Source organism: Diadema antillarum, unplaced genomic scaffold, assembly GCF_040938485.1.
Source record: "Diadema antillarum isolate AM-2024a unplaced genomic scaffold, OU_Dant_1.0 seq00001413_RagTag, whole genome shotgun sequence".
In the NCBI taxonomy this organism is placed as follows: domain Eukaryota; kingdom Metazoa; phylum Echinodermata; class Echinoidea; order Diadematoida; family Diadematidae; genus Diadema; species Diadema antillarum.
This window is the reverse complement of record NW_027272167.1, coordinates 642,903-774,353: the sequence shown is the minus strand read 5'-3', so window position 1 is coordinate 774,353 and position 131,451 is coordinate 642,903. Positions and strand designations below refer to the sequence as shown.

General features: G+C 39.0%; 1 protein-coding gene across 1 annotated transcript; it reads left to right on the top strand.

Moving 5' to 3' along the window:
- The first annotated feature begins 10,297 nt into the window (after positions 1 to 10,297).
- Positions 10,298 to 71,647, top strand: LOC139709218 (kelch-like protein 38). Its single transcript, XM_071621171.1, has 5 exons — positions 10,298 to 10,366; positions 65,556 to 66,668; positions 67,440 to 67,607; positions 69,415 to 70,422; positions 71,060 to 71,647. Exons 2-5 carry the CDS (start codon positions 65,595 to 65,597, stop codon positions 71,387 to 71,389), a joined length of 2,580 nt encoding a protein of 859 aa, XP_071477272.1. The 5' UTR covers positions 10,298 to 10,366; positions 65,556 to 65,594; the 3' UTR covers positions 71,390 to 71,647.
- The last annotated feature ends 59,804 nt before the right edge of the window (positions 71,648 to 131,451 follow it).

Genomic DNA, 131,451 nt, shown 5'->3' with positions numbered 1-131,451 from the left:
CACTTCATTAATAAACGATATAGTCCTATGCAAGTAGATGTGCTTTTATATGGTGTTTGCGTAACAGATAAACTGAGAACAAATTTAACATAAAGAAGTAAATTGTTCCAAAGCTTAGGACCAGAATATTGATAGGCCTGTATAAGTGTTTTGTGCAAGAGTATAGTGTTATGCTGTTATGGCGAGTGGTATATCGTAGGGACCTAATTCTATTCATTCATTATTATGATGTATTGAAACATGAAGGCTCTCAGTTGGAGAAGATGGAGGTCATATATATTTTCGATTTGTTAAAAAAAAAACAACTTAGAAGTGTGTGAACTGAAGTCCGGATGAAAAACAGATCGTATATAGAGCCCTCTTTGTATCTTCAAGATTCTATAGATAGTATTATAATACCGGAGCTGATCCTCAAGTTGCTACCAACCAATACTATTAACCATGAATCTCATCAAATGGTCTTACTTAAAGGGACATTCCAGACGATTATCAAAATTTCACATCATGTAGTACATAAATTGACAGCTCCATGTATAGATTCGTGGAATTTATTTTGGTCCTTGAGCAGAGAAACCAATAAACTGAAAATCTTAACAAATTACACTGAACAGTGTTGATGACATCAGAACCCCGCACATTTCAGAAATGTAGCAGTGTTATTCCATTAACAATACCACCTGCTTGACAATTTCACCTGTGAAGAATCTATGCGTGCCTTATTCGTGCATAATGGCGAGGCTGCCATGCCATCATCCTTGTTCATTGCAATTTGTTATAAATTTGAAAACATTCTTCTTCCTCATCCCAATCACTATTGATTCTGAAACTCTGTACTCAGTATAAATAATTTATAGTTGTTCTTAATGAAAAAGTCTGGAAATCATCCGGAGATCCCCTTTAAAACAGGTCAGGGTAAGTTGGTGCTGCAATGTTTTACTGTTCAAACTGATGTGTAATATTATAGTACATTGTTTACACCTAGAACTATTTTATAACATTTTGTTTACGTTTACCAATTGAAGACCATTTGTCAATTCATGAAGAATTCAAATCAGGTAGGGCCCTTAATTGCAGTGTAGTAGCGTACGTTCGGGTGAGAATAACTTGCACTAATTAGCTTGTGTCATCACCAAATAAAGGGTGAATGAGAATAAACCAACATTGACCAAAAATCAAAACCTTAACTTCCACATCATAAAAGAGTACCCAAAACAGTTTTTACAGTTCAGGGGCGCGGATCCAGGCATTCCATAAATTGTGGGGGGGGGGGGGGGGGGGGGGGGGGGCTTTACAAAATCATAGGGGGCTAAGTGCACGCTCCACCCCCTTTTTTTTTCTTTTATTCAACAAAACTAAATGGGACGCCCGGTGCACCGGCCCCACCTGGATCTGCCGCTGTAATGAGGATATTTTCTTTTTTTTAGACATTGAAATATAGTTTCTATAAATTGCGCATCCTAGACAGTTGGAAAACTGTCTGACAGAGCAAGTTTTTGGAACCTTTTTAACTATAGTGGACAATGTGCGTACGATGCGCAATTTCTCAATGGAACTGGATCGCATTTTTGTATTCGCGGCAATTTCAAACCACGTTATCACCAGTTATGCACGGTATAGGCCTACTCATTGTTACTATGAAAATACTGCACCAAAGATTGCGTGTGTTTGTACATTTATAAAACTACGTTCAGCTGTATTTTATCATGCAGGGGAGGTGCATCTCCCTGATTTTATCCTGCTCTTACTTCTGTATCCCCCCCCCACCCCCTTCCCCGGTTGTGTTGTACTGTTAGCCTACAGTAACATGCAATTCAAATAGCCAAACCGGGGTACGGTTCTTCCACCACCCTGGCCAAACCAAAGATGATCAGAGCGCCGCGCGCGCAGTGCTAGTGCCGCATAGCCGCAGCGCTGCGCTATGACATCTTTGGCCAATTGTTTTTAAAGGACAAGTCCACCTTCATATACATAAGAATTGAGAGAATGCAGCAATATTAGCAGGACATATCAGTGAAAGTTTGAAGAAAATTGGACAATCCGTTCAAAAGTTACGAATATTTTAAGTATCTGCGCAGTCACTGCTGGAAGAGAAGACTACTAACTACAGTGTATGATGTCACATGCCTACAACTATATAGACCGATTCTGTGACGCGCTATGTGTATAATTGCGAACCTTTGTTACATGTGCGCGATAAACATGTTGCCCGGGGGGTGGGGGAGAGGAGGGGGGGGGGGGTCGGCTAAGACACCTCAACATGAGCTCATGGCTGCGCCCAGTGCCACAAATTGTCTGCTGCCCTCAACGAACCCGAATCGGTCTATAAGGAAAATAAAAGAGAATTTCACAAAACTTTACTTTTTGAATAAAGTGCACATTTCTTCGACTTAATACTGACGTATGTTAAGGGTAATATTATTCCCCCTGCCTTCTGAAAGAGAGAAGTCGAGTTTTCTTTTGTTATGCGAGAAAAATGGAAATATGCTGAATTTTCTTTATTCTTTGTTTATATCGTTGTACTCATGTGACATCACAAGCTATAGTAGTCTTTCAATCCAGCAGTGACTGAGCAGAAAACTTCAATAATTCACAACTTACGGATAGTCCGCTTTTGCCCAAACTCTCACTGATGTGTTCTATCACTAATATTGCTGCATTCACTCAACCCACATGTCTATGAATTAAGGTGAACTTGTCCATTAATTTCTCGTTCAGTGATCGTTATGGTCAGTGAACGCACGTCTATGGCAAGCCGTTTGTGTAAAAAGTCGATAAACTCTGTTTTTCACTGATAAACACAGTGTTTATGAACTGAGTTTTTCTTTGATAAACTGTGTTTACCAGCGATAAACTCTGTTTATCAATTGATAAACAGAGTTTATCAATCTGATAAACTGAGTTTATCAGAAAAACAGTGTTAATCAGTTGATAAACATAGTTTATCAGAGAAAAAAATCTGTTTATCAGTTGATAAACTCTGTTTTTCTGATAAACTCAGTTATCAGTTGATAAACAATAGTTGATAAACAGAGTTTTTCACTTTTGATAAGCAGAGTTATTTATCTCTCCACAAGAGAGGGCGTTTTCACTGTTTGATATGTTCTGCTCGTTGATAATAATTGCAGCGCTAGCGCTTGCAACGTATCGCTGCGCTAGTTAGCTAGCTAACCCGGGCCGGGCGCGCGTGGCTGCGGGCGTGTGTTGTGTCTGTAATTCTGGCAACGTTTTCGGTAAGCGGTATCTGGTATATGTCGTATGTAATCTCTACACATATCACAAAGTACAGCTTACAAGTGTTTTTTCTTTTTGTTGTGATCAAGACATACATGTGTGATAAGTTAGCCTGCGTCGTAAGGCCATCAGGCATCACACTCGCGTCATATAGGCCTACCTGTCCACTTCCCAGCCACTGCTTGCTTCCTGGCTGCCCCCGTGTACATATACAGTCACAGTGCCGTGTATATATATCACTAGCTGTAGATCTACGTACATGTACGTATTAACAGAGCAGACGGCTCTGCGTATTAAATGCTGCTAGCGCCCACTACCGAGAAGGTTTGAATAACTCTGCTTTTCTCTGATAAACTGAGTTTATCAAGTGATAAACAGAGTTTATCAGAAAAACTGTGTTTATCACTTGATAAACTCAGTTTATCAAGTGATAAACAGAGTTTGTCAGAAAAACTGTGTTTATCAGTTGATAAACAGATTTTTTTCCGATATGAAAACTCTGTTTTTCTCTGATAAACAGAGTTTTTCTTGAAAAACAATGTTCATCAGTTGATAAACGCAGTTTTTCTGATAAACTGCGTTTATCACTTGATAAACTCAGTTTATCAAGTGAAGAGTTTGTTCGCAAAAACCGATAAGTCCATATTTGACAAATGGAGATATTTGCGAGTAAAGGTCAAGAAAAATAAAGAGAATGATAAGAAAATTTTTGCTTCTTTGACCATAATTTCAAAAATGTACCTTTATATGTAGTGACCAATATATCATTTAAAAGGTATCATTTTGTACTTTATGACAGAGACCGTACTTCAAAATCTTCAAAATGGACTAATCGGGTTTTGCGAACAAACTCTTCAAGTGATAAACATAGTTTATCGACTTTTTACACAAACGGCTTGCCATACACGTCGAGCGAGTTTAATTGATGCTCCTCTTTGGCCCAATGTACAAATTGTAACTGAGCTGTGGATGACTACTCTAGTAGGACTAGACTAGTAAGTATTTGAACTAGATCTATGCTGTTGGGTGCTTGTAAACCTAGCGACTTTTAGGTATTGTTATCAAACGGGAACGTGTTTATGGTTGCTCAATATGTCATTCGCGCTTCGTCTGACGTTTGTTCTGTGCAGACCATTGGACCCATACATGCGTATTGCTGTTAGTGATAGTGTTTGTGAGTTCAATAAGCTGTGCTGTGTGACTGTGAGTGAGCAGGGGGTCAGCTCAAGATGGTGGATCCACCTCCCTGCTGTATCATGGTACGCTGTGCTGTACGTGAGTGATCTATTCCGTTGCTTCCCTCGCTATGGTGTGTTATGCTCTCGTACTTTTCATGTTAGACACCCTACATTTAAGTTTTAACTAATTATACACCACAGTTCATTTCATTTTCATTTCATTTATTTCCAAATTCTCATTAAAATACATGTGACAAAGAACAAGGTGAAGATAATAACATTACATTCGGTAATAGTATACATGTACAAGAAAAACAAGCACAATAAAGAGAAAAACAAAATTAAACAAAGAGGAAATTCTAAGAGAGAAAATGGAGGAGCCAGCAGAGGCCATTGGCCTTTCTACGGCTGGACTCCCACTTGAGATTTTTTTTTGTGTACATTATAAGATACACTTAATGGAGGGAAAAAAAGACGATTAAAAAACAGGAAAAATAAAAACAGGCAAACTACGTGTGAAAATATGTAGAAAAAAAAATACACATTGCAGGACATCATATGTACGTTGTCAGATTGGATTTCTGCAGAAACTTCAATTATAACTATTCAACAAATATATTTTATATCTACGTTTAAAAGAGGCAAGGGAAGTCGCTGTCGCTGTAGCTTACGGAGCGTAACGGTGTTTAAGTTACTGTTAGGTAGCGACAGGGCTGTACAGACGCAGGGATGCCAAGTTCAAAAAATTTTATGAGTGAGATTTTCATGACTCGGCATCTCGGCACACGAATGTGCGCGCGAGCGAGGGTGTGGGGGGGGGGGTTTCCCCCTGTGGCCTCCCATGGTAGGGAGCTTTTTCAATTTTTAGCTCTTAATGGTGCAAATCAGGTACGTGTTTTAAGTGACTATTTTTTACTTATTTTGAAAGACAAAAGGGAAATGAAGAGTTTGTTCGTAAAACCGACAAGTCCATTTTGAAGATTTTGAAGTATGGTCACTGTCATAAAGTACAAAATAATACCTTTTCAGTGATATATTGGTCACTACATATAAAGGTACATTTTTGAAGTTATGGTCAAAAGAAGCAAACATTTTCTTATTATTCTCCTTATTTTTCTTGACCTTTAATCGCAAATATCTCCATTTGGCAAATATGGACTTATCGGTTTTTGCGAACAAACTATCTTCAAATATACCTTCAATTGCAACTACTAGTATCACTTTAATCTTTGAGCTATGCTCATTATTATAGGCCCAAAGTTGCAGACTTTGCCCGATGCGTGAGAAAAATGGGTGCCATGCGTGAGATCGTGAGATGGCCCCTATGAATGCTGGAGTCTCACGCAGAATGGTGAGACTTGGTAGCTCTGGATTTATCTGAATCTTGATGAAGTATACAGCAGTTACAGTGCCATGGGGCTCACAGAGAGTTTTGCTATGCAGAACACAGTTTGCATCCACTGTAGTGGTTGTTACATGTATGGAAGGCAAGCGAGTGAGCCAGTTAATAGGAATTGGCAAAGAGACCCACATTCTTGTGATAGTCACAGGAAAGTAATGTTGCCATTTTAAAAGTGTAAAATGATATAATGTGGTAGGGTTTTGTTGAGAAAGCCTGACTACCAGTACCTTCTCACCAGCACTATTTGTACTGCAGCATATAATTGTATACAAGTTATATTTTACTGCATGAACCTGGCATGGGAATTCTCTTGAAGTTGATCAAGTTGTAGCTGATTATTTTCTTACTTCTTCATTTTTTAAATTCAATTATCTTCTTTGTTTTTATTTACAGTTTTAGCTATTTATTTATCTACTTTTAGCTGTCATTCTTTCATTTATTGATATTTCATTTCTTCAATATCCCTACTTTAATCTTTTATATCAGATTGTTCATTTATTTATGTTTTATCATTTATCTCTCTCTCTCTCTCTCTGTAGATGTATATATGTTTATTCCTTTATTGATTCATATTTATCATTGATTGATACTATGTCCAAGGTAGAATTTTTAGGGACATTTGGAGAGGGGGCATGGTTAGGACACTGGAAGAGGCATAAATTTTAGGCAAGAGGGCCTGTCTGAAAGCATTCAGTTGAATGCACGTAGTTAAAGATGATATAAAGTTTTGGTACCTCAAAAGTTTCCCTGAGTTTCCTTGTCTTAGTTTGTGTTTCAGGTTAAAGTACCTTTCATATAACTAACACTGTGAGACTTACTCGCCCCAAAGTGCTCTCATGTCTTAGTAATCATGCAATAATGGTTTCATACAATACGTGTATATTGATTGTCGCAGTACCGCGTCGAGTCAAACTAACGGCTCGTTCGAATTTTTCAGAGCCCGCTCTGCTCTGGTACGAAACCATTATTGCATGATTACTATGACATGAGAGCACTTTGGGGTGAGTAAGTCTCACAGTGTTAGTTATATGAAAGGAACTTGAACCTGAAACACAAACTAAGACAAGGAAACTCAGGGAAACTTTTGAGGTACCAAAACTTTATATTATCTTTAAAACCGCAACTCCACACCACAATCAATTTGGCTTTTGAGAATCTGAGTAAGATCAGAACAGAATTGTAGAAGTCTCATCAAAATGGGCTGACCCCCCTCCCCCCCCCCAAAAAACCAAAAAAACAACAACAATAACCAACAAACAAACTGAATTATGATGACTTTCAAATTTCCCATATTAATGTTTAAATACTGTACAAGAAAGATGTTAGGAGCCACCACTATGTGAACAAGAAAAGGCGATGACATTACCTCTGAGGTACAAGTATTCTCTACTAACCTTAACTCAGCTTTTTACTCTAGATAGTTAATTCTTTTTTGTTGTTGTTAAATGTGAAATTGGTGAGGACCAGTTCTATCCCTCACATCACATTGAATTATGGTAGTCCCGTAATAATTTTGAAATGATTACTTTTAGAGGGGAAGAGCATGTAGTTGCTCAATTATTAACCTGTTGTATATTTTTTTAATGATCTTGTCATGTACTAGAGTAGATAATAAGAGAGCTGTGAGGTGATAGCTCCATTGCTTCTTCACTATTCCCCGTTGGTTGCTCCTAAAAATCATGATTTCATGAAAGCGTGGGAAACTTCTAAATGTTATCCGTAACTTCTAAATTGTTAGTTCTAACTTTGGAGAAACCGCTTCCATTCTGTTCAATAAAGATAGCATGTCATTCAGCCATGAGAGGTGCCCTGGAATCTACAGTGTAGGACTTAATTGTTGTAACTGCTTTAACCTGGCACTTGTATCATTTTACTCAGTCAAACCACTTCTGTGAAAATATTGATTAACACATGATGCCATTTTCAGGCTAATATTATATATATATTTTTTAGTGAAGACGTGAGAAACTTTGAAATTCCATGATACATAACTTTTTAGTTGTGACTGATATTGATTTTAGAGAAATCTCGTTCTGTTATGTATTTTTGATTGTATGTTTATGAAAGCCTACTTGGGCGTGACATGGAATTATAGTTTCAAGTTGAGGATGCAGTGTTTGTATCAGTTTTGTTTCCTTTCTCATGTAGGAAAATTCTGTTGTTCATTCTGAATGTGATTCCCTGAATGGTTTCTAGTGGAGAATGGCCATCTACATACAGTGTGCAATGACAAATGTGGTGAGGCCAGTAAAAAGAGCTATACAGTGTGCAACTTGTACCCTCTCTTTGCAGAGCCAATCTGGTTTTCATCGTGCATGAGTGAAGCCTGGAGCATTCTGGTTAAGTTGCCGTGGAAACGATGGCAGAACATGGAACACGGGAGTGCATCGGAAAGTGGGTCTCTTCGATGTTTGACCAAAAGAACATGCAGCCCTGTATTCTGAGAAGGAGAAGAAGAAGAAAAAAAAAAACACCCCAGTACTCACCTTTAGGGATTGTGTGGCTTGTGCACTAGGGATGCTATCGATTTTCACACCCGCCCTTTGATTCTATGTTAATGGACTTGTTTGCTATTTCAGTCCATGCCACATACGTAATGTGCTTGGGAGGAGAATAGAGCCTGCCGAAGTGGGCTGTTATCCACATCTTATGCCAGGTTGAGCAGACATGTTCAGGGGGCCAGGCCATAGGAGGGGCACAGGTATTTGAGCCTGAGCCTCCTTCAGACAAGGAAAAAGTAAAGAAAGAAATGAGCTTTCCATTCAAAGAGCATTATCGATCTGAGTTATAATGTTTACCCAAGAAGCATTCCTTTGTACAAGATGTACATTGTATTTTGATGACATGCATCAGCACCCAGAGGATGAATTCTTTTGTGTGTGTACAATTGTATGTGTGTGTGTGTGTGTGTGTGTGTGTGTGTGTGTGTGTACATGCTTACATTACGTATCCTTACATAAATGTTGAACTTGACAATTCAAATGTCAACTCTGCTAGAGATACATGTACAGTAAGAAGGATAGTGAATATCAAGGGAAAAATATTATCTGGGAATCTTCCTTCTGTTGATCGTTCAAAGGTAAAGTGTAAAATCATCCAACAACTTATGGGCGTATTCCCGACAGCCCTTAGAAGGGCAGAGGTTCTTGTATGCATTAAAGGAGAGCATGGGGTATTTGTTAGAAGGTGTTCAATGACCAAGTTTCCAGTAGACTTTTGTTTACAAGTGCCAGAGAATCTGTAAAAAAACCCAAACAAACAAAGAAATCTCTTTCTATAAAACTATATGCTCTACAAAGTAATAAAAATACTGATTGGTGAGTGTACTTTTGAGTTTGTTTGTGGCAGATCTACAGGGGTGGCCCCCTTGGGTCCAGGAACAAATTTGATGATGTTTGGTCAGATTTTCTACAAACTTGGCTGGTATTATCACCAGTGCGTATAGAACACAGTGTATACATGGATGCTATTCCCATTTGTGATGTTTTTCCTAGGTGCATGTATACATTGTAATACTCATAGTCTGCAATGTTGTGTAGAAAGTAAATTTGCATTACTTAGAGTAGGTGAGTTCTAGACCCACTGGTTCTCTTGTTTTTGATGTATTTATTTGAGGAAAAAAAGAGAGAAAGTAATTAATGTTGTCCACTCATAATCAAGGAATATGGGGTGGGATTTTTTTTTTTTCATGTAGATTTTACTGGCCAGTATTCTTCAGTGGGAGATTGTATTGAAATGAATTATTTCAACACCTGTACAGCGATAGGTGCGAGATGCACGCAGAGTACTATTTGAAGGTGCCAAGCTGTGTTTACCCTGAAAACATTTCAGACAGGTTTGGGTCAAGGAATTTTAGATGCAGGCGCATGAGATTGACAGGGTCTGGTTGCCAGGGCAACAAAGCAAACTCACCAAAAAGTGCAAACAGTATTTATTGAGTCAATGATATTTGTGCATACCAGGGCAGGGTTACACACAATCAGAAAAAGAGTGCTGATCCTTCGCTCAGGCACGGTCATATTGCTTGTATTAGGCATGCGACAGCAAAGATTTTATTATTTTGATTATATTATTATGATTGGCAACTAGGATGACAGTTTAATGTGCTAGAATTTTCACTTCAATATGTCTGAATAGAATTTTTTTTAAATGTGATTTTTAGAATGGCTAGATATTCATAGAACTTTGTGACATTTGTTCGGTATGGATTAACCTCTCTTTTAAATGCCACTGGAAATATGTGCAGCGATATTACCGGTGGATGTTACAGTTGTTTGAAACTCCAAATATACATGTAGGCCCTACTTATCCCGGCGCTTGGGTTAGGGACTAGCATGTGGAAATGAGACAAGTAAAGGGTTAATATTCCGTGGTGTGGCAATTGCGAGATGATGAGTTCTCAAAATTGGTTAATGCACTTTTCCAAATCAACCGCGGTATGGAGGAGATTTTTGATGAATGGTTGTTTTTCTCGTTTGTTGATTTCAGATCTCCCCAAGATGTGAGGATGAAGAGATTTATTCTGCAGCTCTAAATCGCCACGCAGCCTACTTCTGTAAGTACCCCGACTAATCAAAATTCTTCCCTCGCCTTCCCTGTATCTTCCGTTAAAGGGATGATATAGCTTTGATTGAGATGGGAATTCAGGTTATAACTTTTTGCAAGGTATTTGGAAACTTCTTATATGAAATGTCAAATAGCATACAATTCTAAGAGGAATTTAAAGTTTATTTGCTGAAAATGGGTTTTGAAATGGCTGAGATACCCCGAAACAAAGAGGTAATGATAAAAGGTTACTTCTACCTTTTATTAGGGCCACTGTGTTTTACTTTGTTTTTTGATATCTCAGTCATTTCAAAACCAATTTTCATCAAATTTATAATTCCTCTTTAATAGAATTGTATACTCTTTCATATTTCATATAAGCAGTTTCTAATTATCTCATAACGGTTTGAAAACCTGTATCCCCGTCTCAACCAAAACTATACCATCCCTTTAACGTTTCTACCATTAGCCAATCTTATGGGGCCTGTCTTAGATCCAGAATACTGGGATTAGGTGGTGGATCCAGTACCTAAAATTCAGTAGGGTCGGGAAAAACCCACCAAATCCCGTGTAGCACTTGATGACGTGCAGCTAACAAAAAGCAGAAATAGACGTCGGATTATCTCTAACTGCTCAGAGAGGTTTGACGACATGGAGCCGAGGGAGATTTGTGTTGGCACACTGAAATCTCGGTCAGCAACCTTTAAACATTAGACAAAAATGTACCTGTCTCTTTTATAATAATAATGCATGTCAGAGTGGCACATGTAGTATATAAAAAAGAACAACAAAAAAAAAAAATGGGGGAAAAAGAGTAAAAAAACCCACCAAAATAAATATTTTAAGTGGGAACTCCACACCTCCCTCTACATGCTGGACTATTACGGATGAAAACTGTTTTTTTTTTTTTTTTCATTTTGAAAAGTTTACACTTGTTTGATAAAAGATTAGAAATCTACTTCGTCTCAGTAAAATGATAAAATTCTGTCAACAGTCATGGGTCAATCCATGTCAAATCATCCAGTGCTTGTCACCCGACCCCCTCCGATTTTCTTTAAAATCGCACCAAATGTTCCCCAAAGTGTCTCACGGAAAATCCTAAAATATTTTGCCCCAAGGTCAATTGGTTGCTAAGATACAGCCTCACATAGCAACCAATGCGCATTCCAAAATATTAGTTAAAAGAAAATTATGCATTTTTGATCGATTGTGGTAGCACAGATATTTATGCAAAAGTGTTCATTATCTGGAAATTGAGAGAACTTTATAGTCTTTGCAAGAAAAAGTGACTGTGACGCGAAATTGACTTTTCGTTAACGTGCACGAGGTCACCGAAAATGGTGTTAAATGTTAATTTTGAAAATTTCAATGCATATTTAGAGGCTAATATCTTCCACATTTCATCACCTCAGGTTCTAAGATATTATGCTGTTGAAGGCTTTGACTTGCTCAGTAATTTTGAAAAAAATCAGCGGATTCGTGCTCACCGTTTTTACGGAGAGCGCCCTCAAAGTTGACAAAAATGAAAAATGTGTCAAATTCAAGGTCACGGATCACCCTTCGTCCCACCTAGGAATGGCATCAATTTTTGTGTATTGATAGACATTTACCTATATTATCTTGGGTTACCAAAGAAATTTTGCTACCGAAATGTTAAATGGTAAATTTACCCCACTGAAAATGGTCGTAAACGGCCAAATTTCCATGTAATATCACATATTGGGTTTAGAGGACATTTTAAATGTCCATGCTTTCAAGATGAAAAGCCGTAGCCCTGTGATATTTGCTGTAGATGTAGTCTGTAATACATATTTTAGTAATATATACCACAAAACACTTTTATGACATAATAATGACCTTGAAATTTAATCCAAAATTTGATAAAAACAATAAGTCGCTCTATTTTCCTCATTGCACTGCATGTAATATGTGTTTAGAATGACTTTTCACAGAGCAATATTTCAAGAATTATGAAAGCTGACAGCCTACCATATTAAGGCTCTAAACTATTTGTGTTCTTCTTTCAGATTTAGTGTCAATTTGATCATGAATGTTATACCCTTGACCTTGAAGTGCTTCTAAAAATAGCTGTAAATTTGTTAACTACAAATTACACGCACAACAGGTGTTTTATGGCATAACATACTAGTGATTCTTTCACAAACACAAAAGCTTTTTATAGTGTAAATGTTATATACTGGAATTAATCAATACGTGCTTGCAAGATATGTTACAATTAATTACTTTGTTCTGACAATGACCCTCAATTTCAATCACAAAAGGGGACAGTAATATTGAGTGATTTCATGTGCATTTCCTATGGAAAACAGTACTTGTGGTAAAAGTCATAAAAACTTGACCATTTTTACTATCTATCACTTTGATTGATTAATTCTATTCAAATTATGGTAGAAAAAGTGGGCTGTGACAATTTCCAATTAAAAAAAAATGTTGTAGAAAATAAAAAAACAAAGAAATACATAACAAATTTACCAAAAACAAGAAAATACATAGGAATGGAAATGATTTTTGAATTGTCATAAGTTACAGAACAAATCCCCCCAAAAAGAAGACTCTCAGTGCTTTTAATTTGCTTTTCACAGGCTAGAATGGGCGCAATGTCCATAATTTCAACTATTATTATGTACTTACAGTGTAAATACAGGTCTTTATGGACAGGAATAGACATTTCTCCTGATTTTGAAGGTCATAAATTCAGGGTCATTGTCAGAACAAAGTAATTAGTTGAACATATCTTGCAAGAACCTATAGATCTATTCCAGTATATAACATTTACACCATAGAAACTTTTGTGTTTGTGAAAGAATCACTAGTATGTTATGCCATAAAACACCTGTTGTGTGTGTAATTTGTAGTTAACAAATTTACAGCTATTTTTAGAAGCACTTCAAGGTCAAGGGTATAACATTCATGATCAAATTGACACTAAATCTGAAAGAAGAGCACAAATAGTTTGGAACCTTAATATGGTAGGCTGTCAGCTTTCATAATTCTTGAAATATTGCTCTGTGAAAAGTCATTCTAAACACATATTACATGCAGTGCAATGAGGAAAATAGAGCGACTTATTGTTTTTATCAAATTTTGGATTAAATTTCAAGGTCATTATTATGTAATAAAAGTGTTTTGTGGTATATATTACTAAAACATGTATTACAGACTACCCCTACAGCAAATATCACAGGGCTACGGCTTTTCATCTTGAAAGCATAGACATTTAAAATGTCCTCTAAACCCAATATGTGATATTACATGGAAATTTGGCCGTTTACGACCATTTTCAGTGGGGTAAATTTACCATTTAACATTTCGGTAGCAAAATTTCTTTGGTAACCCAAGATAATATAGGTATATGTCTATCAATACACAAAAATTGATGCCATTCCTAGGTGGGACGAAGGGTGATCCGTGACCTTGAATTTGACACATTTTTCATTTTTGTCAACTTTGAGGGCGCTCTCCGTAAAAACGGTGAGCACGAATCCGCTGATTTTTTTCAAAATTACTGAGCAAGTCAAAGCCTTCAACAGCATAATATCTTAGAACCTGAGGTGATGAAATGTGGAAGATATTAGCCTCTAAATATGCATTGAAATTTTCAAAATTAACATTTAACACCATTTTCGGTGACCTCGTGCACGTTAACGAAAAGTCAATTTCGCGTCACAGTCACTTTTTCTTGCAAAGACTATAAGGTTCTCTCAATTTCCAGATAATGAACACTTTTGCATAAATATCTATGCTACCACAATCGATCAAAAATGCATAATTTTCTTTTAACTAATATTTTGGAATGCGCATTGGTTGCTATGTGAGGCTGTATCTTAGCAACCAATTGACCTTGGGGCAAAATATTTTGGGATTTTCCGTGAGACACTTTGGGGAACATTTGGTGCGATTTTAAAGAAAATCGGAGGGGGTCGGGTGACAACTTTTCTGAAAATTGGATGATTTGACGTGGATTGACCCATATGTTAGTTCATGTTGAGCCAGTGACATCAGCGCAGCACTCCAATCGAGAAAGCCATATTTTTTTTTTCTCTCTCTAAACACCATGATTTTCAAATTTGCAGTATTGTTGCAGCATTATGACTCATTCTGACATCAGGCATAGTTTGCCATCTCATCCTTAGCTTTGCAATCAATTCTTGAGCAAAAAATGTTCTTGAGCCCTGGGCTAGCGGACACGTTATGTTCTAAGCAATTCTGGATGTTGTTCGCATGTGGACCATATCTAAGCAATCTTTTTGCTGTTTGCTATCAAAATGAAATCTGATCGTTGGATTTATGTAGACGTGCATTACGGTACTCAGTGCTGTGAGTGTGGAATTTTTTGGTGTGGAAATTTTTGCACCAGTTGACATGATGGTAGTGCAAAAATAAAAGCACACATCTTTTTATTGTTATTTATATGATTTAAATGCGGAATTTAAAGCACACGAACTTCATCCTACTTGGCTGACCGCAAAAAGTTACTCTCAGGAAATTTCCACTTTAATATACAACCTACAAAAAATGGAAGAAGAGCATGTATAAAAGATTGCCATCTTTACATACGTATGTACATGTAGTCCTGCTTGTCAATGTGTGTGTTTGTATTTAAGTGTGTGTGTGTGTGTGTTTTGTTTGTGTGTATCTGTGTAAGGATATACAGTGTATACTGTGTATATGAATCCACCCTCCATGAAAGGATGAGGTTTGAAGGAATTGCAACAATTCATATCATGAGTATTGGACCCAATGATAGTGATTCTGAAAGCCATCAAAGTGATTCTGCTTATAAATGTGTACATGTCGAGCCCTGAAAACAATATTACAAAGAAGCAAAGTACTAGCTGCAACTACTCAGTACACGGAACATTAAATATGATTGTTTACAATAACTGGCTCTAAAAATGGAAGCTCTTTATCTTGCCAGAGGATACAAAGAAGACAAGAAAAAAGAAGAAGAAGAAGAAGAGAGAAATGGCTACATGTATGTTCTTAAAGGTGCCCTAGATACATAGTACATCCTGACTTGTGGGGAGCGGACATTCAATCCCAGGATGCATTGGGTGGTGATGAGGGATGGTTGGATAATCTTCCAAATTAGATCACATGACGCTGATAGCTGCCGACAAAGATGGAACACCCCTCCCACCCACCCCCCCTCCCATCCCAACGCTGAAAGGATCTGCACTTTTAATGGAGTAGATTGAAACTGTAGCAATGTTTATTCAGCCCGGAGGTAGGTTTGAAAAGTTGTGTAGGGATCGACAGATACTGCATCTATCTGTGCGCCCTGCTGTAAATCATCAAGGTGTAATCACAGTATCTAATAGCAAAACTTAGTATGGCACAACTGCTTGCCTGTACAGTGTGTGTTCTGCCCTGGCAGTGGAAGGCATGTGTACCAGAATCGCTGAAAGCCAGTCAAATACTGAGTTTCCCATTTTGATTAAATGTGAAGGATAGCTTCTTATTTATGGAAATTATAACAGTCTCAGAGTGAAATGGATGTACAGTGATAGGGATTCTCTTCAAGAAATTAGGGGAAAGATCATGAAGTGCACAGCAAGCAGGGAAACATTGATAATCTATAAGGCAATAAAGAAGGAATGGAAATTGGGAAAGCTGTTAGTAGATGTCTGCATAAAGTTGTCGTTGTGGTATAAGAAGGGGTTTTCAAGTATTGTGAGTTATGATAATGAATTTTTCTATGGTAGTAGCCTGAAAACAATGAATCATTTGTGAGTGTTTGAAATATTGCTACATGAAAAAACAACAACAACAAATGAATTATTGTAATTTGAAATGATCATGATCTTCTTTGGGACACTTGGCTCGTGTATGTCAAACTTACCATCGGAAAGAGAGGGAATTATAGCGATATAAAGCAAGATATAACTGGACTAGAGAGAGATTAGAGAGAGAAATGCAGAGAAAGAGATAGATAAAGAGATAGATAGATAGTTAGATAAAAGTATAGATATAGTGCTGGGAGGTTATCACTCATTACCCAGTATATTGCATGCAGGGCTTCTAATCCTACTAATTGGCTTGACATACGTACATAACAAGCATGCCCAGGGTATATCGCCCTCACTCCTGGACGGCTATGGAAGGCAGGGCATACCCAATGCCCCAAGGTATAGTATACAGTGCCTGCATACAATCCATTATTCATTAGCTTTAGTTCAAGGCAACCAGAGACTTTTTTTGCATGCCACGATACATGTATATTGTACACGTGGAAGGCAGTTGGTGATTTTTGCCTGCTTGAATTGGGTTCTAAAATTGCATCTGTCACTGTTGGAAATTCCAAATCTGAAGTGGTCATAGTGAGGGAAACACAAGTGTTAAAAAAAAAATGAAGAAGAAAGTACATATTGTAATGTGAAGGAAGCAAGTTTTAGAGGGAAAATCTGAGGGTCTTGGCAGAGAAGTGTACCGGCTGAAAGTGACTGTGATTGTGATGGAAAGTGCTCTTTGTAATGATACCAAGTGTTTTGTCACAATGGTTTCAAGTGTAAGCCTTTATACATGTAGACCTGATATACAATCTTGTATAGCAAAGTACACACACACACACACATACATACATATGTGCAGACACAAAGCTCATGTAGTAATGCCTTACCGTTTGCATGCGGTTAAATGCAGTTGACTCAGACTGTGTTCTTCTAAGATCTTGTATGAGAAATGAGTATGAGGAAAAAAATTCCTGATGGGGTCTTGAGCCAAAGTCAACTAATTCATCTCCGCCTGGGCCATTCACTTGAGTGTGTATACAATACCATCTGCTGGCACATTGGGTCTATCAATGGAGGTGCTCCTCTCCACCATCCAAGCAGGGAGGTGGGAAGAGAAGCGTCCTGTAACTGCATCTCTTGCATCAGCTCTACACGATTTTAGGACATGATGTTGAATCTACCCACCATAATATATCACCATGCTTCCAGCAACTTTTAATCAAGTCCATGCCACTTCAGATTCTGTATTTTATATCGTAATTTCGTGAGAGATTACGTCATATATGAGATCCCGCTAGTGCGCGCGCCACTCAATTCGTTAGTCGCCGCCATCTTGCTAACACGCGAATTTCTGTGCTCGGAAAATTCGCCGGAATTGCACTTGAATATTCAAGTTTTCGTTCGAGTTGGATCGACGTAATAGCGAAAGTTACCTCAACGGGAGGTTTTGCCAGGTTTTTTCTGGTTTTTACGATCACTAAATACCCCATTCCCAGCAACTGTGAGCTGGTGGATGTGCCGAAAGTCAACCAAAGAATCTGGAATGGGCTACCTGCCTTTTCAAAGACACGAGACCTCAAATTTCAGAGACTCCAAAAGAATCTCACGAGAGGCATCAATGCCTACATACATACAGTGTCGGCACAGGATATCACTGAACAGCAACAAGATGCACTAGCACTTCTGTGCAGTGCGAATTTCGAGCTAAATTCCTTGCGTAAGGAATTCATGAAACCAGACATTGGTTATCAATTCCAGCATCTCTGCAAGCCCTCTACCCCGGTCTCCAAATTCCTTTTTGGTGACGACCTGGGAAGGCAAATGAAAGACATAAGAGATGAACAAAAAGCAACTGAGGGTGTCCTCAGGAGTGAGCATAGCAGACAATACAAAAAGCAGCGTTTCAGCCCATATGACTATGGCAGGAGTGCATATGGCAAGGGCAGGAGCAAGATTACATCAGGAAGCTCAAATTTGCCCCAACAGTACCGCGACGCGGGCTGGACTACTTCTCGTGCAAGTACAAGTGATGTCACTAGGCCTACAGGTGCAAAAGGACCGTGGACTGGAGCTACCAGCCATGCTTTTTTAGGCCAGCGCCCCAAGGGGAGGGGGAAGCCGTCGGCTCCCCACACCTTCACACATCCCAGCCAGCACCAACCGCACTGCGGCAGCAAGCAGGGCTCAGGGATGAAGAGAGCACGATAACCTCCAGTTCAACTGACGAGGTAAACATGACATCTGATTCTAGTGATTATGCAAAGCTATGTCATAATAATGTAGAACCTATGGTAGGAGGTCGACTGAAGCAATTCCTCCCAAAGTGGCGCAAAATTACTTCAGACCCACATGTGCTAAATGCTGTAAGTGGTTACAGGCTTGAATTCAGTAAAGAGATGGGTGCACCATCTAGAACTAAACCCCCTTACCTTTTTCGGTGTGATAAAGCCGAAGAGGCTGATATTGATCTTGAAATTTCTAAACTCCATGACAAGGGAGTAATCGAACCGTGCCAGATGGAAACTGGAGAATTCGTGTCTAATATTTTTACACGGCCTAAAAAAGACGGGGGTACACGCGTTATTCTAGACCTGTCTGATCTCAACAAATATCTCCAGTACCAGCATTTTAAGATGGAAAATATCCATACTGCTATTGAACTCATTTCAGAAAATAGCTTCTTAGCTTCAGTCGACCTTCGGGACGCGTACTATACAGTACCTGTGCACCCAACACACAGGAAGTTCTTAAAGTTCTCCTGGAAAAATCAACTTTGGCAATTCAAAGTACTGCCTAATGGCCTGAGCACGGCGCCAAGGTTATTCACTAAACTACTGAAACCTGTATTCACATTACTGAGAGAGCAAGGGCATGTAGTAATTGGATACCTTGACGATGTACTCATTATTGGAGAAAGTGAGAATCAAACATTGCAAACGGTTTTTGAAACCACTAGCATCCTTGCACAACTTGGGTTCTTGGTACACCCAGAAAAATCAGTACTATGCCCCACTCAAGAAGTACAATTTCTTGGTTTCATTCTCAATACTCAGGCCATGACAATTCGACTGCCTGATAACAAATCAGAGGAAATACAGTCCTTGTGCACTGAACTTATGCAAATGGCAAACCCCAGTATCAGGCAGGGGGCTAGAATTATCGGGAAAATGGTAGCATCATTTCCCGCAGTCCAGTATGGACAGCTCTATTACAGGGCTTTAGAAAGGGACAAAATCAAAGCACTCAAAATGAATAAGGGGCATTTTGACAGAAAAATGAGCCTATCTTTGGAAGCAAAACAAGAGCTGCAATGGTGGACAGACAATGTGCAGTCTACTTTCTCACCCTTACGACACCCTAAACCTATGCTCGAATTGTGCACGGATGCCAGTGGCAAAGGCTGGGGGGCATCTGATCATACCACCCATACAGGGGGTAGATGGAATGAAGACGAGCTGCAAAAAGCCAGGGAGAATAAGATTAATTATCTGGAGACCCTGGCTGCTGGCATGGGACTCAAGTCCTTCTGTTCTAATTCACAAAACATTCATGTTTTGTTACGGCTAGATAACAGTACTGCTGTTGCGTACATTAACAACATGGGAGGCATTAAATCCCTTGACTGTGATCGGGCAGCCCGAGAGATTTGGCAGTGGTGCGAAACTCGTAAAATTTGGGTCACTGCAGCACACTTGCCAGGAAAGCTGAATGTGGAGGCAGACCGCATGTCTAGAATTTTCAATGACCGCACAGAATGGATGCTTGACCGCACAGTTTTCCAAGAAATAACTTCACGTTTTGGGACACCAGAAATAGACCTATTTGCCTCCAGACTTAACAAGCAGGTAGAGAACTATGTCACATGGTTGCCCGACCCACATGCCAAGGCTGTTGATGCCTTTACTCTCGATTGGGGAAAGTGGTACTTTTACGCATTTCCTCCTTTCTGCTTAGTTGCTAAGTGCATTCAAAAAATCAAATCTGATAATGCAACTGGGATACTAGTAGTCCCAAAATGGCCAAGCCAGCCATGGTTTCCTCTCCTAAACAGGATGATGAATGAGGAACCACTTGTTATTCATAGGAGTGAATCCTTACTAACATTGCCAGTTTCTAACACTCCTCACCCACTAAACACTCAGATTGATCTTCTTGCTTGCAGGTTCTGTGCAAGCCCTTCAGAGATGCGGGATTGAATGCACGGATAACTGCTGTAATGGCCTCCTCTTGGAGAAAAGGGACTAAAAAACAGTATGCAGTGTACATAAACAAATGGAAAGCATTTTGTGACAAAAAATGCAGCAACTACTTGTACTCGGATGTTCAAGCTATCCTGGAATTCCTGAGTGACATTTTCTTCGATAAAGGGGCAGGTTACAGTGTCATAAACTTAGCACGGAGTGCTCTATCTTCATTTGTGATTCTTCGAGATACTATGTTTACAGTTGGAAACCATCCCTTTATCCAGAGGTTTATGAAGGGAGTCTTTCAGCTACGCCCACCCAAGCCTAGATACATGGAAATGTGGGACGTTAACCTTGTTTTCAATTTTCTTCGTTCTTGGTCCCCAGCGCACATTTTGGACCTGAAAAAATTGACGCTTAAATTGTGTGTGATTATTGCATTAATCTCAGCACAAAGGATTCAATCATTACACTATCTAAGCTTGGATGGTATGGTGTTAAGAGATAATGCAGTCACCTTTCACCTTCATGATCTCCTAAAACAGAGCAAGCCTGGAAATTACTCACACAGTGTCAAGCTCCAGGCATACCCGCCAGACAGGAGACTTTGTGTAGTCAGGTACTTGCAGGAATACATCAGCAGGACCCGCAGAATCAGAGCTAGTGAACGGTACCTTTTTATTAGCTACAAGAAACCGTATCACAGGGTATCATCTCAAACAATCGCTCGCTGGATTAAGGAGGTTTTGGAGGCTGCGGGTATTGATACAGAGATCTACAAGGCGCACTCTACTCGGGCAGCGTCTACCTCCGCAGCCAATAAGGGAAATTTCCCAGTATCCAAAATACTTGCGCAAGCCGGTTGGGCCAACGAAAGAACCTTTCGCAAGTACTACAACAAGCCCTGTCCTGCTGAGAAAACCTTTGTAGAAACAATTATCAAAAAATAGACTGTGAAGCCCTAAGATTTGGGCAGACATGTCTTGAACTGCCTGAACTTGTGAACTCTTGGAGACACAATATCTCTGCAGCATTCAACCTGAATGAGATTTGCAATGGAACCTCTTGTAAGGTATGCTTCCTACCCCTTTTCGGGGGGGTTGCCTCGAGAATGTAACCACTGGCTTTGAAATCTCATATATGACGTAATCTCTCACGAAATTACGATATAAAATGGAAGATTAAACGAGAACTTACCGTTTGAAGTTTAATATTAATTTTATGAGTAATTGGAGGGTGAGATTACGTCCCACCTCACCCTCCCCCAAATTTCAAACGGTAACTTAATCTCTCGTTATCTTCCTACATCAGTGGTCACATTCTTGCTTCTAATATTGAGTGGCGCGCGCACTAGCGGGATCTCATATATGACGTAATCTCACCCTCCAATTACTCATAAAATTAATATTAAACTTCAAACGGTAAGTTCTCGTTTAATCTTCCATTTTCTTTAATACTGAAAACAGGGTCCTCCTTGGTCTTCATACAGTTTTAGTGGTTATAAATGGATGAGAGCATCACCATATTAAAAGAAGATATACAACGTATTGTAGCTGATGAAAATGAATTGCATGTAACTCTGTACCCTTTACAGCTCACCATCCATACATGTAGTAGTGGTACATTTGTAGCATCAGGGGCATGTATGAGGTTGGGCTCTTCTTTTTTTTCCCATGTAAAAGGAACATTCATATCAGTATGTACCATGTTGATGCAGAGATATAATCTTGAATACAGAAAATGTAGTAGCTGCAGATGAACTCTCGTTGTTGTTTTTTTAAAACAAAATCAGAGAGAGGGTCTGATGAACTTGTTTAATTCTATAACTTTGATAGAAAGATACAGTCTTACTCATCTCATTACAAGTATGATTAACCCTGCTCTTTTCCTACTGATACTTTACTTATGTACAGGTACATGTATACAGGGGGTTAACTTTAGAGGGTTATCCTTCACTGTATTGTGTTTAACATTTGGTGAAACTGAATACATGGTATCACACATACAATGAACTATGATAAATCACTTCACTGCATGCTCTACCTGAATGCCATGCAAGAGTAGTGGTAAGTTGGTGTGTGTGGGAGACTGCCTCCCTGTGTGCTATTGCCTACACCCAGGTGATTGCATGCAGAGGTCCATGACTGATCATAAATTACATACGTGTCATCTGTACAGTATATCACTACTACCTTGTGCTGGGTATGTAGTATTTATAGCTGTCCAAGAAGTAGCCCTCAACAAATCATCTCTCACGACATTCCATGATGCCAAGCCCTTCCAAGGAGGTACTAGATGGTGTTCCCACTCAACTGGGTCTTCAGTGTTTGCAAGGGACAGTTTGAGCACCAAGAAATGCAGCCTGACTTCAGTGCAAGGAATATTCTTTTTATACTTATGATTCTCAAAATATCCGCATTTGTCCATATCATTTTCATCCCAAATCAGTGCATTTGACCTTTGATGTCACTCATGTAGGGACTATAGGGAGACTTGTAATGGTTGTGGCACATATATAGGATACAGTTTGCATCTTTGATTTCAACTGCAGTGAGCAAATGAGAGTACAATAATAAACTTGATTGGCTCTTGATTGTACTCTAGCTAGTGCATTTGAAATCATAGATCTTTCAGAATAGGTAACCCAGCTCTGCATTAGGCCATGCAGAGTATCTGTATGGTTAGCATTATACTCTTGTTGAAGTCGCATTGATACAGAGAATGGGCTGAATATCTCACTTGTAAAATAAGATCTTTGGCCAATATTTACAGACATTATGCAGGACAAAAAAAAAAATGGCAACATTTGGTCAATTTATTCTTGACAACATGAAACATACAAGATTTAAGACACTGAGGTGTGTGAATTTGATCTCATAAAGTAGTGTTGCGCTGACTCATGGCATTTAAGACTTGGAGATATCAAATGCCAGTCCAGATATTGGCATTTCAGTGGCACATCGCCGCTTGGAAGTCTTTGGCAAGAGGTTCTTGACATCAGCAATAGCAATATGTCTCTCTTGGAAATGATGTCATCCTATTTCTAGCCTGCACGGGTTCTGTCTTCTGTCTAAAGTAGATGGTTACATAGCAGTTTGTGCCATCAAGATGTACATGAAATCTGGGACATTTAGTACTACAAGTAGTATGCTGTGAATATTGTCTTATGTGACATCATCACAATAAGAAGATACAAAAGGGTATGTTACCTCGCTTTCATTACATACACGTATGAGACTTACAGTATATTTGCAAAGAGTCTCAGGCTCGGATGCAACAAGATGAACTGGAATACATTTTGGTACCTCATAAGAAAAGGGTCACATTTAAAGCAAGTTTATACCTGATATAACAAGGTAATTTTTCAGGTCCCATTCCGATATGATATTCTTTTGCTTTTATCCCTGATATAATGAGATTCTCAGATATAATGAGTAAATTTCAGTGACCCCAAGCAGCTTTAGTTTCCCCAGTATTAGTGTGAGTTTGTGCAGTGTATATAAGTCACATATAATGTTTATTAGCAATAATAATCATAATGATAATATTGAATTAGTAATACATTTATACAACACATTTTCCATGTACCTACATGTTCAAATGGACTTTACTATTTGATCATTAATGAAAGAAGTGAGTTTTTAGATGTTTCTTGAGGATGTCCTATGATGAGAGATTGTTGGTTGTGGAGTGTTTGAAGTAGTTGATTGCACAGTCTGGGAGCAGCAAATAAAATGATTTATCACAAAGTGTGGCCAGCATCCAGGAAGTTGGATGGTTCATTGTGATACTGTAATGAAATGAGGTTAGAGCACTGAAGTTGCTGTCTCTGGTACGTCTGGTTAGGACGTAGGGGGCGTGCGGTGACCCCATGACCGTATGAGTTTCGATGGGGGTCACGGGTCGCACGTGGTTATACTCTCGCTCGGGTAGAAGGAGCGAGGAGTGGTGAGCTGACGCTCGTCGGGGGCGGACGTGTCCGCGGAGTCCCCCCGTGGTTTTGTAGTGTATTGTACACTAAAGTCTTGTAACGCTGTATGTATCGGCCATTCGTGCGGCGATACAGTGGTGCATCGTGTCAGGCGACTGGTCCTGACGGGTAGCCGGATTGGCGAGTACGGTAATAAAGTTCTTCTTCGCACGCACTTCGATTGTCATCTCGGTGAATTATTGGTGCTTTCTCTACATGGTGATGCGATATGATGTGATCCTTGTGAGTCTGAGTGAGGTGTCCGCGAACTTACCCAAAAAAGATCCCACACAATAACTGGAGAAATCCGGTTATATTACATTGGTGGCAGCGGTGGGATGGGTTTCGTGGACCAGGTGACTGCTAAATCATGTTAATGTAAAATTGTTTTGCATTAATAAATTAGAGGAGAGAGGATTTATCCTGCAGTGCTATAGTAGTGCCCTCGTTACGAATGCCTACTATACTTTTCATTGCCTGCAGGGTGAGGCTGGATCAGTAAATACATTTTGCGTATATTTCGTCCTGCAGTGAAGGGCGCCTGCAGGGAAGGGCGCCTGCAAGGAAGGGCGCCTGCAGGGAAGGGCGCCTGCAAGGAAGGGCGCCTGCCTGCAGTTGAAAGGCGCCTGCAGGTGAAGGGCGCTTGCAGGTGAAAGGCGCCTGCTTATTAAACTGTGTTAGACTCTACGCCTGAAGAAGATAGAGAGAGAACAGCGCCTGTCAAGAGGACCCTATATAGCGCCTGCAGTGCCAGCGGTGCCTTATGGTTGAATGCCCGCTATGCCTGCACGTTCATCTGTCAATTCCGACGTCACGATGTCGAAGTTGTTGTTTGAGAGGCAGAAGTCTGCGCCGGAAGAAAAAACAATAGGACCCCACTTGTGGAGAAGAAAGAGCGCCTGCAGTGCCAGTAGTGCCATCACATTGAATGCCTGCTATGCCTGCAGTGTTGTTAGTAGTGCCTTCAAATCGAATGCCTGCTATGCGTGCACATGCATGTTTTCACGATCAGACCGAAACTCTGTTCCTGGTGCATTTTAACGCAATTCTGCGTTGCTACACATCATGACAACGACCGTTCCTGGTTGTAGGAAGGTTGTCGGACGTGACCTGCTGAACACAAGAGAAAACATCGGAAAGAAAAGCGTTATGCACGTGGATCGAATGAAACAGTGCTTTGGCGAGCCGTTGTTGCAGTCGTGGATCGAGGTTGGTGGAGGTATTGATGCTCCTTTACAGGAGCCGGATCGTCATGTCCTCGTGGCACCATTCACCTCGGAAGTTCCTCAACGAAGCTGCAGACGTTCGACCAGAGTCTGACCCTATCGATTTGCACACCGGCAAAGATGAATCCATTTCTCCGACGTTTTCCATACTGATCTCCGACGCAATCAACCAAGGAAGCGAAACTCTCCTCAGCGATACGATGACTCGTATCAGGGATGCTGGGTAGAGCGCCAGGTGATTGTAGTGACTGTGTACAGCCGCAACTTAATGTATATAATGTAGGAAACTGCGGGATCCCTGCAATAGGTGCACCATACCTGCAACGCCATGTGCTACTTCGACAGGTTGAACCAGCAGTGACGTATTGTCATATCTGTCATGTGGTCTGCGAGAAGACTTACGATAAGGGTATCTGCTACAACAAGTGGGACGGCGCAAGGAATTCTCTGGAGACGCTATGGTTGGAGTGCAGGACGGGAACCCCTAGCGGAAGGCGCAACGACTTATGACGCTATTACAATGTTTTATTTGTCTTTAAAATGTGGACTGCTATTAAGAGAGCTTTGTTTATTTTGTGTGTGTGTGTGTAAATACGTGTAAATACAATGTAAACTATCGGACAAGCTATACTTAAGGAGTTCGTTGTTTAAGCAAGGCGGGAGACAATGATGCGTAGTGATGAATGCCTCGCTTGTTTAGTAATGATGCGGTTTTCACATCTTTTTTGTGTGTGTTTATTAAGTTATGTAAATACATGTAAATGCAAAGTTGCGAGACAGTGTTTCGCGTATGTACGTCATACACTTGGTTGTTTTAGCGTGTAAGAATAGGTAAATGTGTTCACGCTAATCTGTGAAGATTATGTAAAAATGTTGTTCTAGCGTTTATTGTTTATGTTTCTGTTTGTGTGGGATACGGGATTGTAGTATCCGGTTTCGGTCATTTCATTATTTATGTAAAGCCCGAGTTGCCCTAGTCAAGGGACTGACTAGTCTTAGGGAGGGGCTGTGTAATGAAATGAGGTTAGAGCACTGAAGTTGCTGTCTCTGGTACGTCTGGTTAGGACGTAGGGGGCGTGCGGTGACCCCATGACCGTATGAGTTTCGATGGGGGTCACGGGTCGCACGTGGTTATACTCTCGCTCGGGTAGAAGGAGCGAGGAGTGGTGAGCTGACGCTCGTCGGGGGCGGACGTGTCCGCGGAGTCCCCCCGTGGTTTTGTAGTGTATTGTACACTAAAGTCTTGTAACGCTGTATGTATCGGCCATTCGTGCGGCGATACAGTGGTGCATCGTGTCAGGCGACTGGTCCTGACGGGTAGCCGGATTGGCGAGTACGGTAATAAAGTTCTTCTTCGCACGCACTTCGATTGTCATCTCGGTGAATTATTGGTGCTTTCTCTACATGGTGATGCGATATGATGTGATCCTTGTGAGTCTGAGTGAGGTGTCCGCGAACTTACCCAAAAAAGATCCCACACAATAACTGGAGAAATCCGGTTATACATGTATTACAATACGATGTGAGGAGCGGAGGGTGTACCAAAATGGATGATGGATAGTTAAATGAGTTCAGATAAGAAAGGAAGATTGAGGACGAAGTGAAGTTACAATCACTTCACCAAGAGATTTGTTAGATCTATCTGTGATTTGGTTGATCAAGTATACTTTAGCGTGTCATGAGAATTTTAAAAAAATATCAGAAAATGTAATTTCAAAGAAGTCGCAAAGAGCTGTCTTTTAACTCCCATGAAAAATGTGTCCCTCATGAGTTTAAATTCAGCATACATTATACATGTATTTTCTGCACTATTGCATGTAAAAGAGGGGAAAAAAGGGGCTCTACTTTACCTTTTAACAAACTTTCATCAAAAGAATAAGCTGCGGTTGTGCAAAGTTATCCAATTATACTTTGGAGGAAGAAGCATGTAAGAAGAGCATGATGCGCTTTGCTGCTTAAAAGGATAGTGAACCTGCATTTGAGGTAAATGTCTTGCAAATTAAAAACTTCTTCAAAATCTGAGAGCGACGGCTAATCCAATGATGGAAGGGATCTGGCGTCAGATAAGAGGTGCAGCCTGGAAACTACAAATGTATGTCACTTGCTTGAACCTCGTTGAAAGTTCTTGGATGGGTTTTGATACAAATGTATGAAGGAATGAATGCTTAGTGAAGGAAGTGTGTTTGTGTGTGTGTGTGTGGGGGGGGGGGGGCGGTGCTGACTTTAATTATTTGCGGAATCCCTGTGTATCCCATTAATTCTGGCATGTTTTCGAACAAACTAAAATACAGTACTCTCTGTTTAATTGAGTAGTGTCAAGCAGAGCATTTTTTACCCAATTAAGCGGAGAGTACTGTATTCACTTCCAAAGCAGAAAGACATGAAACCAGATGCAACATTAATTTATTTTATATGTGTGTGTGTGTGTGTGTGTCAATCTTGTGAAGAAGCAGAATTATATGTGGTTGCACTGGAATTTAAGGGTTAGAACATAGATCTCACACCTTTAGCCCTGTACAATACAATACTGTGAAAACTTGTAATGCAGAATCTAGAATCTGGCAGGGATTGTATGTATAAAGAGCTACATTTTGTCAATTGATGTGGAATACCATTTCTAAAGTTTGCTGTCACTCTGTAATAGTCATCATCTGGTATCATTGAAAGTTTTGAAATGAAGAAGAAAAAAAGCGAGAGGGGAAAAAAACTGACTTTGATGCATACACAGGGCCAATATTCTACAAAACAGTGAATGAAAATGAATTACTTTGGTGAGCTCAACTGCATCTTCTGAGGGGGATGACAGCGCAACAAAGCCAAGCATTTGCAGTTGTCAAAATAAACCAGTGTATTCTTCCGGATCTGTTTTCGTGTGAATTGCTGGTTTATGGCAGAGTGATATGAATTCCTTCGTGAGCACCGTCATTAAAACTGCAAAGGGACTCCTTTCTGTCTGCCTGCTTACGAGCTATTGCCGCCAAGATCCAGCATGTTCCCCCTCTGCAGTGCAGACAGAGGTAAACAAATGGGGCAATCCTCTGGCAGTAGCTGGGGGAAATGGAGATTTCCAAATAAGGACTTCCTTGTCAGAATACCGAGGATGAATGCCAAGACGAGGTTGACAATGAAGAAAGGAGGAGACAGTTGAATGTAAGGATTCCTTCTCTTTTGTAATCACAGTGTAGTGAGAGACGTGAGATTTGTAAAACATGAAAAATGACAGGAAGTTTTATTGGCAGGAAGAAATGACTGATTTGATTAATACCTTTGTCATAATGGCTTTGCTTTTTGATGGATCTTGCAAGCATGCATGAAATTATTAGTTAATTTTGTGCATTGATCCATTTCTTTTCATCTACAATGTACCAGGTGCATTCAAAGAAACTTGTCCAACCAAGGAGATACTAGGCAAGATTGCCTTGTACCTCCGTAATCTAAGGAGCTAGTTCTTGGGGATGTAAAGATGAATTTCGTGTCGACAGATTATTCATGAATTGTTTTGGCAAGCCCTTAGTAACCTCGAATGCATGTTGATTTTTCACAAATTAGTTTGAACTTGTACATTTGCTAATATTTGTAGAGAGGTTTCCAATTTCATTATTAATCTTTTTTTTTTTTGTAATTACGTGAATCTAAACTCACGATTTTCATCACCTAGGAGTTTGTGTATTTGAAATAGGTTGCCCCAAGTGCTTTTTATAGTGATCATGAATATGCACCCCTCATCAAACAGGAGTCTCTTTGTGGCTTGAAACATACCAACATCAACAACAACAACAAAAGTACAAGCAAATTACAGCACAGATTTTCAATCCATTTATGGTAGGATCGAAGGAGAAAAATAGAGAAACTCGTACATTTCACTTTGTATATTGGTTTGTAGCATTTTGGGAATGGAACCGTCATAGCACTGTAGTAATCAGGAAATTGGTCAGGTTGGTCATTTGTGCTATTAAAGGGTCACTAAACGATCAATCTATTGGTAGCATTGTTGGGACAAGAACTTAAAGGGATCGTATAGTTTTGGTTGAGACCTTATTTCAGGTTTCTAACATTTTTTTTTTTTGGTGAGATACTAGTAATGAGAAACCTCTTATGAAATATGAAAGAGCATGTAATTCTGTGAGGAATTCAACATTTATTTGATAAAAATTGGTTTTGAAATGGCTGAGATATCCAAAAAAGAGCGATTCTAATAAAGTGTGGGACATACACTTTATTACGATCGCTTTGTTTTACCTTCTATTTTTGGATGTTTCAGTCATTCCAAACCTGATTTTCATCAAATACTTAGAATTCCTCTTAAAATGGTACAAGTATGCTCTGTACTATATCAGAAGTGTTCTCTTGGTAACTCACAAAAAGTTAAAAGCCCAAAAATACTGTACCATTCCTTTAACCATCACAGCACTGGCGGTTCAGTCATCCTCAACAACATCAAGTGACCAGTCAACTGATTGAGAGACATGAAATCCATTGTGAGGTCGTCAGTGACCTTTCCATGGAATGCTACAATATTTTTATCATCGTTTAATATTATCATAATTATAATATTTATTATTATTATTATTGATATTAATATTATTATTATTATTGTTATTATTATTATTATTGATATTAATATTATTATTATTATTGTTATTATTATTATTTTTAATATTATTATTATTAGTATTATTGTTATTATTATTATTATTATCTTGGTCTTTTCTAACTATCTCTAGGCATGTAGTTAACTGACCGAGAGACATAAAATCCATTGAGAGGTCATCAGCGACCTTTTCATGGAACGCTACATTTTTTTTTTTGTATTTTCTATTTATTTATTATTATCATTATTTTGGTCTCCTCTAACTATCTGGGCATGTACTTAACTCCCAAAGGTCATTGGTACTCCCTGTACTGATTGCACTCAAAAGAATAAAGGGCAGAGGTCACATCTGGATTATGCATGTAGGCCAGCTGACATGGCTGTTTGTTTCCATGGCAATATTAAAGGCATTCCTCCTTGAAGTTATTATTATTTTTTTTTACATGCATGTCTGTGAAGTTTGAGGAAAGTCATAGAATATAAGATATATATATATTTTTAATTTATTGAAAGAAAGGAAATTATCAGGATTTGCAACCATGGTTATCATCCGTTATTTATCAACCATCTATTGCCTCATTTAAAACTTTCTGTCTCTAACTATTATGTGAGGAATAGTTTTAAAAATTAAAAAATCGATTTGTATTGGTGTGTTAATCTTTAAGTTCTGTAACCTGTGTTTGTGCGTTTGTTTATATGTAGCTGTAATTTCTTGTGTAATTTGTTAAAGTTCTGCAGTTCTGTAATCATTGTTTGTGTTTTTGTTTTTATGTAGCTCTAATTTCTTGTATGATTTGTTAAATTTCCGCTTGCAGTATACACGTGCCCCTTAAGGCAATCGTGCCATATGCTTGTGTGCCTAAGGTATTGCCCTTATTGTTGGTATTTTTCAGGTCCTATATTTGATACATGTACTCTAGGCAATAGCAATACCAGTAATCTGGCTGATTGATTTTATCATCATTTCACAATACCATGTGCTACAGATGGAAATTGTTTTTGTGGAGATGGAGACATGGAAATTTTGTTGGATTGAAGCGGAGCCAGCTTGACTCCAGCTTATTTTGTTCACCTCACCTTTTGAAACATGAGAAGAGGAAGAAGATGATGAAGAAAGAAAAGGAGGATAAGAAGGAAAGAAATATATATGTAGAGATAGATAGAGAGAGAACGAATAAATATAATTTCAGCAAACTAGGCATTTGAAACTATATACAGGTATAACATATCTTTTTGTTTCCTTTCCTGCGTGATGCCAGTTTTTAGTGATAAACATATTTCCGCAAACAGAATTGTTTGTGCAGAGTAGTTAGGCGAGGAAACAATGTTCAAAAAAAAAAAATCATCAGTTGCCTTGTTTGCTGACATTATGTGTTTTCGCGCGCTCTCTCTTTCTTAGGCTGCTTGGAAGTGCAGGCTTAAAGGGACTGTACAGTACTGGTTGAGGTGAGGATTCAACTTGAAACGTTTTGCGAGATATTTAGAAATCACTCTATGAAATGTTGAAGAGCATACAATTCTATTAAAGGGGAATCAAAAGTTTACTTGATAAAAATCGTTTTTTTTTTTAAATGTCAGAGATGTCTAAAAACAACGAAAAACAAAGAGATCCTAATATTTTTTTTTTTCCATCAGGATCGATTTTTTGGATATCTCAGCCATTTCAAGGCCAAGTTTCATCAAGTAAACATTGAATCTTTCTTGAAATTACATGCTCTTTCATATTTCACAAGAGGTTTCTCATTATCTCACCAAAAAATATGTTACAACCAGAATCCTCACTTCAGCCAGTACTGTCCAGTACCTTTAAATGAAAGCAACAGAAAGAAAAACAGGAGAGGGAAGAGGTTGATATGTGACGTGGAATGATTATTGTCTGTCTTTGAAATAGAGACGTGCCGAGTTGTCCCGACTTTATGCCGAAGTTTCTTTCGAGAAGTGCAGAGAGAACTCGCTCATACTCCAGTTGGGCACGTTGATGTAGCGCTCTTCTGTATGACCGTGGATAACCACGTGTCATTCTTAGGAACAGACCGACAGACAGACAGGTACATACACACACACACACGCACACACACACGCACACACACACACACACACCCACAGACGCCAACGTGAACTTGCACAAAGACAAGAGAAAGACATAAAAAGGAAGAAAGACTACACTGAGGTCATTTGTATTCAGCGCATCGGAGGTGATTAGGGTTAAAGAGCAAACAGTATAAATACATTGTATGTATTATATATTGTATGTATTATATAATATACACACGTATGTGGTTATGATGTATCTTAAAACTATAGTTTTATTTTATTTCTTTTTGGGAGGGGGGGGGGTGATTGGGGTGGGGGACTAGCAGGCTTATCATTATCATCATCATGGTTATTTTGTCTTGTTTATAATTATTTGTATGGCTTTAGAAGATGATTAGCCAGGAGAAGTCATTACCATCATCTCAGATAATTGTTTCCATATAAGTCATTACGCCATTGGATTACCGGCGTATATTTATTTTTTTTTTCTGTGCTTTCATGTCGGCAAGCCTCGATGTGAAAGCTGGCTATCGCTCGTCTGCAAACATGAGGCGCCTTTGGAGGTGAGCGATATTCAGATAAGAGAGTACTTCCAGTCAGAACAATACAGAGAATCTATGGTTATCTTTGTTAAAGGAGTGCACACAGACGATATGAATTGTTTCTCAAGCTCTGCCGTATATACCCATACAGTACTACATCCTCACAGCTATAGATAAATGGATCACTGGGGTAATAAAACACGTCTAGGATATACTCTAGTATCTTTATATACGTGCTATAAAATCATGCAACAGATTCATGGGATAGGAGAAGAGTAGTTGATGTATAAGTGTTGCATCATACCTTGTAAAGGTGAGTCCCGCCACAGGAGTAAATCCCACTTTCACCACACAAGCACAATAACAGAGATACGATACGGTGATACCAAATCAAAATCATGGTAAGAATGTCTCAAGACCTTTAAATTGTTTTCCTTTTGTGAGTGGTGACGTTGTAAGATAAGAATCTTGTACGCGTATACGTCATGTCACAGTAAACATATCGAAGGGAAAGACTTTTTTTTAAATAAAAAGTATATCTATGAAATACTCTATAATGTAGGAAGATGTGTGTGTTTGTGTGTGTGTGTGTGTGTGTGTGTGTGTGTGTGTGTGTTTGTGTGTGTGCGTGAGGGAGGGAACCCATAAAAGCCCTTTGTAAAACAGAAATTACCCAATTCTTTAAAGGGATAATGAAGTTGTGTGTGAGACCAGAGACGTCCACGTACATTTTAAAATATTATTTGACATGTTTTATGAAAGTGATTTGTCTTGCCGTCCTCTTCAGTAATTATGCATAATACACTGTTAGAACGCTGTGTAAAATTTCGTTGTTTAAAATATTGTTGTTTAAAATTCTAAACAATGTTGTTTAAATATAGAAAATTGGAGCTTGATTGCCTTAAACAGCGGTTGTTTAAAAACAATTCGGAATGATTGTCCAAACAATTAAACATCGTTGTTTAGAAATTGATGGGCAAAAGTCATGTGATAGTCATGAACCAATCAGCGGGCTTGCATGTATATCCTTCGTTTCATCCGATCGCCGCCGGTCGGGCGGCCACCGCGCCTCACACACACACGTACGTCACACGTTTATGTACGTATAGCTATGGACCGCGGCTATTCATCTATGGACGGCGGTGACGATGACTGCAATGCAGCTATATGGAGTCACGAACATTCTCAGCAAATGGGGTCTAGCTATAGAAGAACTTTGCCAGTCATTCCAAGGTATTTATTTATTTAACTGATATAGTTACATCGCTTCATGCCCATCTGTAATTTGCATGATGTATGAAGCTAGTCACGGCTCACGCTTTAAAGTTTGGGTTCTTGGCCGGGCTGCGCTACGCCTCGCCTTCATGCATGTAACGTTAGATCTATGCAAACTGGCACGTTAAGTTTAAGGTCGTCTGTACCGGTACGTACATTATGTTTTTCAACCAACTCGTGCTTGTATAAACACTTGCATAATTCAATCCTTACATACATTTTCAAAACTTTACATAAAATGCGAATTTCTTTTACAAAAACTAATCATCTAAATCAGCGTACGGAATATTCCCATACATGTAGTTGACACAGTACAGTAGCCTATTCGTTTCTAATCTAAGTTGTAACAGTAAGACTATACAGGCACCGTATCACATCATGCACAATATAGGCGCAGTGTCCGAGTTCGATGATGTAGAAATCTAACAAGTTAGTTAGGCATAGGGTCTAACGTGACGGTTAGGGCCTAGCTAGGCAATGCTAGGGCCTAGTCTAGTCAAGGGCTAGGGCCTATATTTTAGACTGCTAGTGCTAGCTAAGTTCAATTACACAATGACCTGTCTCGATCATTTCCTACCTCATAATTTATAACTTATGGTCGGCTGTATGATAGCCCTACTACATCGACTACCCTCTTGTAATAAGCCGACCGTGTATTAATTGGCGCACTGAACGCTTAGGGTTAGTACGCACTTCACTGCAAGCAAAGCACATAAAAATGGATTGGCTTTGACTGTCGATGAGGATGGTGTGGGAAAATGCGAAAATTCACCGTTCATTAACAAAGTTAATGGTTTTAATGAAGGACAAAATTTCGAATGAATATTTTCACCGAATCGTAATGTAATGTCCATGGAAGTTTCTAAAAAGCTTCGTACAACACGGTGTTCAATACAACTCGGTTTGCGTGCATTGTCAATGCAAAAACAGCGGTCGATCTTAATAAGGAGCGTTACTGCGGGAGCTGAAACGAGGCCATGCAAGTTCGACGGCGATATTTTTGCACTGAAACTTCGAATCGAAAAGGGAACAAAGGCATTTGATAGCCTAGCTCTGGATTTTCTCAATCACGCAGGTCAAGTTTTTTGCATGAATTTCAGTGTTAAATATTCTTATCAAGCAAATAAACATTGGGCGGTCGATGAGTAGTAGGTCCAACCGTACAACCAAAATCTGCTGTAAACATAACGAACCCCCTAAAATCCACAAGTTAAGTTCTGCTACTTTTGCTGGAGCAATTCATTCTTTACTGAGCATCATTGCCATCAATGATGCTCGATGAATTAAGGTCTACGTAAGCTTCCAGTAGAAAAAAAGGCCTAGAACCCCTATAGAAAATGAAGATGAAGACAGAAAACAGATTGTGGTGTTTTTAACGCACAATATAGTCTATGCACCACACGTAAACTTAATGCCTGTAGTAATAATATACTGGTACCTTAGTAGAGTTCTATTTGTTTCATATAGGTAGGTGGTTTGGGACCAATTTTTGGCACTTTTGTCACTTTCGAATAAGTTTCTATGCAAAGTTAAAGGAGCTTTCTTCTCACTGTCAAGATTTCCATGCCAAACGAAGCACATTGTGCAAATTCACACAAACTTGTGAGAAAAATGTTTATAGAATGAACATTTTTGCAGAAGCTAATGATCATGCATAATTCACTCCGTCATTTATGTTTTTGTTATTAGGTGATCCGAGTATCCTCTCGGATCACCTTCTGTTTTTGTACGGATTCTTTCTTCTTCTTCTTCTTTTTCTTCTTATTTCTCCCCAAAAGTTGTGCATCGATTAGCTCAGAAAGTCCTCTTCCTATCAATTTCAAACTTATACCATATATGTATCGTCTCCAAAAGACGGCAATCGAACTAAAATCAAAGTGATCAGTCGACCGTGACGTCACTATGACGTCATTATATGAAAACACATTCTCGATCATATCTCATTAATGGAATGGAATTTTTCAATGAAATTTACGTCACATATATTTCAAGTCAAGCGCATTCTACTTATATTCTCAAAATTCATCCATACCCTAAAACGTGCGCGTACGCGCGCGTTGAAATATTTGTATGCTCAAATCGAGCTCAAATTTTTTTTGCACACGTTTCAGACCATTTAGAGCATTTTTTGAAAAATTGAAAAAAATTTACGGACGCGTACGCGCGCGCGCATATACGCAAGCACAGCTTATATGCAATAGAAATTTCCCGTTTTTTCACAATTATCGCCTGCCTGAAATGTCAGGGAATATGTCTACCAAGTTCCAAGTCAATCCGACTCAATATGACGTCATACGGGCCCGTCAAAGTTGAAATTCCGCGCGCGCGTCAATGGCGATATACAGTGCAACAATGCCAAAAAACTGCCAATTTTAATTCAGATTTTACTCGTCAGGATGGACGATGACCCCCCATTTTCTTTACATATTCTGAAAGCTGATGAGTTGTACATATCATTTCATGGGTTGGCGATGCTGGAAAAATGATTAAAAGATATCAAATTTCTTAATAAAATAAAAAGAGTAAATTTTCAAAATGACGTCATCAAATTACAAGTTCACTCGAGCGTATCTCACTTATCCTTGGCCAATTTACACCCAGATTTCAGTATGTTGTAGCTTACTAAATGCTCTTTCATTAATATGATAACAACATTTTGATTAGATGACGGCATCACCTCGTAATATTGGATTGAAAGTAATCTTGTCAAATTTGACCAGTTTACGTGTTATCTTAATGGGAGTGCAGTTTTTCTGGAAATGAAAATTGACATGACTATCTTTTTCGAGCACTAGCTCACCTATGCTTCGGTGAATTTCTCTAAGATTTTAATATGTTGTAGCTGAGACTTTGGGCTATTGTAATGTCTCCTTTATTTTTTCATACGGTATCTTGATCACGTCCAAAAACTTGGTTGAAATCAAAGCCTATCTTCAATGTATTTTCATATTTCTTTCTTTTTCAACTTTCTTTGCAATAACTCAAGAAAAACATACTCTATCACCACCATATTTTGCACATGTTTAGTTCATGTCACGTACATTATTTCATAAAATAACAACTACTTCATCAGACGCCATCTTGGGTATGTAAATTAGGGTCAAAGGTCATAAATGTTTCATCCTGTATCTTGGTGAATACATGTTCTATCTTCCCCATATTTTGCACACGTAAAGACCGTGTTACAAGGATCATTTCACAAAATAACCACTTTTTGCTCAGATGCCATCTTGTCTGTGCAGATCGGGGTCAAAGGTCATATGTACTTCTTTCTTTATCTTCGTTATGACGTGTTATCTCTATGGGAGGGAATTTTTCTAGATGTGAAAATTGACATGATTGTCTTTATCGAGCACTAGCTCACTTACCCTTCGGTGAATTTCTCCCAGATTTTAATATGTTGTAGCTGAGACTTTGCGCTATCGTACGTGTTCCCTTTGTTTTTCATATGGTGTCGGGATCATGTCCAAAAACGTGGTTGAAATTAAAGGTTATCTTCGATGTATTTTCATATTTCTTTTTTTTCCAATTTTCTTTGTAATAACTCAAGAAAAATAGCCCCTATCAACCCCATATTTTGCACATGTTTAGTTAATGTTACGTACATTATTTCATAAAATAACAACTACTTGATCAGACACCATCTTGGGTATGTAAACTAGGGTCAAAGGTCATAAATGTTTCATCCTGTATCTTGGTGAATACATGTCTTATCTTTCCCATATTTTGCACACGCAAAGACCATGTTACAAGAATCATTTCACAAAATAACCACTTTTTACTCAGATGCCATCTTGGGGGTGCAAAGTGGGGTCAAAGGTCAAATATACTTCATTCTGCATCTTTGATAGTGTATACGGAATTCGGCACCCAAGATGGAAGGTCTGACTCCCTTTTCAAAATGAGAATCCAAACATCACACGACCAATGTCCCTAATCTCAGGTGAAAACTCGAATCATTGATTTAAAAAAAATCGGATCACCTAATTTGTCAGTCTTGACAAATTCCGGGTCTAGTTAACTTGAGTATTATATTTTTTTCCATTTGGTTTAAATAGCATTCTTTCTGGGCCACCCTTAATATGATTACAAATGCAATCTTGTTCCCTAATTTGTACAGATCAAGCAAGACTTCAGCCAGGAGATCATGGCTGAAGACAGGATGTTTGCAGCATGGCCATGTATGCTGACAAAGTACTCTAGTATGGGGAATCAAGATGTCCATCGTAGCAAACGCTGCTTATTCGTCACACGGGTGACACCGATGGCCTTTCCCAAGGTACAGTATTGCTCTGTGTAGAGATTCTAATCTACAGCCCCAGTACCACCCTTTCCTTTTTTGCGTTTAAGTTGAGGTGAATTTATTAACAGCATTAACAAAATACTTACAGTATGTACATGACTATAAAAAAAAAATTGTTAGACCGAGAAATTCATTCAATGCATGTTAATTAATTTCTAAGACTTTCGCAAAAACCTGCAAAAACTGAAGTGGATCTGTAATTTCAAAGCCAATATCAAAGAGATCATCCGGGCTCTTGATGACTCAGCTTTGTCCATCATTCAACTTGCATGTCATGTTCCCGTATTTGGTTTTGTTGCCGATTCGACATCATGAGCTTCCTTGGCATTTATCATGCACTGATCGAGTGACACATAGCATGCCTTTAGATCTTCATTGATGTACACACTTTTCATGTTCTCTTTTCCTTTCAGACTAGAATGCCCAGAATACAGTTTGTTCCTTTTGTTTGCAATAAAGTGGACTTTGATCTGCCTGCTCTTTCCTTCTTGCCTTTTCCCCAAGATGAGGACAAGATCACGAAGATGAGATGTCCTCTTTCCAAATGTCTAAGCCAACTTCCTTGGCAACATTTGACTCGCCCTCAGTAAGCTCTTCCTCTGTCTCCTCAGCCCCCTCTGGCAGGCCAGTCAGGCAGAGATTGTCCCTCCTTAGCTCATGTTGGACCTCGTCCTGCTGGAACTGAATCCTCAAGAGATGACATGTGGATTCAGAACATCTTTAATTGTGCTCATACAAGCTTCTTTCGCTCCTTGTATCACATGCGGTAGTGCAGCTTTAATGACTGTAACTACAGCTTGGACAATTATTTGGGAGAGGCTGTCTCCTGCCCCTCTCTCACATTATAGCACCCCACGGCCACACAGTTCATGTACACTGAAACTTCTGGACGGTTTGTCCTTGCCTCCTTCATCTACCATTCCCCTTTTCTTCTCCACTGCCTGATCAGCTCACATGATAATCAAGCTTTTGTCATTATAGGATAACATTAACAGAGAAGTCTTTTATGAACTATTAAAGTTTTTGCTTTCTTTTTCCTACTACTTGGAATAAAAATCACTTGACCTTGAACATCCCTTGCTCTTGCTAATCTAATTAAGATATATGCGTATTAACTGATCTTGCTTTATGCAATGCCAGAATATGACATGAACCTCCTGCAAAAGCCCAAATGTCATTCATATTGCAATAGTCTTTGTTAAGCACTTAACAGTAGTGCAAGATTATTCTTATTAAGGCACTGGCTGTCAACACCATTCAACTTTCTTTCATCCAAGTTCATGGTAACTCTGATTGCTGCTTTGTAGAATAGCATAATGATTATTACAGCATTATAATTCTAATGCTTGGCCTTACAAGTTTGGCTCTACTCATCCACAATTACTTGCCCGTCTTGGTAGTAAATGCCATTGCCAGAATCAGTCCCTCATTCAAAATGTGTAGTATTTTCTACAATACCCTCCAAACAACTTTAAAACAGCCCCCCCCCCCCCTCCTCACAGTTAGTAATCCTGGTTGCAATCAAGTACAATATAAGTACATAAGCTAGCATCTGAATATGAGCTGATACTTGTCAGCATTTCTCTTTATCAGCCTTGATTGTGTTAATATTTTTAAAGGGTATATTTGTACTTATCATTCAAAATACTCCCCCTGTGTCATACATTTTGCTCCACAGAGGAAAAAGAGACGCTTTCATTCAGCATGCTGCCGCTAGTTTGCCGAGGCTGGACTGCGAGGGTGTGGGGCAAGTGCTCCTTTCAGGAGTCGTTGGAGTTATTCTACGACTTTCAACCTGTAAGTACCTAACTGTTTGGAGGCTAATCTTCTAAAACAAGTGATGTATTGCCCTCTTATTAAAATGATGAGATGGACTTTGACATTGCAATCCAAAATATAAAAATCATCAAGCTGTGGTCCATAGTTACAGAAATTCCCAGTTTATGCTGTTTCATTTGTTAGTTTAGTCTATGGATTCTACATATTTATGCAAATTTACTATGTTGCTAATGTATGCTGTGAATCACAATAATTTTTTTTTAATGAAAAAAAAATCTTATATTACATAGTCAACATACATATTTATTTTATTTTGTGTTTGACTGCTCAATCACACACTTGTCCAATTATGTCCTTTTCATTTTGATAAAAAGGGGAAAAAATTCGCATGAAAAGCAAAATTGGTCCCAAATGTCGCCAACAAGGAATATTCCATTCATCAATAAATATTGCACTTGACCTATGGTATCATTATATTCAGCAAGATGCTGGAAATATATCACATACCACTCATATACATCCAATGTGATACAGGGTGTCCCCCCCCCCCCCCCCCCCATACCAAAAAGAAAAAAGACCTCGCATACTCCTTAATGTTCCTACAATGTAAGTGGACAAAATTGTTATACTACTAGTATTGGAAAGAGTAACTTACCCAAAATAATGAAATGCAATTCAGAAGTAGTTTTTGTTTGATAATACTTTTTGCCTGGGCTTGCCAGCAATAAAATTAATTGCCTTTCAGAAGTTCCCATAGGCCACACAGTTGAAAATTCATTCAGCCAGGTCATGGTTAGCCCTTGCAAGAATAGAAAATGTAATACATGGATGTTATATACTACATAAAATACCCAATTTAGGGTATATGTTTGCAAATGAAATGTTGCAGAATTTGGCCAGGCACTTTATTATGAACTCTACCTTGAACATTGGAGAGGTGTGGGAAATATATCTGTTCTGATGGACTTCATTATACCAATGCCTCAACCCAACACTTCTGCGTAGATTATTTCAAGATTTTATCGAGATGTATATGCATGTTTCTTTTCCACTTCCATTTCATTTTACAGGAGGGCACAGACCTGGCTTTCTACATTGGACAAATTGACAGGAAGCAGAGACCACAGCCCTTCATCTTGCTGATGGGAGGATCCTGGAAGAAGCCACTGCAAACCTTTGTCATTAGGAAGTTTTCGCTACACGATGCGAAGACCGAGAATACGAGGAAGCGATCACTTGTGACAGTCCCCGTACTCTGACTCCCATCCACATATCTATGCAGTTTCGCTTTCCTGTACAGGACGGAGGCATGGGGACAAGATCGCTGATTGGTTGGCTGACTGGCTGGCTCACTCCTGCCCAGCATCGGGACCGAACGCTATTTTGGCCAAGTACCGTACTCGTTTTCCCCCGGACGGGACGTTCCTCGGATTTGATCATGTGCAGAAGCAAATTTCGCACACGACACGCTTAACTCCCGGCCGCGTTGTGCTTGCGAAAACTCCCTATTGTAGAGAGACAGGGATTCTTGTTTCCAACTTTGACAAAGGCTGTGGACTGTGCATTCAAAGTGCATTATGTCCTGGATGTAGAGTACCAGGCTCAATGTTTTGCTGCCTGGCAGTTCTTGGAGACAGTTGTGTACAAAACGCCTGGTAAAGTGACATCCAATTTTGTGAGAGAGATCAGGACATACCTGAACTCTTCAAATCAGGAAGATTAGATGCGTAGAATGAGATTTTCATGGTCATCAGAAGTTTAATTGACAAAGTTGACTTTTAGGTCATTCGTCAAAGCAAAGGTTTGGTATCTATGTTTTATTTGTTTATAACTCAATAAGTAATGGATACATGTCACATGGAAAGATCAAAGGTCATGAGAAGATTGTTCTATTAGTGGGTAATGTTGGCCCTTGATAGGTTAGAAATGAATTAAAAAGGGTATTTTGCATTGTAGTGACTTAATGAAATATTGGGAAAGATCTTCACAGGTTTATGCTGAAGCATGACAGTCAATTTTCAGAAATATAGCAATTGTGAAATTAAAACCTCATATCTGTTGAGCATCATGGAGGTCACACTCTGTACTGAATGTGGCCTTCATAAAATTCAAGATGAACTGTTTCGTAGAATGTATATTTCCATTATGAATTTATTTCATTGTATATAGAGTAATCTTCATTATTGCCATCTCTATCACAGGAGTGACAGAGATGATCTTTGCTGGACAGATGTGCTGTACTTGGCACATCCCAGTTATGAAAAAAAAAAAAACTATGTGTTGGTAGCAGGTATGACTTCTCAAATTACACTAGTAAACAGGAGTAAGTTTCATTATAATTACAATGTACTGTATATGTTATTTGGTCTGTTCAGATATGCTGAACATAGGTATGGAGTAGAATTTTCACAAGAGATAAAACTTATTTCTTAATGTGAATGGTTTCTCCATCTGCAGTATATTTACAGTCATCATTGTACTGTCAAGGAAATATAATCTAATAACCCCTGACTTACTATTGCAGATGTTCCCCAAAAGCATTGCGACTGAAATGATTCAAAATGTTGTTACATCAAATTGAACATTGTTAAAAATGATCTAGTTAATAGAGAAGCTGTGTAGTGCAATACCTTCAGTAATATTTTCTTAGTGGGGCAACAAAGTACAATATTGGGACAGAAAAGCAAATCCTTAGAGGGCCATTCCCTTAAGCTTCGCTTATGAGATTTCCAAGCGCATGTAATAGTGACAAACACTTCAAGAACAAAGTCAGTGGTTCTAAGAAAATCAGATAATTATTCCAGGAAATAAGACTCATTCAGGATTTATCTTGTCTTGTCAGGGTATGATCACTATAAAACTGGATAATGTGTCTGTAAGGTGTGCATTGGACTGTAAAAGCATTCTGAAAAATTACATTCTCTGTATACTGTTCATTCAGTTAGCCCTTTTGGACCCATCTGAGGGCAACTGATGGTCCCCATGCACCCACACAATATGAGAAATGAAGCAACAAAATATTCAATGTGGCACAGGTATAGATAATCTCAAGCTGAACACATCCATGTTATGCATAATGATTAATTCTTTAATTATTGCATGTTTCAAATTCAATTTGCCATTGCAGTTTAGTTGAAATATTGTGAAATGTGATTTTTACGGCGTTAAGCGCCCCATTTGTATGTAAGTGGAATCAAAATGTACATTTGACAATACACTAAGCTTTAAATGAGTCGAGGTCAATTCAGCTGGAAAATCACTTAACTCAAGCATAACAAAAGCTCGTGATTTTTCCTCTGCAGTCAAACTGCATATTTTTACTAAATCCGCGCAAGTCAACACATTTTTCTCGGTTCTCGAGAACTTCGACTTATCAAAGGTTAACTGTAAAAGAAGAATTGTTACTCTGTATATATTCTGAAAATGGATGAGACAATTCTTGATTGGCTCAATTTGTTATTTGTAATATGTTTGCACATCGATGGACAGATTGACCGATTGAAGGTTTTCTAATGATACATGTATGCTGTCAGTGATATAGACAGTGAAAATGTGCTGAAATATATAATCGGCAAAAAGATAAACATTTGTGTTATTGTGCTTATATACAAGTGAGTTGTACAGTAATATGGGATTAAGAAGTGTTTAAATTCTAAACATGAATATTTAATATTTGCTTTAAACAACCCAGTTGTATAAAATTACTTTTAAACAACCCGGTTGTATAAAATGACTTTTAAACAACAGTTGTTTAGAGTTTTAAACAACTTTTTTTAAACAACTCAGTTGTATAAAATTACATTTAAACAACAGTTGTTTAGACTTTTAAACAACTTTTTTTAAACAACCCAGTTGTATAAAATGACTTTTAAACAACAGTTGTTTAAATTTTTAAACAACTTTTTTAAACAACCCAGTTGTTTAAATTTCTTTTAAACAACAGTTGTTTAGAATTTTTAAACAACAAAGGGTTAAAAGTTTAAACAACTACGTGTTGTTTAATTTTTAAACAACAGTTGAGCGATTCACCGGTTAACTTGTGGTTGTTTAAAATTTTAAACAACCTTGTTGATTTTTTTCTAACAGTGTATCTACCCGGTTCCTCAGCCAGACTTTTGCAAGTTTGCCTCTCCTTTTCGTCTGAACTTTACTCAATCCTACATGATCGAGGAGATTTCAGAGTATAAAAAGAAAAAGCAATATGTTGAAACTGCTCTAGGTTATTTAGTCCAACTTTATTTTAAAGTCGAATTTAGGTTGCCACTTCTTTTTCCAGTGTACTCTATGGGTACCTCATCTTCATGAATTTTGCTAACCCCAGGGCTCAGTCTTGTCGCAAGGATTCGCGATGAGATATCGGTGTTAAAACATGGCGGAGACATGGTGTCGGGAAAATCTCCGCATGCTGTATGCAAATGACCTAACTGCCTAAGCCACGACATTGTGTCTGACCCCTGTATGTAGACAAGCGAAGACAGATTTCCTAGAAATCTTGGCGTCTCTTCTTTAAGAATAAAAACAGAAATGAAAAAAAAAAATCTTTAGCTCGTACGTCTATCTTGTAAACGGAAAATACAAACGGTTACATCGTTCCGGGTAGTCATCGCGACTGATGCTTAATCTAGACGTCTTAATATATCTTCAGATGAATTCTTTATCGAAGTCAGATGTAAAGTCTTGATGGAGGAAAAAGATATCCGAATGGATGAGGAAATCACCCCAAAACAAAAACGAGAATGACTACAATAAACTGAAGTAACGTAAAACCGACTAGTCTTCATAAAGGAAACTCGTCTTTTTTCCCTCCTCTACGCTTCTGTCTTGTCCAATCCGAAAGTGTAGAGTGTCAGTCTATTCGTAAAGTTAACTTGCACAAGTATGTTTGTTTAAACTTGAGGTAATTTCAAGTAAACCCACATATCATTCACTCGTCATTATTTTGTGATCCTTCACTGATTGTATTTTTATGAATTCTGTAATAGAAATGAGTGAAAGTCCTATCCAAACCACACATCCTTGCAATTGATTTTATGTCTTCCAAACTGCAAAAGGATGTTCCTTCTGATCGTAACTCCGTGCGCCGGGGCCGTAACAAGGTAAGTACCCGACAAAACTGACTGTGTCAAATGGAAGCGGAATAATGTCGGTAGACCTCATTAAATGTGTTATCAGAGGGTGCTGTGGAGATGCGGTTAAGTGATGTTATGGGTGCAATTTCCAGTTGACTTGTAAACATGAAAACAACGTCGTAGGATTTGAACTATTGCTCAGAAGCGCTGCCTATTATAGCTCGTAGCATGCTGTGAAGTAGCGTAAATATTTATGCAAAATAAAAGACGAATGGTTGCAGGAAATAGAATTTTTAAGGAAAAGGTACAGATGAAGTAGAAAGAGAAGAAAAAGAAAAAAGAAGAATGAAGAAGAATAAGAAGAAGGCAGAGGAGGAGAAGAAGAACAACAAAAAGAAAGAAAAAAGGTATAGCGAGACTAACTTCACATCTTCAGTAGCCAGCGGCGTGGCGCCAGTATGTCTGGTCCATGGCGCCACGGAGTTCACACTTTTAGCTGCACACATTAGCTCATTGAAATCGTGCACTTATGCGACGTGTTCTATGGAGACTTCACCCCTGTATATATGCATGATGGCCTCATGTGTTTGCAACCTATTCTCAACTTCCAGGAGGCCTTGAGAACTCAATAAAACAGTGCGACAATAACAACACCACAAAACACGCCAAACTTTATCAAGATGAGGACATCTTGATTGCAAGTTAAGAGCACTGCATTTAATTTGAAATTACTGTGAACAAACACACTTGTACAATACGCGATACACATTTACATCTTCAAAATCGTTCACGAGTTTGACACAAGACTTCAACAACTTTCCCCTAAACCTCCTCACACAAACACGAAAGCACATGCACACAGACACAGACAGACAGACAGGCAGACACACACACAAATAGGCGCAGATGCAACACAGAAATACATTCACCTTTTGTCATGTTTGTTAGTATCTTTTTAGATCGTGTCATTCCAATATGATCACTCTTGTAATTGTCTTGTGATAGGTGAGTGGAGTAAACGGGCTGCTGTGTATAAAGCTTAGCAGTCATTTCAGCGTCATCATACATGCTTCCGATCCCTATTGCTTTTTCATCTTTTATTTTATTTTTGCCGTACGTGAAGAGCCTATACTTAAACATGACAAGCTATGGACGTAATAGATATTAACCACATGACGACACTGTCTTGTAGGTTGACGTCTCTTTATGCGTAATCCGTCGAATTTCTTCGAAGAATATTATACTTCATGGCCCTAACGACTTAACTAATCCGTTCAATCTAGAACGCTCTATTACTGTGCAAATGGAAATAAGCTGGCCGGACCTTGAGAGATTTCCTAACCACCATTAAGAGGGGAAAACGATGCGAAGATAAGAGATTGAAGAGGAGAGAAGCAGAGTATTAAAGAGAGAGAGAGGAAGAGAGGGAAATCGGGGACGAAAATATGGACGATATAATAAAATGATTAAAAGGGGAAGATCAGAAGCGAACGGTAAGTATGAGGAGATAAACATTAATTAACAAGTATGAAGTATGAGGAAATAAACATTAATGTATTACATAGAGAGAATATATAAATATATATTACAGAGAAAGAGAGAGAAAGATATATATATAATATTATACAGAGAGAGAGAGAGAGAGAGAGAGAGAGATAGAGTAACAGATGCAGACTGAGAGGGAGAGACAGAGAGGATGATACGGTATTATCTACCAATCTCTAGGTTAAAGATGTATCTTTCTTTCCTCCACACTTACGATTCATGTTGCGTTCGTCCAGTTCGTGGAGCCCTTTAAACAGCGACGAATCGGCGGTTGATATTTCAAGTGTATCTTTCCCCGAGACACGGAGTGAAATATCGCGAGCGTTTGGGATTCTTGGTGACTAATGTTACTGATTGGCACACATCTTGTTTGTTTCGAGGGCAAAAGGAAAAAGAAGGCGCTTCCCTTGGCGGAGCCGCAACTCCCTTCGGAGTAGGAACACGAATAGATGTTTTACCGCCAGCCCGGGCTTGTCTTACCACAAACCCTCGCGTTGTTATGTTTTGTTTTCGTTTTGTTTTTTTCTTTCTTAGCGGAGATAATTCAAATTAATATTGAGTTCCATCCGACGAGAACAGACGCGTGTCGTTTCACGACGTGTAGTATCCAGGTGCATGTATCATGCGTCGTCATTCAGGTAAGACGGACTATAATAATTGTTTTGTAGGAGCAGTAAATTAAGTTTCTGACCTTTTGACCGTATCGACACGGTCAATGCGTTCCTGATGGTTCACGTCATTTGGACTGAATTCCAAATGTTTACACTTGTTATATTCCTGTGTGTGTGTGTGTGTGTGTGTGTGGTCAAAGTCACATAAAAATAAGAATGACATGGTTTGTAGAGGTGTCCTGATCCCAGCTATAAAGCACCATTTGAAGGTGATAACCAGTAGTTCATTTCATCTTAAACGGTTTCTTCATATTCCATGCTCCATCAGTTCTGTCCTAAAGAGTAACTATGTCTCCTTCCCCACCCCCCCCCCCCGCCCGCCCCTCTAAACCCATTGCCCAACTTTCGTTGGATGGAATACTACTTGTGACTGAAGAAATCGGCACGCCGACAATGTCCATGGTCGGCTTCGAAGAGTGATTGGGAACGACACCAATATCTCCCGCCATGCACTCATCGCCTCTCAGCACCGGTACTCAATGTCGATTTCCATTACCCCTTCGTAAATCTCTCCGGGGAGGCCTGGGCATCTTCAGCTTAGCTTCGACTCCTTCTCCATGTTCCCTCTTCGTCTGCATGTGTCAAAAAAAGTGTGATTATTTCTTCGTGAATGGTTCCTCGATGTTCGTAGAACGTGAAGTCAGATCTCACAAGGACTAATAAGGACATCTTACGTCGTTATAATCTTTGTGAATAGTGTTCTGATTTCGAATTATGTTTGGGTGGAGGTTGTATCTATGATATCGTGTACGGAAAGGGCAAGCAGACTCGAATTTTTGCCCCTTTTCGAATCTGTACGAGATGTAAGTTCTCAGACCAAAGATCTCAGCGTATTAAACCTTGATATCGTTTGATGTGTAGTGCTTCGAGGTGCCTGTGTATATCCTGTGAATGCTGTATTTCAGCTGTTTATGTGACATTTTGACATCGGTGACATCAGTCTAAGAGGCCTTTCGGGGCTAAACACAAAAATCCCCCTTTTTTTGTCCTGCGGGTTCTCGACTGGAAACCTGAAAAAAAAAATGCGTTTGGCGTTTGAGAAAAAAAAAATATTCATATGGAGGTATGAATACAACTCCGTCTCGTTTTCGTTCTGAAAGGGAAACATTTTCTTCCCTTCCCTCTGTTGCATTTTAGTATCTACCTCTCCGTTTAGCTTTATTAGTGAGGTTTGATTGTAATGCATATACTGACAACCCGTTTCTTGCTTCGACCTCATGGTGCATGGTAATCTGTAAGTAGGACCCAACATTACCGGTGGCCCGAGGCCACTAAATATTGTTATCGGGCCTCCAAATTTTCAAAAAGGCTTTTTTTGTTTGCCCGATCTGCAGCTGAAATTCAGAATGAATTTTTAAATCAATTTTAATTTCGGGCCACCAAAATTTCAAATTCAAAGATTTTAGTGGCCCAAACGGACCACCTGAGAAAAAGAAAGTTAGTGTCGAGCCCTCATTTGCCTACTATATGTATTGTATTATTGAGACAAATATGAGCCATATTTTCTATGTGTCAGCTGAAGTATATAGATGCGTTAACAAATAAAGAAACAGAGATGTGTTTTACAGGATTGTGCATCCATAAGCATGATTGGGAAAATTGCCAAATGCAATATCATTAATTTAGGGGAAATGACTAAGGAAAAACAGCAGCTTATCCAGTATATTATGACTAGTGGCATTGCGCAATGCGAATTCCCGACACTTATTGGGTCTTACACATTACCTTACTATGCTAGTATTACCAAGGAGGTACTAGGCAAGCCTAGTACCTCCTTGGTATTACACCGATTCTGCGTGGCACTGCATAGCTCAGTGAATGTGGCGCTACATGTGAGGCGTGAAATCTGGTTAAGGGCCCAGAGTGTGTGTTGGCAGCGGGAAGGAATTCATTATGCGACGACGCCGTAGCTCTGTGGTCACCCAGGTGAAACGCCCGGGGAGGACCTGAATGCCTTTGCCTTTGTCCGAAGCAATCACGAAGAGTCCCCCGTCGATCGAATTTATTTAAAGGAGAACATCCCCACTCAAATCGTGCCTCGTAAAAACGAATGAAATCAAATGCAGTGAAATGTTATAAAACTAATGTACAATTACCACATATTAACGTATGAAGCATCTTTTTCAATAACTGTTGTCATTTAGATCCCTGTATTCATGCGAACAACATTTATTTTTCTGTCTGATTTATTAAAAGAAAAACAGGAGAAATATACAGAAGTTATATCCTTAAACTTATCACCTCTTCCAATTGCAATGTGTTTGTGAACCGTATTACCGTTTTTGGAAAACATTATATTCCGTAACTGTTTCATGTTTGATAATACTGTTGAATGATTTTTTGTTTGTTTGTTTGACTGCACCCAATAATCTTAGTGAACTTAAGCATATGGTGTTACGCTTATCTCTTGTACAAATCAAATCCATTTCATGTTTGTTTGTTTGTTTGTTTGTTTTTTTGCCAAAGTAATAGGTCATTATATACTGCGTAGCACTTTTGTATCCGATGTTGGTTCTTATTCAGATTTCACGATTATGATAGCTGAAGAAATGGATATATGTTAACATGAGCTGCGAGGAAAAAGATTTAGCTATCACAGGAATTTAAGTCCTGCAATCACACCGAATCCCATGACTGGAATTTGCTAGTGAGCAAATGCGGAAAATGTTAAAATATCCAATAAACAGAACTCGTATCAGCAATTCCTTAAGGAGTGCATCCAAAGGATGCTACATTTCGGTGTTCCCCGTGTTTCCGTAACACCACATCAGTCAAGTTATCTTCAACAACTGTTGAAGACCGTAAATGATTTCCCGTGGAGCCTGTGACTGGAAAAAAAAAAGAGAAATCTACAAACCAACGACCGACCAAACAAACAAACAAACAAGCTAACAAACAAACAAACAAACAAACAAACAAACAAACAAACAAACAAAAGCACAGGGACAATCTCATCTTTAGCATATCGTATATGTATATAGCCATGCACTGTACTTGTTTTCCTTGAACATTAACATATATATCGAGTAGAAAACGTTGCCCTTCCCTCTCCTTATACTTCAGGGATGACAAGCAGTCGCCTCCATGGTCTCAGCTGGGCGATGAAGAAGTAGTAGTGACGTTTGCACTATTTATAGACGTGTAGAATGACGGCTGTGAACACCCAAGACACGAAGTTCCTGCAATGTAGCACAACATGCGACCAGTGAGAATGATCCCCCTGTAGAGCGCGCCATATTCCAAGGGATGACATTAAGCGTGAAAATGCTGAGCTTACGGAATGTCCCGGAAAAGGAAGCGACTGGTCTTATACTCCCAACCACCCCCCCCCCCCCCAATCCAAGTTAATGATTAGAATGTTAGGAGAGAGTGATAATAGCGGTGAAAGTGCTAACAGTGCAATGACGCCTTCCGGTTGAAACGTATCATTTCGATTAGCATTGATGGGCACGTTGCCAGCAAATCATGTTCTCTGATATATAATGATGTCAACCTGATTGACGTGAGATAAGGATATTCACATAGTGAGTGTAAACACAATTGTCGGTGACTGGATATAACGCGAGTCGAATAATAGTAATACAGATGGATGAGGAATGACGAGCAAATCATGTCAGTTCCTCATGTCATTTGGTGAATGAGGAAGCGAATCTATTATGCTGTCAGATTTTCATCAATCTAATCATTGAGTTGGTCTATATAGGTTTATCAAAAAATCGAACAATCAATGGAGCAATCAACCATCTACAATCAACCAGTGAATCGAGAAACCAATCTTTAGATGACAGAGTAGACTGTGCTCTCCCAATAAGGAGTGGAGATCATTGTTCCGCTATATACCCTGCTCTACTGTTGTCACCTTTTGGATCAACAATGGCTTTCTTGACTTTGCGGTGTAGAAACTAATAGACTGATTACTTTTAATGGCAGTCGGATCTACGAAAATATGATTACATTCCATCGTGTATAATGCTTTTGATGTCAGGTCGTATATAACTCTATATAGCATTACCAGCTACCCTTGAACTTCATAGGTATGAAAGGGATGTCATAGACCATCTTGTTCCAGGGTCTGCTATTTCATAAAGTCTATAGGCCATATCTGTATCACGTTACATATTTTTTTCTTAATGACTGCAATTCAAGCAGACCGATATTGTGTGAAATTTGGTCGAACTAAATATGTTGATCTGCTGCTTTAAGTTCTCTAGTTTCATTATTACGCAAGTAATTGTGTGGATTAAGAAACTCTTTGCTACACAGGCATGTCTTTCCTGGATTACGCCTTCGATAAGAGAACGTGAAATCGCGCAGTTCCTCAACATGCATTTTATAACGGGTATCCATTGACCTGGTCATTTTGGCGGCATTTACCGCTCATTGTTTGCATCAAGGTAAACAGCAAGTTAAATAGATGTGGAAAGCGAATCCTCTTATCATTCTTTTTTTTTCGCATAACTTGGAGATTTTCTACTCTTGGCGGTCCCTGTCGCTTTGTTTATTTGAAACAAGCAGAACTTTCCAGAGGTAAAGAATCTAAAGGCTTAACGTTAAAGGGACAGTTTTTCTTTTAAAGGGAACGTTTTTGTGCATTCCATTTTCGGGAGGTACGGAACAGGTGTAACTGTCTGTCTGTGTCCAGTGAACCTTCTGTGCTGCGTCACAATAGACTCTCAAGAAAGGGTTATCTCAAACTTGAGACAGTTACGAAGTACTCTGTTCTAATTATATACCGTCTTCCACTCTTACTGGGCTCTTAGACGACTGCCAACAGGTTCCCCAGCTATATATGGCATCCAGTTCAGATTAAACGAGTAAAATCAGCGACGTAATAAAGTGTGACAGCGTCTTCGCAACGTTCATGTAAAGTGGGTAATACGACAATGGGATTTCCTCCTATTGAATAAAGATATATGCGGCAGAAGAAACGAAGCCCAAAACTTGCAGCGCCCTCAGTAAGCCCCTTGAAGACGATTTCTTAGTATCTTTTATACATGTGTAAAGAATAACGTACTATGTTTTGAAGTCTAGCGAAGATGGATGAAAAGGGAGCGTGGTTATTAGTGCACGTATTCGGACAAGAGCAATGTGTTGGAAACTACCGTATTTACACTTTTGTATCTCTTCAGTTGAGTTGGTTTTGTCAATTCATCACGTGCCTGCTATATGTGCAGAGGTGCACGACTTGAACAGGGTTACCCGTCAGTCTCCGTCTGATCAAGGAGGTACTAGGCCTAGCACCTCCTTGGTCTGATCGACACGTGGCGACACGTTCGATTTCTTGCACGCCAATTTTACTTTTTTCATACAGGCACTATTGTGCAATATCTAAAACAACAACAACAAACGAACAACAAATCCAGCAAGATTACATGGGCCTACGCTTCCATCATTGTCTCTCATACTGATTGAAGATGAAGCTATATGGACGAATATGCAATACCATATGATCGTCAAGATATCAGTCCATTAGGAACAAGATTTTCCATACTCAATTTTCTCATTGCCAAGGGTGCTGCGGTAAACTTTTTTTTTTTTGAAAGGGGATTAATGGCATGGTGATAATTGTTCACAGATGTCTCAGTATATAGAATAAAAAAAAAACCTTTAAACTTTTGTTTGATGTTCCATATAGTTGAAGATAATTATACTGTGTGGACAATGTTTAATGGGCTTCATTGAACACCATTCGGCCAGTGACGGTTGATCGATATAGTCTTGTAAGGAGGCCGAGAAGCAAGTGGGACGTAACATGTCATGTTGGTAAACATGCCACCTCACTTTGTGAAAAACTTCCGATAGCACATAGAGCCGAGGAATTCCCGATGAGCGCCTTTTGCCGAGACCGGAAGCAATCGGATTCTGGCCGAAATCCACTTCGGAAATTGAGTTAGGTGACACAGGAGAGAGGAAGGAGAAGGAGAAGGAGGGGGCAGCGGAGTGAGTAGCATATATCGCTCGCTACTTTTAGGGGCGAGTTGCCTCATCTTTCAACCAGCCAATATCGCTTCGGCAATCGCCTGATTAGAGCAGGTGAAGAAAGGGACAAGTGTTCGGATTGCAGCCAGTATTTTTTTTTTATCACTCGTCCTCGTCAGGTCGATGAGTCACGTGACAGCATCGACTTGAAGTTCTTGCAAGTTAATCATTAGTGTATATAGAGGGTTGTTATTAGCTGCCTGTTCGGTTTATCGGGCTGTTCTAACCTTGTTTTGAACTTTTGCAGCGGATGTAAAAGTGTACTACCATCTACTCGTCTGCACTGAACAGTGACAATATTGACAATATCCTGTCAATTTCCGTGTATGACACCTCTTCAAAGATTGCCACATGAAGATTGCCACAGCCTATTGAGTGTCGTGATTTCCCGGAACGGTATATTGGAAACGACGTCATGTAGATTTTAAGTGGGCTTCTTATTGTCACTTTAAAGGCGACGTAATGAGACGCATTTGAAACGTTTCCTTTGGTTAATGTGCATAGGCTAAACGAACTTTCCATCTTCAAATGACAGTCGGTCTGAGTGTGTTATGTACAATGACATGACTGCGCAGTATTACTTTCGACACTATGTCGGAGCTGTTGTCACTGGTTGTGGCTCAGTGGGTAAGACCAAGGACCCTCAATCTTGCAGTATCCGTGTCGAGACTCTTGTCAGAAGCGGAAGTTACGTGCGGGCAGGATAGTCTTCTCACAGCTACGTAGGTGGGACTAAATTTTACTTCATAAATTGCCCCCCTCCCCTCACAGGGAGTCACAACACTTTTTATTAAGCCCAATGCCATGGTTATATTTCGTACTCGTTTAAAGACCGCCCATCGGGAACACCAACGCGGAACACCAACGCGTTTCTCAATGTGAAGATGTTCGCTTTCTTTGCCGCTATGTTCTGACAGAGACCACTCCTCGGATCCTTCCTTTCGTGTTTGTATAATGAACAAAAATGGCCGCGTAATAATGTACAGTTTATTTTCTATTTTCTTTTTGTCAGTTATCCTTCTTTTTATCCTGTTGTAGCTTCAGCGAACTTGACTTCAGTGGTAGACACACAGACAAACTAAAGTGACAAGCAAACAACGTGTTATCGTTTCGGAATTGTTTTTTGAGGCGTCCTTATTTCTCAAACGTGGTTTTCCATCCATCGTTATATCAGTACTGCAAAGGTCACGTAGTGGTTTTGTTGGCAAACAGCATGTCGCATTTAGACCTACTTCTATCGTCGCTAGAGACGTGTCGGCCTCCATACTGCGTGTGTCTAATCGTCTTCCCTCGTTCAAACTTGGTGTGACGAAAACTTGACGCCTACACCCATAGTGGGCGGACTGCAACCGTTCACAAAGTTTTCAATGCGTTTCGTTTACCCACACATCAAAACAGCAGGTTGACAGTAGCACCCCTTTAAAGACACCTGTGGTTAAGGCAAACTTGGGCGTGGAACAATGAATTTCGCAATGTGCACGGCTGTTTTTTACCGTCTTCTTGTTCAATTACTGGAGAAAGGAGTTGCGTCCACCTTCTCTTTGTAAGCGTCTGTCGAAACCGTCTGCAAAACTGTGACGCAGAACGTGACATTACATTGACTGTTCCACAGTTTCCGTTTTCGGAGCGGAGAACTTTAATAGTGTGGTTTCCTTGATCCCCGTGGAGTTGGAGTGATCTCACCAGAGAGGTTTTCTGGGTTGTGAAGTCGCAGGCTCGTCGAACAAACTCGTTAATTGACGTGGTGGACTTTTTTCCCCCTCATTTTATAGGAAATGTCAAGTTCGCATGATCGCGGGAACTCTTCTCATTCGCATGTTTCATGTGGTGGGAACCACGAGCGGATTAAGTCAACTTAACACGCAGCTGCATCCTTCGCCATCCAACCTGTATCAACGTATGTATGAAGTTTATCTTTATAAGATCATTTTCATTGCAGCATGTTGTTTCTATGAATTCGGGAATGTTGACGGGAAGGTCGCATGAAGATAAAACATCAGAGAAAGACGGTGAAATTAGATTGCAAATTGTTGGTATCCGTTTCTTGAAATACTCTGTGGAATCCCGTGGATATGTTTGTGACGCCAGATAAGTCGACTGACGTTGCTGTTAAAACCGATGTCACGCAAATAATCTTTCTACGTAAGAAGTGAAGGGGTCATGAACTTTCAATTTCTTTGATCCTTCTAAGATCAATTTAAAGGAATGTTATGAACACAATCTGACAGTGTTAGCCGGTCTTTGTCCGAGGATGAATTATCCATATTTCATGCAATGCTATTAGTCGCATGTACGAGAGATCACAAGCGTAATTGCTAAATCTGAGCAAGTCAACGCAATCAGCTCGATTATGCATGAAGAGTTTGATCGCAAAAGGAAGTAACTCCATTCTTGTTCTATTGAGATATTTGCGATTAAAGCTGCCAAAAAAAATCAAACTAACAAAGAAGTAACAAGGAAATAGGGATATTCTTGATAATAATTTCAAGAATATTCCGTCTTATGTTACAAGTGAGGTATCAATGCAATAGAAAGCTTCGTCGTTGACGAAGCTGTTCATGATGGACATGGCGCGACCCGAAATTTATTTTGCTCCGACGATGGACTTGCTGTAAGATGTTACAAAGTCGCGCTCGTTTTGTGATCACACTCTTCATTATATTTCATATACATGCTTATGTCACCGTCCCATCTGTTCACTGTCGTACATACAACAGCTAGGTCTTTCTTTTTTATAATTATTATTAATGCCCGTCAGTAAAATGTATTTTCTGTATGGGCGTACCGCAAACGTTCTTTGGTTCGATTGGAATAGGACGGGGACCTTTGCAGCTGGATTTGTATAACCGAGCCGAGAAACATAGAGGAGAATATAATTATTATTGCCCCATCACACTGCTGTGAAATACTATTGTCGTTGTATGCAGTGGTAGTGACATCAAGAATGCAGTTTAAATATTTGCCGCTCCCGTTTATATCGAGATATAGTGAAGGGTATAATCATGACTTGTAGCATTTCTGACTCGGGAGCCGATCGGGTAACTAGTATTTATTTCGGTCGTCATCATGGAATTGCAGCGTTCCTCCTCCCTGCTCCTACTATACCTTCAGCTTTTAGTGTCGCAAATTTTGAGATATTTCTGTTCATCTGTCTGTCTGTCTGTCTGTTTGTGAGTACATGTGTAATTGTGTGTGTGTGTGTGTTTGTGTGTGTGCTGTGCGTGTATGTAACATGGTGTTGTATAAAATTTATGTATCTTGTGTGTTTTTCTGTGTGTCTGATTTTGTGTCACCGTACTATGATGAATGGATGTTGACCTGGAGCAGAATGCCTCTTCTCAGGCTAGCTTGATTTGGTGGGCTGTGACATTTCTGAGAGGAAACTTCGGAGAAATTAGTGATGAACGAAAAGGTGTTTAGCTTTGTATCAATCTCTCTCTGTCTGAGTGCCCTGCGAGAGAAGAAGTGGTTTAAATATTGCATTTCATCATTTTTTTTTTTGTCAGCACAGCAACTTGACCGTGGCCCCGTGGCGCTATAAGAGATCGCCATTTACGAACGACTTTTAGTTTGAGGAGCCGACATGAACTTCACGCTTGCAAGTGCTGAAGAGGGTCTGGATTGAATTCCCGAACGATTCTTTACAGCACTGGCACGAGTACGGCGCCCGTCATCACTTATCCGAAAGTGGCGCCTATTAGTCTAGTTTCCCAGGCGTCGGCTTCATGTGCTGACTTGTTCATCATGCACTGTTGATAATTATCCAACATCTTGCTATGACAGGATTTTGACGAAAACGATAATGGCAGGATGCTCGTACTTGGTAACATTGAATTTGAAGGACAACTGATTTATCATAGAAATATTTTGTTTCTTTTGGACCAAAGTGCTCGTGCGAAGATTACTTAGCTCCTGTGTTTGTTATAGGCCTACTCGATAATTTATTCTATGGCTGATAATGCACTCTTTATGTTTGTTCAGAGTAGTGCCTCCCCGCTTGTGTGATTGTTGTTGTTCGCTGCTCATAATAGACGTCATCAATTATTGAATTTACACTTTCTCGACTCCATGAAATTTGCGCATTCAGGATCAGAGCCTGTAGTGGAAAATAATGTGAGACGTCAAGGACATTGTGTGATATTAAACAAGGACTCGCAACGCATATGGATTCTTCTGCAGGGGAAGGCATTTTGTTTTCTTGTAAGCTACGACATCGATTGACCTTCGCAGGGGGCACATGGTTTTGTGTGAAAACTTTATCTCCTCTATGTATCGTCGCCTTCGTCAGCAGTCAAGCGTTCGTGGTTGTTATGGTGTCTTGTTGAATGCCGAAACGCCCCTTGCATGTATGTTCTTGTTTTTGCACCCTCTTTTTATTTTAGTTGTTCTGGGATCTTTAGGGTGTGTGCGCGCGTGTGTCTGTGTGTGACTGTGATTTTGTTGTTTTCGAGGGGCAGGGGATCAAAATTCAAGCAGAGACGCCTCCTTCAGGTATAAAGGCATATGATAAATTATTGATAAATTAAATATGCTTCTCTTTACGCAGTAGGCCCTTATTGGTATAGTAGGTCTACTAGTCAGTAAATGCTGATGGTTTATTGTTATTTGTACGTATGGTTATTGATTTTCTTTTTTACTCTTTTTTTTCTTTGAAATTATAGCGAGGTAATAGGTTACGGAATATGTTGAAATAATGAGACTGTTCTTCAAGTCATGTCCTCATTCCCTGGCCGTGGAACTCCAAAAATGCACCATGACCGCTCCTCTGGGGTCATCAACAACTTCAGGACTGTGGACGCCCGCATCGGCGCATGATGCGCATTATAAGCAAATATACAAGCGAAATATAACAAGCCAAAATGGAAGAAAAGGGCCTCCTTTAAATTGACCCATTATCATGCTCGTTGACCTGGAAAACATAACTCCAACGCTCGTCTTTGAACCTGCGAAAACGGCATGCCATTAAGATTTCGTTGTTGTTGTTGTTGTCTCTTTTTTGTCTGTGCTGGTGCTGACGAATTCTAAATATTGAGCTTCCTGCGAATGACCGCGAGATGAATTTGTCCCTGGACGTACTGACGGCTGACTAAGCTCCGGATTGATCCCAGTTCATCGGCTAAACCCTGCAATTAAAACAGCCCCGGAAGTCTAAACGAGTGATAGCTACAGTGTATACCCTATAAAGACGCTGCTGAACATAGTGATCGCTCAATTTTAGTGAAAAACCCCTGCGTTTTCCTTAAATAGCGATAAAGAGTGGCGATCGAATGGATGAAAACACGTGAGCGTGCACAGGTTATGTCGTGTAGCGAGTAATGGCGACAATGTCTCCTTGATAATTTTCAAGAATCATAACTTAAAGGACAAGTTCACCTTTATAAACATAAGGATTGAGAGAATGTAGCAATATTAGTAGAACACATCATTGAAAGTTTGAGGAAAATCAGACAATCCGTTCAAAAGTTATGAATTTTTTAAATTTTTGTGCAGCAACCGCTGGATGAGAAGACTAATGCAGTGTATGAATAACTTGCGTACAACAATATAAGGAAAATATAAAGAGAATTTCACAAAATTCCATCTTTTGAAAAAAGTACACATTCCCCTGACTCGTTACCGACAAATGTTATGGGTAATATTATTCCCCCTGCCTTTAGAAAGAGGCAAGTCAAGAGCTCTTTTATTATGCGAAAAAAGTGAAAATATGCTGAATTTTCTTTTACATTTTCTTTATACTGTTGTACGCATATGACTCACAAGCTGTAGTAGTCTCCTCATCCAGCGGTTCCAACACAAAAATTTTAAAAATTCATAACTTTTGCATCGATTGTCCAATTTTCCTCAAACTTTCACTGATGTGTTCTACTAATATTGTTGCATTCTCTCAATCCTTATGTTTATGAAGGTGAACTTGTCCTTTAATCAAGCAGTACGCGTTTGCTTTCGCATGACGTCAGAGTTGGGCGGAACTTCTCGTCGTCATGGCAACTTTCCACACCTGTTGCTGCAAATTGATATTATGCCCCAGTATAACATCGCTCATAAGCAAGTCACCGGCCTTTGCATAACCACGGATAGTGCTTTCTCACAGTGTATTAAACAACAATGCCGTCAAAGCAAATGTGCTGGTATAATATAATTATGTCAAACACATGCCACTTCTACTTGTCAATTGCATGGCCGTCAAAATGTTTTGGCTGTGTTCCGAATGAACGATGAAACTATTCAATGCACTTGCATCGTCCACATACCAGCCGTTCACCAGCTGGTGAGAAATATTGATTTTTGAGAGACATTTCTCCGTATGGCAAACGACGCAAACAAAAAGGTAAGGTTGTTTACCATATGAACACGAATGATCGATTTGGCGTTGTTATGCCATTTATATGTCCTCAGTAATATTTACGCATTGAAAGAGCAAGAAAAAAACCCAAACAAACAATATACTGGAGACACAAACAACCGTACAGAGTAGCGGACACTATCTTTACGATTTGATTTACTCGGTACTTTTGCTCTTATAGTGCCCATAGTAAATGATGAAGCTGTCCATGTCATTTGCAAGTGATTGAGTCTACGTTATATCCACAAAACGGTCAATGCATTGCGCTTGATATTTTCGGCCCACTATCTGTTGCCCTATGTGGGGAACGTGACTCTTACCTTTAAAGCGGAACCCGCTGAATGTGTCACACTGAAGCATCTCTCTACACTTGAACTCTGTCGTACTTTTGTCATTGTATTGCACTTAGGTGAACATAGTGGAAGCTAAGAGGTATATAGGCAATATTCGCGCGCCCGCAATTACTTTGCCGGAGCTGAAAAAAAAAAAGAAGGAAAAATCAGAGGGCAAGAGAGGGAAAGGGGAAAAATGATGGTGAATTCACGGGGAAGTAGACCGAAAGTAAATTATCAAGCATCAGATTCAGAAGGATAGGGCGGGGTTGGTGTAATGAGAGGAACGCGACATGCAAATCTGTGTACATAGACAATGATAGAGCGATGTTCATAATGAGCAGAAATTATGGCAATTTCGGCCCAGACAGGTATTTTATGTAGCTTGCCGTGCTGTCGTGGACAAATTGAAGTTGTTGGTATTACAGGGGGCAATGAGGGGGAAAAGCTTTTGATAGCCGGCACAGATCAGTATTTACAAATTTACACGAGAACGCACAATTTTGTATGTGATTTCAATGTATTGTGTTTGCCCTATTGCGCTCTGCATGCCGCTGTCGTTTTATAGGGAACGAGTTCTGCACACACGGATGCAATCTTTTAGTGCTAGGTTTTTTACAGCTTCACAATAATAATACCTTATTATGATACGAAAGATGTTACATATATTTCATATGGATTCATTGAAATCTTGAGAAAACAATTAGTGAAGGCTTCTTAAGAGGTTATTGGGAGACTTGAGAAAAAAATAAGGTCTTTACCTCATTATTTACATGCATGATAGTTTTAGCATCATCAATATCACTCTTTTGAAAACATGTGAAACGTGAACATCCAATCAGTGTCTCATTTTGTGTCCAATGAGATTTCAATCTTTCAAAGTCATTTGTGGAATGTCTTTCCACGTAACGTTTTGTGACTCAAAACGTGAAATACTGTAATCGCGCACACAGACTCACATAGTTCGATGTGCTTGTGGTGGTGTTAGTAGTGGTGGTGGTAAGGCTGCGTTCACATAGAAGTATTCGGTATTCGCCATTCGCTACTCGCTATTCGAGCACCGAATACACTATCGCCCACACCGTCAACTCACCATTCCATGCAGTGAGGATTTCTTCCTCCTACATCCCAGCAAATCTTATTAACAATTTCTAAACTGCATCAGAATATCAGTCTATAATCTTTATGCTTATTTTTGCTAAAGGGCAAATCCAGACCAAAATTGTCATTATTTCATAAACGAGAGACGGTATACGCTGCAAGAAAATCAAACAAGCTCGATTCCCACTTTGCTATACTATTCGCAGCTATTCGGTTCTTTCGAATAGTGCCCCCTTGTGTAAACCGGTGTGAGGAAATCCTATCGTTCGATTCAAGCTATTCGCGTGCCCCCGAATACCCGAATAGTATACTTCTATGTGAACGCAGCCTAATGGTGGGGTTCAATGCATCCATTCATGTTTCATCAGCTGTTTAAAAGTCAAACTCTTCCACAGATGGCGCATTGGGAAAATGCTTTTGCAATTTAGTCATAGTATTTTCACTCCTCGCATTGCGCCAATTTTGGCACCGAAACGGTCGGAAACAGCAATGTTTATCCATCGACCGTGATGGCGGTTTCCCGAATTCGAGAGATAAGCCAGAGTTTTGTGATAATCGGAAGCAGGGTTCCTTCCGTCTAGCTGATTGAACTGGATACCAATAGGAAGCGTATCTGCAACCAGATAAATGTCCACTGTTTTTCACCGAGTCTGGGATGATACCGCATTTGTCACCTTGCTGTATTTTTAGCATTAGCTGGCCTGGGTATCTGCCTTGTGCACACGGACTGATATCGATGATGTTTAAAGTTGTGTTATGCCTCTGTTGTTGTTATTGTTGATACCGATGATACTTCCCTTTAAGTGATTTAATATTCTGTCATTACCATTGATGGCCTATAGACATCAGTATCAATTTTAAATGATAACCCTGCGACGGTTGATCATTGTAATTTTCATGTTGCCTTTTCGACGTGGATATTGTCTGGGTTGCCGTAGAAAAGTTCGAGAATATAGGACCTACCCCTTAATGATATTATGACAGGCCCTACACTTCTTTGTGGTCCGATAGATTTGGTCGCATTCAGTCCTTGTGTTGGGGAAATAATACACTACGCTTTGTGAGAGTAGTCAGCGCCGCTGGATATCATATTGCCCCCCCCCCCCCCCCAAAAAAAAAGTTGTCTTATGACATAGTTCGGATTAACAGTTTTTTTTACCACGTCACAAGAGTATTCCCATCATTCATATACAGTGTACTGTGAAGTCGATGGTTCGAATGTGCAGAGGTTTGAGGTGGAGAATTGTTTGGTGTATTAATGAGGTCTAGCAACATCTAACTAATACTACACTTGTGTGTTGAGTAATCAGACAAAATGATTAAACATGCCACATCGCAGTTTGCCATTTGGTAGTACGCAAACGAATGACTGTTGGGTGGGTGGGGGGGGGGGGGGGATGCCCGTAAGGATTCCCGAGCCATCGTCAGCGAGGGAGGATGCAGAACGATTCGGAGCTCATTTATCATTACGGTCGCGCTGACGTCGATATCCAAAGTTGAATAATGATACGAATTCTGCAACACGACTGCAGCGCGCGGACGCATTTGCAAAAGCCATCAGAGGAGCCGTGGTTATCCAATAACATCACCGATTCCCTGCCTGTTCGGACCCGAGCAACTTCTGTGCGGCCGATCAGATAAATTTCGAAGTCATTTCGGAGGAATGCCGATGGCTTTAGCATGCGAAAATTACCGCTTAGAAATTTCAATTTGCTTTCAGCTCAGTCTGATGCTATTTACATGCCGCGGCGTTGCCGGGCCGTGGTTCTTCTTTGAAAATCAAAGAATCGTCTTACTGTAACATCTGCTGTACAATGTAACTAGCTTTGTTTACGTCGCAGCCGGAGCTCCTCTGTCAGCTGATCGGGAATGTGTTGTGCCAATTTACCGCATTGTCTTTTATAATATTTAGGCGAGGTTTGCTGTTCGTCTTCGTTGACATGTGACCTCTGTTGAATCGTATGGATATAGGTGAACGAAACACAGCCACTGTACTTCTGTTATCTGTCGTCTGATCTTGTCATGGAAATATCTAACATCTGAGACTTGCACAGGTACCCTGTCAGTCGAACCATATTTATGTTTATTGTATGGAAGTGTCAAGTAATTCAGTGACGAGGATATAGATAAAAATATGCATATTCATAATTATGTGCGCTAGTATTTTGTGTGGCGTATGCACCATCTCGTGTGTCGCCAATTTTCTCTCTCATTTTTTGCCCAGCAAAGCCACCATCGCACCACACGACCAACTGGTGCGATCGATTGCTCATTTGCCTGCACCGTACTTTCGTGTGATCGGATATCGTAGGCTTTCATATCGCACACGGGTCCCCATGAGCTGCATTCACGATATTATTATGGATAGATAATGGATGCTAGAGGGACTGGCTTTGCCCTTGGTGGGTGGCCTTTCGATCGTGAGGTGATTGCTTTCATTCCATCGTTGTTACTAAAACCGCCTGCTGAATATCATTGACGTAATCTAACGCCGTAATGAACTTTTGATCAAAGTAAAAATACCGCTAACTAGAGTCTAATCGCAGTAAGTACGGCGACTGTATTGGCGATTGTGTGAATGAATGCCGTTAAAATTGTCTGCGTATCGCGCGCTACCACAACGCCCAGCTGCCTGTGTCCACATCTGTTGAAGATCACACGACGTTGCTCGCCAGGTTTTGTAATCTGTTGATTAATGAGAGATTGCGAGTGATTGCACTCAGATTTACCCATCTATCACACCATGACGTCCGGAAAAGATGCAGATACTTTTGTCGTCGTTGTTCCTTTCACATAGTGAGATCCATTTGTGCATACTACGTAGACTATACATAGAGTCTAGCCATAGAAATTTCAGGCATTATCCGCCAGGCATTTCATAAATCATCTTTGGTAGATCTAGACACTTGTCTAGGTATAATTTGTATTGTCTACGTAACGTAATCTGCAATCATATTATTGATAAATGGATCTTACTCATACTAGCCAAGCTTGACGAGGTATTGCCGAGAGTTTGAATTTCCTGTTAGGCCTACAACTTCTTTAATTCCTAACAAGGATTGTTCAACCTCAAAATGAGCAAAGACAACTTTGTATCGTTTTCAAAGCATCATGTGACACTCTTTAGCAGCTAGACCTGTGAATTGCCGATCCCCGTCCCCCCCCCCCCCCCACCCCACCCCACTGGTCCCTGATTGAAAATCGCTTTCTTTCTTTCTTTCTTTTTTAATCAGTTATGTTGACTCTTGTGAAAAAAAATTGCAAGTAGATCTATGATGCCTATCCAACATACTAATGATGTTAGTGAGACATCACACAGACCTGAGGATCACTAGTATCAGAACTATCGGTGTCAGACATATGTGTTGTCTGTTGGTGTTGATCTGTATTTCATGACTATCATTAAAATTGAAACCCAAATAGGTGACCTACATGTAATTGTTAGGGGCCCACTCATGGTCTATTAAATGTGAATAGGATCTAACAACAGAAAAAAAAAACAACACCTGGGACAATGGTTTGGACACTACCCTGGTGGAATGCAGAAATTACTTGTTTCTTTTTCTTTTTACAATTTTAAGAGGTGAAGTATATCTTCTTTTCTACACATCATCTGTACAGATTCATGTCCACAATTATTCAGACCAGTTGCAGTTACTTCCTCTACTGTTATTTAAAATTAGGTGGTGTATGTGGTGAATTTTTTGTGGTTCTCTTTTCATGAATATCATGAATGGGCTCTCGGCAAAAATAATGTGCAAAAATATTGAGAAGAAAAGCAACAAAACAAAATTGCCTTGCATGCATTGTCCAAGGCTAGCACGTTGACAGATTTGATCTCATTTCAAGCGGTGTTTGAATGATAATTTTGTTGTTGTTGTTGAGAAGTCACACTTTCTTCTGAATATTTGTGGGGGGGGGGGGCGTTGGTAGTTACAGTGTATGATAATGAGAAGATTTCAAAGTTTGAAATTCACTTGCAAGAATGTCCTGATAAACTTCCATTCACGCAACTAAGTGTATGCAAAATATCAGCATGTACATTAACCACTCTAGATCTATATGTTTTGCATACTGTAAAAGTGGAAATTTTCGCGGTGTTGAAATTTTCGTGCATTTCGCGCAACCAGAAACTAGCGCGAAAATAAAAGCACGCAAATATTTTTGCTTGCCATATGTTCCTGTGCGTGATGTCTTGATTCCGCGGAATTAAAAACACACGAAACTCTACTTACCCGGCCAAGCGCAAAAAATTAGTCGCGCGAAAATATCCACTTTTATAGTAATTGTCTCTCTTCAAGAACAACAGAGGAGAGCATTTTCTGTGAACATGCCAGCTACCAGATGATAGCATTTATTTAGTTCCATTATTCTTGCTTCATTCTTTGTGTGTTAAATTAGGGGTCTCCCTCGATCGCTCCATGGCTAATGCACATTGTATTCCAATTTATACACAAAACTAACTCCTTTCATTTCATTTCTGTGTCTTTTTTCCTCTTCAGATTTCCCAGTGACTAGCATGTAAAGCCTTCAACGCCAAAATGGGTTGCTGTCAGAGTTGTCGTCGTAAGAAGGCCCGGCCACCTGTCAACGAGCCGGGAAACTTCATGTATCCTGACATACCGGAGGTAGAAGCACACACTCCCTTCACGGAGATCAAGGAAGAGCCGTCATCATGCGACGACTGCATCCGCTCGTCTCCGGTTCCTCCAGCTCCCAACGGGCACCTCCAGGACATGACACCGATCAACAACCTGTCATTTGTCATCAGGAGAACGCCTGGCTCCACCTTATCCCTGTCCAAGAGACTATCCATGGCCGGCAATTTCTATCGCCTCAGCCGCTACGGCAGCCAGTTCAGCGTTGCGGACAGTCTTAAAACCGACGGCAGTACGTGGACGATCACGTCGTCGACCTACGAGCAGAAGGAGGTCGATGACCCAAACTACGCGGCTAACGTACTCCATAAACTCAACCAGTTTCGCCTGGAGGATAAGTTCACAGACTTCACTGTTTTTGTTGGTAGTGTAAGATTCAGATGCCACAAGGTAGTGCTAGCCGCCACAAGTCGGTTCTTTGCGCACAGCCTAGCAGACGAAGTCACGGAGGAGGGTGATCGCATTGTCAAGGATGAGCTGATCATTGATGCTGTGGAACCTTTCATTGTGCGCCTATTACTGGATTACATCTACTCTGCCAAGTTGACAATCAGTAATGAAAATGCAACGAAACTGCTCGCAGCGTCACGCCAGTTCCACATGCACTCGGCCGAGCAAGCGTGCCTCGAATTCCTGGAACGGCAGGACAACAGGAAGAGAGAGTCAGCCAGTGATCTCACAAAACTCGCGGCAGAGTACACCTTTGAGCAACCGTACCACGTCAACGAAATCCTCCTCGGACTCAACGACCAGAGGCACGACAGAAAGTTTGTCGATGTCAGGTTGTGCGTGGAAAAGGAGGAGCTTCTGTGTCACCGTGTTGTCATAGCAACCATTGACGATTTGATGGAGAAGCGGATGGTCCACACTGTAGATTCAGGAAAGGTTACCATTGAGGATGTCACTCCATCCGTCCTGAGGATGATTGTGAACTACACTTACACATCTCGACTTGAGGTCAGTGTAACAAGGGGCAGGAGGAGTGTTTCATCTCTGCTATTATCAATCAGTCAATCTCAAGTCTGTGAAGATTTTAAGTTATGTATTAGCAGTGACTGGATGAAAATGTATTGAAGAGGTTATGGTTTCCATGTACAAAAATTTAACACTCGTTCCACAGTACCCAAGACAGTTTTAGTGAATAAAGTGTGAGCAACCGAAATCAAGCAAGAACACTTCAGGGAATTTTAAAATCTTGACCTTATGAATCCATGCTCAAAATCAAAACGAAGCTTAGAGTCGATGGAGAAATTTGTGTGATGAACATGGTGTCAACTCAGGGTTCATGCGTGCTGTTTTGCATTAATCATTCTAATCATTCCTTTTTTCTTCTTTTTTGATCTTGATGATTGCTGAAAATATGAGTGACAAATTACTGCTTGATTTTCTCATTCTGATTTGTGTAAATGCAAAAGAAGATACAAAAAACAAAGAAAACACATAAGAAGTAGCTAATGTAGTCGCACATTGTCAGGCTGCATAAAGTATGCCTTTTATTGTATACATGCTTTTTGTGCTTTTGATAGTGATAAGAAGACCTTACGATTTTACTGAGAGATTTGGTAGTAGGGGGAGTACAATAGTTTGAATTTAAGTGAATATTGAATGTCTATATTTTTCATAACTTTACGTATTTGCTTTCAATGATAATTAAGATCCATATTTGTCCTAAAATCAAGTTTTTGTTACACGTATTAAGTGCCTCATCTTGATATCAACCATACTCAGATCTTTGAAGAGAATGCCAAAGAAGCACTACGCCTTGCCTCCATGATGAAGCACTCCTCGGCCATCCGAAAGTGCAGCGACTTCCTACGTGGGATGCTGGACCCGGCCAACTGCCTGGAGATCCAGCGCACTGCCTCCATGGACCCCAGCTGTGAGCAGCTGCACAAGGTGAAGTGACATCAGATATTGTATCCCACAGAATTGTATCTCATTACACATCACCTGGTTGCCACCTAGTTCTACATGTACATAATGTACTAGATGTGTATTATCGCATACTTGTGTTTGCTGGTATCATTCGTGCATATTCATTGCTGCTCTTCTGTAGCTATGTGCTACACCCTTTGTAGCATTAGATGGATAGGTAGATAAATAGATAGATTGATAGGAAGATACATTTGTAGATAGATAGACAGAAAGAGAGAGGAGAGGAGCATGATAACAGTGAAGATAATTATTTCAAAACCTCCTCCAAAAATTATCAATGTTCTATTGAAATGTTTCTGTATAGTGAAGAAGGTGAGGGGGATCGGCCAGCAGTGTGAAGAAGCATGATCCACTTTCAGTGTACAGGAGAATGGTGGCCTGATATAATGATAGAAGAATGCTGTGAGGTCATTAATGATTTGACAGGTTTACCGTATCAGGGGCCTGTTTCGTAAAGAGTTATGATTGATCGTACATTTGATTTATTGAGTGTAACACAGAGAATCGTGCGTAAGATCAATTCTGATCGTAAGTCTGTTTCATAAAGATACACTTGATTTTAAAGCACATTTAATTGCAGATTGAGTGTAAATTTTTAGAATGGCATCTGTCGTATGATCAATCTTACAATCAGTCTTTATGAAACACTTCGCAGAATTGAATTGATCATTGCCAGAGCTGTTTTGAAGCAGCGGGAGGCTCCTGCAACTATTTGTTTGATTCCTGACAGAAGAATAGAAAAAGACCTTCATGATCTTGGAGCTGTTATTGCCCATTTAGTTGCTTGTAATTCTTGACTTTCTCCCCGGCAGCTTTTTTTAATCTCCCTGACTCTGATGTGTGAATGTTGGCTGCTTTGCTAAAAGCTGGCAGTGTACTCTTTCTTGTTTTTGTTTTGTTTTGTGAGTTTCATTTCTAGTTAGTATCCGTGCTTGAAATGATGTCTGTAACACTCATTGGATGCCCATGTAGCAATCATCATTGTCTAAAGAAGAGTGAAGAATGTATCTATCCTGCCAATCTGCAATCTGCAATCTGGTTTTTCCCCTCTGCATTTTAAATTGATCTCTCCAATCTCAATTTATTGCTCATCATTTATTCATCACAGCACATCTTTAATATTTGCAATGACTTCACCACAAGGATGTGGTCATGACATATGAATCTACTTCAGCGGTACCGGAGAATGATTACTAAGTATTTATAACATGGAAAGTGAAAGCTAGTCAATTAGACGGAGCAATATCTTTGACAGTCAAGTGTGCCATACTGATTAGTCTTGGACCTTTTAATATGCAGGGAATTCTAAAGCTCTAAACAACTGAGCATAGACCCTGCTTTTTTATAGTCAAATGCTGCTGCTTTGTTTTGGTGCTGTAAAGTTAAAACTTCATCAAAATGTTCATGTATTCATTGTGTTGGTTTAATCATGAAACCGTCAAAGCATCACTGTAAAAGTGGATGTTTCTGCATGAATGGTTTTTCATGCTTGGTCGAGTAAGGTGCATTTTGCACACTTTTAATTTCATGGAATCGAAATATGGAATAATCTTTTATAGCAAGCAAAAATATTTGTGTTCCTCTATTTTCATGTTTTTTGCTTGTTGCATAATATGCTCAAAACTTTTCACACTTACAGTACATGATGTCCACCCTCCTTCTGGCCAACCTAGATTGCATTGTATCAAGGTGTGTAATGCATGAAAATGAAGTTGGTTTAAAAATCTGTCTCTGAAATCTCATGTTACGCTTCTGCTCGTTCTTCCAGGCTGCCACTAAATATGCCCTGAAGTGCTTCCCTGAAGTGATCAAGCAAGATCAGTACCTCCACTTGAGTGCAGAAGAAGTCCTGGACTACCTTGGAGATGACAACCTTAACCTGCGATCCGAGGAGGAGGCCTTTGAAGCCCTGATGAAGTGGGTCAGGTTCAAAGAGGACGAAAGAGTTGGTTACCTCGCGGACATGCTCATGTGCATTAGACTGCCTTACATTGGGCCGGACACCCTACGGGAGCGGATCAAGACCGCACCTCTGATCAGGGACAATGAGGGATGCCAGTTCCTCATTCTGGAGGCCATGGAGATGCAGCAGATCATCAGGGAGGGGCGCAACACCACCGACCCTCGCATGAAGCCGCGGAGGGCGTTTGCCGACGTCACGTTTGTCGTTGGCGGTCGCAACAAGCAGCAGACGTGGATCAAGGACACCTGCTACTATGACAGTGCGCGGCGCAAGTGGTACCCTCTGGCGCCGTATCCGGGCAGCACGACGGAGTATCGCGTCGTCGCCATGAACAATGATGTATACGTGGTGGGTGGGCGCAACGAGTCGAGTAGGCTCATCACGGGCGAGACGTGGAAGTACAATTCTCTGTTTGACGAGTGGTCGCAATGCAGCGGACTCGTCATTCCGCGGCTGTGTCATGGCCTTGGTGTCCTCCATGACAGGATCTACGCTGTTGGAGGGAGACTGGACTCCAGCAACGAGCCCCTGCACGAAGTGGAGCGCTACAACCGCCGCACCAACCAGTGGAAGCAGACGGAGTCCCTTGCATACGGGGTGGTGGATCCCGTTGTCACGGCGCACAGCCGTCGTCTCTACGTGATTGGTGGACACACAGAGGACACAAATGACATCCTGGTGCAGTGCTTTCACCTAGACAAGAGCTGCTGGACAGTGATCAAGGACGTCTCCCTCCCGTGTGAGCCAAGAGTGGGCGCAACCCTCAAGAGTAAAATCTACCTGGTTGGAGGCAGGACAGAGTATAGAGTGCAGGTGCTTATTTCCTTCTGTTTTGTATTTTTGCATCTGGAGTCGGATATGACACTTCCATTTCCATTGACAAATAGTTTGTCGATATTTCATAGTTTTCACAAAAGTTGTGCCTCTTCAGCATATCAAAATTGGTATCATGAATGCTCTATATATTTTATGTCGTTTTGAAAGTACCTGTCAATAGCAAAGACATAATTGATCAATTTTTGTGACGTTTGAAGTTCTGTGCATACATTTGGATATCTGTTTATTTGTCATGTTAAACTGAAGTCACGTAATATCTGCAATTTAGTAATTCTCCTGGTTGGTAAGGAATATGAGCTACTACAGTGAACCTTAACTCTTCAGTTAATTTGTTTACCAGCACTTAAGGCAGGGTGACCTTGAGTGTTAAATGTTTCACTTCTTTTGAAAAGAAATGGAATTAAGTTTCCTGTGTGCTGTATTCTCAGTTGTTAGCAAATTTAAATAATGTATTACTCGTTATTTTTTCTTTCAAGCTCTGTGTGCATTGACGTTTCTTAGTCTCATCTGACTGTGCAGTTGGTGAAAAAGTGATTCCAGGGTTATTCATCACTCGAATGCTCATGTATTTCAGTATGTTGTGTTACCATGACAACATCCTCCTCTGACACAGGTATACAGTCCCCACAAGGGAGAAGTGAATACCATCGCCGAGATGCAGCATGCTGAGGGCCACGCGAGGGAGCTATACTCCATGACGGTAACCAACAAGAAGATCGACGTCATCGGCGGCCAGTGGACCGTGGGCGACGAGGACGATGCCCTCACCATCTCCACCAACAGCGTGGAGCAGTTTGACCCGCAGACCAACGAGTGGACAGTGCTGGGCCCCATGCCCCGGGCCCTGACCCACCATGGCTGTGTCACCATCAAGAAGTACATTGGCCTCCCCAAGGCCCTCCTCAGCTGGGTGCCCAAGACAGCGTCCAACCACAGCAGATGAGCAACTCATCAATACCCCAGGGCGGGGCTTTGCTGGGAGCTTTAAATACTCATTTGCATAGAGGCATGGACTACACCCCGGATAGGTGTACTGGAGCATCCTAAAAGTGTTGTAGGTGTATTTCGATAGGAGAATTCATAGTGTATTCAAATCTGTGGAGATCAAATCCCAAACAAGCCTAGCAGTAGCATCAATCGTGTCTGTTTATTTGCTCTGTACTACTGGTTTGCTTATACTGCATCAGTATAGTCCATGGGAGGTGGGGTGCGAGTCTTTGTCATTTTTATGTGTCTTCAGCAAAACTTGTTCACTGAGCAAACATGGACACGTGATAAACTGCCAGCTGCTTTCCGTTCGATCATCTATTGAACTTAATCATCTCTTGCTTTAGTGAATAGATTGGGCTGATAGTCACAAGCTCATATGATCAACTTGTGCTCATACAACAAAGTAAGTTCATCTAGCAATGTGATGCAGATTTGCATGATTTTTATTGTCATTTGCAAATCAGCTCAGTTAAAGGAGAGAAAAAGAAGAAGAAATCTCTATTTTGATAGCATTTTGTTAGTCACAAATGTAGGAAATGGGGCTTCCTAAAGTCTAGTAAAGAATATTTCATAGTCTTGCTTTCATGCACACCAATGCGGTGCCGAGAATATTATCTCGAAACAAGAGTCGAACAAATTTCAAGCAGTTTTCTCATCTTTGGGGCATTGCGACTCTCTGCTGGTGAGCAGTATTGTAGGATCCCTAAAGTCAGTAGCAAGGATTCATCATCAATGAATACACCCTAAATAGGTCAATGCGTAGTCACATGACGGCATTCTGATCTACCAGAAGGGATTATGATGCCGAGTTAAGGAAAATGTCTGCATTATGATACAGCAATCATGCACTAATCAGCTTCTCTGTTTTGTAACATCATGTGAAAAATAAAAAGAAACGCAAATGCTGTTTCTTCTTGCTGTGAAATCTTCACCATGCAGTATAAGCAGGAGCTATTTATTGATAGTAATTCTAAACATATCATATTTACAGATCCAGCATCATCAGTGAACAGATTACTTTTCAGCCATAAGTTGGACATTTATGCCTCATGTATTGATAGAAATTGGAGACAGAATTTGGACAAATCAGAACTCGTAAGTTCTGTTTGATTCACAAACAAAATCATATATTGCCAACAAGTGTACAATAACCTGGACTTTACTGTGATATATACATGTACCTGTACAGAAGTGGAAATGAAGGTTGCAGATTAACAAACATTGGCATGGATAATGACATTATCTGATTCTCAAGAGGTGTCTGTACTCACCTCTGTGGAACATTACTCTACGAATGCATTAACCCAAAATGTTGCACTTTGTATGGACGTAAACTGTCTAAACCAAGACATGGGTGCCTCTGTGTTAGTGAATGTACATTGTACAATTAGCACTCAGAGTGCTAAGCAAGCCAATTCTAGATCTGTCCAGCTTCGTTCAGTCCCACAGTACTTAAATCGACGTCGGGTGATTCGATGCAACCTTTGTCAGACTACTGGGGAAAAAAAGAGGAATTCGTATAAGATGCTACTGCAAGTGGTATTCAGCAGAGTTTTGTGTACATTTGTGAAGTGCGAATAGAAAAAAGAAATAATTGAAAAGTACTTTCAACAGATCAGTGTGAATGAAACCATTCAATGTGTGCTCAATGGTGCGAGGATATCGAGAGTGAAGTGTGATACTTACAAATGACATGTACTTAAAACAGAGTCTAGAGTGGTTGTATGAAAGTGTTAGCCTGTATTGTATATGAGTAGTTGCGTATTTATGAAAAGCAAGTGAACGTTGACCAAGTGTACCATACAAACGAGCAGAATAAATGAAAAATCTATTTATGTGTACAGTGTATTTAGGATTGGGGTTGGGGGTTGGAGAGGGAGGGTCAGTAATTCAGTGAGCTTTTTTTTCAGTGGGGGTGGGGCAGGGGTGGGGAGGAGAAATGGGATGGGTGCTGTGGTATGTCATGGTCACTGGCTGAAAGAAATTGCATTGCAAGAAGCTTGCACATGCCTCAAAATTGTAGCAACTCAGTCAGCATATAAGCAGGGTTCTCAGCATAAGTTGGTTTTGATGATGCTGATGATGATGGTAATGCCAATGATAATGATAATAAGAAGCAAGTGTCAGCCTTTTTGTGTGTAGGACATGATATTCATAAAATGCAAATTTCAACTTCCGTGGAAACAGCAGACAATCCAGAAAGGTGAATGACTGTCGCTAGCATATTTGCCATCATTGAAAGTTATGGCCGCAATTCATTTATGTATGAGCCTGCAAATCACCCAGTCTCCTGTGAAATACTGATTGAAATCCTTGAAACCTACATACTTAAAATTTTTAATTTCCAAAATTTCTCCTTGCTTTAGGATGAGAAAAGTAGAGAAAGACTACATACATGGATAATGTTTTGCCCCCCCCCCAAAAAAATAGCATACATGTTGCAGTCAAAATGATTTATTGCATTGTGCTGTCATCAAACTAAAGTTATCTTTCAATAATTAATAAGTGCAATTTCTTGTATTAAGCAATTAAAGATTCTATTGAAATTGAAAATGAAAATAAATCTAATATCAAATGGTTGCCTGTGCAGCAAAGCTGTGATAATAAGAGATAATTTGTTTCTTGAACATCTTGTGCTTATTCTTTTATGTTTTATGCTTCCAGAGGTTGTAGAATGGCGTGTAGTCAGACAAATGTACTTCGCTACATACAGTTACCTTCCAACACACTGGACACAGGACACCGTAATATGATGTTTGCAAAGATTCAATAGAGGACAAATCTTTTATGGACAATCACTGTGCAAAATTGGGTGTGGAGGTAACGACCATATATGTTATCTCTGTAGCTTATATGTTCCCATTCTTAAACTCTTTGTTTGCATATCCATGTGTTAGATTGAGTCCAGCTATGGTGGCCTGTTATGAAATGCATTGTCATCCACCTTGTGGGCTGATGTCAGCTGCGATGTCAACAATCACGTAAACTTTTGCTGTGCTGATGAACACGTTTGTGACCCTTTTATCATACTTGCTGTAGACAAAACCATGTCAAACGTTAACTGCATTCAGCTTGTAAAACTATCACATAATCGATTTGTCCAACCAAAGGTCAACATCAGGGCAAAAAAAAAAAGAAAGAGAAAAAAACAAAAGAATCTAAACATTTTCTTCCAGCTGCTTCATGACTTATTATATGAAATTGATATATTTATTGTATTTATTTTTGTGTGTGTTTGAGATTAGAGTTACAAGTAGTCAGTCTCACGTCCCTCCTTCTCACTGGGTGATTCACGCGAACTACAGGTGTAGAATTTGTCTTTACTGTGTAGGAGCTCATAATGCTAGCTTTTCCACTGCTTATGACGTCACGTGTGCGAGACTTGCACATTAAAAGTTTCTGAATTTCTTGAGATAAAACGCCCTAAGCTTGTAAACCTGTATCTTCTGTGACATATTTGGTGCACTTGTGCCTTTGTTATACTGAAGTGCTTCCGTTTTGTTTTGATCATTTTTTCTCTCCTCTTATTCTGAAACTCGCCCGTACAACCCACTTGTGCCATACACGTGAAAGTGGAAAATCCTGGACTGCACTGTTTTGTTTGTTTGTTTGTTTTTCTGTGTGCAAGAGATACAATGACAGTAAAGTATCTTTCAGTGACAGTGTGAGTGACTGTAAAGTTTTGGATTTGACCACCCAGCTTCAGAAACTTTGAGGTACTGATTTTCTTTGGTTTTCAACTTTTTTTTTTAATAGGAGAAAACTTGAGAGACCATATGCATAGTTTATTTTTCATTATACAAACCTTCAAGTCAGTCATTTATGTAATGCATTGGTAATTGTACTACAATATTATAATTCCTGTGTGTCTTCAGAGTCATTGATGAAGGCATGTGGGCGTCAGTATGTGCTGTGTTTCATATATCACTGTGCAAAAATCGCATGAAGGTGTTAGATATTCACGACAGCATTCTGCCAGAAGTGCAGTGGCATCATGCACTTGACTGCTTGCTGATCAACGCACCAACTGGCATGCTGGAGAGGTGTTGCTTCAGCAGATTAATGTCATATTAAAGGGAGATTTCTACTTTTTTTTAATCAAAGAGGAGGCAGAGCTGAATGGAATGGGGTTAATTTGCTACAGATGAGTGATGGACTATGGCTCCGACGTTAGAGCTATGCTGCCTCATAATTTGACATTTATGTAGTGTCCTTTGTGCCACAAGCCATAAAACTTACATTCTCCAAGATTATCACCTTGGTTGTGAAAGATGGATAAAAGTTAATTGCCATCGAAGTATTTTGGACCCTTTGTTAGTTTATTTATTTATTTATTTATTTATTTATTTATTTATGTATGTATTTATTTATTTATTTATTTATTTATTCATTCATGTATTTATTTATATTTTATGGGGGGAGCATGGGCTTTAGTTTGAATTGATTAATTTAGTTTGAAATTAATTCAATTTTTTTGAGTTCAGGGCTTCTCATCTATGTTTTAGAAAAAGAAAATCATTGCCATTGCCCACTGGAGTTGAAACACCATGCATACATTTGTAGCAAGTATTATGCCCAAATTCATGTAGGACGTTTTGCGATATACGAGCACAAATTAGAAATGTGCGACCAGCCATCATGACTTTACTTTGGCGTTGTCATTGTCCATCGTTGCATTCTCTTTTGTGCTTAGTTTTAGCCGCATAATGTCCACAACTGCTATGATGCTGTGTCAAGAGGAATCTAAGAAAAAAGAACAAGAAAATCTGTGCAAAGTAATCGTCTCTTTCTTGTCTCTTTGCTAAATGCTGAATTGAAACTGAAATATTCATGCGAGACTGAAACGGATATCAAAGCTCTGGTGCAGTTTTAGTAAATGTATATTTGCCGAGAGAGATACCATCAAGATTTTATTTTGAATTATCAAGGAATCATTATCTCCCTTTATTCCGCCTGGTGTAAGTAACATAATGTTGCTTGGACAACAAGACCTTGTATGTACAAAATGTCAAATGTTCAGGAAAGCAAAAAAAAACCATGACAGCTAAAACAGTATATCAAATGGGATAGCCTTTCCTGTGACATGCAATGGTGGCTTCATTTAGGGGTAAGACAGTTAGGATTGGACAGGACATCACTTTACTATTAAATTATCTAACCATTAATCAAAAAAAGTCATTTTCTTCAAAATTTGAGATACAAGGTCTTGTCACCCCAGCAACGATCAAGTATTAAAGGGGATGGCTAGTAAATGATCAGTGGGAATCCGTGGGAATGGTGGGGGATGATTGTTCCAATCTTTGTGGGATTCATTTAAGAGTACATTATATATCCATTGTTGTGTGAAAATTATTTGCTTCAAAATGGTCTCATATTCAAGTAATGTGCAGTTTAATGTTTCCAGGTTAGCATGCCTGTACAGTGACCCTTTCAAAACAAAAATACAGATCTTGCATGAGAAGACACACAAGGAGACACTTTAGTATGAGTGTTACAGAATGCTGAGATAATTTCAATTACTAGTCAGAGGTTTGATCCTAAAAATTTGGCCATCTTGTCTTAGACATTATTAACACATATCCTGTCTTTTATGTGACCTTTAGAACAACAACCACAAAATGGTTTAAACTCTGTTGATTGCTTCCTTAAACTGCTCTCTGGATTCAAAGGGAAAGTGGTCATATCTGAGTAGATATGATGTTACATATACCACTGTTAGTAAAAGCTTGGACAATATGAAACTATTATCAACATGCAGGTGCATTGTGTGTACTGTATTGTAAGCTGTTAAATAATGGAATATGTCAATAGCTAGTGTGCAGGTAAAAACATCACTTGTATTAAGTTTATGAAAGGTAGTCGTCATTTAGGGATGCCAGTTTTTAGGCAAAAGCCTGAATTCAGGCCCTAGCAGTTCAGGCTTTTTTCTTGTAAAATGGAGCTTCATGTGGATGCATTTCAGGCCCTCTTTTTCATTCTAACTGGCATCCCTGCATCATTGTATGTCTAACAGTATCATTTTTATGTTTTGGGGCAAGAAGGTACATTTTCATGTTTCTTGACTACCTAATAAGCATTTATCAAGTTAAGTTATTCTAATCCTTTCTGAGGGAATAATTGGTGCAGAGTACATTCCTGTCATTGTGCTTCCCTGCACAGCAAGGCAGTACTAATGAGTTGTTTGCTGCCCTCTGTAATCATGTCATATACATGTATGTCATTTATGACAGATGTCTTGATTAACCCTGTAAAGACGAGTCCCGAGAATACTTGGGCAGGTGTCTATGGGAAATGCATGTTATAGCAAAATAAGTTTATCTTCAGTGGGTTAATCAGTAGCTGTATACGACCTTACACCATTACCATTTGCATCAACTGCGTTTTGCATCAAGGACACGATTGAAAATCAGGGAACAATAATCGCAATCGCCATAGTGAGGACAGAAATACATTGTAGTTAAAAACTGGTCGGTTGTTATTTGCCTGTCCACTTCCTTGTAAACAGCAGTTGTTTTATGATGCAGTTGTTCTAAACTGCAAAACTGAATAATCAGACCTATGTCAGCTGTGAGCAGTGAAGTTTTTACTGGTGATATAGACAATTATTTGTGTGGAAACAATCTCGGCAAATCTATGAGTGAAATTAGGCCCAGATATTGCACAATCAGCTACAGGGAGACCCATGTATGGTATTTGTTATGTCTTCAGTACCGCGTTTTATCATTCTTGTTTGTGTATAAGGAGATGTTAGAACGGTGGTGCACTCGTTTCAAACTGTTTCCGTCTTCATTGTACGAGATGAATCTGAATTTTTGTAATGCATCGTTGTGTGGCTTTGAAATATCAGTTGAAAATGGCTGAAAGATGAAACTTCATGCTTCTTTCTCGTTCAAGTACTCTGTGGTGCAAAATGCCTTGATTTTGATGAGTTAGTGCAGATTTTGCATCGTGAATTACGCGTTGCTTTAAGAACAAAGTATGTAAAGATTTATTGTGGGTTAAGAATTTTTGAAGGAGTCGTTATGGTTTGTTATGGATAGATGTTGTGAAAGTTTAAATCAAAGTGAGAGTAAATGATATTGTGTAAAGATGACATAAAATCATGACAATTATTTATTCTAATCAACAAACTATCATTGTTTCCTATAAATTAAGAATTTGATAATCAAGAATATTAAAAGACGAGGCAATGACAAAGATTTAAGTACTAGAATATTTGTAAATGAGATATTTTGTAAGATTGTACAAATGATGGAGTCGTGATGAATCATTAAAAAAATGCTTTACTGAGTGTGATATTACATATGGAATGTGCTGTGTGGTATGCATGTATGATTACTAATAAAATTGATGAAACTGCATTGCAAATACTAAGGTTTCTTTCTGTCCTGTATCTTGTGTATAACAATGAATACATATATATATATATATATATATATATATGATAGATATGTGTATATACATATATGATAGATATGTGTATATATATATATATATATATATGAAGAGTTTGTTCACAAAAACCGATAAGTCCATATTTGCCAAATTGAGATATTTGCGATTAAAGGTCAAGAAAAACAGAGAATAATAAGGAAAATTTTGCTTCTTTTGACCATATTAAACTTCAAAAATGTACCTTAAATATGTAGTGACCAATATATCATTTAAAAGGTATTATTTTGTGCTTTATGACAGAGACAGTACTTCAAAATCTTCAAAAATGGACTAATCGGTTTTTGCAAACAAACTCTTCATATATATATATATATATATATATTTATTTATTTATTTATTTATTAGTACATATTGTACTACCATTTTAATGAACACTGTTATAACAAAATTCCGGTTCCCACAAAGTAAGATATTCAGGCCACAACATTATCCACTCTATTATAGTTTTATTGTTTGTTTGGTTATAATGAAATTTCAATATAACGAAGAAGATTGCCGGTCCCGAGGAGTCCACTGTACGAGTTTGATCACAAACGAGTTAAGCACCATTTTTGAACAATCTTAAGTAAGTCCAGCAAACGATGAGACCAAAGTGAAATGTTTGATACCTCACATTTTATATAGCAAAGAATATATTTGAATTTCAAATCAAAATATCCCATATTTTCTTAGTTCCTTTGTTATTTAAGCAGCTTTAGTCACAAATTGCAACTGATTGACAAATTGCCCTACATCGACGTAAACCACGGCAATTTGTCAATCAATTGCAATAAAAAACATCTCGACGGAAGAATTTCATGAATTTGTTTAATCACAAATACCTGAAATCGACAAGAATGGAGTTATCACATTTTGCGATCAAACTCTAATGACGTCATGCTTACTTCTCTTTTATACAAGTGGAGAAATAAAACTCAATGACTATTATTTATCTGTGTGTGTGTGTGTGTGTGTGTGTGTGTGTCTTCGTGAATAAAGCTTTTGATACGGTTACTGCTGCGTACCTGACGTCATTCTAGGAATATGGACACCCACAAGAGAATTAGGAAGAAAACTCCCCGCTTTATTCATATCAAGGACGAACTTTATAAATGCAGTGTATAAAAACTTAATCTCTTTAAATGCATAGCAACGCCGTTTTTGTAGTTGACACTTCAGGCAAGTACACCTGTACTTGCAACATCGTAGACCCGGTTTATTTAACCATTCAATTCGTGGGGATTTTTAAATCATATCTTATATAATGTATATTCCTCTTTATAGAATTGTATGCTCTTAAATATTTCCCATAAGTGGTTTTTGATTATCTTGCAAAAAAAAATTAGAACCTAAATTCCCATCTCAACCAAATCCATGTCATCCCTTTAAATTCAGTTACAGGCCTGCACAATACTACTCAGTATAAAAAAGGAATTTACAAACTGTACCAATTTGAGACGGACAGAAATTTTGATAACGTTAAGTTGTGTCACCAATTTAAGAATTACATTTACATTCAGCTGGATGGTTTTTGAAATTAATCCAACATTTGTAAACGAACACCAATTCCAACTGAAAAAAAAAACCCCAAAACAAAACAGAGCTCAAAGGCAAGACAATTAATATTTGTTCAGTTTTTTTTACTATAGTCTACCTTATGAAGTTCAAACAATGAATGGTAAAAATGACACCTAAAAAAGCAGGGGGGAAAAATCACAAAAAAGTGATTTCTATGACTATTGCAAGTTACAACATCTATACAACAGCTACTGCAGGATTTGGAGACTCCCGTAATCTGATGAATGAGAATTCTTTTTTGTTGGTCGAAATTTATAGTGTTCGTATAGTAATTGCCAATAATCACTAGATAGAATCCATGTTATATAATTATGACGGTCTACATCTTATGGAGACCTTCGAATTTGACGTGCACGTTGAATGGAATTGTGACAACGTAATTATTAAGAGTCACTGTGATGTCTAAAGTTTGCAAAAATAGGAAAAATAAGGAAAAAGCTGCGCATTCTCGCGAAAATGAACTTATTACGCAGGAACAATTAAAGGTAAATCACAGTGTTCTTATATGACTACATAAACTGTCAAAATCTGCTCTAAAAAGGAAACCTATGCATCAGAAAATGTGTTGAATTAATGCATTATCCTGGTAAATCGCGTCAGCCAGAAGAAATATGTCTTGATAGATCCGTTTGATACAATGCAAGCAAATTCCAAAAGGTGGAGTATGAATTTTGAGCCCTTCTGAGAGCTATGTTTTGCCTTTGAAACGGTGAAAATATGTGGCTTTTTGTTTTTAGGATTATGTGCGCGAGATAAAACCTGGCTTAGTTGCATTTTAGGCTTTATACCATAGCCTTCAGACAGGAGAAATAATGATCTACTATCGTGAAACTGCCACTTTCAGGCACTTCTGCTTTGCATAGAATTAGGAAAAGAAGACGTTATGAATGATAACATCTTTAAAACATTTCAAGAAGGGTATGGCAGGCTTGCACTGACAGGCAATCCTTCCTCACAGTCCGTATTGGTTGTCTTACGACTCACTAACTGCACAGTACAGCCATCTAGATCTTGGTTCGAGTCACCGTCTTCACTGTCGTGTTCGTCGCCGGGCTGGAAGTCGTAAGCCGCCTCGACCTCCTCAGCATCACCCCCATCATCACCGTCATCATCATCATCGTCGTCGTCGTCGTCAATTAAGTCGAGACTGAAATCGGGATGGTACAAATTTTCTTCTTTCTCTGCCCCACCGTCCACACTGGTGTTCCTGACAGCAGCTACCGGCTCGTCGTCGTCACTGGATGAGTTGCAGATGGCAGCTACACCGCCATTTTGATCAATATGTATGCTGCCATGTTGACTACTTCTATCGTCAGTTTGACTCCTGCTGCCTTCGTCTACAGCTTCCACAGTTGCTGCGCTGCCCGCCTCGCTGGTGATGCTTCCATCCCGGCTTTCCTTGCCTTCAAATAGGTCAAAAGAGAAGCCGCTGCTATGGCAACTATAGTCATCATCCTCGCCAAGTGCCACCAGGGCGTGGATCAGGCTGTACGAGCGATTGGGCGAGTCGGGAAGCTGCCAGTGGATGTGGCGGATCTTCCGGCTGGTCGGCAAGCAGGGACTCCCCTCGATGTCTGCAGCTCGGTCTCTCTTCCCACCGCCGCAGGAATTGACGGACGATGGTACGGGTGGAGGAACGGGTGGAGGAACCTCACGCTGATCTATTGTGTGAAGGGGAAAGAGTAGATACATAAAAGAGTTCAAAACACTTAACCAGTGTCCTTGTGATGGGAGAAAAAAAATCAAGAGCCACTACACATTGCAGGCCGTAAAATATATCAAACAGACACGACAATACGGTAAAACTATGTGATTACGATTTTAAAAGGGTTTGAAAGCAACGTTAACTCTCTCGGGGTAACTGTTTGAAGAGATCATGGCACGCCTTTGCTACATGTAGATGTAGATTGGCTCTATCGCGGTCGACAACTATAGAGACATTCAACAAACTGGTATCTCAGGTGATCGACACCTTGCAAGCCTATAATCAGTCTAATGAAAATCATAAACGCGAGGCAAAGTGTACGAGTTTGCGAGGGTGCAAGGCGACCGCTTATAGGATAGGACCTACTGAGTCGGTTATACGTAAAGATAAAACGCCTTTAACAGGTCTGTGTAGTAAACTAGGCCGCACCGAAAGCCAATCCAACAAGGTGGTAATCATGTAAAAGAAACCTAGCTAATAATGATCATGGGGACAATTTGACGGAGAAGAGAAGAATACTTACAAATTACAAAGAGAGATGAACAAAACACACAGACAAACAAACAAACAAAAAACAAACATCAAACACCAAAACACAACAACAATGACGACGACGACGACGACGACAACAACAACAACAACAACAAAGGAGCTTTAAGATAGTATACCATGAAAGTATCGCAATTGGGTAAAATCATTGTAAACAGAGCCACTTAGTACGAATGTCAGTTTGTTTATAAGGAAAATAGCTCTCTTTTACGACGACAAAACACTGAGCTATCTTCCTTCTTTTTCTTGAACACCCGGAATTGATATAAAGAAGGGGTGATGCAATGCAATGTTTGTCAGAAAGCGCTTTGATACAAAGAAAGAAAGGAAGGAAGAAAGGAAGAAAGAAAGAAAGAGACAAAGCATTACTTCATGTAAAATGAGTAAATGATATCTCGATGCCCTCAATGTGTAAAGAACAAACGGTTCATGCAATTAATAAAGCATCCTTATCAAAGGCATGTCACTATGAAATTTACTCTCTCAGCAAAACACATAGAGTATATAAGAAGTTTGCTAACGACATGTATCTTTCACAGTAGGTTGAAGGGAACAAAAGAGAAGCTTGAATAAATCAGGCCTGATTTCTATTGTCGTGATAGTAGAAATCAAATTTCAAAGGAAAAAAAATCATAACATGAAAATGCGTGATTAACCTGCAAAAAAGGCCCAGTTTCCTCGTCCCTCAGTAACCTTCCCGTCGCCCGGCTCTCCGATGGGAAGAGAGTCTACGGAGGCTTCACGCTGGGCTGGCACGGGGGAAGGAGCACATCTCATCCGGAGTAGCTGCCACGCCTGAAAATCGGCCACAATCGAACCACGGCATGACCTCCGCCAGTAGACGTACGCCAGGACGACGGCGAGAATGAAGAGGACGACCAGCACGAGACTGATGAGGACCAGCACCCAGCTGCTCAGGGGTACATTCAGGGTTGAGTTTGAGGTCGGCGCGCCCACTGGATTGTTTCAATATGCATTGCATCAGTAATATATCAAAATACTTATAAAAAAGTTTTATTGCAAAATGAGAGAGGAAGAAAGGGGAGGTATGACAACATATCTTTATTAGTCGGTCTTTAATGCACAAATGATAGTTTTTTTCATATTTTATATAAGAATTCAAACATCATAATTTGTTCCGTCATGAATATTTATGTCTACTTTGATGTTTTGAGCTATTTGATGTATTCTGTGTCTATTCATTTGATGTAAAACTGTCACAATAATTCGGTCTTTTTGCCGAGGCGCGACGTTGTTATCAATAAAGCATTTCAAATCAAATCACTTTGGATTAAATCAAATGACATGACTTATGAAAACCTTATTACTTTTCTCCTGTCTAGTACGCGACGATATTTGGAACAACAAATAAACGCATGCCAGACTAAAGTGATATGAACGGATCAATCTTACATAACAACTGCTCAACGTATCCATATTTGTTTTTCATTGTGGAATAAACACCATGCTTATTTCGGCGCGATCAAGAAAACTAGTCGGTATGCTACTATAATCAGAATTTGATGTGTTTTTCTTTCTTTTTTTCGTTCTTTTTTTGGTATGGTAAACTAAGCGATATGGCCAACAGATTTCACGTGTCTTTATATGCACTATGAATTCAGGATTAGCATAAACATTAATTTGCTATTACCAGGTTGAATGAGCTACAGACACGTGTGCACCCTGTGGATTACATTTCTGTCAACTGATACGTCATCACTGGAAGGGGCTGCAGATGATTTAATGGCCACCAGAACATAATATGTCTTAAAATGATGGTAAACTTGTGACATACGCAGTTACTATTCCTAGAACATGAAGAGTTTGACTGCAAAAAAGCAAGTTAACCCTATATTTGTGAATTTGAGATATTTGCGATTAAAGCTGCTAAAAAACAAAGACAATGACAGCAAACATTGGATATCTTTTAGTAATAACTTCAAGAATATGCCTTGTTATGTAACAAGTGATCAGGTATCACTGGAAAGGTTTTTATTATCTTGCTCTATCTGATGATAGATTTGCTGTAGACTGTTATCTTTTCAAATAAATATTGCGAACGAACTCTGTATATGCGAAGAGTAAAGACGTAGACTTACTGGGTAAGTGATCTGATACGTCGTTCAGAGCCAGGACGAACCCCGTCCTCTCTGTCGTCTCAACCCCAGACACAAACACTACCGTCATCAAGTCGCTAGAAGTCTGAAAGGATGGCGGGATTGTGGAGCCGCTTGCCCGCACGATGGGTGACGCATCTCCTTGCGCATTCGTAGGTGGCCCGTCGTAGACCTTCACGTAGTCGGCCGGTCCCCGCAGATCGATGCTACGGAAAGTGGCATTAATCGTGCTGCCCTGCGCGACGAGAATAATCCAGGAGCAGCGCTGATTTGGCGGGTAGGAGCGCGGGTAGTTCGGCGACCTTATGGTGAACGAATCATGACGTCCTAGGTATAAAGTGCCCCCGCAAGAAGGCAAGGATGGCGTAGAAAGAATTCTTGGACGGACAGATGAAGACGTTGGTGATGATGATGATGAAGAGGAAGAGGAAGAGGAAGAAGTAGACATGATAGTTGTAATGGTACTACTACTACTAGTGGTAGAAGCAGCAGAAGACGAGGAGGATGAATGAGTAGTGAGAGGTGGTGTAAGCAATGAACTTGAAGAAGTTGAAATCTCCCCCGAAGGTTCGAGCAAAGACGCAGAGGATTGTGATGTTGCATGCATCTCTGTAGTGCCGCGATGAGAAGTAAGTGATTGATGGGTTGATGAGAAAGATGATGATGACAATGAAGATGACGATGATGATGAGAATGACGTAGAGGATGACCCCGTTGATGAAGACGGTGTAGATGGGTGCGTGACGGGTAATGACGATGACGTCTGGATAACAAGCTCTCCTGTTTGAAATGGACGTAAAGCACGAGATGTCATTGATGTCGAAGCTGAAATCTTTGATAATGATGATGATGATGATGGTGATGATGATGTTGATGATGATGATGATGATGATGGCAGTGATGATGGTGATGATGATGATGTTGATGATGATGATGGCAATGATGATGGTGATGTTGATGATGATGATGGTGATGATGATGTTGATGATGATGATGATGATGTTGATGATGTTGATGATGATGTTGATGATGATGATGATGTTGATGATGATGATGGTGTTGATGATGATGATGATTGTGATGATGATGATGATGATGATGATAATGATTGTGCTGAAGGTAATGACGCTGATGGCGCGGTGGCGTGCACTGAATGTGACGGAGATTTTGCGACTGTTTCTGAGTGTAAGGAGGATGACAAGAAGGACGATGATGATAATGACTGAGATGGGTCTGAAAGTGTCTGCGATGAAAATAAGCTTGGTGTACGAACTGAGAAGGACTGTGTGGCATGAGCAATTGTTTCTAGAAGTGAAAAGGAAAAAGGCAACTCTGTTGTATTTTGTGGAGGCTCATCTGCAGGAAAGACAAGAAAATATCACTTAACCCTTAAAACAAATTGCGTATAAGTATGTAGTAATAGTAATTTGAAACAATTCAACTTATAAAGGAAATATTCTGATTTTGACATTTACGTAATAGCACTGGATATCATCACTTATAATTCTACAAAGCAGAATAGAACACTGATTTGCAAACAATTCATAAAACAAAACTGGGAAGTCCCTGATGTGATACTTCGTGCACATTAGCGAATCATTTTTACTGTTATGTAGCTACAGTGTACATGGAAATAATTACTGTATTGTAATCACGCTAAGTACTGGTGAAAAAGTGCAGTCCCCATCCCACTTAATCATAAGAAGTCGACTACACAGTATAGCCACATAGCAGGCCAACTCTGATATTGAACCATGTAAGCCTGTTTAAACCCACTTCCCGAGGGGTGGGGGAATTATACTATTAAGACAATGAGCGTGATGAAATGATGATTCTAACGACAATCGTCAAGATAATAAACATAACCAAGATAACAACAACTTGATTACAAATTGATTCTGTTACAAATGAAGAGTTTTTTTTTTTGCAAAAACCGATAAGTCCATATTTGTCAAATGGAGATATTTGAGATTAAAGGTCAAGAAAATAAAGAGAATAATAAGAAAATTTTTGCTTCTTTTGACCGTAACTTCAAAAATATACCTTTATATGTAGTGACCAATGTATCATTTAAAAGGTATTATTTTGTACTTTATGACAGAGACCGTACTTCAAAATCTTCAAAAATGGACTTATCGGTTTTTGCAAACAAACTGTTCAAATCTAGCAACCTGCAGAACCTGGCATAGAAAGCTTGTTTAGGCTTTCTCGTGGCGCTGATAAATTAATACAGCGTTATTAGGGGCCCATAAAAAGCTAAGGGAAATTTTTGTTGATCCCCGAGGAATAACAGAAGTAAAAGATAGGTAACAGTGATAATACTGAATAATAATAATAATGATTATAATGATACTAATGATTATAATAATGATAATGATTATAATGATAATATAATAATAATTATAAAAAATAATAATAATGATAACAACAATAATAATAACAATAATAATGATGAAATATCAGTAATAATAATGGTAATATGACTCTGATGTAAACATATGACAAAAGTTGAATTAAAAAAGTTGTCGAAAGACGTTGCCCATTAATTGGCCCGTTAAGCAGATCCCGACTCTCCGTTACCGTCGTCGCACGTAGCCCCGTACGTGCCCTCACGACAGGCGCAGCGGAACCCGAAGCCGGAGGTAGGATCCTCACTGCACGTGCCTCCATTACGACAGGGCGACAAGTGGCAAAAGAGCTCTGTCATCAGCGGGGCAGAGATAAAGTGGAGACAAAAGTGCGGACAAAACTATTCAGCAGTCTGCTACTTGGAAAATACCATTCTCAACGTGGGCGGTATGCCATTGTAATACTGACGTATTGTTTCCATGAACGTGTTTCGAAATGTACAAGCTCATGGGCTCATTTTTTATTGAATCATTCATCTGGTTTGTTGTTGTTGTTGTTGTTGTTCTCCACTGAAAATATAATAAGGATGGTTGTCTGCATTGTATCTTTATTTTTCCAGGATCGGAAACAGTTTTGAAGGTCCTAATAATTGTCAATGTACGTCCAGAATATAAAGGGGTCATCCCACGAGCTCGACACCCACGAGTCATACATAGTCCACAAGCTAGACATAGCAGAAGGGTCCATGGGCCATCTTGATAGACCTTGAGTCATATAGCCCATGAGGTAAGCACCACGTTAAACAGGCCCATAAGCTGTGCACTTTAAAAAAATACATGTATAGGCCATGCAGCTAGACACTTCGAAGTTGTTTGGTTAGTGTCTAATTCGTTGGTCTATTGTACTTGATGTCGAACTGGCGGGCCTTATTTGCTTATTACAGTGTCTTATTAGTGGGCTGTATGACTTGTAAGCTGAATTACAAACTCAGGGAATTTATGACTCGCGGGCAGTTAATCGTGGGCTGTATGACTCGTAGGTGTATAGCTCCTGACGTGCACCCGATTATATTCTTTTTGCAGTTATTTGAACATTGCATGAGCTTCGTCAGCGTGTCATATACGTTCACCTCCAACCAGCTAACAACCCTCGACATGCTTAGGATGACATGCATGCACAAACTTGATTGTGAGATCACCTACAATCATGACCATGTTAACGCAGCTAGGAAAATTTATTCAGCTTTCCTTCAAGCTGAAGATGGGTTAGTATCCCCATTTTTAATTGTTTCATAATTATGTCGATATCTGTAACCTTTCCATAACAGAAGCATAAATTCAAGTTTATTTAAATGTGTGGTTTTTAAGTTAATTCTTTCTTGCTGTTGCTTATCAGTTATTTCAATTAAAAGGATCGCTTATTTTTGGTTGAAACCTAACATTTCTTTGGTGAGATAATGAGAAAGCTCTCATGAAACATGAAAGACCATGTGATTCCAAGAAGGATTCAACGTTTCTTTAATGAAATATGCTTTTGAAACGGTTGAAATATCTAAGTTAGAGCAATCCTAATAAAATCAAGGTGGGACCTCTACTGGTTTATTAGGATAACTTTGTTTCACCATGTTTTTGGATGCATCAGCCATTCCAAAACCGATTTTGATCTAAGAAACTTTATCTACGAAACTTCCTCGCACAATGGTATGTTTAATATTAATTCATTAGTGGTTTCTTGGTATCTCGCAAAAGATTTAACACTTTTATAGCCCAATCCCCATCTCCACCAATATTGTACCATCCGTTTAATGTCCCATACAGAAAATGCAGAAGTAATACAATATAACCTTATCCCCTGCCGCCTTAATCAATTTCTCATCTCCGGACGCGTTACCTTCCTGGCACATGTCCCCAGACCACCCCTCTGGACAGGTACACTGGAATCCCTCGGCCGTCAGTGCGCAAGTTCCTCCATTCTGGCACGGAACGCTGTGGCAATCGCTCTCTGTACATAACAGAGCAAAAAAATGAGGCGTTCATAGAAAGCCACCTGCTGTTCCTCAGTCGATTTGGGACCGCATGCGATTTCTCTAAATCTCCAAGAAAGGGGTATTTTTCGCGGAATTGTAGAAAAGGAAAAAAGGGTTGTGTATATATTACATATTCTTGTTGACCTTTGACACCCACTCAGTCCGCAGTCATCTCATTGTTATCCAAAAAAAAATAAAGAAATAAAAAATGAACAAACAAAACAAAACAGAAACAAAAAGACAAAAAGTTCCTCGGCCTCTAACCTGTTACCTTTAGACTTCGTTCTACTGTTAGAAAGCCGGACAATAATCCCGATTTTCGTCTGCTTAACATTTTCACATTTTGACACTATTTTCCTTTTAAGTTCTGTGCTGTCCTTATAACCATGTCGATTCTATTAGAAACGACAATAACTACCATGGGCCTTTACTCAAGGGTGAAACCAAATCTTGTTGATTGAGTACAGAATGGATACATTATTTTCATATTTTTGTTTTTATTTTCTCATATACACTGTAGGCATTGACATCTCCACATCACGTTTTGCCTTTTCTTTTGTCTTTTCTTTTGGTCTTTTTTAAGTACAATTACTTACTGTCTCTTACCTTCCTGACACGTGACGCCTGTAAATTTTACGCTACAGGTGCACCGGAAGTCAGTAAGACCCAGGGGCGCGCAAGTGCCTTCATCTTGACCATGTTCACACGGGTTATTCTTACATGCAGTTTCTGAAAAATGATAACAGGGTTAATAATGATGACAGAAAAAACAAACAAACAAATACACAAACAAAGATTCATCTGGCAATCTATTAGGTATGTATATACAGGTATCCCTTTATGGTGAATTTATTGAAAAACACAAAAATGATACGCCTAGAGTCTAAACTTCAGTTGCTGTTGACATAATTTTATATTCATCTTTAGGTAACTAAGATACCGAAGTGACTGCAACAAATTCTACGTATCTGGTGTTGAGCCATGTTCGAATCAATATAACCGTAAAGTGTTTTCCACCTTTCACATATTTATTTGTTTTCTCATTATGTATAGGCCAATGAAGTGCTTAAAAATGTAACCGGAAACCTGTGAGCTGGAAATCACATGGAATGCTATTCACTGCATAATAATGTCATCAACCAATAAGGATTTAAGACATTTATCGTTGATTATCCTTTACATGATATCTTGGTTAGTGGTCTCACAAATCCTGAATAAATTTGATACTGTACGTCACAAACGGAGAGCGGACATCGATGACACCCTCAACGTACCTAACTGGCAGTTTTTCCCTGCGTATTCCGGTGGACACTGGCAGTAGTAGTCGGTGTCGTTAAAATCGCATATGGCGCCATTCTGACACGTGCCAAGGTCGCATAGGTTAGTGGCCTCTGTGATGTTAACAAATATTTCCGGTTCATTAAACAAGGTTAGACTATGCATTCTATCGCCTCCCCTCTGAATTCTGCCACTCATCGCAGAACAGGACGCAATCTAAAGAAATAGCTCCCCTCTTAAGTTTTTGATTCGAGACAATTCAACTCAATTAATTCATTAGATGCACTTACTAAGTTACTTGATGTAATTGCGCCCTACAGCTTGTTGAAAGTCATAATTGATAATCTCTCTCAGTTACACACACACAAACACTCTCTTACTCTCAACGTGTCAATATCATATCAGCTCTCCTCAGGTTGAAACCAAAGTATAACTGAGTAGGGCCCTGCTGAAAAAAAAAAAAAAAACAACCACCGTGTCCCTCGTGGTGAAACACAATGTCAAACACAATGTAAACACAGGGCGAGATCTCTTCACATTGTTACATTAATTGAGCGTTTTAACATTATGAACACATTATAAATCATCAATCCACAGTGTGAAACAGAACATTACTATGTGAACACTCAGTGTGAAAAACCATATCACAGTGTGAAATCATCCGTCACACTGTTGAATTCGAGCGTTTTCACTTAAGTACATGTAGACGATTAAGTGAACACAATATTGTGCACACACTGTAGGACACTGTGTTCTTTCCAGCAGGGATATACATATAGGCCAGGGGCGGATCCAGGAATTCCGTAAAGGGGAGGCGCCTTTACGAAATTAAAGGGGGGCCTATGTGCCCCATTTTTCTTTTTATTTCTTTTGTTTCAACAGAAAATAAAGAGGGATCGCGCGCCCGGTGCGCCCCCTCTGGATCCGTCACTGTAGGTCTACCTTGTTTATTTTTCCTTGATTTTATTGATTTTATTCAAATCATATTATGAAATAACCCATTCTGGATATAACATGAAAAAAGCAATACAAATACAATTAGAATAAAATACAAATTAATTTCACTGAATATACTGAAAATAATTTCTCTTTTCAACGTCGATAATGACAGTTGTAATCAATCAAACGAGTCAATACTAAGTAACGAGATGACATAATTATGCAATCATGATCCCCTTCAATATATAAGTTGGATCATGTAAACCATATTCCATTTAATTATATTAATATTCATATAAAAATGCACTGTACAACTCAAGAATGAAATCGTTCATATGAACCCATTCAGCCCTAGTATACCCCTCCCAACCAAAACAAATCTTCATCTATCATTGTCCTAAATGATTTATCATACTAAATGATTTCTACAATTTGTATCTATCTTCCACAGGTCTAGTTGACTTCAAATTTTATTCCAGTCCCACCATCCCACTGACTCCAAAACCCAAACCACATAATACACACACACACACACACACACACACACACGCACACACACACACACACTCACTCACACACCTACACCCACGCCGATACCGCCTTCATCCCTAATGTAACTCTTTAATGCAATTGGCCCTAAAACATAATCACACATCATAATACCCACAGCGATAACAAAATTAACGAAAACAAAATGCGTTTGCCGTTGTTTCGAAATTATGTTTCCAGCTTATTTCTTTTTAAAGCAATTTTTCTTCTTTGTTTCATCCCGGTATCTGATAATGTAATTTTCTCAGAAGTAGGAATTTCACCCACGGAAATTCCTTCCAAACACATACACACACATGTATAAAGTCATGTATTCACACAGGCGTAAATATCGTGCACCAGTGTATATCAAATTTGAATAAGAGCATTTGACATACTAATTATCACGCATTCAAGACCATCAACGACGGGATGGCCAAATTCTGCCTACAGAGGTCTCACTATCCGAAAGTCTCAAGCACGCAGCAGTTAGAGGCTCTGCTTATAGGGTTCACATGGGTAAATATTTCCCCTTAGAGACATGTGTTAAAATTCAAAATTCAAAATTCAAAAAAAAAAAACCCAAAACACTAATCTGTAAAATATTAGTGAAAAATGAGGTGTTTCATCTTCACTAACCTTTAAAAATGAGATACATGTATACCGTTTCATCTATCAAATTTCCAAGGGGGGGGGGGGGGGGGGGAGGGGTTCTTCAGCTCAAACTCTGTCCAAGGGTTCGTAAAGCCAGACTACGAGTTCTTTTCACTCAAAAAAAAATCACCTATTTTCTGTACATGCACCCAATCAAATATAGTCCCTTCAGATCTCATGAGAAAAGCTTTCATCTTCCAACCAAAATGCAGTTTGTAGAGCAATTCATACTCAATATCTGGAGGTATTCAGTTTTATTTCCCCAAACTGCATTTCTGAAATCTAATTATTTTTTTCTTCATTTATTTTGGTATCTTTGGTACGATTTTGTGAAGCGGTCAGGGACATTCCATTATATTTACAGGTGTGAGCCCTATACTCACTTTCGCATTGGAGCCCTTGGTACCCTGGAGGACAGTCACATTCCCACCCTTCTTGGTTGCCAACTTCCACAAATTCACACTCGCCGCGTTGACACGGATTGCTATCGCAGACTCCCACATCTGTAGTGGATGATAGAAAATGACAGAGCAATTCGTTTGGTAGAAGTTGGCATAGAAACAGATTTTGACGTTTCTTTCTGCTGCTTATACTTTTTACTAATAGCTGCTGCTGCTGCCTACTGCACGTACTATTAGTTTACTACTACCAAAACTGGACTGCAGTAGTCTGGCTTCTAGACCCTCAGTCTGCTTAAAGGGGCATAGTCCCGGTAGTGTAGATGGCGCTGTTGATGATACTGCCGATCACCGTTAGCACTGATACGAAGATAACCGAAGTAGAGCTGTCATCAAGAGTAAAGTGCGTAGGTGTTGCTAAGTAACGTTGCCTTTGTCTGCTCTGCGCATCGCGCAGTCTGTAGTAATGCCAGGGTGCGTGCATATGTGCTTGTTATTATGACATCACAAAAGAAGTTTGATAAAGCTGTCATCCCCCTCAGCCGAATCATGAGCCGAACTGTGATCGGACCACTGACTACAGTGAATCGGACTTCTTCGGACTCGGGAAAGTGGGCCAAAGCGTAAGCGCCAAAGAGAAGTCGATAGCGTAGGTCTCTATAGGAAACTTGCGCCGTGCGCCCGCGTACGCATTTGACTAATGCTGTACAGAATATTGACGCCCTCAACGTCAAAAACTGGAGCAGTTTAAGGTGGGTTTTTGGCAAAGAGACTTTCCCCAGTGGAGAGGAGAAAGATCTCTTTGGTTTTCGGCAATGTAATGCGCGCGGCGACTTAATCGTCGCGGGCGGCTCGTCGCTGCAGAGGGCGCATTTTCTTGGAAGGAACAATAGCATAGGGCTAAAGGGTCTGGAAACCAGACTAGGACTGCAGCAATTTGGAACCGCTCCTGAACAACAGGGAGGTGAAAATTCCTCCCTGTGTACAAGAAAGGCAGCCACATCCACAGAACCAAAAAGTCCCTCAAATAATGAGAGCGCCCCAAATAATGATTCAGCGCGTGTGTACATTTCTAGTTAGAAGGCGACAAGTGAAGTGAACAATTAATGATCTCAAACTTTTATTATGTCCAAACAAATTATGATCTTTGATTTTTTTTTCTGTGTCTCCTTCTTGTGTTCTTCTGTTTGTTCTGAAGTGAGGGGTAATTACAAGGAAAACTTAATTCATACAATTTTCACAGTGTCTGCCACCGAGTCTAGGAGGGCAAATGCACAGGTAACTAGCTCCATCCACTCTGCATTGTCCGTCGTTCTCACATACGTCCTCCTGAAGACAAGGGTTTTCTGGAAGGAATGGACAGAAGGCATGAAGTAGTAGTAGTAGTAGTAGTAGTAGTAGTAGTAGTAATAGTAGTAGTAGTAATAGTAGCAGTAGTAGTAGTAGTAATAGTAATAGTAATAGTGGTAGTAGTAGTAATAGTAGTAGTAGTAGTAGAAGAAGAAGAAGAAGAAGAAGAAACAGAATAAACAAGATGAGGAAAGAAACGAGATGAGGAAACAAAAGAAGACAAAAAAGAGAAAAAAGTATTGATAAAGACTGAAGACAAAAATAGATTTTTGCGTTTAATCATTCTCATAAATATGGCATGAAAAGCTAAAGACACGTACACGCACACACACACACACACACATATATATATATATATATATATATACATATATATATATATGTACATTTATCTTCCGCATTTCATATCAATAAATACTATGTCTTCTTTATTATTCCACTTTCCAGTATATAATCAAACTAAGTGTGTGCACAAATCTATGACAGAAAACCTTCTCTGGCAAATACATAAACAGTGGTGGTTCATATTGCCAACAACTAATGCATTGAAATCATGTCAAACTAAGGATTTCCTAACAGATTCACAAAAGCTACAATGTATAAGTTGAAGGAATATTACATGATTATATCTCACGCCAACTGAGCGAAGGGGAAATAAAAAGAAACACTGTTGGAAACACCGTGGAATATATATTTTATGAATTACACTGTTGTGCAGGTAATACACACTTCCTATCTAGATTCTAGGCATACCTGACTTAGTAGCATGACGTCCATGTGATATAGATGTACTAGGGAAAAGTCGGGCTTACCTACAGAGCAATTTTTCCCGACAAAGTCTTCGGGGCAGTCACACGTATATCCCCGGGCTGAATCGAGAGAGCAGAGTCCGTCATTCTCGCACGGGTAGATCGAACATTCATTGACTAAAGAAAACAACAAAAGTTGTTAAAACAAATTACAATATTGATAGATAAAACAAGTGATGATAATGATAACAATAGTGATTGTATTATGAGTGATGATGACAACACTGTCTTGTAGTGAAAGTAATAATCATAATGATAATCATTATGATAGGATTCAAACAATACAAAAAAATGAACACCAATAATAACATACTTCTTCTACACAGAAAGATACACGCACACAAAGAGACAGGTGTGTGGATAATTGTGTTTGTGATGCAGATTTTTATTCAAAGCTCTACTACGATCATCAAAATCAATATTAACTGCATTACTGACTGAATGTGACGTTCCTTGTCATACTCCTCCTAACACGAGGTGGATTAACTTCGACGCCGTTATTGGGATTTTGTTCTGCTTGTTTGTTTCCACTTGTTCAAAGAAGTCACTTGTAAGATACAGAAAACTGGACTGAACATGCTCTGCCAGCCCATACACCAAAATTTCTTTGTTACCTGCTTCTGATTTTTAGTACTTATACCTGTATGTATATTTGCTATCATTTTATTAAAGTGTCTTCTTTATCCATATGTTTTCTCTATACATTTGTTTATATAGATTAATATAATAGTGATAGTTCTAGTTCATGCTTGACCGAAGCTCATGACGTAACAAATACAAACCTTAACATTTCTGCACCACATTCCGATTATATCCAGAATGACAATAATTATCACCTTCTCTCGTGACAGAGCCATGATCTTATTGAATCAAGTTAATTCACTGACATGAAGCGTTCTCTGACTAATTACAAAAAAAATGCAATATTTCCCTAACTTTTCTCCGCCTTGTCCTTTAAAATTGAACTGAGGAAGCAAAGAGGGGATAACCTAAGGAATCCAACTCACATCTCTGACAATAATCCCCAATGTACTGCGGCAAACAGGAGCAGATGAAGTTCGCCGTCCCATTGATGACGTCATCTTTGAGGGTGTGGCACGTTCCTCCGGGCGAACAGGGCTCGTAGAAGCAGGGGTCCACTGTAAGTACGGGAGACAATCAACAAAGGGAGAAGAGAGAATGCTGTTTATGTGTCAACATCTTGGTGGCGTTTGATCCCAAGAGAAAGAAGGGAATAAAATCCTAGTACAGTATATACCTTCCGTTAAGACCTACACTTATTTGATGATATTGATATCATTATCTGTTGTCTGAAAGTTTGCATGAAGATGCACAGTATAAATGAGGAAAAAATGGTCTGCGGTAACACAATGTGGATTTCGTATTTGAAAGGACTGTTGTATGGACAAAGTTATAGATCCGAGAATGAGAAGAGGGAAGTAACAAGGGGAGTATGAAACTGGCCAAGGATTTCAGTAAAATCATCTCATTTATGTTTCTACAATTTTCCGAATTAAAAAAAAAGTAATATATGCTAAGCTTCAGTCTGTCAGTCCGTATATGTATCTTTATAAAACAATGCCATCGCTAGAAAGGTTGTGAATGCAACACTCCTTTAAATGATATGACCAAAGAATATAAAAGAAAATACACAATCATTTTTTACTTCAGTCATTCCCTCACCGCTACTTGACCTCTTTTGAATGTGACAGTACCAGAACACCACATTTCTTTATGAATAATCCATCAAGTGACGAAACGTCAGAGACAACCAATCAAAGAGCTCAGAGGAAATCACTTGATATCACAAATCTATGCATTGGTTGAGCACAGTACCTACCAATGGTACAATTCTCTCCATAGTATTGCTGTGTGCACGTGCACTCGTAGCCAGTAGAGGGGAGAAGTGTGCAAGTTGCTCCGTTTTTGCAGGGCGCTCCAAAACAGTCATCATCTGCGACATAAATGAAACAAAAACGAAATGCAAATAACAGCGGTGACATCAGAACTTACACAAAACATTAGTACAAGTGTTTAACTCTTCTTGTTCATCTGGCTAAACACAGCCCGCAACCCTGGTTAAAGCTTCCAATAATGACCTTTTCAATTTTAGCGATACTATATTTACGATGGAATGACGATGCAGTTAATACGAATTAGTGCATACAGTTTTCATTCCAATCTTAAAACATGCCTTTGCTGTATCAATATCTATACTCAAACCAAAGAGGTTTTATACCTGGAGTTTCAACTGGCTGTAATCATTCAAACAGTTGTCAGATTTCTATTGATGTACAAAAGAATTCCACAGGTGCACTTGTGCCTTTGATGATCGATGTTCCAAGCCGCCGTCTTGCTGAGCCATTCCATTTTGAACGTTATCATAATGTTGGCCATATTTTGCTTATTTATTCATTAAATGAAATGAAATTTCACAATGATAAAGCATGTAAAACAAAAGTCAATCCCGTCCAGAAATTTGTGCAAAAGTGTAAATCAGAGCTGTATCATGTGAAAATGTTTAAAACTGTACCATCCTGGAAAGCTGGTTTTATCACTTTTCCGCTTAATTTCCACAAATGAAACTAATATGGAATAATCTTCAAGTATAATTCTTTATTGATAGATGTATCAGATTAGTGCCCGGGTATGCTCAGTCGAGTAATTTTTATCTTTATTTCAGCATTTTTTGCTCAATTTCTATTCGCGCATCCTCGTGTCTGCACCACCTACCTTTTATAAGAAGGGATAGCGAAAAGTAATTACCATCACAAAGACATGTCTTCCTTAGAAAGTGGCTATAGTGATTATGCACTGAGACACGAGTCAATTGTCTTCCTATCTGCGTGGCAGATCCTGTTTGGCACATGCTTCAAATATTTTTGAGCGGCGGCTTCGAACATCTAGCGAAGGAAATAAGACGGTTGTGACTCCATTCTCTTGGACCTCCTTGCTCAAACAATGATGCCATCATAGATTATCTCACCATACATACTCATATCAACTGTTCAAGAACTATTTTGCCTTTTTCTCTCTAACTTGTCTTTAAACAATGTCAAAAACATTTTTATTTACTTATCTATATATTTATTTTTATGAGGTGCTCCCGAGAGAACAAAATACTAACATCTTTCACATGCATCTCCGATGTATCCTGGGCTACAGGTGCAGTTGTGATTGGCTATGTCGTTTGTGACGTCATTGAGGAAAGTGGTGCACGTTCCATCATGCATACACGGACTACTGAAGCATGAATCCACTGTATGATGATAATGTATAGAAATGAAAACAAAATGAAAAATGTTCATGTCATAAACTGTTTCTGGTATTAAACGAAACCCTGAGCATATACAAGCCACGGATTGTGCTTACATTATAGCCGGAAAGATGAAAGGAGAATTTTTCTTTTATAGAAAAGAGTAACAAAAACAAATAAATTCATAGATAGATAAATAGAAATATAAATAAATGGATAGATAAATAAACGTGGAAAAATGAGCATATAAACTGATAAATATGGATCACCTGCAGATGTACACTGTATAAACAAATACATACGTCAGTGTACGTGGGTAAATGTACACACGAATAGACAAATAAATGAATGAACAAACTTCATAAACAAGTCAGAATAAACAGTTAGATGAATAAACTAAATAAACTTAACTTCTTACAATCAGAGAAATCGATACAGTAGACGAGGTTGGACCATATTTGCCAACAATGCTACATACCAGTTCTATCCATATTTTGTTGCAGTTTCTGTTGTTCATTCTGTATTTAACCTACGACTAGACTGCATAGGCAATACTTTTCTTCAATAATTACAATTAAAATCAAAGTAATTTCTGTCTTTTATACAATGCCATCTCATGATCGAATGCACACCTCAAGGACCTGCGTCAAATCATGCATAATAGGAAGGGGTAAACCCTTTATTAACATCGTATATACTCTCTAAAAAAAAATCGAGTGAAAATTTTCACTCTAAAAAGAGTGAATACAAAAAAGAGTGAATTTCGAGTGAAATTGGAGTGAATTTTGAGTGAAAATGCTCATTTTCACTCATTTTGGAGTGACGTCAGGGATCACTCGAAGATTTTGGAGTGATCCCTGACGTCACTCCAAAATGAGTGAAAATGAGCATTTTCACTCAAAATTCACTCCAATTTCACTCGAAATTCACTCTTTTTTGTATTCACTCTTTTTAGAGTGAAAATTTTCACTCGATTTTTTTTAGAGAGTAAAGTAAGAATTCTATGGAATTGTAAAATTGTACGTGGTTGCATCCAAACATGTAAACAGGACGACGTGAAGACAATAAAATCACCTTGGAATTAGTGTCCCCTTGATTTGCATATAAAAACAAAATGTGCTTCAAAAACCATGTTTCTGGCCGATGATTTAGCAACTGAAACATAAATCTCTACCTGAAAACCCCATCACCAAGATAATTTGATGCTTAGGAGGGGATTTTCCTTTTTTTTTTGGGGGGGGATTCTATTTCTTGTCAAGAATGAAATTTAGTGAAAATCCTGGCACAAGCCATTGCATGACTTTTGCCGGGATGACGCCTTTGGGTTATTTGATACGTATACTGGTTGCCTCCAGAAGGTCTATCACTGTTCTTTGAAAAAGACATTTCAAAATCAAAGACAAGTATTTACATTATTCCATCTTCGAACCTTAATGATATCAACTCCCAACATCATAATTTTACTTATCTATCGCAAGTATTGATGATTTTTTTTTATACCGATTTCACAGTGTTCTCCAACGTACTTCCTCTCGCACGTGCAGTTGTAGCCGGACTCCGGAAGGAGCGAACAATCGCCACCATTTTGGCAGGGCCCAGAAAAGCACTCGTTTACTGTGGTCAGTTTAGGGCACATGAAATAGCACAACATGATAATGTTGACGATAGACAAGAACGGTAATCTGATGATTAAGTCCATTTTATAGGCACCCCTCCAACATCTTTAGAAATTAACAATTGTCGTCAGAAGGTCTTTAACGCAACTACCTAAGCGCAGATTGTTGTAGAGTTTAATAACTTCTTATACTGGTTGTGTCAAAAACAACAACAACAAACAAACGCCAACTTTTAACATGTGTAAGGCCGACATAACAAAACTGTCTCTGGTACAAGCTTAGGATGCCGCTCGGTTATACTTCAGTATCTTGAACGTGTGCGTCTAAGTGCTACCTTTGAAAATTAAAACAATGTTATCATTCTTTGCATGGTGCCATTCACATTGTCACAAGGATACTACTTTAAGTTTAGAGTAAAAAGCAAAGACGTATACATCCTGAACACCGAATTTGAAACACAGAACTTTATAAAGCATACTTCGCTGGCAGTGCTTCCCAACGTATCCCTCCAGACATGTACAGTTGTAACCCGCAGTCCCATTGATGACGTCATGATAGAGAATGGTGCACATTCCCCCATTCATACACGGGCCTGAGAAACACGGGTTCGCTGGACAGAAAAAAAAATGACAAAGAAACATCAGGACGAATGAACCACTTAGTGAAAGTGAAAGCCAACATGCAAACGCTTCAGTTTTTTGATACGTAAGCTGAGAGTGTGGTGTCTGTTTATAAGACTTCGATTTGTAGTCATCATTACGATAAGTGTTTATGATAATGTTTATGATGATGATGATTATGATAGTAATAATAATGTTACTAATAACAATGATAATGATGATGATAATAATAATAAAATAATGATTGTTATTATATTACAATTATCATTAGAATGATAAATAAAAATACAATGATATTATGATTCTGTTTTTATTTTCATTGTCACTATTATTATTATTGTTATCATCATCATCATTGTTATCATTGACAATTTGCCCATTAAGATTTGCTTGAACTCACAATATTTACTTCAAAAATCGTTTGTTTATTCTACTCCAGGCAGACGGTGGAAAAACGGCCAGATTTTTGTCGCATATCATAATTCTTATCATATCATAATATCATATCATTGAACACCATTATGCGGGGTTACCTATGGTACAATTTTCTCCAAGGAAATCTTGAGGGCAAGTACAGACATAGCCTGCTATTGGCAAAACGTCACAAGTCCCTCCATTTTTGCAAGGTTTGGTGAAGCATTCGTCATCTGGAACATAAAGAGTAGTGAATATCAAATCATGAGAAATACATTTTGCATGTACTTTCTCCTTTCTTTATACGTAAGTAATTCCTTTTTTTTTTTAATTCTTCAGCTCGTCTATATAGGTTTACATATTACATTTTGAGTGATCAACATTTTACAAGCCCTTCTTTTCGGTGGAAATTTTTTTCAATCGTTATACTTACTTTTCTGTCAACCTTGCAAAGTGTGCGTCATGTTGTCCTTTGTTATTTTACTTTAATGCACATACAGTTGTATCTATTATGTACTCTACGATCTATACTGCATTATGTATTTCTTACAAATGGATAATACAATTTATTATTTTTTAAAATATGCTTTGCACTTTTTGTCACTATTTTATTGTTTGGAAAAGAATGATAATTTCATCAAATTTAATTGCATAATATCCATATATCACTATATACAGTTATGAATTCTCTATAGTACAACATCATCTGGTAACCTCGTTAAGCGCTAGATAAATGAGTATTGCTTTATGCTATTTACCAATATATTGTTAAGATGGGACATTGTCATGCTGTATGATGTGGTGTGGCCACATTACCAGTCGAACATAACGCAAAACTATTTGACTTTTCTCCTTGGAAGTGTTCTAAATCTCTCAAGTATTTACTAAAGATTCAACGTTGGCGTGAGTTTGCACGGAATCAATTGAAAAAGAAAACTTTAAAATGACCTTTACAAAAAGGAGGCCAACCCCTCCAAGACAACAATAACAACGAAACCCTAGTCAATAACACTATCAATAAGGGCTTGGCTTGTTTCAATGTTTTTTCTTTTTGATATTGCGGAAAAAAAAAACAACTCACATCGCTCACACCTCTCCCCCATAAAATCTGGTGGGCATGTACACTCAAATCCAGCAGTTCCATTGACCACATCATCGCTGAGAGTGTTGCATGTCCCTCCATTCATACATGGGTGGAAGAAGCATGGATCCTCTGCCAATGGTGGAATATTGAGCAGATAGAAGCTGAACATCGAATCTTTAATATCTCACGAACATTATCATTTTTCTCGATTGTCATAGGGTGCGTTTATCAACTCCTATTCTCGGCAGAAACAGGTTATCCAAACAGCTTTCAAGGAATTTTTACGAGTTGATAAACGCAAAGCTGTTTTGAAAGCCCTTTAGGAAAGCCTTTTCGAAAGCCCCAAATTTGTGGCTATCCAAACAGGTTTCCTAAACAGGTTTTCAGAAACCTGTTTGTAAAAGCCTTTTGGAAGCTGTTTTGAAACGGCTTTGTAGTCTTGTTCTTCAGTACTTGTACTTCTCCTCGGGTCGAATAGCGCAATGCGGCTGTGCAGTGACAGGCCAGTTAAAAAATCGTGTTCGCGAAGAGAGTTGATAAACGCAACTATTTTGAAAGCCGTTTCTAAAGGGCTTTGGAAAGGGCCATCGAAAGCCGTTTAAACAGGGGAAAGTTGATAAACGCAGCCAAAGTCTCATGCCGCCACTCAGAAATATTTGAAGTATGTGCTAAACTGGAGCTGCCTCACAGATAGAAAGACAATTGATTAATGTGGCATTGCATCATGACTCGTCACTCTCAAAGGAAGATATGTCTTTATGATGGTAATTGCTTTTCGCCGTCCCTTCTTAGAAAACAAGCGGCACATTAATAGTACAGGCAGTCAGGGCTTTGGAAAGGGCTCTCGAAAGGGCTATGGAAAGGGCTTTCGAAAGGGCTATCGAAAGGGCTATCGAAATCGTTTAAACAGGGGAAAGTTGATAAACGCAGCCATACTAGAGTAGCGAAACAGTCGACTTGCTCGAGATACTTGGAGTACGTGAATATACAACAAGATACAACGTGAAGATACAAGCCATTGGTCAAACACATTGGTGGGACGTTCCGTGTAACGAAATTGATTTGTTTATAGTTTAGTTGTCTGCTTTTAATTGTCTGTGAACAGCAGGCCTTTTACCACTTCAATTCTAAATCAACAAATCAGCAGAACAGGGAAACAGCGCCCCCCACAGCGCTGAGCGGAGCATGTACGTTTCACGAATGAAACAAATTTGTGTTGTTTTCTTGATAGTGAATGTTGGATAGACTACGAATTCCTCATCCAGAAAACATGGGCGGATGCCAAAGTATTATAGGAAAGATGTAGGACCTAATTGGAATAGAGAAAGCTGGAAGTGAAGACACAGATGATGTACATCAGATTAGGAGTTTTTACTTGCTATCTAGGCAAAACAAGGAAGGCAGCTTTATTCAAAATCCCTTGAACTTCTCGACGCTCTTGCTTAGTGTCTTATAACAAGTGACGCAGGCGATGGGCATCAGCTGAACATGAGAAGGGAATGCGGCGAGCTTTTCGAGAGTCATGCCATGGTTTCACACCTATGATGCTGAGAGGCAACCGCCAAAGGGGGGCGCTGTGGCACAGTGGATAAGACTCCCGACTCTCGATCGGAGGACCCGAGTTCGGATCCCGCCCAGTGCTTACGTCCTTGGACAAGATGTTTTTACCCACTATGTCCCTCTCGACCCAGGTATATAAATGGGTACCTGGCAACGCTCGGGTAATAATAATGGCAGGGCCCTCTGGTAGTGGCAGTGGCAACACTGAAGAGGCTACCCTGGGTAAATAAGACCTTATTATTATTATTATTATTATTATTATTATTATTATTATTATTATTATTATTATCAAAGGATCAAGAAAGCCAGACTTCTAGAAGAAAACGAAGACCATATAACTGTGTGTGTCTTACCCACACTACAGTTATGCCCGATATACTGTGTTGGGCACGTGCAGTTGAAGCCAACATCTTGTAGTAAATTGCAGGTGCCGCCATTTTGACATGGATACTCCGTACACTCGTCATCTGTAGATGGAGGAGGGGGGGGGGGGGGTCACAACAATGGAATAAAATTTCAGCCTTCGACAAACATTTGCGATGTCGTTTGGCAACAGTTCCCCAACTCAGAATCACAATGATAATAGATGTTTATCAAGAGACATATAATCCTTTACTAACATAATGCATTTCCTTTTTTTCCCGTCATCACAATAACATTTAGGTTCGTAATTGAAGCATTAGGCTCTATAGGATTAATGAGAGTTCTCCTGTCACAGAATTTGACATCGGACTTCATTGGGGTTTTTTTTAATCAAAGAAAACAATTTTTTTGCTTCTTGTTACTCAAACTGCCCCTTTTCTACTATGATAGACATCGTATAAATTGGTAATGGCTCGTTGACTCATTGAAACGTTTGTGTTACTACACGAGAAAGTTAAATAGGCACCAATCCAGCAAAATTCCACTAATATTCTTATTGAAGAGATAAAGGCATTACCATACTCACGGCCGCGAACAGAGTTTGTTTGAGGGTCGGTAGGCCCTATTGACCGATTCGGGTTCGTTGAGGGCAGCAGACATTTTACGGCACAGGGCGCAGCCATAGTGGGTGTATCAGCGACCCCCCCCCCCCCCCCCTGCTCTCCCCCACCCCGGGGGGCAACATGTTTATCGCGCACTTGTAACAAAGGTTCGCGCACTAAGCAAGCATTCGCGCATTCAGTACGAGACGCCCATTGGCTAAAGCAGTTTTTCATTCTGCGCGCGTGCTAATGTAGGGAGAGGGGTGGGGGTGTGCGGAGGGGGGGGGGGGGGGGGGGGGTCTGCTGATACACCCACTATGGCTGCGCCTATGCTAAAAATACACATAGCGCGTCACAGAATCGGTCAATATCCCCCTAGTCAGATGCCGATGGAAAAAAAAATGAGGATGATAACAACAGTAAAAGGAAAAGATGAAACAAATGCAGGCACTCACATCTTTCACAGTTATGATCAATGTAACCCGCTGCACACGTGCAGTTGTAACTGGCTGTTCCGTTGATGACGTCATCGGGGATGATGGAGCACGTGCCACCATTCACACAGGGACCGTCTGTACATGGATTCACTACACCGACAGCGTGGAGAGGAAGGCAAAAAAGACCAAAAAAGAGATAAAACAACAACATTCAAAACGTCTTTCAAAGCCGTTACACTTTACAATAATGTTTACATGTAATTATAATCTAGATAACTTGGTCATTGCTAGAATTGATTTTGTCAGATAGCATTGCAAAAGGCCTGAAAGCCACCGAGCTCAATGTAGCTGGCACCCAAAGGTAGCGCAGCGTGTTTTTGCAAACTCATCGCTCAAATACCAACATGGATTATATGCCTATACATCTTGAAAACGGTATTACTTACACACTTGAAAAGCCCTCGTTTATGAATCACGTGAACGTTTGCATACCTGTGGTGCAGTTCACTCCTAAATATCCCTCCGCGCACACGCAGTTGTATCCTTCGTGTGGGAGAAGAAGGCAGGTGCCGCCATTTTGACAGGGACCGTCGAAACATTCGTCATCTAAGGCAAAATATGAGACAGCATTAATGTTGATAATGACATATTTTCTTTGCGTTGAGAGAAATCATTCAGGCAGTGAATCCTAAATGTAGGCAACAGTGAAAAAACGCAGTGATCATGAAGACAGCTGCTGTTTGCGTGATTTAAAACACACACACACACACACACACACACACACACACACACACATACACACAGTCACATAATGGACGTGCAATACTGTGCAATGATGATTGCCCCTACGTGATCATGATGATTGTGAAAAGTGTGAGTGTGAAACACACAAGTCTATTACAGCAATGTGTATAACATGCAGCACACACTCATACACAATGAATGGTAGAGAATTACATAAACTGACCTTTGAAGAAAGGGTGGTAGATTTGTGGTATATTCAAAATGTATGCACAACCTGTCGAGGAAATATTTTCCTCAACAGCCAAAAGAGCTTGTTCGTCGAGCTAAAAGTAAGAAATGCAAACTCGATCATACTCAGCTTTCGATTACTCTGTTATGAAAAGATTCACACAAGCTAGAAAGCCGACGAAGAGACTGCAAATTGCTTAGATATATCGTCGGAAGAAGTATGTACCCATGAATAATTAGACTACAAAGTGGAATGTACCGAAATGCGCGAAATTTGCCTAAATATTGAAATTGGTATATCGTACGCATGTGCATACCAACAACCCTTTGATGAATTCTGACTAATTTTTGAGATTCCTTTTCATTGTAATACATTCGGAGATTATTGCTATCTCTTTAATAGGGGAAGCCGAAATAAATGTCATAAAAAAGCTATTTATTATATCACACTATGATATGTTATATTTTCGCAATTATTGTGATATACATCATAATCATAATATACCATATTATGTTATATTACATTATATATTATATGATATATTATATCATGATATACAAGCATAGCATGGATGATTTTCTGAAGAGATCATCCACTGAAATATTTCGAAGGAATCATCGTCTGTACTGTTCCAAATTACACTCCCTTGTCCCCTCAGTCGTAGCTCATTCACAAAAATTTGTATTAAATATCCCGTATGATATCAATTAATACAACATATTATTTGTCGACGCATGGTGCAATCACAAACAATCTGGGAGTGGGGGAACTCTAGAGGGCGTCATTCGCCTCCCCCCCCCCCCGATCGTGAACCCTATGCTAAGGGACAGACGTCTGCCCAACACCGACCAAAACATTGAAACAACACAAACTTACACCTGCCACAGTGTCTATCAATATAACCCGTGGCACAAGTGCAATCGTAATTAGCTACTCCATTGATGACGTCATCGGTAATAGTGTTGCATGTACCGCCATTCATACACGGACTGTTTGTGCATGAATCCACTGCCGACAGAGAACAGACAAACAAAATAAGAAACAAAACAATAAATCAACAGGAACATTCGAATATTCTTTTAAAGCAGCTGTAACTTTTAATACAGTAATTTTGCTTGATAGCCACCCTTAAGTTATAATTGAATGATTAGGATGGACATTTATCCTTGACATTGTATCAACAAAAACTTGCTATTGAAAATGACATCTCATTTATGTTGAAAATTGAAGGGTCAGGGGATCTTACATTAAAACAGGTAAAAAGCAAACACGCTTCCAGAAAAACGTTTTCCTTTTTCAATGTGTACTTTCGATACACGGATGAGATGAGTTTTTTTCTAACCACTGCTTGTGTCATAACTGATTAATTGGAAGAAAAAAAATAAACGTAGGCATACACAAGGCAGAAGCCTCGTTAATATATTATAGCGACAATTACTTGGGTTAATCAAACCAGTGAAAGGAAACCATTATTATCACAAATGCAGCCGGCGTAAATATCCCCGATTTTCTTGTGCTGTTGTCAGTACAATGTATTAAGTTCTTTCGATCATTTTAGAAGTCGAGGTGTGAGCATTCACAATCAATTCAACAATACCGACACTACGGAAAAAGTTACCCAACGATCTGAATTTATCACTACTATCATTTGTAACATGACAATCGCTGTATACCTGTGGTGCAGTTCATTCCTAAATATCCTTCCGCGCATAGACAGTAGTATCCTTCGCGTGGGAGAAGAAGGCAGGTGCCGCCATTTTGACAGGGACCGTCGAAACATTCGTCATCTAAGGCAAAATATAAAGATGGCATTACTGTTCATGATGGCATCTTCTCTTTGCGTTGGGATTTGTCATGGTACTTGGTAAATGAGCCAATAGTAGGCAACACTGAAGCAAGACAAAGACTTTGCTGCTGCCTTTTGCGTGATTTAAAAATACAAACCCCCACACAGTCACATAAGTGAAATTGATGATTCCTCCTAAAGGTGTACGTGATCATGATGGTATTGAAATCGGGGTCATCCCACGAACTGAACACCCACGAGTCATACGGACCGCGAGGTAGATATTGACAAAAGGTCCATTGGTATGGTACCCACGAGTCATGGACCCACGAGTCATTGAGTCGACGAGATAGACACTAAGTAAAACAGGCCAAGCAGCTAGACACCAGGCAAATAAGGCCCACGAGCTCGACACTAGACACTAAGGTCCACGGGCCCGACACTACGGAAAATAAGCTCCGTGACGTATTGTCAAGCACATGGGACTTTTTTTTTTGCCTACTGTTGATCTCCTCTCATTTCCCTAGTGTCTCGCTTCGAAGCCTTAGTTGCGTAAGGTCTCTAACTCGTGGACCTATTGTACTTGATGTCGAGCTCGTGGGCTGTATGACTCGTGAGCTGTATAATTCGTTGGCTGTATGACTCATGAGCCCATTTTACACTTGTGTTTCTTAACCCCGGACTTTCTCTGACCCAGGACTATCGTTAGTCTCGTACCAATTTTTTCAGCTTTTTACACTCGCCAATTAGTCCCGTACTATCTCTTGTCCGGGGCTGAGGAGAAAACTGACCTTTTTACACTCGTATTTCTTAGCCCCGGACTTTCCACACCACATGCATATTCATGATTACGCTGTGCATTGTACACGTACACGCACGCACCGGCAGCACTTGATTACCTCGTTTCTGATTGGTCAGTGAGGGTCGGACTTCGTCTCCGTCGCTTAGCCCAGGATTATTTTTTCGTTCTGTTTACACTCACTTGCTTGGCACCGCAATAGCGGTGCTAACCCTGCTATTTTGCAGGGCCAGATAGTACCGGACTATCGGTGGGGCTAGCCCACTTTGGCAAAAACGAGTGTAAACAGAAAGTGGGCTAAGGCCCCCCCCCCCCCCCCCTTAGCCCCACCGTTGGTACGGGACTAAGCAAAAATTTACAAGTGTAAAAAGCCCTATGGACAGTACGTCTCGTGGACTGTGTGACTCGTGGGTGTCGTGCTCGTGACGTGCCTTCATGAAATAGGGCCTATATGAGCGAGCAACACATAAAACACTATGTCAGTCACAGCAATGTGTATATCATGCAGTGCACACACGCACCTGATGTTAGAGAAAAACTGTCCTTAGAAGAATATGGTATAGTTTTGTGGTATATTCGTGTTTTTTTACAACCTGTCAAGGAAATATTTTCCTCAGCAGCCAAAACAGCTTGGCGACCTCGAACTACCGACTGAAAAGTAGCAAATGCAAATTTGATCAGACTCGGTCTCTCTTTGAAATATTCACATAAGTCGCAAAGCAAATGAAGTGATTGCAAATAACTCAAAATACTGAGAAGAAGCATGTAACGATATGTAACGATGTCCCTGAAATTTGCTTAAAGTGGTCTATCCGACGCATGTAGGTCCTACATACCTGCTACGCAATGTAGAGACATGGTACCCTAACAAGTGCAGTCACATGGGAAGCTCTAACAGTCTAAAGGGTGTTATAAACCCCAGCCTTCCTCCCCCTACCCTATCAGACAGACGTCTGCCCAACACCGACCAAAACATAGAAACAACACAAACTTACACCGGCCACAGTGTCTATCAATATAACCCGTGGCACAAGTGCAATCGTAATTAGCTACTCCATTGATGACGTCATCGATGAGAGTGGTGCATGTTCCGCCATTCACGCACGGACTGTTCGTGCATGGATCCACTGCGGAAATAAATGAGTTTAAGAACAAAATAAACAACAATATTATAACTGATGTCGCAATGGGTGTAATCGTAGGCCTACATCTACATGATTGGAATCAGGGAAATGGAACACCTCCCTGTTGGTATGCAGTATATTGTCGTATGATTATGTAATTTGTTTTGAGCAACGGCCAAACGAATCACTTGAGATTACTTCAAATAACCACAGGGGCCAATCAAGTTGTAGCATCGGCTGTAAGGTTTTACGTACATGTATTTCAACTTGAAACATCTCGCTCGATAACACTTGAGAGTCCCAAGCTGCGATGCTAGATATCAACAGGGAATTATCACAGAAAAAGAGTAACTATCTCTCGTACAATACACATTCTTTTTTTTTCTGAAAGACGGAAATTTTTCTTTCTTGATTATGCGGGTAGACTCTTATTAATGCAACGAAACACACTCAAACAGAAAAATGTTGCTTTCGACCGCTTAGAGTTGCCACTAGTTTTGGTATACGAAAGAAGTCGTCTTGAATGTTCAGAAAAAAACCACACACAATCAAAAAAGAACTAGATCATATATATATACATAACATAATCTACAAAACTTGGAATAAATTCCATAGTTGCTAAAGTGAATAGAAACCAACTTTCAAAGACGATATTTGGTGTAAGAATACAAGCCATAAGTGATACCGGTTTTGCATACCTATTGTACAGTTCCTCCCTAAATATCCCTCCGCGCACGTGCAGTTGTATCCTTCGTGTGCTAGAAGAAGACAGATTCCGCCGTGTTGGCAGGGACTGTGCAAACACTCGTCGTCTGAGGGCAGCAAATACGACTTTCATGATTGTGATAGAAAACATAATTACTCCTCACAACACCAGCTGTCCTTATACATTGTGAAGTCAGTGAATTGTTATAATCAAACAATACAAAGAGAAACAATGGTAAGACACAGTACATAAATGATCGACATTCGATGGATTAGACAGAGCAACGTGCGAATGGCGATGAATCTATCGGCATGCAGCACGACCTGTGTAGGCATGTTATTCTGTTTATCATGCAGAACTAGCGCACAGTTGTCCACTTTTTTTCTATCTAAAACTGTTATGACTACATGCAAACTGCAAAGAGACTACAAAAGAAACTAAAAGCATATAATATCAAAGTGAATGCATGGTTTTCAATATATCGGCTCACATCGTTGACAATGTGCACCGATGTATCCATATTGACACGTGCAATTGTAGCCAGCTCTTCCGTCTGTGACGTCATCAAGAAGGATGTTGCATGTGGCATTGTGCAAACAAGGATTCGCAGCGCAGGAATTGACTGCGGGTGATGAAAGAACATGGAAAAAAACAGTCTTACTCCCAAAGCTTATACTGCTGGATATCTAAAGTTTCTGAAGGGGTTTCATGCCCATTTTCACATACCTTACGGATGCAAAATTAAAAAAACAAGCAATTCAAAATAGAAATAAATGGGTGATCAAAATAAATAGCCACAACGGCACACGTTTACGTCTTATACTTCATTTCAGTTCCTCAAAATTTCTAATTTGAATCGACAAGGGGTATTTCTGTGAAATGGAAGGTGACTGAGTAAGAAAAGTGAGAACATTGCCAAAAAGTGAACTGGTGTGATTCCTTGATAGGTAAAGTTGGGTCATCGACTAAGTGTCACATCGGGAGTTGAAGAGTTTGCCGCATGTGGACACACACACACACAAAAAACAAACAAACAAATAAACAAACAAACAAACAAACAAACAAACAGTGAAAGTAACTACCAACCAAAAAAAAAAAAAAAAAACCCACCAACATTATAATGACTGACGGAAATCCATTTACCTATACTGCAGTTAAATCCTATGAATTCCACAGGACAAGAACATGTGTAGCCCCTGACTGGTAGTCGCGAACAGGTGCCTCCATTATGACAGGGATCCTTGAAACATTCATCAGCTTTAGAACAGACATTCACAAAAGGAGATTATAAAAGAATGTATCTACATTAATACAGACAAAGGAGATTATAAAATATTATCTACATTGACACAGACAAATGGAGATTATAAATGAAAGTATCTACATTATTGTCAAAAAATTTGTGCTAAATTAGAGATCAACTCTTCTTATTGAGCACATTTACTGAAGTGGCGAAACAACCCTGAAAGGACACTAAAGTGGCTTGAAGACCACCTACTTGTATTGTTTGGCTTCCCAAAATATCAACACCCTCTAGCGACGAGAGATACAGCAGGGTGAGCTGGGGTCCTGCAGGCGCCTTTGCGCATTTTGTGGAAGAAACTTCAGTTGGCAAAGGGTCTGGAAACCAGACTAAGCGAGCCCGCAGCCCGTACATACACGCTGTAAAATACTAAATGCATTGCAAGAAAAATGCTAGATTTTGGTTAATAACTCACCGCGATGACACGTGCTACCGATGTAGCCAGGCTGGCACGTGCAATTGTAATGTGCGTCGTTTGTTGTGTCATCCAAAACTGTTTGACATGTTCCTCCATTAGCACATGGAACTGCATGACATGGATCACCTGTACAGATATATAGTAGAGAAGATAGAAAATCGGTATTCAAGGTCCATTTTAGGTTTAAGGCAGTGCCTGCTCTTGGAAATCTCGCAGTTTGAAATGCCGATAATTTGAATGAGCATGATGATGAGTTCAGGATAAGCATTTACATCTATCAATCTGTATTGCTGTTGAATATTCCATGAGAGGAGCATTTCCAGTTCGCGGCGAGGATTTCTAGACTCTAGCAAAGCGCTGTATCTCGGAAATGAAATGTCATGAAAATGCCCGGTTCGGTTTGAACCTTTGAAGAAATTTGCAGATGACTGAAAAATGGTTCATTACCTTTTCTCCATGAGAGGAACGAATTCAGTGGATTGTTAACTCTCTGAAATTTCTCTTTCAAATTGCTGTTGAAGTGTGATATGTACCGACTCCGGATTGAATTGATATGGATAAGAGTCAAGCTTATCTATGAAATAGAAGATTTCACAATTCATGAAATACTGGCTGCAATACTTTCAGTGTTACATCTGATGATAATGAAGAACGATGGACGATGCATGCAATTTGGAGGAAATTCAAGCTTTCGATTGGAATATGGTAAGAAGGGAAGTGCTTTTTCTAATTTCCCCTGGATAACGTACCAATGTCACAGTTTGATCCGAGGAAGCCCTCTAGGCATGAACACTCGAATCCCTGCTCCTGGAGGAGGTTGCAGGTGCCCCCGTTTAGGCACGGGCCATCAGAGCACTCATCAACTGTAGTGCGAGAACGAGTTACCAAATATCAGTGAATGTTTGGGGAGCTACATCAGCATACATTCGTTTCGCCAAAAAAAGGAAGCTTGGTATAATACTTGATGTCATCATCAGTGCCATCATTTAACATTATATCACACTGGTTATGGTTACAGGATTGTATAGTAATGTCTGTCTGTACGTGTGTCTGTCTGTCTGTCTCTATTACTATTATGTAATATATATACAATTTTCTCTGTCTATCGTAATGTTTTGCTGTTATCCATTATCGAATGCCAAACTGTCAAGCTTCGTGGATATGCTTGACAATCGTTCTTTATGCAAATTAAGAATATAACGCATGTGACTTTGTTTCAGGAAATACCTTTTCATGTTTTTCATGACGATAATTCTTTAAAAAAGTAATATCACTATTATTAATTTTGGTACAATATTAATGAAATTGCAGAGAATTTATGCACTCTTAAAGAAAATGTCATACAGAGGAGAAAATCAAATCAAATCAAAATGCATACATAATGATTATATTTGTAAATGTAAAAACATAATGTAATACGATGTATACTTAAAGAAGTGTGTATTCATGTTAATACAATTTTTTTTTGTCTTTAAGGTAAGGTGACTTACATCTGCTGCATGTCTCGGCGATATATCCCTCACGACATGTGCATTTAAACCGTGCTGTTTCATCGCTGGACTGGTCATAGACAATTTCGCATGTTCCACCATTTTCACACGGATTAACAAAGCACGGATTGGCTGCAACGTGGACATAAAAATACATGATTGTGATGAAGGAGAAAAAAAAACCATGAAAAGGTATTTCCTGAGGATGAAATATGCGCAAATGAAGGTTACTCCCGATATGCCTAACATTTCCAGAGTTTCGCCTCTCATTTCCATGCTTATATTTTGTAAAAAAAAACCACACAAAATTCTAAACCTCGACATTTTTAATAAAGGGTTAAGAGAGACATATCACATTCATACTTAAGCATTTCAGTAAAAAAGTTTAAGCATTGAACTTTGACCCGTTGTTCATTTCTGCTTATATTCACATAGAGCAAAGACCAGCGCGGACGACAGACTGCAAATAATGAAGATTGCTTTGACACTTTCAACCATATGCGCAAGAATTCATTGCACACTGCCTATCGGCTTTAGTGTGTACCTCTCAATTATATTTTGCAAATGATAATCTTTATTTCAAAAATATGATGAATGATACTGCCAACAAAAGGGGTGGCACATAAATTTGAATTTTAAATTCAAAGCCATTCTTTTTAGGCTCAAATATCATTGGGCATCTTCCAAAGTAACGACGGTTTAAGTATAAATAAAATGTAAACTTACATGTAACGCAATTTGCTCCAATGAATTGTTCCGAACAAGAGCAATTGTATCCACTGTCTGGTAGAAGTCTGCAGGTGCCTTCATTTTGACAGGGATTTGAAGAACACTCATCGACTGAAAATAACAACAAGAATTTGATACAATATAAGTATCAAATGACAAAATCTTTGCAGGCTTCATTGGCGGTAGAATGTTGGGTGGTCATGGTGGCACCACGTACTCTTTCTTGTGTGGTAATGTCTGTCTGACTGTCTGTCTGTCTGTCTCTCTCTCTGTACATATATATATATACATATATATATATGTATATATATATGTTATATATATATATATATATATAATATTTATATACAATAAAACTATGTACAAATTTCTCTGTCTATCGTAATGTATTGATGTTATTCATTATCGATTGCAAAACAGTCAGGCTTGCCAAGCTATTATGCTTTGCGCTTCTTATTCTTAGCCATCGTTCTGTTTGCACATTAAGAATGTAGGGCATGTCATTATATTTCAGATAGATATGTCTGATAATAAAGTCATATCACTGCTATAAGCATGTTGATAAAATTGTAAAGAATTTATGTACTTGTAAAGAAAAATTAAATGCCATACACAGAAGAAATCAAATCAAATCAACTCAAAAGACATACATACTATGACCATAAATGCAAAAACATAATGTAATACGGTGCATCTACGATACTTAATGAAGTGTGTATTTATGCTAATACATTTTCGTTGTCTTTCAGGTAAGGTGACTCACATCTGCTGCACGTCTCGTTGATATATCCCTCACGACATGTGCATTTAAACCGCGCTCTTTCATCGCTGGACTGGTCATAGACAATTTCGCATGTTCCACCATTTTCACACGGATTAACAAAGCACGGATTGGCTGCAACGTGGACATAAAAATGCATGATTGTGATGAAGGAGAAAAAAAACCATGAAAAGGTATTTCCTGAGGATGAAATATGCGCAAATGAAGGTTACTCCCGATATGCCTAACATTTCCAGAGTTTCGCCTCTCATTTCCATGCTTATATTTTGTAAAAAAAAACCACACAAAATTCTAAACCTCGACATTTTTAATAAAGGGTTAAGAGAGACATATCACATTCATACTTAAGCATTTCAGTAAAAAAGTTTAAGCATTGAACTTTGACCCGTTGTTCATTTCTGCTTATATTCACATAGAGCAAAGACCAGCGCGGACGACAGACTGCAAATAATGAAGATTGCTTTGACACTTTCAACCATATGCGCAAGAATTCATTGCACACTGCCTATCGGCTTTAGTGTGTACCTCTCAATTATATTTTGCAAATGATAATCTTTATTTCAAAAATATGATGAATGATACTGCCAACAAAAGGGGTGGCACATAAATTTGAATTTTAAATTCAAAGCCATTCTTTTTAGGCTCAAATATCATTGGGTATCTTCCAAAGTAACGACGGTTTAAGTATAAATAAAATGTAAACTTACATGTAACGCAATTTGCTCCAATGAATTGTTCCGAACAAGAGCAATTGTATCCACTGTCTGGTAGAAGTCTGCAGGTGCCTTCATTTTGACAGGGATTTGAAGAACACTCATCGACTGAAAATAACAACAAGAATTTGATACAATATAAGTATCAAATGACAAAATCTTTGCAGGCTTCATTGGCGGTAGAACGTTGGGTGGTCATGGTGGCACCACGTACTCTTTCTTGTGTGGTAATGTCTGTCTGACTGTCTGTCTGTCTGTCTCTCTCTCTGTACATATATATATATACATATATATATATATGTATATGTATATGTTATATATATATATATATATATATATATATATAATATTTATATACAATAAAACTATGTACAAATTTCTCTGTCTATCGTAATGTATTGATGTTATTCATTATCGATTGCAAAACAGTCAGGCTTGCCAAGCTATTATGCTTTGCGCTTCTTATTCTTAGCCATCGTTCTGTTTGCACATTAAGAATGTAGGGCATGTCATTATATTTCAGATAGATATGTCTGATAATAAAGTCATATCACTGCTATAGCATGTTGATAAAATTGTAAAGAATTTATGTACTTGTAAAGAAAAATTAAATGCCATACACAGAAGAAATCAAATCAAATCAACTCAAAAGACATACATACTATGACCATAAATGCAAAAACATAATGTAATACGGTGCATCTACGATACTTAATGAAGTGTGTATTTATGCTAATACATTTTCGTTGTCTTTCAGGTAAGGTGACTCACATCTGCTGCACGTCTCGTTGATATATCCCTCACGACATGTGCATTTAAACCGCGCTCTTTCATCGCTGGACTGGTCATAGACAATTTCGCATGTTCCACCATTTTCACACGGATTTACATAACACGGATTGGCTGCAACGTAGATATGGAAATACATGATTGTAATGAAGAAGAAGAAAAAAGAAAAGAGCATGAAAAGGTGTTTCCCGAGCTTGAAATACACGAAATGGTGGGTTGCTCCCAACATGCCCAACATGCCCAACATTTTCAGAGTTTGGCTTCTCATTCGACATGCTATCATTTTAGTTTTCAAGCAAATCTAGACCTCGATATCATAAATTAATGATCAAGAAAGTCACATCACATTCATAGTAAATCATTTTAGTAAAAATGTCTAAGCCTTGAACTTTGACCCCGTTGTTAGGTCAGCTTATAGTCAAATAGGGCAAAGACCAGCGCGGACGACAGACTGCGATAAAGATTGCTTTGACACTTTAATCATGCGAGTAGGAAATCATTGTAAGTTACTGCCTATCGACTTTAGTGTATACATCTAGATCATATTATTTTGCAAATGATACATTCTATTTTTTATTGCAATAATATCATGAATGTTACTGCAAACAAAAGGGGTGGCACATAAATTTGAACGTCAAAATCTAAAGCCATGCTTTATGGATCAAATGTTATTGGGCTCCCGTCTCATAGGTATCTTCCCAAGGCTGGAATGACTTACAAAGGTTTAAGTATCAATGAAATGTAAACTTACGTGTAACGCAATTCGTTCCAATGAACTGTTCCGAACACGAGCAATTATATCCACTGTCTGGTAGAAGTCTGCAGGTGCCTTCATTTTGACAGGGATTTGAAGAACACTCATCGACTGAAAATAACGACAAGAATATGATACAATATACGTTTATTTTGTTTTTCACTCTATGTCACGTAACATTAAAAACATTGAGGAAATCTTTGAAGACTTCCGTGGCGGTAGAACGTTGGGTGGTAGAAGGCTTAACGATGCACCAAGTATTCTTTCTTGGGCATTAATGTGGCCCTTTTCATGGACACATAATCATATACCCGAGAAAGAATACCTGATGCACTGTTAAACCTTGTACTACCCAATAAACAACATTGTTGTGTTTGTCAAGTAGTTGAAATAAATATGTCGATAGAATCAATTTTATTTCCATAGTCAAACTTACATCTTTGACAATTTGCTTCAATGTATCCTTGTCGACATGTACAGTTGAAATCAGCAAATCCTTTGGCATCATTAATGCCTGTTACAGTGCATATTCCTTCATTCATACACGGACCAGGAAAGCACGGATCAACTGTATTGGAAAAAAAAAGTAAGAATAAATGATGAAAAAATGAATGAGTAATTACTTATATTTCAATGTTCATTATGCAAATATAAAAGTCAAAGATTTCCTTGTTTAGCGAAATTAAGTCTTACCACATTGAAATCCTTCTGCTGAAATACTTCGTAACAAAATAGTCAAATTAATTCAGGCCCATTTCCTTGATTCTAGAATGCACAAATTAGGTCAGACTGAATGTGATCTTTTGAGATACCCTACTTTCATAATAATTTCTAGGCCCATATCAAAGAATTGTACATGATGTTTACAGCGTTCCGTCTGTTCTCTGAAGAAAATTTTCGTCGACGAAATGACTGATTCTGTAACGAAATCGACCGTTCGACACTTGGCGCCCCATAGAATTTATCCTCGGGTAATCCTAAGGATCATCGTCTGAACATAACTTGTGACTGATATCACTGATTTATGAGCATTAGTTATGCACGTAATAACTATACATAAAATTCTTTCTTTTCTTTGCCAGTAAAGTTTTCATGAAACTGGGCAGTACTGTTTGACGTTGTTCTTATTACATTGAACATAAACATGGAGTGTTTTGTTCTCTCTCTCTTAGGAGTGAAATCTCTGTTTTACATCGAAGTTGATATTTTGCTTAAATTAACATATACACCTATGTGGCAGGTACTGCCGATGTAACCAGTCAGGCATGAGCAGTTGTACGCTGCGGTGTTGTTTTTGACGTGAAGAATGGTCTCACAGGTTCCTCCATTAGCACATGGGTCCGCGTAACATGGATCCCCTGTCAACATGTATAAAGAAGCATTTCCGCGTTTGAAAAAAGAAATAGTAATACGCGAAACAGATCTTTAATGGCAGAGTATCCGACGTTGATTTCAATAAAGGGAGTGCAGAACTGATCTCACTTAATCCCCTCCTGAGTTACAATTATAGCTGCGATCAAATTTACAATACATAACGATGAATAAAAAAAAAAAAAATTATGTCAATACCATAAAGCATGGGTTGCAGGTACAATTGATTCCCAACAACACGGTACATGGTCGATCTGTTTGTGTGAACAGAGAGAATTATGCACATACCCCATGGTAAGGCTGACAATGAAAGAATTCAAATTCGACAAAATCATAATTTAAGGAGCTATGAGTAAAAAAAAAAGTCATTCATTACGTTAATGGAATCTTAGTTTATAGTGTGTATGTAGAGGGTATAAAGCCGAAAACAAACCCGCGGTAAACAAACGAACTAAAAGCCCCCTCACACCTGAGCGAATGTAGGGGGACGAAGGGGGACGAATGGGAAAAACGCACGAAATGCGCGCGAATTCAACGATTTCAAATAAAATTGCCTTCAAATCATCCGATTATAAACTTAAGTCAAATATGATTAACCAACGGTAAGCGAAGGATAAATATGACATGCGAAGGATAGCGATTTTTCAGTTCACTTCTTTGAGTAAATTGCGGCCGAAGGCGAGCGAAGGGTTTATATGACCCGATAACACGAACGAACAATGAGCAATGGTTTGATATGGCGTGCGATTGGAAACGAAGACAAAAGAATATAGATCAGGCGTTCTCGTACGTGTGTGTGAGCTCCTCGGGGAGTATAAAAGCGACCAGGTCAGTCCAGATTTCAGTGCGGCTAGAGAAATCATCTACGCAACATTTACATTTAAAGGACGTCAAAGATAAACAGTAAAATCAGCCGGAAGATTCCAGTATTTTTGGCACTGTAAACATTAATGTTTTTTTCGCAAAAATTGTGCGAGTACGTGGAAGGGGATAGTCATCACGATGACGAGTTGGGTAGATATGATAAGAGTTATTTCTTATGAACATTAGTGCAAAAATGTCAGGAAGCTCATCAATTGAAAATTTATACATAAAAATACCAACATTATAATGAAACAAATTTTTACACAGTTTGTGTTTTTGCAAGAGATTTTAAAAAGTACAGTTATGAATATTTTATGATAATCAGTGGCACATAAATCTGTTACGCTGGATGCATCTGGAAGGGATATAGGTTAGGGCGGTCCGCGGACTACAGTTATTTAGTTAACTTGCCCAACGCCTGGCAGCCCTGTCAGGTGCATTCAGTGTTACGGTATTTTTGTGTTATTGTATTGATTGATTGTTTTGAGCTTTGTAATTGATTATGTATTGCATGTTTTCTGCCAAATAAAGTAATAATAATAATAATAATAGTAATAATAATAATGATAAAATCAATCAATCAGTTTCAGATTTTTGCTTCTACACAAAAGATCATTTGTGTGAAATAAATATCCAATACTATTAATTATTCTTAAAGCACGTTTTTGAAGAAGAAAAAGGGTATCAAGCAAAAAGTGAAATGAATTGCCCCAATTGCTATCATTTTAGCCAAAAAATAGATATTGAAACAGTAACAATGGAGGTGAGGTGATAACAAATCTGACGTACCCCTAAATTGACTCGACCTACCCCCTTTCCCCTATTGTATCATACCTACCACCAACATCGCACCAGATAAATTTGTAGTCATTGTCCACTATAGCCAACAGAATTATACTAAAAAGCCCTTGTAGTTGCAGCATAGCGAGCCGGACAGAGGAGGCTTTCTGATGGCCACATGCTTGCCATCAATAGCTGCCACACAGTGGGGAAAATTCCCCCGCTTGTAGAATCCACCTCCAGCAAGTTGTTTCCATCCATCAGGGGTTGAAGGGGCTGTCATGACTTCATCTGCATACTCGTCACATATGGCCTGGCACACTTCCCTGGCCACTACAGATAGGGCGTTTTCAGGCACCCTCCACCCATACTGCATGTCGGAGTACTTGGTGCCAGACACAAGATGACGGAGAGTAGCTGCCAACTTGAGACCTTCTTCCAGCGGCTCCCTGTACCAGGTGTACTGCCTCCTGATTCTTCCTCTGACCCTCTCCAGGATTTCATCGTAGAGTTCAGGGGGCATGCAGAGAAATTTCTTGAAAGTCGAAGGGTCTTCTCTTCGGAGCTCAACCAACAGCTGGTCGTAGATTCCAAAAGCCCTTCTTCTGGCAGGGTTCAGCCACGTCCTTCTCCAGATACGACGTCGTCGGAAGCCTCGTCTCCATCTGAAGCGGCCTCTGATGAACTGGTGTAGGTTCAGCTGCTGATGTATAATATCATTCTGAGCCATTGCCAGTAAATACTGGACTCTGAGGCGGGCTGCATCTTCCATTTTTCTGAAGATACTTTGAAACTTTCAGGTGGAATGTTTATAAAAATATATGAGTTGCGTGGTGAGTGGCTGGTCACATAGAGCAGCTCAGCATTCGCCATTTTTTTCGTCAGGTCATTCGCTCGTATTCGTATCACTTCGCAATCCGTAGTTTGGCATAGTATCTCTTAGACTTGCCTTCGTGTATGCATCGCCTTTCAAATTTAGTAAAAGTCAATCTTAGTTTCCCTTCGCGTAGAAGATGGCAAGCGAAAATACGTTTGTCATAGTATCTTCGTTTCTATGCGCAAGTCATATTTAGTCATCGTGTTGCTTCGTTTAGAGTTCTTTCGAGATCGGTCCACCTTGGCAAAACAAAGCGCGATGAGGGACTATGCGTGACAATAGCACACGAACGATAAACGAACGATTACCGCAGACTAAATAAGAGATGCGAATGACAGACGATTTTTCAATTCGTCGGGAAATTTTAAACATGTTCAAAAATCCCGTGCGAATTTGAATAATCGTAACTGTTAGTTCAGAAGGTGTACGAACCCATACACGAAGGGTAAATATGACTTACTATCAATTACCATTGAAAACGATATTTCTAAAAATGCCTTTCGCCAGCCATCGCAAGTCATATTTCGGGCAATTCGCTCAGGTGTGAGGGGGCCTTAAACGAAGAAGAAGAAGAAAAAAGGTCAAGCAGATAACGAAGGAAAGTGTGTAGGAGCGATTATATAGAAGTGACATAGAAATCGACTCACTTGAGTCAATTTAGAGTAACCAATGTCAGCTTTAATACTTCTGTATCATGATTTGGAAAAAACAAAACCCCGAAACAACGACAACAACAACAACAACAACAAAAACAACAAAAACTCCTTACCTATACTACAAGTGGGCCCAATATACCCCTGAGAACACGTGCAATTGTAGCCGGTTGGAGAAAGCAGTAAACACGTCCCTCCATTATCACAGGGGTGCCTGGAGCATTCATCAACTGAAAAATATGACAGCAAACGACTAACCGTTTAATATCGTGGACCTGACACTAGAATACGTACGGAAGAACATGAACACATTTTCCCCTCTTCAAAGCCAGAAATATCTCAGTGCATGGATAACATACACACAAATACCAAAAAGAAATGATTAAAAAAACCCCGAAAATATAATTTTTTTTAAAAATCAGATAATCCTACTATTTCGACATAAAACTATGTAGTTTATTCCAGTTTATTCTATTTTCAATCACCTACAATCCTTGTAATTTTCGTAATGTTGTTTCCATGGTAACTACTATCTTGATAAACTAACAGCTATGAATAATGTCTCATAGGCATACCACTAATGATTTCTACAGACTCTTATTGGCTTTTAACAGTGCGCATTCAATCATAAATCATTTCTTGTAGTACGTACTGAAACATACATACAAATACAACTCACAAGCACACACACATCCAGTTTAAAGATAGCAATAGACAATGCATTCCGAGACATCTTCCAAGAATATTTTGCCCATTTCTAATTACATCGCATATGACTCTACAAGAAGTACATCCACTTGAAGAGTTTGTTTGCAAAAACCGATAAGTCCATTTTTGAAGATTTTGAAGTACAGTCTCTGTCAAAAAATACAAAACAATACCTTTTAAATGATATATTTGTCACTACATATAAAGGTACATTTTTGAAGTTATGGTCAAAAGAAGCAAAACAATTTCTTATTATTCTCTTTATTTTTCTTGACATTTAATCGCAAATATCTCCATTTGACAAATATGGATTTATCAGTTTTTGCGAACAAACTCTTCACTTACATCTCTGGCAGTAATCCCCGATGTATCCAGACAAACATGAACAGGAAAAGGACACAGTCTCGTTATCAGTCACCGTGTTACACGTTCCTCCATTCTGACAAGGGCCGGAGAAACAGGGGTCCACTGCAAAGACGTGAGGAGTGCAACCAGCGTTATCAGTAAACTGCGTCGTTCGATGGTATTCATTGATGCATTTATTCATTCATTAGTTTATTCATTTATTCATTCTTTCATTAGTAAATTCATTCATTCATCAAATCATTCAAACATATAACTATATACATATAAACACATACTTTCGTTGACAAAGGTTGAATGCATGAATTACATTACAATGGGATACAATAAACGAAATTCATTAGCTTGCAAAGTATTTAAAGCAAACGGAAATAATGACGTCCAGTGACATGCATTGCACTCTACAAAGTCGTTTGTGTTTTTTTTTTTGTCATTCTTACTCGTTTGTAAACAAGAAAAAAGGAATGATAAGTAACCGCTTCACTTGTTTAATAGATGTAATGTACAAACAAGCACGGATGACTATCCTACATTTCTATTATTTCTGCACAAGATATAAGGCCAACATCGAAATAATGTTCTTGTAATGTCTCTTGGCGTCTTAAAGCATAATCCCAGGGGAGTTATTCACACATACAATATATATTGAAGTAACGACACGTTTAATTGAAATAAAAGGAAAAACAAAAGTTTCTGTGTTTAAACATGTATGACTGTATGAGCCCTATGCTTACGATGGTGTGAAACGGATTACCGATTTACCTGTTCCACACTGGTCATCAATATATTCGTCCGGACACTGGCATTCAAATCCTTTCCCTCGTAGGAGAATACAAGTGGCGCCGTGCTTACACGGTGAAGACGAGCAGTCATCAACTAATCAGAAACAACAACAAAAACAACAAATAAACAGACAAAAAATAAATCTACAAAAGTAGATGCTGTTTGACTACTAAACGACCAGTGGTTAGACTTCAGTAATAACGTCGTTATGTACACTACTGTTGTGTCTATACTTCAAACTCAAAACTTGTCAGCTGCTTGTCGTGTAATCTTCAAAATCTGAAAGTATCTATCTTTACCACGAGATTTGAAAGGTAAGATTGTGTAAAGTCCTTTCAAGGATCTGAATAAAGCAATCAAAGGCTTGAATTTAATAGGGAAACTTGATCCAATTCTCATTGTAATTTCGTTCCTTTCTTTTGACGATTGTTTAATGATTATAAATTGTTGATTAATATACACATTAAGAATAAATCGTTGAAAAGTGACATTTACCGTTGTTTATATCTTACCTCGGCACTCCAAAGAAACATAAGTATTGCATCTAAAAATTTTTTTGTCAGGGACAATATTATTCATCTGTACTATTTATCATAACTCGACATTCGAAAAAAAAAAATAAAGCAGAAAAAAAAACTGCTGCAAAACATGAAGCAATATCGTAAACTCCATGATAGTGATAACCACAGCAAATTAAAGTAATGCAAAATGCCTTAGATTGCGTCTCGGTTAATGTTGTTGGAAAATACAACTCAAAGATGAAGTTTGGCATAAACGAAAGAAAATCGTTCAGAAATTGGAATCATATCAGCAAACAGCATTGCGCTAAAATGAAATCAATACAGTACGGAGAAAAAACAACAACAACTGCTTTTCAGATATCATCATCATACTAGTTTGTTGAAAGGTGATTTACACATTTTCATATTTTCAATAGATTAACCAGAACAACTATTGTTTCGTTGTTTTTTTAACTCTATAGAGTCGGTTCGTTATCATTACGATGACACTGATGATATAAATACAAGTGAATATATTGTTATATAAAGTACACGTTTGTGACATTTTTTTTTTCAATTCAAATTGCAATTTGCACTTTACCTTTAGACGAGAATTCTTTAGCTGAACAAGTTCTGCGTACTGGCGAGGACATAAATCTCCACATTTGACAAGATTCAAATAACGTCATAATGGAATGATGAGACATGATGTAATTCTTTCAGAATGATCTGTTTCTTTCAGAATGATCTGTCTACATCTATGAAATATCGTAGATCATTGTTGATCGAAGAGACGTATCATTCTTCCACGAGCACACACAAACACACACTTATAGATGACTAACCTCTACACATATTGATCTGCGAAGTACACCCATCTGTACAATTTCATTTCCTTTTATTTGTTTTATTAGTATTCTATCTAAACCCCGAAGCTGGTTTCTGTAACAACTAAAGTTCACTAAAAAGCCATCCTCTGTGATGTAATTAGTCCTGTTACGCACCACATCAGACTAAATGCAAACACACACACACACACACACACTTACTGACAAGACTCACACCATCCCACAAGTATAGTGATGACACTGTATTGTGTTATTTGCATCTGTACGTGCCATCCCAGTATAAGACAGAACTACATGAACTTGCCTTCATTCATTTCTTCCTGAACAGTTTAAACAATTAAAACTTAGCTGTTCAAATCATCTGGCAATCACCCACCTTTATAATTTTTGACATTAAAGATTCAACAAAACTTGCAAACCAACTCTTTGCATGACTAGTACAGTGATGCTGATATACGACATTAGCAAGAGATGGTAACGTAATCATATTGCTGCGATGATGGTAAGGATACCATTTTTAACAGTACTAATGTCGTGTTAGTACATCGAAGACATATGTAATCAATATCATAGTATTGTTACAATACTGTAAAATCTAACGAGTTATACGGAAGCAAACCATGCAAGCAACGAACGCAGACTAATGGAATGAAATGCGTGCACTTCAGCAATGAAACATGAAAAGGGTGATGCGAATAGGTATTGTAATGATACCTGTAGCTACAAAAGCAAAACAACCGAAGAAATGATACAGTGAAAATGCATCTCCAGCTTTTCGCTGACTTACATCTCTCGCAGTGCCTCCCAATGTACTCTGGCTGACACGTGCAATTGTAGCCAGCTGTTCCATTTGTGACGTCATCAGGGAGAGTGGTGCATGTTCCCGCGTTCATGCACGGCGAATAGAAGCACTTGTCGACTGAGATGAAGAAGAAGCGAACCAGTTCAATGATCGTTAACACATTCATAGGATTGCTTAGAAAGCATTAAATATGTTGCCATATTTATTGCTACACATTAATACCTCAAAAGTCATTTTTTTATGATTGTGCTTATGTCTGTTCAATACTTACCAATACTGCAGTTGTATCCGATGAATTCGTCGGGACATGAACAACTGTATCCTTTATCTTGGAAAAGCGAACACTCTCCTCCATTTTCACAGGGCTCTAGATAGCATTCATCGACTGCAACAAAGGTTAATTGTAAAAATAAGTAGACAGGATCTTATGATGTACAAGCAATAGTTCATTGTGAATCTTGTACTAACAAGCATGCTACTTTATTTCTGCTTCCTTCCAGTTTACGGAAATCATACAACTAGACTATCTATCTACATCTATCAACATAGACATCATTATCTATGAAATAATCGCTTTTAGTATAAAATCGTAGGAGATTTTCTCTCTCTCTCTCTTCTTTCTTTAAAACACAACATAGAATCGTAGATTTACATAAATGTTAAATCTGTAAAAAGTCCAGAAACGTTGTTCTGGAAACGACTTGATGGAATGGTAAACTGGTGAATGCAAGTTTGCAGGTTACTAAACTCACATCTTTGACAGCGTTCTCCAATGAAACCAGGCAAACAGGTGCAGTTGTAATCTGCTGTCCCATTGGTGACGTCATATCGTAGAGTGGTGCATGATCCCATGTTCATACATGGACGGTAAAAACATGGGTCCTCTGCAGATTACACCAGAACAGAGACAATGAGAATTATAAGATTTAAAGGTACAGTTTACCTTTGGGAGCAGTGATTTAAAAGATGTTCGAGATCACATTAAATGCATATGTGTAGGTCAGTTGCGTCACAAAACATCCTACCATGTAAAAGTTTTGCAATAAAGCCTGAAATATAAGGAGATATCACTATTTTTCTCAATAAACCATAACTGTAGACGGTTAATTCAGAAACATTCCTATTAAAACTATTGTTCACATTTGTATATTTAACAATACTTAACATTAATTATACTGATGCAAATTTTTACATTGGGTGTTTCTATCCCTAACTCACATTTTTGAAAATATTTTGAAGTACTGAAGCTTGTTTTTTGTTTCATCTACAAATGGTAAATAATGCCTTTAACATAGACATTTACATGCTCTGCCCAGCTGCACTGCATTTCACTTTGATCAAATCAAATCCAAGAAGCCAACTGTGTGTGTGTGTGTGTATGTGTGTGTGTGTGATTTGATGCTGCATCTTTTGATTCTAATTCTTATCATTCATCCATAATTTTTTGCCCATGGTAAAATTAAACTTCTCTTTCACATATCATACTTCATACATAATTCATATTTTGTATTTGTTAGTTTAGTTCTGGAGCAGAATCATCAGTAGCTTCTATACTATCATAAATACTAATCCATGACACATTTTCGGAAAATAAAGTTTGTTTCTGTCTCAAATGTACATTTCATTTGTATTTTCTCGTATGAATTTTGTGTAAAGTGAAAGAATCACACTAATTCCATGTTATCTTTCTTTGTGCAGTATAGGATGCCTGTACACAATTCATAGTTACCCCCTAAAATCAAACAACAGCAAACAGGCACACACCAAAATCTGAGACAGGAAGAAAATACCTTGGTATCACTTACATGACATACAATACGTGGTTAGGTGTCCAGTGACAAAGGATAATGAAGGAGACAAGTAATTGACTTACCGATACTGCAGTTATGACCGATGTATTTATCTGGGCAGGTGCAGTTATAACCCTTTTCCGGGAGAAGTGTGCAGTTCCCGCCATTTTCACAAGGATCGACATAGCATTCGTCGACTGTAGTATGAACGAAACAAACCACCACAATAATACGTACATAATGGATCAACCAGTGTTTTATTTAGTCCGATTCAGATTTTAAAGTACTTACGCAAAAGTAATACTAGTATCTGATTATGGCCGATATCTAATGAACCCCCCCAAATAAAAAAAAAGTGATCTATGCACAGGTCCATTGATTTAGTCTGATATCGTCATGATTTTAGAAAAGGAGAAAAGCAAAGGAATCTTTTCGAAAGAAAAGCCACAGCAATAAATCAAGATGCATTTTTTTTTAATCAGTCTTGGTAGTCATCGACGTGTTTGTGGTTAAATCGAATGTCCTTGCCCTCTGTTTGAAAGCTTCATGAAATAGATATTCATTCACGAACAAACTTTTTAACTAACTGATCACCGAAAAGTATTGCCGCCATAAAGCCAAAGTGTTACTGCACTATTCTTCCAAAGCTGCGTTAAGCCAATTAAAAACAAAAACAAATACAAATGAAAGGAAGAAAAAATACATATAATTATGAATGGAAATCCACGAATTGCACTACTGGTAACTCACACCCTTTCGCAGCTAAAGAGTGTCATTGGAGAAACATTTGAAATTCAATGAATGATTTTATCAGAATAAGTCATTAAAACCGTTCAGTCATCCTAAACAATCCCCGTTTTCACTGAAAACCTGAAGACACAAACCTATCTGTGTTCTTCGTTGAAATCATGCCACCTCGATAGTCCCTAGATAAAGCATGGAAATACAATATTGAACCTTCATGGGTATAGTTAGGTATTTATATTAATGCTGAGCTTTTAAGGTGAACTCACCTCTTCGACAATCATCTTCTATGTAACCCGGTTGGCATGTGCAGTTGTGGTTCGCTGTCCCGTTTGTGACGTCATCAATGAGAGCCGTGCATGCTCCCTCATTCATACACGGACTGTAGAAACATGGATTTACTGTCAATCGAACAGAACAAATTCTTATCAAGAATCACAATCAAACAGTTAATGTTAGAAAGTCCGGAAACTACTTCTTGTTTACGCGCACATTATCATGAAATGAACGGTATGCGATGATTTATCGTCCATCGTAGTTCAAAAGTTCAAATTTATTTTCATTTCCATCAAATAAACAGAGAAGATTATATACAATGTATAAGCAGAACATATAATTATTTGTAATGATTGCAAAAATGTAAATTAATTAAATACACAACGTCATGTGATAATGAGTAACAAAATGAAAAAAATATATAAATTCATATAGTCCTATATATTTTTTTTTCAGTTATAGTTGCTTCATTGTTTTCTGTGAATAATAGTCCATGCCTAACCTATTTATGAGTAATGAATGCACATCTAAGTTCAGATACCGGCCCACTAGACTTCTTCGACTGTATTGCACAGAATGAATACTTAGGTACTTGTGCTCTTGTCACTGGTATTGTTTTCCGTATAACGTTATTCTCTGTAATCTGCAAGAAGCATCATCTTACCGATGGAACAGTTGTACCCGATGTAATCTTCAGGACACGTGCAGTTGTATCCCTTGTCAATAAGAAGAGAGCAGGTCCCGCCATTTTCGCAGGGATGTAAGTAACAATCGTCAACTGCAAAGACGCGGAAATTATATCTTAATGTTTCGTGTGTTTGATTTGTTTTGTTCTTTTTTTTGTCTCTGGCATTTATTCAATTTTGGTACAAAACTGATTTCACTATACGTGTGACAAAAGGCAATATGATCAATGATGATCGTGCTTTAAAAATAAATCAAAAATCCTGTTGAAAATGTAGAATATTATCATACAGTGTGTTGATACTTGTGAAATACATGTCATGTAGAAGCATATCTTTCATTACAGCTTGTCGTTATCTTTCACTATACTATATCATAAACACACACACACACACACACACACACAAATAAACCCACATGTTCAAAGGAATGAGTAATATAGACTTCAAAGTTTCACCAATCGTAAGAATTCCACCCAGTGATTGACTCACATCTCTGACAATAATCTTCGATATAGCCCGATTGACATGTGCAGTTAAAATTCGCTGTTCCGTTTGTGACGTCATCAGTGAGGGTGGTGCATGTTCCCCCATTCAAACAGGGACTGTAGAAACACTGGTCAACTGAAATGAAATTAAGAAGAAGGTACATTAACTAACATTGACCGTTCAAGTTTTCAGGTGTTTTTTTTTCTTATTTTTTTTCTCAAGAAACTGTCAAGTGGTTTGTGTGTGTGTGTGCGTGTGTGTGTGTGTGTGTGTGTGTGAGAGTGTGTGCGTGTGTCTGCGTGTCTGCGTGTCTGCGTATGTGTCTGTTCGTTTATGCACTCCAGACTTCACCAAAGTTGATGTTCCACATTTCATCCCTTTTAAAGTTTGTTCTGTCAAGCAATATAGTAAACAACCATATCTTAAAATTTTGTCTTCTATTTGTACATAGCAATGAACATAGATGTATCTTTACATTGATTATACAGACACAACGGCAAAAAAACATGAATACGCATACAAATACACTAAAAAAATCTAATGTGGTGATGTAACACATCATTTTCTTTTAAAAAGAAATGGAATAGTTTTGGATGAGATGGGGTTTCAGGTTTCCAGCTTTTTTTGTGACATGATGAGAAACCTTTCATGAAGTATGAAAAAATACGATTCTGAGAAGAATTCACAGTTTATTTTATGAAAACTGATTTTGAAATGGCTGAGATATCCAAAAACAAATAGGTCATAATTAAAGGTAGGACCCACCTACTAGGACCCCTTTGTTTTTTGACAATCGCAGCCATTTTAAAACCGATTTTCATAAAACAAACTCTGGTTTCCTCTTACTGTATGCTCTTTAATTTTTTTTTTTTTTGGTATGCTGTTTCTAATTCTCACGCAAAAAGTTACAATCTGAATCCCTACCTCAACAAGAATATACCATCTCTTTAACAGGAGTTTTATTGATATTATTCTACATTTATTGATTTCTTTAATAGTTTGTGTATGGGTACGTGCACGCATATGTTATAGTACAAGTACTTGATTTATATTCTTCTGTAATTGCCACCTCTAACAAATTGTCAACAATTGTCACATTGATAAGACGGCTTACCAATATTGCAGTTGTGTCCGATGAATGGGTCTGGGCAGGTACAGTTGTAACCTGCCTCTTCGAGCAGCGAACAGTTACCTCCATTTTCGCAGGGTTGTAGGTAGCACTCGTCGACTGTGATGGGGACGTATCATACCAATCCATGTGATAGATCGAATGTTTTACATGACATGTCAATAATGTCATGAATTACGCAGTTTTTATTCTACACGTGTGACATAGGTGGTACAGGTACATCTGTAGGTCTTTTTTTCGATCATTTCACGCAAATGTACACAGTTTAGCAGGTATATATGATATCATGAATGTCGAATATAAGTATATGTATACATATACTTC

Excerpts from the sequence above, each read along its gene's own strand:
- LOC139709218 (XM_071621171.1), top strand. The coding sequence starts at position 65,595 with ATGGGTTGCTGTCAGAGTTGTCGTCGTAAGAAGGCCCGGCCACCTGTC. Across the intron at positions 67,608-69,414 it reads GCTGTGAGCAGCTGCACAAG|GCTGCCACTAAATATGCCCT; the intron begins GTGAAGTGACAT and ends TCGTTCTTCCAG. Across the intron at positions 70,423-71,059 it reads GGACAGAGTATAGAGTGCAG|GTATACAGTCCCCACAAGGG; the intron begins GTGCTTATTTCC and ends CCTCTGACACAG.